Here is a 114,680-nt window from a genome sequence, read left to right as displayed (position 1 = left end):
TATAGATTTGGAAAACTGGACTGTGGACATTTTCAGGGTTTCTAGGTGTTTCTGGCAAAACCAACTCAATAACTAATTAAAAAATGTTTTCTGTTTCAGATGATATTGAAAGATATGATATATACACTATAAGGTTGGCTGTAGCTGTATCACACAGCCTGAACAGACTAAATCCGTATCTGACTACATTACCCACAAACCTCCAGTTTGATCCCACTCCCCAGATTGTTAATTTCACCTGAGTTTTATTTTTCATAATGTTTCTTATCTATTTAATTTCCGTTTGTCCAGATTGTCTTTGTGAATGCTCATTTGCCTGACATAGGTTTCTGTGCTGTCACCATCGCTGTTGTTATTGTTGTTGTGTATTATATTCCCTGGTTACCATCTATACTGCTTGTTATCTGGATTCTCTCTATTGCCTATTCCCATTTTGGATTGTGTTATGACCTCGTCTAGGCTCCAGGCCGTAACAGGAAGTTTGTTTGCCTATCCTGTCTGCTGGATTTTGACTTTGCCTGTTTTTTGACTACACCTTTTGATTACCCGTGTTTATCATCAAACTCTGTTATACTGCATTCAACTCCATCTCTGTGCATCAAGTCTGACAAGCTGCTGAGACTGAATTGCTAATAGAAATTTTGTTTGTACAAGGGTGCTTGACTTTGTTGAGTTATTGGGGAGCAAGATGTTTTTAACATTTACTTATAAAATGACATAATTACATGTTTAGCAATTGTGTGATTGTCAGAGTCTGAAACTAAATTATCTTGACTTTTAATTTACTTTTTTACTGTATGTGGCTAAAACACATTGATCAAATGGGTTCTCATATGACTTTTCTGAGCCATGTCACTGAAAGTCTATCATAGTTTGTCTGATTTTGGACATATATTCAATGTAACATTCTGAGGAAAACTGCAAAGCTCCAACAATACAATATTTGTTAAGAAAATCGTCTGTATCATATTGACATTTCTCAAACTTTAGCTATATGTATTATAGTTAAATCATGAAGGCAAAGTCACAATACCGAGTCCACTGAAAGTCCATACATTTCCTCATCAAAGTATACATTTGAGGATGAAGGAACAGCTGTTTCTTCTGAAGCATCTTCCATGTCCACTTGCTGGTGACTTTACCTCACTGAGCTTTAGATCCATGCTCTGGGTTTTACCAATATCTGGAAGAACATGGACACACAGTGCCACTGATGTGAAGCACATTGCACATTTAAACTATTGGATGGCTCCCCCTTCTGGAGAAGGAATATTCAGCTTGCTAAATGTGTGGGTGAGTAGGACTAATAGTGAATGAGTTTTATTGAGTAAATGAGTGAGTATTAGTTAGAAGTCAGTTCCATAAGGTCCTCTGCATTACAAAAAATAGCATACAAGCTGGGAAAGGTGGAAGAATTTAATGGTACTAGAATTGGAAGTTTTACAAGCAGGGAAAAATAGTAGCAAGTCTACAGTCACCACATGGCTCTCTATGGTAACCATACAGTGGTTCGCCTCCATTACTCGCTGTACACAAGCAGAATTTATAGTAAAAGATTAAGTCATTAACAAAGACCATCAATTTGTGATTCAAAGAGGGTTGCTAGCAGAGAAAATTTAAATGTATGCTTGTAACTGAGGGCCCTCTGCCAAGTCAGGAACCATTCAACATCAGCAAAAGAGGCAGAAGCCCACTGAAACGAATGAATTAAACTTTAATAAAAATGCAAATATACAAAATTTGCAATAATATTCTATTATTATTAGAATTGTAGAAAAAATATTGACAGTGAAAGCCTATACTTACATCTGCCTGGAGCATGAGAGTCTAACTGATCCAGCAGTATCTAAAACATATGGAGTAGTGACTCTACTTTTGCATATAATCAGGACAACTTTGAAAGTGTTGCTGGGATTCTGCTGAAAACATTTATTCCATAATTTTCCCAAATAACGCTTCAAATATTCATTACTGATGTCTTTTCAAATCACACATTGTGTTCTTGGGACAAACGGAGAAGGGCACCATGACCTGCTAAACTTTGTTTCCAGTGGCAGACAAGCCCTCATGAGTGAAAAGCTCTAATAGTTTCTGCCTTTTCTCTTCTAGTGTCTTTTCAGTTTCTGCAGGTGTAATGTCTGGCTAAGACTGTACAGACATAGCTGTCAGCAGGACATGTTTTTTCCCCCTGTGTCTATGACAGACCTCATCTTTGGTAAAGTATTAAGTCATTTAGGCTGCTCTATTTCACTCAGGAGGGATGACATTGCAAATGATTGTGAGAACTGATTAACAATGATATTTGCAGTTATGAAACACTACGACCTTGTTGGGTTGGCCACAAATTTTCATGTCATGAACCAATACTTGCACTGTTTGTCATCAGTCAGATAGAAAAGGTCCTGTTCCATTGCCAGTGGCAGAAGAAAAGCAGGTTTTTTTCCCCAAGGGATCTGAAAGGTTTTTGGCTGGGTCACTTTGAAGGTAGGCAATTAAGAAGATGAAGATAAACTGCTGGACCTTGAAGAATGTCAGAGTGGTGAGTTGAATTGTGGTTAAAGGGCTGCTGGGCCATGAAGAATGTAAGAGTGGTGAGCTGTATTGTGGTAAAAGGCTGCTGGAACTTGGGGAACTTTGAGCTACATACTGAGGACTGGTGAAGTATACACTTTTTGGGATGTGACAACAGAAAAGATGCAATCTTTGATTAGGCAGCCACAATTTATACTACATTAATTAATTAAACATCTAGCGATATTAATATAATCAGAAAATAAAATATTATATTTACTAGGTTACCTTGTAATTTCCAAACATTTAAACATTTTCAGCACTGGATTGGTTAAATAAACTGCTCTGTTTATTTATCTTATCAATCAATTGACCAAGTGTCTCCTCTGGCATATTTGGAAGAACATTCCCATGTGTGATATCATTCTAAAGAAGGGAAAGAGTTATAAAAAGATTATGTTGTACTTTAGTAGGCAGTAATAGCCAAGTAGCTAGCCAGGTCTGCTTATTCCATACAGCACTAATTTATTTATTATATAATTTTAAATATCCGATCAATGAGAAAATCAGATTGATATTTTTCAGTGACAAAATCAACAGAACAAAGCCTATTGCAAATGAGAGTAAGCTTGATGTTACTAAAGACAAGTTCCCAAGTCATTTTTATAATTACAACCCACATGCCTTTCTTGTAGTTTGGGCCTTTATCAGTAACCTCATGTATAGCAACAGTGTGCTCTGGCTGGGAGCCTATATATACACAACAGAGTTCTTTATCTTATATAATTTGGGGAAAAATTGTGCTTCTTTCAAAAGCTCCACATGGTGGAAAAACATGACTTGAACAGAAATATGCTTGTAAAAGCTGATGTTTTTAAACAAGTTATTAAAGTTATTCAGTTTGCAAGTGGACTTCTTTTTTACCTAGTAAACAATGACACAAGGAATAGAAACATTTCTGTTTCTAACTAAATGTTAATCCTGTGCAACTACACTGTGCACAAGAACAAACTGTCCAACCAATAGTTTAGTAGATGTGTCAACCATAGAAATTCAGCCTGAATAAGAAATGTCTCAGTCATAAATGACCTGTCTCGGTGCATCTGTCTAAATGGAATTCACTAGGCCATTGAAATCTCACAGACCCTAGTTCAGGAGATGACAACACTGTCTCAGCAAATGAAAGAGAAAGGAATTGTCTGTGTTCTGGCCTTGGGTATCATTAGAATGAGTTGTTTCCACACTTGCCAAGTAGATTACCTTCACTATTCTCTTGTCTTGTATATCAACAATTAAGTTGAAGTTCACAGGCTCATTTCAAAGGTCACTGTCCATGAACTAGAATCTTTAGTCTGGAGTCTTTTCATCTATGAGAAGGATCCTTCACACTCTTTAGCATTCCTCACTGAAGAACCAACTTTTCAACACTGTTTGAGTATAATGAATATGATGTGGCACTTTACACAACCCATCTGCTTATTGTGCATTCAGAGATGCTCTTCTGCATACTTTTGTTGTAACAAGTGGTTGTTGCCTTTCTATCATCTCAAACTCTGGCATCAGCGATGCATTTATTGCACAGAGAACCACCACTCACTGGATATTTTCTCCTTTTCAGACCATTCCTATAAATGGTTGTGTATGAAAATCCCAGTAGATCAGCAGTTTCTAAAATATTCAAACCAGCCCATCAAGCACTAACAACCATGCTATGTTCAAAGTCTCTTAAATTACCTTTCTTCCTCATTCTGATGCTCAGTTTGAACTTCATCGGGTCGTCTCGAACATACATGACTAAATGCATTGTGCATTGATTTGCTGCCATGTGATTAGCTGATTAAATATTTGCATTAATGAGCAGTTGAACATGTGTACCTTATAATAAGGCTGATGAGTGTATGTCATCATAAGTTATAAGTGGCAATCCAATCATTTATTTAACATCATCTTAGAGCTAAACGCTTGTATGATTGCAAATACTCATTATAATTTCTAAACCTAAATTTGACAAAGTTTAATTATTATATGCTTTATCATGGGGTAAAGCCACAGAACACCCTACTAAATGCTGTATGCTGGATGATGTAAATGTAACCCCACCCACCAAAAACACTACACCCTTGTTTACCTTATTTAGGAAAGGCAACATTTTTATTGCCTATCCAAATAATCCAAATGCCCACCTGAAGATGACATCCTAGTAACTCCTCTGCTCCCTGGGTACAATTTGAGAGCAACCAAACAAGCTATAAAAGATATTTAAAATAAAAGACACAAAATCTTGTGCACCTGATTAGGTGCCTGATTAGTTTTAAAGAGATGATCTTCAGTTAGCATTTGAAGACAGCAAGGGACTCCTCAGTTTGGACAGCCATTGGAGGTTCATTTCACCAACTGGGTGCTAGGTTGGAGAAGAGTTTTGATGTCTGTCTTCAGTACACCTTGAAGGACTGTGGGTCAAGCCAGGCTGTATATATCAGCTTTTGACCATTGCCATCAGGTAGGAGGGAGCAGATCCATTTTTGCCTTGTAGTCAAGAGTTTTAAATCTGATACAATCAGCTACAGAAAGCCAGGGACGTTGACATCTCTAACTTTTGGTTCATGAGGTCAACCTGTGAACTATTAAGAGGCTTTTTAAAAAAGCTTTTTAAGCATGCTTGGAAGCATGCAGGTGTCAATGTCAGTGCTAACCCAAACTTGCCAAACTTGAGTAAAAGCCACAGGGGAGACAAAGCGGATTACAGGTAAACTAGCCTCTCTCTGTGCCTTGCCAGGCTATCTTACACACAGGGTAAAACTGACCTTCACACCCTTGACATGATGTAGGTGTGAGTGAGAACCGAGTGAAGAATACGAAGTGTACATGAACCAGAACATGAGTGTAGCGTGATCTCATCATTTCTCATGACATTGGAAGCCTGACAGAAGGTAGAAAATAGAATTGATCATGATAGAAAGACTGATGGTTGCACTATAAGTGTTATCAAAAGTGATCCCAACTGGTTGTCGATAGAAGGAGGTGATAAAATTGGATAATGTGTATGTAAAAGGGCATGAACCTCAGTATATGTGTATATTTGCATATAATACATATTGATGGTAAATATGTGACTGACGGAAAAATGAATAGAGTACATTTGTGGGGTATAGAGTGAGATTCTGCTTGAGTCAGCAAGGGAAAGGATTCCTAGAGAAAAGGGTGTGAGCAGAGGTGAGTGTGTGAACATTTGTGTGTGCAGTAGGGCATAAATGTGTCCAGGAGAGTTCAATTATTGTGTGTGTTTCAAACTCCCAATGGGTTGGCACTACTGCACTATTATTCCGTGTGCATCTATGATTCCATGTGCACATATTGCCCCATGTATGCCGGTTGTTCCTAAGTAGTGTACTGGGAGTGTACATAGCTAGGGGGATAGAGTTCCCTTGATGAGAAATTATTTTCTTTTTCGTGTTTTGAGTGGATTAGACTATTTAGGACCGTGTCTAATGGAGAGAGGGAGATGTTTTGTTTGGGTTTCACCAGTTGGAAAAGAATACTGTGTAGAGTAGAACCATGCGCAGACAGCTGTGTGAAAGCTACCACAGAGGTGAGTGATACCGATATCGAGTGTTGGTGATCATAACACAGTGTTATGATTGTTTTTGTTATTTTGTTTACAGGTTTCTGATTTAAACTCACTAAAGAGGTGAATGTTTAATTTTGATTTCCCAGGTGTACAGATCCTCAATAATAGACTGATACTTCTTGTTTTCTTTTCTTTTATGCTTTTTCTTCTTATACTCTGATTCAAAGTCCCAGGCAATGGGATCTATTGGAATAAAGACCCGAAAGTGTTCATAAGCCATCGGTTTGGTTTCTTTCCCTGGCAAGTACATAGGGATAACTTTTATGTTTTGAATAGGCTTATATGTCAAGTTTCCATAGACAATTGGCCCAGTAATACAGCGTAGTACTGCCTTTTCGTAATAACGCGTAGGATGACCCGCCAGTAGTGAGTTGCAGTAGTCAAGCCTGTAGATGACTGAAGCCTGCAGACTGAACAAGCACCTGAGTGTCCTCTCTAGAGAGGAAGGAGGAGTTTTCTGAATGTTGAAGAGAAGAGACCAGCATGACCCAAGTAAATTTAGTGATCTAAGAATGACTGATAGTCATCTACAAATTGCAAGGTTTCTTGCATTCTCAGATGGATTAATCAATGAGTTTTATGAGATGGCAAGATCCTTGTGAGATCCCCAGTTGCTTTGGGCATGTGTAGTATCTTAGTCTTCCTTGGTTCAGCTTTAGGTTGTGGGCTGCTATCCATGATAAGAATTCGAAGGCAGCAAAAAGGATAGCTATTTCTGCACCCTCTGGAGTAGATGGGGTGAGTCCACACCCATTCTGGGTTTGTTTGGGGGAGGGGCTCATTATCGCTGGTTTGCTTTCACAGGGAAGAATTCCATCCTGTTAACTTTCTTTTCAAAGAAAGTGGAAAAATTCTGTGAGGTTAGGAAGTTTGGTGGATGGGGATCTTGAGAATGTATGAAAAAAATGGTGAAAAACTTGCATGGATTACATGCTGATACATTCGCTTTTTGTTTGTTGAACTGAACCTTTGCATCTTTAACTTCTGACCATAATTTATAAAGTAGACTAAACAGAGCAAAGATCAGAATCTAGATTTTCTCCATTTAAGAGGATTTACATTATTTATCAAACAAAAGTTTTTACTTTTTATGAGCAAACTCCATGTCAACCTGGAGGGCAGTTTTCATTTTTTCCAAAAGGTTTTCAGTCAACTTCAGTCACCAATTCATATGCATGTAGCCAAGTAATTTTCAGTGTCAAGGTCTAAACTTTTTTTAATACTTAGTGCAGAATATACTTCTTTAGTGTCTCCTTCTAGCCAACATCAAGCAATAAAGACCATATATCCTTAGCCCAATTACAGGAGAGTAGCAATGGCTTAAAAACATTCAAAAACACTAATCCACTTCTCTTTTCCTAAAATGAGGTACCCACCAATTATGTTGGCTAACGTAGAGCAGTATTTTCTGAAACAAACAAGAAGAAGGCTGAGGACAGACAGATTAGGACTAGATGCAGAATGTAGATGTAGATGAATTACAACAGACACAGGTGGAAACTTAGGAGGAACAAAAGGGCTAACTGTCACTCCCATCTGGATGGCCTCCCTAGAAGTACTGATTTGTAGCTGGAGCTGGTGCAAACTCAATGCCTTATTTGTTCTCTTGTCTTTATACCTCTAAATCCACTTTTCTCAGTTATCATGCCTTTAGAACATTCAACATTGCAAAATCTATGCTGTGTTGCATTGCACAGAAAACAGTCCCCATTTACATCCATGAAACCACACCAATCGTCTGCTGCAATCCCTATGCCATCAACATCATCTCTCGGCAACATGTTTATCTCCATGTTCAAAGCCACCAGCTGAAAAAAACGGGATATTTTATATCATTTTTCATGTTGAGGCACCACCTTTATAACTCTTATGTACAGATTTCACTTTGTTGCTGTTTAAAATAAACCTACTGTGCAATCATGAAACCAGCTACAGTCTCATTGTTCTTTCATAGTTAATACCTAAATAGTTGTTGTATGTTTTAAAATATACATATAAATAGCCCAAACTGATAGTTTTCTTTCATTTTTTTCTTCCCTGTAAATTAATCTCACAAGCACCAAAATGCTTTAATTTTAATTTTATAGTCACTAAAATTCTGACTGGTAAGAACCTTCAGACTTTCCTACTCAGTTGTGATTTCTGAACTTGTTACTTATTTCTCTTCTGTGATGTTTTCAAACCTGATCTCTCATGCTCAATAAGGCTTGCTCAGTTGCAAACTAAAAGTGTTAAAACTTTGGTCAGTGCCTTTCATTATTAATTGTCTTACTGCAATTTCCTCAATTACTGTCATTCTGGCAGAATTAACATTCAATACATACCAAAATCGGCCATTATTTCACATTCCATGAGAATGGCTAATTTCACTCAATTTCTGTACACATTACACTGGTTTCTGCTTTTTTTTTCCTGCATTCTATACAAACATTTGCTCATGACTTCAATGCTCTTGCTCCTTCCTTAAACTCATGGGCACATACACTATGGTTTCCTGGCTCTTGGTTTTTAAGGGTCCTCAAGTTTAGATAGACCTCATTGGGATGCAGTTCTAGCTCAGTACCTCTAAAACTCTTCTTCCATCTCCCCTTCCACCTCCAACTTCATCTTTTCCTGTTCACTCAATACGTTTAACCTTCACCTTTTTTGTTTCTTTTTTTGTCTTTTTCTTTGTAGGTTAACTGAGCTATACATAATGTAACAGTCCTTTGAAAAATGTGCTGTATAAATTTTAAATATAATTATTATTCCTAGCAGTATTTGCATTAGTGTTATGTTAAATGTGGGCTGAAGTAGAATGTGCTTTAAGTAGGGTTCAATAATCCCTGCCTTGCCTTGCACTTTATGTTTGCAATGTAATAAGGTGATTATAAACATAAACAGTTGTTTCAGCTGCTGTCCCAGTTTCTCTTGACAACCAAATATTACAGACATTGAGCCTCATATAATAACTTAAGCATTTGATTATTTAATTTTTAATAATTAATTGCAGAATTAGACAATTATAAGACATTTCATATAGAATGCATACAGAATATATACAGATGCATACAGAAAAAGCTGGTTACCAATAAAACTGGAATATGTTTGTGACTTTCTAAATTGTTGGTCCTGATCTTTTTATCCCTTCTCATATTTAATCCCAATGAATGTGTGACTATATCATTGTGATTTTTATTTTTAGCTCTGTGCATTCTTCATGAATTACTTGCATTATAATTTTTTGCATGGGACTTTTTTCTCATCCTTTATGTACTTCTGTGTGGATGGTTCATATTCCATTTCCTTTGTTAGGTCAAAACTTTGAAAGGTAAAGCTTGACCTTCACTTTAGGACTGACACTGGAGACATTATCAGGAAAGTTATGTAGTCATACCAGCAGGAGGGTAAGAAACATAAACATGTCTTTGATCCAACTTAAAGTAAAAACTGCAAGTGGCTCGGATGCCTAAGGAAACATTTGGCAATACTCAATGCTTGAAAAAAGGACTAAAAACATTATGATAAGAGGACAAACATGGTTGATATTTTTTTTACTGTTTAATTTATTTTGTTTCCATTTTCTTTTGATTACTTTTTTTAGTAAATGAAAATGTTTTTGAAGCATGTTAAAAATTGTTTTTGCTTCAAATGTTCCTTGAATAAACTTGTTGAGACAATTTAATTATTTTGAATTGTTTTTTGGCCCATTCAGTGAACAGAAATTTCTGATTCAATCAAAGAGTACTTTAGCCTCTCTATGCAAATGCTAATTATACAATCCAGTTCCTCTGTCAGGCGAGCTAAGCCATAATAAATTGCATCTTTTTTGCATTTGTTTTAGTGAGTATTTTTCTAGCTTGACCCAAGAGATTTTACTACATATTCAATGTCCCGTTATGGCACCCTATGTTTGAACAAGGCCTCTGATGGTTTGATTTGGCCATGGAGAGGTTTTCAACAATTTGGTTTAATTACCTGATAGCAAAATATGTCTCTTGATCCTTAAACATTTTCATTTATTTGAGTTAAAGTTGTCCTGTTGTCCTGTAAATTAAAGTTGTCCTGTGTCAATTGCCATCAGTCAGCATGTGGTCCAATAAGTTATTAGACTGTTTTGCTTGAAACTGAAACAGATTAAAGGTTTTTTCTATTAATGTACAATATGTACATTAATATGTTTATTGCATCTTTTCCAAAAACAATCTAATCCAATAAAAAAGATGAGTGTATTCTTCCATATACTCCACTCACACACTGAAGAACAGCAACTTGAACAATATTCCTCTGTTTCAATGCTCAGCAGCTGCTGGAGTATGTGCTGAGGAATATGGATCCACCCAAGATTAGGAGGAAGCCAGCTAACCATCCCGCATAGATGGAGGCCCCGAGTTCACCTCTCATTGCATCTGTTGCTGTAGGACTGTAGAAGCCCACAATGATGCCTTGTGCTGACCAGCTCACAGCTATCAGGCACAGTACACCTGCAATGATGTAGACCACCCCAGCTGATAATCCACATCTGATCTTGGCATATTGATTGTCACGATAAAAGTTAGTGGCTCTGGCCCCAATGACCATTAAAACAATACCGACTCCACCAGCTGCAAGGGAGATACAGATAAGGGCTCGACTGACCTGAAGATTTTGAGACAAAGCCAAAATAGTGTTATATACCTTGCACTGCATATTCCCAGTGCTCAACAGTACACAGTTCATCCACAAGCCCTCCCAGAACACCCGTGCTGTCAAAATGTTGGATCCCACGAAGGCAGAAACCTTCCACATGGGCAAAGCGCATATAACGATGATACCAGTGAAGCCCAAAAGGACCAAAGAGGCTGCCAAGAGCTGTCTTCCCATACTTCAAAGGATTTAGCACGTTCCTTCAGTTTTTAACTTTACAAGTAGTGTATAAGAAATACATGCAATAGGATAAATACAAAATATTGACAATTTCTTCAGTTTTCAATGCACAATTAATGCTCGAGGTAAAAAAAAAAATGCTGTAAGGTAAGCAATAGAAACAAACCTCCTTTAGAAAGACCTGCAGCCTTGCTGTGCCTCAAATGTTTTTGATGAAAGTGGAGAAAGAAGGGGTGGGGATTTCTTTTCTCCTGTCTCAGGTTTCCTCTTTTGCTTGATTCTTTATCTGCTTCTGATAATGGTGGTGAAAGAGAGCAAGCAGGTGAGTGAGTGCATGTGAGAGAATGGACAAGCAAATATATGTGCACTGGAGAGAACAAGTACAAAGAGGGTGGGAAGAGAGCAGAAAGAAGAGACTTCATTGTTCAACTAGGAGTACACATACCAAAATTCTACTCAGTGTTATTGATAACAGAAGCCCAGGGGCACATGAATGGTTCTAAAGTTCAAACCAGTTTCCTCCAGTATTTTGTAGGATAGAAAAGTTATTTTCTGGTCAAGCCAATTTAGACTATTACTGCATCACAAACAGTAAACTCATCTAGTGGTCAAAATAACTGAGTTTAAATGAACTAAACAGGGACTTGGACATATACTATAACCACTGCAATTATTTACATTTCATTACTTACTGAAGCACAAACAACCTTCACCCACCAAGTATGAACAAGACACCATTAACAGTTTTCCACCATCAAGCTTTAAAGCTGAAAACTATATTCATTTAAAAGATGTAACATGCATTGCACACAATTCATTACAGAAGAGATCCTGTTATGTAGTATGCATGTTATCTACATCACAAGACATATTTGCCTTATACCCAGCTCTTTATATTCTCCCCATAGAAAGATGGATGCATGCAAATTACCATGCCTCATCTTATAGAGGCGGTCTGACTACTGCCTTCCTATTAGGAATTAACATAGAAAGGAACATGCATGGTCTACTCGTGTAGCTAGTTATCTGAAGTCAAGTTAAAATGTGTCAAGTCAGCTTGAACATGGGCTCAAATGTAACAAAGGAAACATGCATCAGTAATACTGGCCACCTTCACCCTTGTGTAAAAAAACTGAAAATGGATCTAGAAAGCATATATCTAGTCATGTTAGTTGAACTAGGGCAGGAACTTGCAGTGGAAGCAAAAGCTTTGGAAGAATGACACAGGATATGTAAAATGGCATAATTTATTACATAAAATTTAGTTACATCACTTGATAAAAGTCAGTCTCTTGGTACCACCTCCGAATGGAGGAAATCCAGACCCCTTACACTTCAAGACATGGAACCCCTAGGCGCTACACATAGGCGCCACCGCTCTGGGTAGCGGTTCGTGGCGCAGAGTACTTGGCAGAATAACCACGATATTCACTTTTGGGGCACTGGCAACACAGAAGAGCGCCGCCGATCAGTAGCAAGCCAGCGGAACCCCATCCGATAAAAAGCGATGCTCCCAATTCACGTCTTTGCGCGTCCGCAACCTGGGGGTTGTAGAAGTCACGTATCACTGAATTCGCAGACCAAGACACCGGAATCAGACAGAGGACGCCTCCGATCAGAAATAACACGCCGGCGGTCACAGAAACCTTAGCTTTAGCCACATCATCTTCAAGGCAGTTGGTACACTTTCCACCCACAATTGCGAGCATAAATCCAAGTAGGGAGACGAGAATGGAGATGACCACAAGCGCGCGTGCGGCCTGTAGATCCTGTGGAAGGGCCAGCATAGAATCGTAGACCTTGCACTGCATCTCACCAGTGCTTTGTATCACACAGTTCATCCACAAACCTTCCCAGTAGATCTGGGCAGTTACGATGTTTTGCCCAATGAACGCAGTAACTTTCCACATTGGCAATGCACAGATGATAACGTCACCAAAGCAACCGATAATAGCCAGAGCCAGACCAAGAAGCCCCAATGCCGCCATTCTTTCTTACTTTAGAGCACGCTGCTTAATAGCAAAGACGTCTGTAGACCTGAGAAGTTGCTTTACTTCGGCTCTTTTATAAGCCTCAATGCCAGTCAGGCAGTAATCAGGTTGATCACCATTAGCGCTAAACGCGCCACGTGCAGTTGATCACAAAGCTTGTTCTCAATAAGTTGTTGCCACCCACTATCATGCGTGAATGCGGTGTGTCATGAGTTTTGACCGGTCTTTGTATCTTTACACACGTGTGATTTGTATGTCAGGTTATTGAAAGTAAAATTAGGGAACATTATATACATATATGTCATAAGTACATGTGGCATTTTATAGAGTTATATCAAGTATTCTCTGTAAAGTTCAGAGAGTAAAAATACGAAAATAGGATGCCTGCCGGTACTGTTTGTGACCACCCCCCAATTAACGTCCACCAATAGCCTACTGCCTTTGGGCAAATCAGTGAGAGTAAATGCAATGATTAATAAAAAACATACTTTATTTTGGCCTTGCTCATTCTTTTTGTGGGTTAATGTCTTTACATTTACATTCATTCAGTGAATGTCATTGCATTTTTTTTAAAAGATTGAATGTTTTAAACAAATGTTAAGTACATTAAAACCATAATATGCTGTTCTCAGTTATCAATAACAATCCTCTGTCCTCTGTTATCAATAAGAATTTCATAATGGGTCTTAATGATGCCTCTCTTTCCATATGAAGCTGCATGCAGTGCATGTGTTCACCACTTTGTACTAGTATTGTACATATAACTTAATACACATCTGGGAAGAAGATAAGCAGAAGACTGCCTTTTAATCAACCTGTGGACATTAGAAGGGAATGTCCACCCCCCCCCCATATATATATATATATATATATATATATATATATATATATATATATATATATATATATATATATATATATATACACACACACACACACACACACACACACACACACACACACACACACAAAGTATACTGTACTTTGATAGCATGCCGCCAACATTGAAATAAGTCATTTCATGAAATTTCTTCCCTTCTAGATATTCCATGATAAACTATGAGTGGCATTAATTAAAAGTGGAAATTTTCAAATGTTTAGAAACTCAGCCATGGTAGCAAGACAATACATCTGAATGTGTGTGTGTGTGTGTGTGTGTGTGTGTGTGTGTGTGTGTGTGTGTGTTTGCGCGCACACATGTAATTTAATCATAAAATCATAATCTTTTGTTGATTAGTGTATAAACAATCTGGACAAAGCTTATCTAGTTTAGAGCACAGTGTGTTTGAACGGTGATACATTTTGATAAGCTTTAATGCTTGCAAACATATTGTTAATAATGTAAGCATACAATTATGACATTCTAAGATAAATGATAAAATTATAAGGATAATGTGGATCTTACGTAGGATTCATACAGTCTTTCTATAGAATTACATAAAATACGTATTAACTGAGTATATAAACATTTATGTCTGTGTCTACAATCATACAGCAAAGCATACTGCTTTCTGGTGAATTTACAATAAAACCTAAATAGGTTTATTCGATTTAACTAAGTAAAGCGCTTTTTTAAAGAGCAATATTGGGTTGTTGTTTTTGTTTTTTTTTCCAAAATGGGTAAGCCACGTGACGATATTGACTCATTTCACAATTCCATCTTGCCTGCCGTCTTTTCTACCTTTTATGTGGTCTTGGAACAAAGTTTAGGAGTACGGCTACAGTCGCAGGTACTCGTGGAATTCGTGCGTTAGATTATCACAGTATACACTAAAAGAACAAAAAGAAAAAAGAAAATCTGTAAAACATTAAGAATAGGCTAAAGGTAACTTTTAAGACAGATGTATTACAATGTGACTTGAAAATATATATATTTATATTCAGATTTGAATTAGTTGTGAAGGTAATTTAATTTTGAAACGGTAGGCCTATCACTGCACTGCGTCAGTTTGCTGAGGGACTCGATCGACGGCCGTTCTGTTACACATGTTAAGGAATACGTTTACCTCAGGAGGGCACATCAAATCAGTTGAATAAAATGGGTTTATTTCTTCACTTACAAATAATAGGGTTTAGGCTGTATTTAACCGAGGGTAATTGGAATTTATGTTAGCCAACATGACACTACATAACACTACGGTCACACATGGTCCAAGCACATCTCTAGGGGTCGTCTATCCGCCACGATTTAGCTAAATCCCACCCTTAGAGATACTGGGGCGGTGGTCTACGTACAACATTTGCCTGCGAGAGACATTCACACTTAAAGAAGTGGAAACCAGTACAAATAAAAATCAAACTAATTGGGACAGATTCGCTATGGCGTCACTTGGGTTGCAGATTTTAGGCATTACCCTCGCCTTTGTTGGTTGGCTGGTGGATATTATAACCTGCGTCCTTCCAATGTGGAGAGTAACCGCATTCATCGGCAATAACATTGTAACGGCACAGATCATTTGGGAAGGACTGTGGATGGCGTGTGTTGTGCAGAGCACGGGACAGATGCAATGCAAAGTTTATGACTCTATGCTTGCTTTGCCACAGGATCTGCAAGCTGCTCGGGCTCTAGTGGTTCTCTCAATTTTGGTATCTGTTTTTGGAGTTCTCTTGGCAGTTGTTGGGGGCAAATGCACTACTTGCATCAGTAATGAAACAGCTAAGGCAAAAGTTGCCATTTCCGCGGGTGTGTTTTTTATTATCGGAGGACTGCTGTGTCTAACAACCGTCTCCTGGTCAGCGCACACCATAATCAGAGACTTCTACAACCCTCTGTTTTCTGATGCACAAAGAAGGGAGCTCGGTGCCTCGCTTTACACTGGATGGGGCGCCGCAGGCCTGCTTCTTATCGGGGGTGCGACACTGTGTTGTCAGTGTCCCCCTAAAGAAGAACGACCACACGTTGCGAAATACCCCGCACATAAGTCAGCTGCCTCGACGAAAGAGTTTGTATGAGGACATTTTGTTCCTGCATTTATTTTACTAAGCTTTTCATCTTTTACTGTAACGGAACACAACCTTGCATTGTTAGTCATCGATGTGAGTAATATATTGTGATATCTTGTCTAAAAGTAAGGAATCTGCTAACCCAACAGTACTTTGATTCAAGTTTAGGTATACTGACCATAAACAACATTAGTTACGTAATACAACACTGCACTTTAGGTATTAATATCCTGGTTAATCGGAGTTAATCATTTTATTAGTTAGGTGACAATAATTATTATCTCATGGAATGTTTTTATTTTCTAAAATAAACACATTTACTGACCTGCTTAAACAATAAATAAATAACTAATTAATTTAATTGTATGTTTTTATACTTCACAGAAGAATATGTTTATGCTCAATTGTGCAGAAAAAGTTAAGCAAGTAAAAGGAATAAAGCTCCTAAAATTCCCAAAATACTGCTGAAAGGGAATTTTCCCGTTAAACTCTGTTGGTACCATGTACTGTATAATAATTAAAAAGAAAGAAAGAATGACACTGATGATCTGGGGATTAATCAGAAAAAGTATTTAAGTCAGTCGACGCACTAATCAATGAGTCACATATTACTTTGCATCATATTTTAATTTTGACAATCAGGCATTTTAAATTAATTTCAGGCATCACATTTCCAATGTGTGGAATTTGTTTTTGCATAAATATTTGACAAATCAGAAATCCATGTCATTATCATCAAAGGTCAGAAATCACATAATGCATGTGATATCAAAGTATGCCTTTTGGGAAACAGACTTTTAATGGTAGATGAGTCAGCATTTCTTCAGAGTTTAGAATCAGTTCTCATGGAAACATGCATTTTGTTGGTCACACATAATTCATTGCTGGGGATGTTGATCTGGCAGGGGCAAATTTGGCTGCTGCATAAGGCTGGTGATCCTTGGGTGGGCAATTCCAGCAAAGCAGTCCTCCCCCTAACAGCAGGAGAACTGCAGATCCCCAGCCAATATAGAGGGCAGCCCCAAGCTCTCGACGCTGGGCTTCTGACACCAGAGGATTGTAGAAATCCCTGATAAGGGTTTGTGCAGACCAGCTTACAGGTATGAGAATAAGAAGGGCAGAGATAATGAAGATAACTCCTGAGAAGATGCAAGCCTTGGCTTTTGCTGCCTCGTCCTCCATACAGTTAGTACACTTTCCTCCAACCACAGCCATCAGCACACCAAAGATACCCACCAGGACGGAGATGATAACCATGGCTCGGGCAGCCTGCAGGTCCTGAGGGAGAGCCAGCATGGAGTCGTAGACCTTACACTGCATCTGTCCAGTACTCTGCACCACACAGTTCATCCACAAACCTTCCCAGATGACCTGAGCTGTCACGATGTTAGCTCCAATAAAAGCTGTGACCCTCCACATAGGCAGAGCGCAGGTGATTATTGTCCCCAGCCAACCTGCCATAGCTATCAAAACACCCAGGATCTGGAGGCCTTGGGATGCCATTGTTATTGGTGGTCCTGCAGACAGCGGTCAATGCTTCATGAGAAAGATTGGGAAATGTGTCTCAGTGGTATTTACAGACTGGTTTTATAGCTCAGACCACAAGGGTGGGGTTCTTCTGTACATTCAAACAGAAGTAAAAGAAGTCATCTGATACCACAGCTCAATTTCAACCATTGTTTTGAGTGTCCTGTGTACAATCTGAGTGATCCCTGAGAACTAATAGAATCTAAAACATGTACTTAGTACTTATAAGACAATATTTGGAATACATCTATTTTTTTTCTTAATACATAATGGATAACTCTTGAGCTTCATGAAAGGTTTGGCTGCACTTTTATCCAGAGTAACATAAGTTAAAAAATCATCATTCATCATTATTAATCATTCATGTTGTATTATTTGATGTGTTTATTATTATTATTATTATTATTATTATTATTATTATTATTCAGTCTTTAAAATAAGGCAAATTTTATTTGTTACAAACATGAAGTGTAATGTAGTTTCTTTTATTTTTTCTTTGTGGTATGCACAGACTGATGGTTAGATTGATATCTTTGTTCTTTATTTCCTGTTCAGTTTGAGCATAGAGATATATAGATACAGACTATAAAAGACAACAAGTGGGAAAGGTTGTCATCAATTATATGACTGCTTCATTGCAAGTTAAATGTACTCAGCCTTACAACATTACACATTTCTTTATTTTTTCTAGGCAGCTGTAATCTGTTGTAATGTAGAGATTAAAACAATACAAGGAATACAGGTCACAAGTGACAGCAAAATAAGTGAAGTGAAGTGCCAAATGTATTCCATTTTTCAAAGCAACTATAAGCACTGACTGGCTTATTTCTGAAACTGAAAAAAATAGAAAAAAATATTGTTCCACTGAGTGGTAAACTAATTATTAGTTTAAATTAATGCTTTGGTTTAACTAACGTTTCTCATACATATGTAATTACATGTTATGTGATCTTTTTTTTTAAACTGAGCCACACCTAAACTGGATTGTCAGGTTAAGACAACTCCCTTTGGAAATGTTTTCCGTATATCATTGAGTTTAAACTCTATGAAATTTGGACATTTTTATACCCCACCATTGAAACTAGTTTCAATGACATTATAAACATTTTCTCATTTTCAAGACTAGTGAGAACAAACGGCCATACCAGTTGTGGTTTATTTCCTGTTTTGACATTAAACATGAAAAAAAGGTGATACACTGTACAAAAAAATATTTATTTACAAAACCATTAATTTCTTGAAGCTTAACCAAAGTGAAAATACACATTACCTTGTTAAAACTGACATAGCACTTGTGCTTTGGCATTAAAATTCAATCATACTTTTATACCACATACATCCACTTAAAGCAAAGAACAAGAATACATTTCTCATTGTGGTTCCTCATTATTCTTGATATATTTTGTATATATTTAAAACAGAAACTAGTAACATCAATTCTTACAATTGTCCATCAAGTCTTCATGAAGCCTGTTAAGACTGTTAGTGAGACAGTACTTCTTGGACATTATTATTAGAATCAGTTTTTGAAGGTCTGGAACATCTCAAACGTAGCCCTTGCCAGAGGGTGCAGAAGCCTGGGAACGAGGAGCAGCGCTGTACTTGGCAGCATATGATCCTTCCTCCTTGGGTGGGCAGCTGCAGCACAGCAGGCCTCCTCCGATGATCAGTAGAGCAGAAGCCCCCCAACCGATGAACAATGAGGCCCCCAGCTCCCTCTTCTGCGCTTGGTTAACTAGTGGGTTGTAGAAGTCCTGGATGATGGTCTGGGCTGTCCAGCATACAGGGATCAGACACAGAAGACCGGAGATGATGAAGATCACACCTGCTCCCACAGCAACCTTTGCCTTGGAGCTCTCATCCTCCACACAGTTGGTGCACTTCCCTCCAGCCATGGACAGGAAGATAGCCATGATACCCACCACGATGGAGATGACAGTGAGGGCACGTGCAGCCTGAAGATCGGAGCTGAGGGCTAGCATGGAGTCATAGACCTTACACTGCATTTGTCCAGTGCTCTGTACGACACAGCTCATCCAGATGCCTTCCCATGAGATTTGCGAAGTCACAATGTTACTTCCAATGAAGGCTGTGACCCTCCACATAGGGAGAGCACACACCACAATAACACCAATCCAGCCAATGATGCCCAGGGCAGCACCCAGCATCTGTAACCCAGCAGAAACCATCTTGTTTATTTTCACAGCACCTCTTCTTCCTCTTCTGCTGTTCAAATGGCACCTTGCAAATGTGACACCAAGTGTGAAAGCAGATACTATAAAATAGAACCTTGTGGGGGTGGGGTTTATGACACAAGTACTACCTCATAACCTGCCATTCTGGTTTAGTTGTTTTATCTTGTTCGTTATAGAGGATGAGACCTATAGGAGGGTGACTCACCATGCCTACACCTTACACCTTGATCAAACATATAACACAGTTGTTTTGCTTCAAAACTTATTTACTATGAATCACCTTAGTGTAAATAATCAATATGTAATTGACATTTCAGAATGTATATGGATGAATTATTTTAATTAAATTGCTTTACAATTAAATTATTGTCATGTTCTGATTCTATATCTTTTTTTAGAAGGTGAAGACTTTCCTCTAGGTCTACTAGATAGACAATCAGTGTAAATAGGTGGAGCCATAAACTGAATTTGTAAGGCATAACAAAGCAGCTTGTGGGATAAAGCAGTGTCTTTCTTGTAAATGTATGGAATAGTTATTTTCAGTTTATTTGTTCATGGGTCAGACACTGGTGGGACATATTTCATAAAAGCAACAAATGTGCCTTCGTAGACAAATTATGAGCTGCTATATCTTCCACAATCTTACCTCTGCTATGTAAAACCACGACAAGACTAGAAACATTGGAATATAACTTGATGTTAAAAATGTTTTTCTGTCAATTCAATACAGCTATGCTGTTTATAAAGCTGTGCAAAGTATCTTGAAAGAGGCAGTTGGTATTGAATGACATGATTTAAAGGGAAGGGGAAGTCTGCTTATTAAAGGTCAGAGCTCTCAGAATGTGAAGAATTCTGTTTGTTTATTGTAGCTGCATACAGCTCAGTGATTTCACAATGTAAAATTGTGTAGTTCAATGAATACTTTGAGATGTTTCTTCAACACTGAGCAATGAAAGTCAAACTAGTAAATAAACTAGCAAGTTTTAAAATTTTTCCTGTGTTAGTTCAAGTATGAGTGGAGGAGTTTGTGGGGGAGGAACAGGTGGAAACTGGTACACACCTGAACTGGTTGAACCAGTTTCCTAATCTGGAACTTGTGAGTGTTGACTCACACTGAGTCTAGGCATGACCAAATATGCAGTTTCAACCTCCAATCAAACAGGTGCTCAGAACTATCTCAGAATTTACTAACAAAGAGCAAATGTACCTATTGTACTGGGTGTGTCTTCTCATGCCCTTCTTGTTGTTGTTCAAATAATTGTCCTCAATAATTGTTTGGGCCATCCACCACAGAGGGATCAGACACCCCAGGTATAATGAAAACCACACCCGATACCACAGAAACATTTGCCTTGGAATCCTCATCCTCCACACAGTGGGAAACCTGATTATAGGCAGTACATTATACTGGTTGTTGCCAACAGCATGCTTAAGCATCCCTCACTGTATTATAATCTCTTCACAGTTCCTGTTTTCTCAGTAGTTGAGACACCACAGGTATTTTTAAATTGGGTTGACAGAACAACTTATTAATATGTCAGTTTATGCCAGGACTTTAAGTTCACATTTCATACTTCTACTGAAATTTTCTAATGTAGACAATTATGCCACCAATTTTGCCACTCCAAATCAAACAGCTATTTGTTTCACCTTTATTAGTAATATAATATTGGTTAGCCAGAAATCCTGGATGATAGCTTGGCCCATACAGCACACAAGGATGAGACATAGCCACTATGAAAACAACACCTTGACCTTGGACTTCCAAACCTCCACACACCAGAAGACCATAGTGAAAATTCACAGCAATAAATTCGCCACTTATCAGGTTATAATGTTACATTTCCTGTTCTTTTAGTGACAAATGATCTTACCTTTCTTAATTAAAAAGGTGTTTTCCTTTAAAAATTCTGTCAGTGTATTATATTACACTATATATGCAGAGCTTACACTATATTGTGGGGCGGTCGAGCTGGGGGTTGGGGGTGCAGGAGGTGTTCATATATTTAAAAAATAATGATGCGGTGGGGCCCCAGAATTTTGCCCTACGCCAGTGGTGTTCTCTATTTTCCATTGAAGTCAGTTGGCAACAGGCCGGCATATTCAACGGCTCCTTAGCGCCATTGGCAGGTTTACAAGTGACCTGATTCATGGGTGAAGTAAGGGTGGTGTGTGAAGCACTGAAGCACTTACTTATCCCTGAAAAATATTGCAGGATGTTTTAATCTATAAATATTATAAACAACACAGTTTGAAAACATCGACGCTTAATTTGTATATGAGGACGGATTTGAAAAGCCTCTTTTTAACTTTGCATTATTTCGTAGTGCTAGATCCCATCCCCAACTGATTTAATTTCACCTTGTTTTTCTTACCATTGACTGTCCAAAATGATTTTGTACCTTACATTAAATTAGGCTACACAGGGCGACTAAACAATGAAAATGCTGCAGGTAACCTATATCATAGTTCCTGTACTAGCGCGGCAAATGTGACAGCAGGTGACCGACGGCCAAAACATAATGTGGAAAGATCACGTCAGGAGTGAAAACCGACTTTCTACACCGATCTGAAAACAGCTGTTGACTCCAGTTCGTTGTTCACGTTTTGTCTTACTCGGCCATGCTGAGTTTAACCGTTTCAGCCCAAACAAGATTCACGCCCTGACGCTGTCAGACAGACAATAATCTTTCGCTTAGTGCACTACCCCCTTCATAAATGAGTTGGTTCCGTGTAACGTTCGTATATTATCTGTTTGCATGATCAAAGACAAGCTACGCGTTGGGTGAGCGCGCGTGCTTGTGAGTAAAATGTGTAAGGACGATCCGTCAAAACAGAAACTGGTTAAACAGCTTCTTTGGCAAGGCTGAAAGAATATATTGCTCTCCGAGAGGGAAGCACACTAACCAAGTTTGATCTTATGTCACTAGCAATTAGACAACACCTAAATACCTTGTGCATTTAGACATGAAAAAATAAATATACCACAAATCAATACAAGTTGACTTAATCGCTCAGTCTGGGTTGACTTGTGGTTTTAAGTTATGTATCTTTTTCATTGCAAAGCACACCTTTCAATTTTCAGGCTATACATTTATGCCATGAATGATAGGAATGATAAGTAAGCGTTTATCTCTGTCTCAAACAAGCAAGTATACAAATGTAAATAGTATAATTTAATCAGGGTACTATTTGATTTTTAATATATGGTTAACATTTGTTTATTCCGTTGTCGTTGCATTATGGATTTTACAAACGGAATGAAGTTTTGAAAAGTGAATGACAGAATGAAGAATTTTTAATTTGGAAGGAGAACATACCAAAGTTTGAATATAGGACTTGAGGGAGCTGGTTTAGGGTTAGGGCTAAGGTTTCACTTGGCAAGATGGAATAGAATAACAGTAGTTGGCATAATGCTCTCTTTTCACCCCCTATTGTTTTGGACTTTCTCTCAAAGAACAATGCAAACCGATGATTTGATTACAGCTACCATTATATCATTATTCAAGCAATTAAAATAAATTTGTAGTATACCGGGCCTAAATGTTATCAGTCTTTGTACATTTGTAATTAGTTTATAGTTAAAAAGGTGGAGAAAATATCAGAGATCAAAAGTTAACATAAAAATAAGTATTTTCTTGCCTTTCTCTACTATGTCAGGAAATATTTCCTTTTTATTAACTGTTTCTATAGGTTTACGGCTTAAAATAAATTTTCCTGTTAATTGTTAGTGATAAAACCATGTATTTTATATACATTTTTATCATGTAGTTTTGATAGGTCTATTGAAATTTAAAAATAATTTTTAATCCCTATAATTGTAGCACGATCTATAGTAAATTGTCTACAATTTATATTTTATTGCTTTATTAAAAAGTCGCATAAAGCATAGCATGCATGTCATACTACTAATAATACATTCATTATACTCTATGCTTTTATAGTCTATTACAACATTTTTTACTCTATCCCTAATTACAGACTGATAGACTCATACTTCTAAGTGGAGAAACTATAACCTTTTATATTATAGGTCAAACAAACAAAGTAACCTATGAGACATATTTTTAAGTTGTCTGTGTAATTTTTAAGTCCCAAAGGTGTGTGCCAAGTGATTTCAACTGGGCAGTGTTTATACACTGCAAAGGCTGCTGTCAGTAATTTACCATAATAAGTCTTGTTTTCTAAACATATCAAAAGCCATTCTGCAAGCTAACCATTAACATCATTTACCAGGCCCAGTGTTGGCATATCATTATTCTTCAGTTAGTTTCAATAAAAAGCCTTCGTTAAAATTGTACAAAAAACAGGTAACTGTGAGATCAGCACTGAAGAAGGTCAGCCAATACCAGGACTTTACCTTATCATCTGATAACAGATTGTAGGAAGGTCAGCCTTCATTTCTTTAAACATTATAAAGATTACAGAGGGCAGTTCCACTGAGCCAGAACACGCCACCTCATTTTAAAAACGCCATAACAGCAACTTCATGCATGCTCCCAGAAATACTTCTATACTCACCTGCACAACTCGAGACTAGATTTCTGGAAGTGTTTGAGACAGGATTTTTTCTTTGTCTTCTTTTCTAAAGATTTTTCCTAACACATTCAAGAGTAGATAATTGTGATTAGTGCTTAAACTTTGCCAGAGAAACAAGGAACTATGGCAGCACTAGGTCTTGAGATACTGGGAATAACCCTCTCGGCTCTCGGCTGGATTCTCAGCATTGTGTGCTGTGCCCTTCCCATGTGGAGAGTGACTGCATTCATTGGAATCAACATCATCACAGCTCAGGTTTTCTGGGAGGGCATCTGGATGAGCTGTGTGGTGCAGAGCACTGGACAGATGCAATGTAAGGTCTACGACTCCATGCTGGCTCTCCCTCAGGACCTGCAGGCAGCTCGAGCTCTTACAGTAGTTGCTATTGTCCTAGGTGTCCTTGCACTTCTAGTCTCAATTGTGGGTGCCAAGTGTACCAACTGCATTGAGGATGAGGCGAACAAAGCCCGTGTGATGATTGCTTCTGGCGTTGCCTTCATCACTGCTGCGATCACCCAACTTATTCCGGTCTCCTGGTCAGCCAACTCTGTAGTTTTGGAATTCTACAGTCCAGTTGTGCCAGAGTCTCAGAAGATGGAGATTGGAGCCTCCCTGTACCTGGGCTGGGCTGCTGCGGCCATGCTCCTGGTAGGAGGCTCCATTTTGTGCTGCAGTTGTCCACCTAAAGAAAGGGAAATGAAGTACGCTCCCCCAAATCGTATGACTTATTCCACCAACCGTTCAGTGGCTCCTAGCTCATACAACAGGAAAGATTATGTTTGAGGACATCACAGCTGCATTTTAACAATATTCAGGATACTTTGCTGTCTTGGGTGAAACGGCTACGTGAGTTAAAGAGACCCAACTTGGAAATATTTTACCTGGAGTGTAGTTATTATGTGAGTTCTTGTAGGCCAAACATTCTAACAGCACAGCCATCGTGAATGACTCGAAAATAAGCAATTATTTCTATTTTTATGGCATTCTTTTTATATAGTATTATTTTGAATGTTAATATTCATACTGCTTAAGATACTGCCTTAGCAAATAACTCTGTATAAAATAAGAAACATAGTACATGAGTGGTAGAATTAAGCTTAGCATTTTTAAATCTGTTCACTCACATGTTTAATGTTTCAAACTGAAGGCATACAAGAAGTTTTGATTAGTTAGTTTTGTTGGACTTGCTTGATCAGGCACTTGTCATTACCACTGTGATCTAATGTAAAAATGGATGTCTTCTAATACGTTAAATGTCATTATTCATTTATAAAATTATTTAATTTGCAATCAAGCAAATATAATTTAGCATATTCTAGAAGTTTTAATCTTGATTAAATCATAATAATTTTCCATATTTAAAATGTATATCATGCAAACAGGTTTACCAGCTTGTTTGGTAGTCAATTACAGTAAATGTATTTTCTATACTTATGCATGTTTTGATTCATAAATGGCCAGTTGCCAACAGCGTTGTTCCAAAACTTAAAATTTTTATAAAATGAAATTTGTGTCAAATTTGTAAAATACAGTATGTAAAAGAAAAGACTAAATGTTTATGGTGTTCTTAGGCACCTGTTAACCTACGCCTCTAAACTAGTCTATAGTAATGTAAACAAACACTGATGTTTGAAAACATTATACCGCATCAAGAATTTTCAAATAGCTATATTTATTAACTATTTCCAACTATTGATTATGTTTAAAAAAATCACTGCTTGCCTGAATAATAGTTAGATGTTCCACAGCACTACTGGAACAATGTTGAACATATAAGGCAAAAATATTTTTAGTAAATATCTCTGTATTGGTATTAACACCAAAATCTCATCACAGCTATGATGTATAGTTGAGTAATACACCATAATGGTGTGGGGCTGCTTGGTTGTACAGGGCCTGGACATTGTTCAATAATTTTGGGACTAATATATTCCAAGTTGCACCTGTGTGTGATTTAAATCTCAAAATAAAAAATGTAACATGGTACGTAATGTTGAACATGTAAAAAATATATATATTTAAAAATTCTTTTAAAAAATCAATTAAATATCAATTGCTGGCATTTGACATGTAAGCTTTTGTTGGTATTTCAAGTCTTAACCCCATATTGATTTTGTGTATAATCATGAAAAGAGGAACTGTTTCCTGAAAGCACAGTCATCATAAACAATAGAGATAGTGTTCAGTGTGATACTTGTGCTACAGTGATCTTTGTGTTATGTGCTTCTGGGAACCGATGATGACTTAACACTTGTGCACCACTTGTGAATGTGAGTGGGGGATTTCCTACACCTGTATCTTTAATATTTGCTTTCCTACCCATGTATCTTTAATATTTATTTTGTCTATTTTTAACATAATATTCCATAAATTATTTTTGGAGCAACAGCTCTTTTTCCTCAAGAAAAGTGGTTGGTTTATCTCTAAGCGGTTGGTTTATCTTACATATAACCTCAGTAGAATTATAATGTTTTTCATAATGTTTATACAACACATTATATGTTTTATCACACACACACACACACACACACGCACACACACACACACACACACACACACACACACACACACACACACACACACACACACACAGAACCATAGTATTTTCTTTATTCCCATTTTTACTCTGACTGTTACACCTGGAAACACAAGTTACTAATTTGTTTGGTTAGAATACACCTTTCCTTCCCAGCTCTGTGTGCAGAAGCTAAGTCTCTTTGTCTTTGTCCTGGGTGAACAGCATTGGTCTGAGTCCTCATTGTGCTTTCTTGCTGCAGGGTGGCTCAGGGAGGCAGGTGTCATTTTGTATAGGACACCTGCAGCCTTCTGCCCTTCTGTTTCATGATGTCATCTGGAGGTCCTCCTCCCTCTCCTCCCTCATCTGTTGCACTGGGAATATAAAGGGAGCTTGTTTCCACAGCAGCATCACCATATCAAAGAGCTACTTAGAGAGTGCATATAGCAGTCTTCTGGCAAAATAGAAAACATTTGTATACAGAGATTCTAACTTGTCAGTTTTTTCAGTCTACCCTTGCTTTTTTCTGGACAAAAGCACCTATAAGGAGAAACTATGTCAATGGGAATGGAGATTGGGGGCATTGGCCTTGGTGTGTTAGGCTGGATCATTGCTATTGTCACCTGTGCTCTGCCTATGTGGAGGGTCACAGCTTTTATTGGAGCTAACATTGTTACAGCTCAGATCATATGGGAGGGCATCTGGATGACCTGTGTAGTTCAGAGCACTGGACAGATGCAGTGTAAGATCTATGATTCCTTACTGGCTCTCTCCCAGGACCTGCAGGCAGCCCGGGCCATGAGTGTGATCTCTGTTATCCTGGGTGTGCTAGCTTTGTTAATCTCCATCATGGGTGCAAAGTGCACCAACTGCATTGATGATGAAGCATCGAAGGCTAAAGTCATGATAATCTCTGGGGTATTCTTCATCATCTCTGGTATGCTCACGTTAATCCCTGTATCCTGGACTATATCCGTCATCATCCAAGATTTCTACAATCCCATGTTGATCTCAGCTCAGCGTAGAGAGCTGGGAGCATCGCTCTACTTAGGCTTTGCAGCTGCTGGGCTTCTCATCATTGGAGGAGCCATGCTGTGCTGCACCTGCCCCCCAAAGGAAAGAAGGTACAAGCCCCCCAAAATGGCCTACTCTGCTCCACGCTCTATCAGTGGCTATGACAAGAAGGACTATGTTTGAAATGGATGAAAAATAGAAGTTAAGACTTTATCATCCTAAGGATGACGAAGATGCCTCTGAAAAGACTCCGAGATGAAGGAAGTCATTGTTCTGTCAATATTTGCTTTGTGTTGTATTTGCTGTGTGTTTTTGGAGTTGGTTTTATGGGTGTGCCTGTCCAGAATTTGCAATGGGAAGTAAAAAAGTTGTTAGTCTTCTAAAAAATGTAATTAATTATATTGAGTTGTTGCTATTATGACTGAGTAAAACATTTTATTATTTTTATTGTTACATTACATAGATAAGTCTTTTTTCTTGGTTTGTTTAGGAAATAATATATATTTTTAAAAAGTACAGCACTACAACTAATGTTTTGAAATACGGTATGTGGTGAAGTAAAAGTTTCACCAAGCTTTGTCCCCTAATTCATGTGAAGCAAAAAGGAAGAGCTACTCTTTTACATCTATTTGCTTATGAAAATATGAACAGGGACAGAAGCTGAAAATGTAAAGGCTTTGCCTAGACCCTTCTTAACTCCTCTTTTATTCCTTTTTAAAGGGTCTCAATGGACTTGGTTGCACTGTATTTAAATGTACACATGTTTATGTCTCAATTATCATGTAAAGTTTCTGCAAGTGTAACTGTTCTTGCCATTTTACATTAAGGAGTACAGACTGTGATTAATTTATTCCCTTTGGTTTATTCCCTTTTAGAATTTAACAGAAAACAAATTCCATACTGAATACATACCAGTCAGTAGAGTATACCAAGGTTCAAAAACTGTATGGCATAGTTGGTGGTAGGTGATAGAACAATTTGTTTGTGTGTGTGTGTGTGTGTGTGTGTGTGTGTGTGTGTGTGTGTGTGTGTGTGTGTGTGGGGTGAGAGAGAGAGAGAGAGAGAGAGAGAGAGAGAGAGAGAGAGAGAGAGAGACTGACTGACTATTGAATAGATCAGTTTTTTTTCATTGAAGTAAATAAAGAATGTTGTATCACAGGTCAGAATATGGATATTTAAAAAAATTAACTATGTACTTGACTACTTAAATTAGTGCTGGCTACACTGAATTACACAAAATGTAATTTTCCATGATCAGAAACCTATAGAACTTTTGGAGGCTTACGTTGTGCATTCATATTTTATTGTTCATATTTCAGGGAGTAAATAATAGGATCTTGATTATTCAGGATATAATTCATTTTTATGTGATTCTGAGGTCATTTATGCTTGTCTCTTAAATTCTGTTGTTCATAGTAACAGAAAGGAACACACCTTTCTAAAGCACAGTCACCATAGAGACAATACAACTGGGACCAATGCTGTGTTTGTTGCTTCTTCAAGAAGCAACCACTTTAAATGGAAAATTGATCTGTTTGTAGAACTATAAAGTTTAATCTACATCTACTTCATAATTCATTACCATTAGTCCATGTCAATTAATCACTGAAGTGTACAATGAAATTATTTTGTAAAGCAGAGATCTAAGCAAAGAATTTCTACATAAAAATCTCCATAACCAGCAGAAGATTCTTAGTATCAGGCATAATTAGACAGTTTGGTTTCTGTGATTAGCTTGTTACAAAGGTCATTTTGGCAATGTATCTCAACAATACACAATACTTAGCAATAAATGAAAGTCTTAAATGGTTCGAGAGAACTATTGAACTAACAGATGTGGAGGTGTAATGTTTAGTAGGCTGAGAAGGTGGGGTAGAGGGGGTGGAAGTAAAGGTCAGCACTAATCAGGGAAACCGTTTAGATAATGAAAGTCAAACCTTAACATTATGTCCATTATTTAGTTCCTATTTGTCGCTCATGCAATTATCCAAGTGTGACATTTAAACTTCTCATGTTTGTTCCAATGGCTTGCCTTCACTTTGCTTTCCTGTTAGATCTATAGCTTACTGCATCATTTTTGAGTATCCATGGAGATTTTAATAGAAGCTATCCTGACATCTCTTGAGTAATGCATATAATTAGAAAGCTGCCCTCTGAGTGTACATTTACATTTAGACCATTTAGCAGACATTACATTACATTACATTTACGGTATTTAGCAGACACTGTTATCCAGAGCGACTTACAAAAGTGCTTTGTTGTTTACTCATAGAATATATCCAAGTACAGTATAGTATGTTAGAATCAAACATACCAATGAACTGGAATACTGTAGAATACAGGGATGAATGCTGATACCTAGAAGTAGAAAATACATAAGGTCTATCTTAAACAGTGATAAGTGCTATAAACAATAAGTGCTATAGTTTGTTAAACAACATAAACAATACCCTACAATAAGTATTAATTTAATCAATATGGGAGCAGTGTCAGTTGTCCTTTATTCTGCAAATAGATGGGTCTTCAGTCTGTGTTTGAAGACTGCAAGGGACTCTGCTGTCTGGACAGCAAGTGGGAGTTCATTCCGCCATCTTGGAGCCAGGACAGAAAATAGTCTCGATGCTTGTCGTCCATGAGACCTGAAGCAAGGTATTTCAAGCCAAGCCACACTTGAGGTTTGAAGTACTTGAGGTACGGATCAGGTTTTGACCATTGACCTCACGTATGAAGGGGCTGGTCCATTTTTGGCTTTGTAGGCAAGGATCAAGGTTTTAAATCTGATGCGTGCAGCTACAGGGAGCCAATGAAGGGAGTGCAGCAGTGGAGTAACGTGTGTGAACTTCGGAAGATTGAAGACCAGTCGTGCTGCTGCATTCTGGACAAGTTGTAGAGGTTTGATGGCTTTTAGAGGAAGACCAGCAAGTAGTAAGTTGCAGTAGTCTAGCTTTGAGATGACAAGAGACTGCACAAGAGACTGCACAAGCACAAGTCTAGAACATTGCTAGCTTTGTGAGTCGGAGGAGAGTGGTTGAGGGTGATGTCAACAGCAGAAGGATGCAGGAGGAATGCAGCTTGTCTGATGGAAGGTTGAAGTCTCCAAGGAGAATGAGTGGATTTCCATCAATGGGGAATTGACTCAGGAGGATGTCAAGCTCATCAATGAAGTGATCTAGAGAACCTGGAGAGCGGTAGATGACAATAATATGAAGTTTGGTGGGGAAAGACACTGTAATGGCATGAAATTCAAAAGAGGAGATGAAAACAGTAGAGAAGGAAAGTGGAGTGAAACGTCACTCTCGAGACAATAGTAAACCTGTGCTGCCAACCCTGCCAAGACGCCTCGGAGAATGCGTAAATGAAAAGACAGAAGACAGGGCAGCTGGTGTGGCTGAGTTCTCAGGGGTGATCCATGTTTCTGTTAGAGCCAGGAAATGTAGAGAGTGGAGGGATGCTAGTGCTGAGATGAAGTCAGCCTTCTAGACAGCAGATTGGCAATTCCAGAGCCCTCCTGCCACCACGATCTGTGATGGTGCCTAACATTGTGAGTAGGTGAGGTTGCTGAGATTGCGATGTCTATGATGATAGTGTTGAGGAGATCTGTGGGATATGTGGACAGGAATTGTGAAACACATTTCAGATGCTTGATTTGTGGATGTATGAGATGAAAGATTGAGATAATATAAAAGGTACTTAGATGAGTTTGTGAAGTCCGGTAGATGAGATGTAGATGAACTGATTGAGAGCAAAAACAAAGCCTTCCTAGATGTTGATTAGTCATCCGAATTTAAGTCAGTTCAATAAGTGCTGAGCCCGCCCCTCAATTCACACCTAAGGCCAGGGCGAAACTACATCCATAGTGAGTAATTACAGCTAATAAGCAACTAACACCTAGGTTTAGACAACAAGCCTTGAATTGAACAGAATCTAAGGCAAAAGTAAGTAAACTCAGAGCCTACCTTAACCAACCAGAGGATAATCCAATGAGAAAAACCAAAGCAAAGTGTAAAGATACATTTGAGGGGCTTTACTGCATATCCACAATAAGAGAGAAGTGGGCCAAATAAAACCACTTGGGAACTTTCTTGAGTAAACAATTTTAAACCAAGATACATGTCATTAATGCTAGTAAATAAAACCTTAGTGTTTTAATTTAAAGAGTAAAATTACAAGGACAAAAACACACTGAGGAATGAAGCAGATCAACTCAGTCACCAGCTAAGCATAGATCCAGCACCACATAGTTGGGAGTTTAACCCCGCCCATGTTCCCAAGAGAGACTTTACCCAAAATGGTAGTAGGAAAGTCTGCAGGTTAGAATTTCTAACAAATGAGTCAAAGTAGGCTGAGAATAATCGGGGGGGGTTATTAAGTCATATATCATAAAAGGTGTGCTACATTTCTATATATTTTCATTTGTGAAATCTCATCCTGAAACTACATAGCATATGTTGAATCTACATTGTCTGTAGTAAGCTCTTTATGTTATGCAGTTTGTGGGAGGGGAGTGGCGCAAGTGTACAGTTGAACAATTATCAATTGTCAAAGCCCTTAGATTGTCAAAGCCCTTAGATTTACTCCTAGTAATTAGATACTGTCTACCTGTGAACAGTTATTTGTATTACTTATAGTAATAATTTTATTTATACTATTTAATTTATATAATTAATGTTGTTTATACTAAATATCTTTGTTTGCACTATTCTATTTTACAGGTTTATATCTTATTGCTGTATTTATATTGATTTCTGTATGGAGTCTGATCACATGTGAGACTATTCTGGATTATCATTATGAATACAAGACAACAGCACACAGAGAAATAGGTCATGTGCACAAAAGTGGACCTATTAGCCAATGTACTTATTCTATGGATAAGCCACAACTTTATTGCAACATGTGTCACAGATGATGCGTGTATTATCCCTCAGAGGTAGGTAGATAATAAAAATTTAATTAAAATCAAAATTAAATAACAATAACATTTGCAACTTATTATAAAGACTGACAACAGAAAATACACAAAATATGTAGTACATATTGCAGCTACATTAAAACAAATTAATATAAATATTCTCAACAACATTTAATTGTCATTTAGAGTTTTACACAGTCTATAAAACTCTAAAGGATTACTAATGTAAATAATGTTACCCCACTATTAACTCTTTTATGTATAACATAATAGTGGATACTTCCACCTTTTAAACTACTGTGCCATTTTAAATGCCCCATAATTTCATTCTTGGTAGTAATCTCATTCATCTTTCAGCTAATGTTGTAAACTGAGCTGAAATGTGGACAAAACCACAGGCTTGTACTCAGCTTCTTCGTCAGATCTACCTTTGACACTCCCAGCAAAGTGTGCCAGTGTTATGGTGCTGAAAAGAGTGCAAGCCTTTATCACATTCTGCCTAAATGCCAGACCACCATGTCATGATGTCATGGACATGAAAGGATCAAGACTATTCTCTTTCCTGGCTCCCAGATGGTGTAACAAACTTCCACTGGCTGTCCAGACAGCACAGTTCCTTGCACTCTTCAAACACGGACTGAAGACCTATTTGTGGAATTTTTAAACAACCACAGATCCTGCTCTTGCTCTTATTTACATTTATGGTACTTAGCTGACACTTTTATCCAAAGCAACTTACAATTATGACTGAGTATAACTTGAGCAATTGAGGGTTAAGGGCCTTGCATAGGGGCACAACAGTTGCAACATGGCAGTGGCAGGGTTAAAACTAGCAACCTTCTGATTATAAGTCAAGCACCTTAACCACTGAGCTACCACAGCCCACTGCCCAAACTCTAGTACTTGTTGTAGGGCATTGTTTATTGCACTTATAGAGCTTATATGTGTTTTGCACTTCTAGGCATCAGCATTGAGCCCTTTATTTCAACAGCATTCATGTTCAATGGTATCCTGGACTCTAACTTACTGGATAAGAGTGTCTGCCAAATGCTGTAAATGTAGAATGAGCACATGTGTTGGAAAAATCAAGTTCTGCAAAAGCTAGTGGGTTTTGTGGAGACAAGCATGGTGGAAAAATGGTCCAGCTCTCACAAAAATTCCTTGTCAAACAAAGACTGGAAAATGCTGGGATTTATGTGGAGGGAATTCTAGCTTCAACAAACAAATACAAGAGGTAAGCATAGACAGATTTAATGTCGCAACAGAATTAGTGTCCTAAAAAAATCACCACATCATCACTATGGATAGACACAATGGCATGGTCTGTAGTGCTCAGAACAGTTTGAGCTCAGCATCATGTGAATGTCCATGAAAGGACACAAGGTCTCAGAGGTGTAATGCACACTTGGGTAATACAACTGTTTAAACATGAATGGAATATGTAGTGTATTGATTATTGGTACCTATATGTTTATACTGTGTGCAGGATTTCAAACAGGACTTCACTGTCACCTTGGAAAGTGATAGTGTTTGTTTTTGTAGGTTGGTCAAATCTATCTATCTATCTATCTATCTATCTATCTATCTATCTATCTATCTATCTGTCTGTCTGTCTGTCTGTCTGTCTGTCTGTCTGTCTGTCTGTCTATCTATCTATCTATCTATCTATCTATCTATCTATCTATCTATCTATCTATCTATCTATGTGCATTGGTGTTTGTGTTGGTCTTGTGATGGATGAACATGAATGCATGAATGGATCAGTGCTGCTGAAGGCCAGGACAAATTTAATAAAGCATAATAAAGTATATCCAACCCAATTTACTTCATTTCACCTAACAAAATCTCTTCCACTTGATAATGTCTGTGTTCCTTCCTAAGAACAACATGGTAGGTTACCATGGAGAATACCACTAGTATACACAAATGGTCAAAGTACAACATGTAGCCTAACTGATTACTCCCCCTGCTAATAATCTTAAGAGTTTAATTTTAAAACACAAAAGGTCAGTAGTGGAAAATAACTGATTTCATTCACTTAGGTTCTACTCTTAGGTTTCCTATATGGTTTCTTATAACTACAACTATGGAACTGATCAGCAAAACTGTATAGCAAAAGTGCTTTTACTTTTTATGAACATATTTCTTGCTGTAAGGTTATTTGAAAATTCCTATTTGCTATTACACTAATTCAGGTGAATGAGCAATGATATAGTAATGACAACCAGTAAATGAGTAATGAGTAGTGCAGGCAAGGAAAAACATCCTGTCGCCATACACATCTCATTAGATACTGCGTTATCTGCTTTGCATTATGAAAACTTGGGGACGTGTTTATGACTTGGCGTGTAATTAATGTGTGCCTGTTTTACTTCCTGTTTTATATTTTATACGGAACATTATATATATATATATACACACACACACACACACACACACACACACACACACACACACACACACACACACACACACACACTTTTGTTTTTAGTTGCCTTTAATAGTAGCCTGTTCGCTTGTCCGTTTTTGACAATGACGTGACTTTGCGTTTTCTTTTGACCCCCTTTGCCCATTTACTTTAAAACGTTGATAAACTGTCCTGGGCACCTAGTAAAGTGATCGGAACGAGACTTGCGTCACATGACCGATACTGCAACGTGCGGTCGCTTATTTGCCTACTTTATTATGCTACAGGCTTAATGATGTCACGCTGAAATTCATTCACCATACTTTAAGGCGCTTACACAGCAGTGCTCGCTCCAAATAGGCTAGATCTAGATGACTTATAAAACAGCAGTCTTGGCGCAAGGAATCAGGCGTAGGCTGTGTGAGATTGGGGAACATTTCCAGCATTTGGCAGAAGACGTGTTAGGGTTGGTAAAATAACTCTTGAAAGCTTAGAGATTGTGAACACATTTCTACTGTCTTACTTTCTTTGTGGGCTACCGAGGCACATTTTGCCTGCTGCCACCTTATTTAACCACGTTTAAAAAAAACCAGCTTCACAGTATTCATGTTTGTTAATTTCTAGACACTTTGCGTTCCTCATTTCCCTCCCTTCTCACCATAGTTACACTGTGTATTCGCTGCTCTGTGGCCAATGCAGTGTCACCTATGGCGGCAAGCATGGAGGAGGACGTGGTCTCGCTAACTCCCTCCTTTCTCTCAAGTCATACGTCAACAAATTGCAGTTAAGCTGACACACTACACAATGACGCCTGATATTAAATCACCTGTAATGACTGCACAATGCCGAGAGGCAGGGAAGGGGAATTTGTTGACCGTTAACTTCAAAAGACTGTGTGACAAAACTATCTCAAATTTAACAACTAGATTTTGTAACCTACATACTTGAGCTCATTGCTAGCCAACACATCATCTAGCTATTAAATTAGAAGATTCCACGTGTTGATCTCCTTTAACAACAAACAAACAAAAAACATTTATTGAACAAAAAAAAGGAACAATGAGAAAATTCCATGAATTGATGCAATAACAACGCAATGACCGACGTGCGAAAATGAGCTAAAAAAAAAAGGGGGGGGGGGGGGGGAGTTAGAGGTTCAGTGGGAGTAAAACGCCACCCATCGGTCAGTAGTTGGCTTGGGAGAGAGTAGAATCAAAATGTACATGACACTTAGTCTACATATTGGCGTGACAAACTAGTTTACTGGACGATCAAACAAGATGCGTAAATGTAACACCACTTATGTAGAGAAATATACCTACTTTTACTTTTGTCTGTCAAAACTGTACGAGACTATAAGGTCTTTGTGGTCTCTGGCGCCACTTTGTGGTTATGTGGATGATAAATACGTGAACTGGCTAAAATGTGACAGGCAGCAAATTAAATTTGATCGATTGTATCTGGTCCTTCAGTGTCAAGTTATTTTCTTGTTGTCTATTCATTGATAATGGGCTTACTGGCTAATTAAGTTACGGTATTTAGTATTTAAGTATTTTTCATTTTATAAGATTCATTTTATACGCACGACGTCATGACGTATACATCAGCTGGACCATAGCGTCATATTCTCTGCGTTTAGTTGAACGTCACGACCTTTGAAATCATAAACTGGAGTCAAATGAACGATTATCTCTGGTTAAGGTAGTCCAGGTGTGAAATACTACTATGAGCGTCCTGTGTCGTATGTTTACGAAAGGTCTATTTTGTGGACAACCGCAGTGGTTGTCAGTAGGTGGATCTCAATATTTTTGTAGCGGAGCATCTCGACTGGATTGTGTTCGGCGTGACAGCGCTGCTAACTCTACCAGGTGTTGACACATTTCATGGTCAGGGCTGTTGTAAAGGGTCATGGGCTTTCACAGTGGAAGTGAGCCTTTGCTTGCGCTATGTGCCTGCTGCAGTTTGATGTTGTTTGCTTTAAATACACTAACGATATTTTAAGGGGCATACGTGAATTGAGAGGTTCAGCGCTTGTATGTCTAGCCCTTGCTGTCTATTTGCTGAGAACTGAATACATGAGCTTGCTAGCTAGCTACCTAGTCAGCTAACGATAGACTCAGTGTGGCATTTAGCTAGTATTAGATGTTTAGCTAGCGTATCTAGGTAGTTTGCTATCTAGCATACTAGCTTACTTCAAGTTCAACCGTGTCGTTACCACAACACCTTAGTTCACAGATATGTATTCTAATTTTATAATCAGGTTATGCCTCTCTGTATGCACCCATATAACACAAAATGATAGTTATCTTTATTAGACATTTTAAGATGACTATAGTCATCAGGTTTGTAACAGCTAAGCTAGTTTATATCCATATTAGTCTCAAATCTATATTGAGTAAACCCTCACAAATTTAATCAAAATATTCACTGTATACACTGTATATTCTTCCCCAGTCCTGTAAGCTTGACATATGACGTGTTTGACGGGAAAGGGGACAGCACACCTCTCGTTTTTCTACATGGCTTATTCGGGAGCAAATCAAACTTTCACTCTATAGCTAAATCTCTAGTTCAGCGGACAGGCCGGAAGGTATGGGAGATTTGTATATATTTTTTAATGGGTTTAAACATTTATAATGGTTTTATAGAATCAAAATTAAGGTGCTAGTACCATCCTGAGATGTGCATTATTTTTGGGGATAAGTTGAGATGAGGTGTGTACTAGATTTGATGTGCATTGTTGTCATAATGGGTAATTATAGCCACCCAACCTAAAATTCATTTTAATATTTCTTTACATTGTACCATTCATTCATTTACTTTGTATGTTGAGTAACCACTGATATAGAGGAATATCTGTGTAGTAGCTAACTGTATCTTTGCAAGTGTCCTAACTATACTTTGTCTAGTCAGGTGCTGACAGTAGATGCTCGTAACCATGGCAAGAGCATGCATACCCCAGTTTTGACGTATGAGGCAATGACCAATGACCTGACGCATCTGCTTGGCCAGTTGCGCATTGGAAAATGTATCCTAATTGGGCATAGCATGGGGGGCAAAGTTGCTATGGCTACAGCTTTGTCACAGGTATTACCAGTTGTGATTGTGCTGTTATTTTAAATAAGAGTATTGTTTGTTTATTACTTGAACATATGTTCATGTCAGTGTCTGGAAAATAAGCACTAGCTTCTGTTGTCCATGGTTTTACTACTCTCTCAATTATAGCCCAGTTTGGTGGAGCGACTCGTAGTGGTAGACATTAGTCCTGCACCAACATCAGTTCGCACCAATTTCCGTGCCTATATTGAGGCTATGAAGGAGGTGAAAATAGCCACTGACATTCCACGCTCTACAGCACGCAGACTAGCTGAAGATCAGCTCAGAAAGCAAGTTAAAGTAAGCATTCTAAATTGGATACAGTAAATACAGTAAACCCTTTTCTTTCATACCGATTGCCAATTAAATTCTCACTTTCAACTGATTAAGATTGTTGGGTTGCAGTTATGAAATCAAATTTTTGTGTCAATCAGAACATATTTAGGTAAAAGCTTTAAAATAACTTGCGTAGTTCAGACTTTCGCATATTTGTGTTAACAAAAATGGTGTTTATTTTGCTGCTTTCTTTGGTTTGCACACAGGAGCATTCAGTCCGACAGTTTCTCCTCACTAATCTTGTGGAGCAGAATGGACATTATGCCTGGAGAGTCAATTTAGAAGCTATATCAAACCACATGGATGACATTATGGGTTTCCCTGAGTTTAACACCACCTATGAAGGACCCACCCTCTTCCTGGGTGGCAGTAGCTCAGCTTACATTAGGTAACAGAAAATGTTTTGGAAGTAGAGACTTTTTAGTTGGTTCTTGAAAAGTGAGATTGCCACATTATCCAATTCCCTCTCTGTAATATAAAATAACATTTCTACTTCCAAAATGTTCTATAAAAACTGTATAAAATGTCTGACTCACCTTTCCTGATTTTGTAGCCTGGAATTCTATTAATATACTTACATTTTCCCATGTTTATTCACATCCTACTCTGATTAGTGAAAATTAACTATAAGAATGTGTAGCTGTGTGGTTTTGCAGTCATAGTAACATGCAAAGATAACTACATTTGTTGTAAACCCATTTTGACCACACAAAATTTCTTTAAGTTGTCTTGGGTCTTTTTCTGTCTTGTGTTCTGTGTATGTTAATATGTACATCTTCCTTTCTCATTGTTTCACTCAAGCTCTGAAGATTACCCTGAGATCCAGCGTCTCTTTCCATGTGCAGATATCCAGTACATCCCTGATGCCAGTCACTGGATTCATGCTGACAAGCCTCTGGACTTCATAAGCTCCATTATCAGATTCCTGCAGAGCTAGTACCCAGGCCAACTCAGACAGGTGGGTTCAGTGGTATATGGACATTGTGAAGTCCATAAGGCATGGACCAAACACATTGTTTTTTAAAATTAGACCCTGACCATCAAATGCAGAACTTGATCTTTTGTTAGTATAGTTATTTGGAGTTACAGATGTGTTAACATGATATTTATTTTTAGATTTACAGTATGCACTTTCTCAAGATTCACTGACACTGAATACCTTGGTTTCTCTCTAAAACAGTTATCAATTTCATACATATAAATTACATTTCAGGGCTCTGCTTTGCCCACAGCATTGTTTTGCATAATGGAAACCATTGTAGTGGAACAATTGTGATCATTCTGAACTTGATGACCCTCTGCCTTGTTTATCGTGAGGTTGGCTCTGTAGGCAGGTGCACACTTGCATTCTTGCAGCATTCTGTGGAAGATGTACAATTTCTTTGTTCTAATAGTAAGTCCAAAGATTCCTATGCAGCAGGGACCTGGTGTTTCTGGCACTGTTTTTGAGCATGCATGTACCTCTCATTGTCATACAAAAGTTAATTTTATAAGATGTAACAAAAATATATTATTTCAATAGACACACTGCTCCATAAAAATAGCATTTTGTTTTTCAAAGCATCAGGTGATTTTCTCCTGAGTAGACATCACTTATTAACTTCAAGAAATATACAAGCTGTACAAATAAGTTATGTCCTGCATCGTTGTGAGTTGGTTTTTCATAGGTTTAATAAGAGTTTATAGAGGTATCTGGTGTGTGTTTTCCTGTTTGTTTGTATATTCATGTGAGTGGCATGTAGGACTGTGTTGTGATGTGTGTTTAACCAAAAACTGAGTAAATAAATAACCTTATATTCTATGATGCTGCCAGGTACATGCTAAAAAGCACCATTTGTCAGGTTCAGTAGGCTTGTCTTATGTGGCCACCTTTTGTTAACTGTGGATGTGTGTCAGTATTTTGTGACTGAATGGTATTTTGTATTATTATACTGAACATATGACATACTACTATTGGATAATGATCAGAATAATATATTTATATCTTACAACTGTGATGTCTATGCTATATGTTTGTGTATGTTTGAAAGTCAATTAGGTTTATAAAACATGCTGCAGAATTAAACTCCAAATGCAAGAGGGTATTTAACTGATCTGCTCAACCGCATAATAGCTGTATATATTGCTTGTGTTAGAAATATGAGTAGCTTGTAGTACATACACTGCCAGTGGTCCTTGTTATGAGGATAAACTGTGTTGCAAGAGGGAATGGGTGTGAACATGCACATGTTAATATGTATTTTTTAGAAATTATCTTTCTAAAACTGAAGTTTACTTTTATCAGCTAATATTCAGTTACCAGCAATGCAAATGCATTGTCTTATGTTTGTCTTGTCAGAGGGGTATTGATGAATTGGCCCTTTCTGGTCAAAGCAAAGTCTGAAAAATTTGCTTGGGGTTTTAGAGAATGGTTTACTTTGGTATGTTTCCAAGGCTGCGGACCACTTCATAAAGCAGGTTTAATTGAATGTCTTTTGTCCTGCTATGATTGAATACCACAAATTTTAATTTCAAAACCTAATGTGTAATAAATAGGATGGTTTTCTAGTCATCTAATTTCTGAAATTAGGTGACTGAAAAATTGTATAGTTTGTTCAGAATTTTATAAACCAGAGCTCATGTATGACTGTACATTAAATGTGGTAAATCTTGTTTTGGCAGTTCTCAAAATATTCCTGTGTCTTTGCTTTGGCATCAATGAAAGTCTTGTCATTTACATAGTTTATCTTGTTGGCTAATTTAAAGTGTTCTTTGGTTTTTTTTGTAGCCTTTAAATAAATAGAAATAGATAGATGTCAATATATGGACAGTTAAAATGACTATTTAATATACATTACTTTCAGTACTTTATAATGTATTTATCTACCACAATAAAACATTACATTCTTACAGCTGTGCACGATCTCAATAAAGGGTTTTTTGTTTGTGATAAAACACAGACAATATATACTGGTGTTCTGTTGTAGGATTAGTTTAATTTTTTATAATTCTGAGGACCATAGACTGAACAACAATTTAGTTTTAACAGATTTCTGGTTGGTAATACTAATGTAAAGAAACTAAACCAGTAGTATTGTTAGGTGAGATGTGGTGCACAGATACTCATCAATCAGCTGTATGTTGTGCCAAGCATTTAACATGCAAAGTGTTCCTCTCTTCAAGTAAAGTCTATCTGTTAGGTTATGTGTTGTCACGTGTTATTTCACAAAACTTGGTCAACTAAAGTTTCTGTGGATGTATTTCTCTTGCATGCAAGCTGGGTTCTGTATATAGATATCCAACTAAATAAATGTTCAAGTTTTATGATCAGAAAACCTGACTGTTGGTGTCAGTTTGTCTTTAATCAAGGGTTATGTGTATTTATACTTCATAAAAGGTTTTGATATGGGTCTTCATGTTTGTCTACACAAAAAAGTTCATCATACTTCAACAACATATTTTTCAAAAAAAAAATTCTAGTTTGCAACTAGTGTAATTTCTTTGGAATGGTGCCAATCAGTGCAAGGAAATACATAATTACATGAACTGCATAAAAAAAAAAACAAGAAATTAATGACATGACCTCTTTTTTTATAGTAATCAAACATACTGTAATAAAAAGTGGGAACAATCTTAAAGCTCAGGTCAGAGAAATTGTTTGAAAACTGTCCTCACTGATGCTGCCTGGAGTCTGAGACCCACTGGGGCTGCTGCTCACTGACTGGTTAAAGGTATCCGAGGATGGCCGAAGAGTGCGCCCTCGTCGCAATCGTTCTTTCCAGCGCTGGACCACTGGTGTATTGGGGGACTGGAAGGCTGTAGTGGATGCTCGGCTGGGGGATGGTGATTGGACAGGGCTATATTGTTTGGAGCGCCGGAGTGCACTGAAACCTTTGGGCTTCTTCTGGGCTTGTTCTGCTTGCTGCTGACTCAACACATGGTGGTGAAGGATGGTCTGCACATCATCCTGTTAAAAATGCATGTAATTAGAGTACCAATTATATTCATTGGCATGAACCTGGTTAGAATTAGATATTAAGCAATTATTGCCCCTGAGAGACTGAAAGAGGGGCAGTTATATTTTCATTACTATCCCAATTAGCTGGAGAAGTTACCAGAACATAACTATGCTTATTGTATCTTGTGTTTTAAGGAACAGTGTTCGAAGCTGAGCACAGTCCAGATGGCCATTCTGACTCCAGGCTCTAAAATCCTGCAGTGACACAGCTAGTGCTACCAGCTGCTTCACACCATTTCAGTTAACAGCATACATTAATCCTAGTCTGTTTTATCTGATTTGTGGAATCAAATCAACATTTTTGTGAGATGTTTTTTTATGATGTTTACAATTTATAAAGTTTATAATTAGAATGTGATGCAATTAGGTGGGTATAATATTCTAGTCTAGATATTCTGTCGCAGGTCTAATGTGTTTATGGTTTATAAAAAAACAAACCTATACAATACAGTGCAGACTTGTATTCAGTATTACTAGGTTCTAGAGCACCTTATCAGGTTAAACCCACCTTCCACGCCTCCAGCTCAATGGCCATATCCAGCCTACTCTGCACAGCCTCTAGTAACTGGTTGTTCAATAACATCAGTTCTGTCTTACTTTTCAGAAGCTCTGATTCCATAGCTTTTTTCCTATCAGAAACATTTACATTGACAACACTTAACAGAGGAATACAGAGAATGACATTCATCAAGAATTCATTTAGTTCTTTTCAGAAAGACCACTTCATATGTAGTTACATCTATTTGCATTTTGTATTACATTGCATTTACTCACTCCAAAAATATGGACTTACTTTGCAAGAGCATCATCTCTGTCCCGGAGAGCTTGTTGTAATACCACTCCATCATCTTCCACTTTCCCATCTTTGTTTTTTCTCTGTGAATGATTAGTGTTTTATTAAGATTTCTTTCTGATTCATTACATTATTTTGTAATGAAAAAAATTAAAAAGCAGGCTAAATTTTCATAAGATTCACTTAAATTGATCCCAATTCTGTTCAAATGGACCGGTTTCACCAAAAGCAAGCATGGAGGTTTGCAGAGATGTATTCAACTGAACTGGTGAGTGTGAGACTCACATGAGCTGTGTGGTTGAAGGCGAGCGTGCGTGCTACATTCTGCAGCTGGAGCAGTGCAGCATCAATTGGACTGTCCTGAGAGACAGGCTCTGCTGCTGGCTCCAGATCAGTCAGAGGCAACAGCAGCTTCACTATAGACTGAATCTCCTCCGCTACCTATTGATTAGTGGAGATAATTACTGAACAAATTCAGTGTACAAAAATAATCCTGAACTTTGGCTAAGTTGCTAAAGAATGGCACAGTCATGAAAAGCTTCAAAATATACTCTTGAATAAAATGCAGCTGCCTTTATTTGATGCATCTTGAATAAAAATACATTTGTCAGCACAGGCTGAAAAAAAAACTGACGGCATGAAGATGTCCAGCTTATCTCACCCGTTCTCTCTGCTGACTCCAGGCCAGGCCATCCTGACTCTGTTCTTGCAGTCTATCCACTTGGGCCTTTATCTTCAGACTCCTACGTCGGGAGAGCTCCACCTCCCGACGCATCTGCTTCAACTGCAGGTGCAGAGAATGAGTCAAGAACACACAGGCTACACCCACTCATTCATATGCATCCAGTGCTGCCATATGGTGAGCTATATATTCCAAAACAAATTCACATTTCAGACTACTAATATGGGAGTATAGCCATAAACATTTACTTAAATACAAACAGATAGCAACACAGAACATAAAGCGAGGGTCTTCTGGGCATAGCTAAATGCTAAAAATAGTGATTCCTTATTAAAGGTGCGTTCGTTTAGAATCAGGCTTAACCCATGTAATTACAGGGCAAATACCCACGCATGCAAATCCAGATTCCACAAGTGGAATCTGGTCATTCCAGTACAGTATTTCATACTTCTTGAGAGAACTTATAGGTTAATTGCTTGCATAGAGAGGTATAATAAATATATACATAAAAAATAAAATGTTATGATTGTCCTATGTCCCACAAAAACAAGGCTGTTCCAGTGTAATTACAATTGTTATTTTGTGGCGCGGGGCCATACAATCTCTGTAGTATCGAAATCACAGATTCTCAATTGTTTTACACAAGAAATAAACCCTATTTCAGATCTGCTTATGGTCTTTCAATATTTGTTTGTGAATGCAAAACCAGGCCTGAACTTAATATTCTCTCACCGTGTCTGACACAGGACTGGACACTCGTCTGCGGAGTGGACTCCCACTCCTGAGCAGGTCTGGCAAGACTTCATGTAGATATGACTGGATGGGTTTATTTAAAGATGGGCCTGGACTGGAGTTAAGAGTCAACCGCTCTATTCCATCAGCTTGATCTGTCACAATGGAGCTCTCACTCTCTTTGTCTGCTCGCAGATGCTCCTGTCTCTCATCCAACATGGACAGTGGTAAGCTCAAAGTGTTCCTGTTTGTATGCGGCAAGTTGTCTTCTTCCATAGGAGAAACACACCCTTGGTTTGGATCATCCTCACTCGTTATCTGCAATTGTATCTGTTCCATGGGGTGCGATGTCTTCACCAAGTCTTTGAAAGTTGTCCAGTTGTCTTGTGTGCTGTTGTAGAAAAAGAGTCAAATGTGAATCAGGGCCCTCCGCTGCCTTGTAGAAGCCCCAGTGGTAAAAACTGCGGAACTGAGACGTGTTGTTGAGAGGGTAGAAAGACAGAGGAGAACGCCTGCAAACTTGTTTTTCCTGCCTACTCAGAAATAGCAAGCTCAACTAGTGACGTCACAAAAACACACAGGCTGTGTCTCTAAAGCTTACGCTTTGGTTTTATTCCATAAGGCTGTCATAAATTAGACTGTAGCTAGGATACACATGCTCAAACACATTTATGAGACATAGAAGCACAGGATAATAAAAAGCCATATAACCAACACCAGATATTAACATGAAGCATTTGGCTCATTATATATTACTCTGTGAAAATGTCAAGTGAGTTTTTTTCCTATTTTGTGTCCTGTGAGAAGCCCACATGAACTATTCACTACTAGAGTACAGATAGCTCATCAGTTAAGGAACTCTACCAGTCAGAAAGTTGCTGGTTCAAGCCACACCGTTGCCATGTTACCACTGTGGGCCTCTGAGAAAAACCATTAACCCTCAATTGCTCGAATTGTACTCGGTGGCAGTTGTAGTCACTTTGTATAAAAACGTCTGCTAAATGTCAATAAATGAACAGCGTGTCTACATCGTTTTGGAAGTGTATGTTTTACGCAGTGCGACCAGAACGTGAGCTGAGTGAGGAATGTTATCCTTTTATTACTCCCAGTCTGTCTTGACACATGGGTACTGAATGTAAAGCTCTACGGGTGCCCCTGAAGGATACCCGTGCTCAAATAACATTGACACCTTATTTATAGCAAACTCTTCTCAGTGTACCCACGAAGCATTGAAGGGGTGTAAATGAACGACAAGTACAGATTTATAAACGTGGATTCTTTTTCTCTCTTTCTTTTTTGTGAAAAGGTGGGAACATTTTAGCAGCAGTGACTGGGACAACAAATATTTGACCCGTACTGAATTAACTGTAAGAAGGTGTCGACGGTACTTCTCCTTTTTGTGTTCTGACAGCTCCTTCGGGAACAGAAACCGTAACAGAAGACGCGTTAGTTGTTGGTAAGTAATTTCTAGGTAAATGATAAGGTAACGTAGGCAGACAGTTGTTGCGACAACACTGATCGTAACTTTTCCCTTTATTTTTTTAGAGAGAGATTTACCGCCGCTCGACCGGTAAACTTATTTCAAAAACGGACAGCAGATGCTTTTAACATTGTAACAAGCTATTCTATAAACAAAATGGCGATCGCTGAGAGTGTGCACTATAGAAACTGAAAGAATAATTTCTGAAGAATAATTCCTCCCCCCACCCCCCCCACCCCCCGCGAATTAGCGACTGCCAATTCGCAACAGCCACTGCTAACAAACTCTGGGAGCACACTGTGTCCTAAAACGGACTGGATTTCTTTCCACAGTAAATTCAGTCCTGATCTGAGAGATCACAATGACTAAAGAGGAGGATATTCCAGACTGGGTGGGTGGACAAGAGTTCTACAATAAATATGAACCCAAAGAGATCCTAGGAAGGTAAATGTTTAAGGCACGGGATTTCAAAAGAGGAACAGGGTTGCCCTCCTTCAATCACATACTACTTGAATTGTGAGAGGAAAATGAATGTAACATGCTGTGACATGCTTTATCAATGTTGATTAATATTAATAAAAATATTAATTACTTTGTCTTTTGTTTCAGAGGGGTAAGCAGTGTGGTTCGTCGCTGTGTGGACAAGCAAACCAACCAGGAATATGCAGTAAAGATCATAGATATCACACCATCAGATAAAATGACTCCCCAGGAGATAGAAGAGATTCGAGAGGCTACTGTAAAAGAGATTGACATCCTTCGGAAAGTCTCCGGACAAAAGAACATAAGTATGCCATCCTAGACTGCACAGAGCAAATTAAGAAATGTATCCAGAGCCCCAGCTAACATATTATCCCAGATACCAGTGCTAGATTATCCAGGAGATTATGTCTCTTAAATCTGTTACCTTTTCCTCCACCTGTTAAAATTTTATAAATGATTAAACTTTTGATCCTAAATGATAAATTGTCCTTAAATAATATTAATATTGGAACATTACAATACATTATGTGGCTATCAAAATCAATTATGTATGCCTTCTAAAAAGAAAAACAAACACAAAAAAAACCATATACAGAAGGAATTGTACTGAGGGTTTGCCCTATTTCTTTCCTCACAGTACAACTGCAAGACTGCTTTGAGTCAAATGCCTTCTTCTTTTTAGTTTTTGACCTGTGAGTATGACTGTGTTGTCTTTCTCTCTCTTAGCATGTTTGCTGTCATTCCACTTCAGTTTAGAATGTCCACTAGGTTTTGTACTTAGCTATATTAAACATTGTTGTATTCAAATGTTTTTTGCAGTAGATACCCTTGAGCATGCTTATAAGAGCTTAGCTGTTCTAATTGCACAGAAAGGTGCTGACTCCAAGAACAAAACTGCAGAGAAAGCAAAGCCTTTGGTTATAAAGATAAGTGGCTAAAAAAAAATTTCTCCTTCACTCTCTAGTACACACAGAGCACATGGTCTTCCCAACATTCACTTGTCCTGATCCACAAATAGTACAAACAAATCTAGTTGCAGTTTCTTAGGAAAGGTTCCCCCTTATAATTCCTTCCAGTGTAATCATATCCACTAGGAATCCCTTCACATGACATCCTCTCTATCATGTCAAGCATACCAATGAGAGCAGCTGATGTCACCACAGTAAAACAAAAAGGCAGATATGAAACATTTGAAAACTTATGTTGTTTATATGGCCATTTTTCTTAGCTGATCACACTAATGGTAAATCTCTTCCACTCTTTGACAGAATGAAGAGGGGAGAATTATTTGATTACCTCACAGAGAAAGTGACTCTGAATGAGAAAGAGACACGGTCAGATATCTCTACCAATTTGCAATATGTGAATTAAATTACATACTTATTTAAAGAATTAAGCCACATATCTTTCTGAAAATAGTCATATAATTTGATCAGTTTTAAGAGGTTACCATATATGTTTGCCATAAGCAAAATATTTTCAATTAACATAGCCCCATTTTTCATTATCCAGCAATGGTTAAAGTTATTGTTATCATCTGAGTAACTGAGTAAAAAAACCTGTGGAAGTCAGATAATTCTGATTTCTTGCTGTTGACAGGAAGATCATGCGTGCTCTGCTGGAAGTGGTGCAGTTCCTTCATGCCGAAAACATTGTACACAGGGACCTCAAGCCAGAGAATATCCTGCTGGATGATAACATGAACCTTAAGTTAACAGACTTTGGCTTCTCTGTCCAGATAGAACCTGGACAGAGGCTAAAAGGTGAATCTTTCTGATGATGTTTCAGCTAACATTTACATTCAACAACTAGTTGCCATTAGGCAAAGGGAAAGAATAATAGTGCATTTACTGGGATGGGGGGAAAAACACTGATTAGGTCCAGTGTGTAAGTATGTGGTTGATTTAAGGTTCATGCAGTTATGTCCTTGCTTCTCCTCAGAGGTTTATGGAACACCTGGTTATTTAGCTCCTGAAATCATTGAATGCTCTATGGACTCCTGTCACACTGGCTATGGATCTGCTGTTGACCTGTAAGTATATGATGCTATCATTTTATTCCTTTTGAAGCACCGCCTACTGACTCTAGCAGGGACATTTAACTCATTCGAGGCTGCAGTTTCTACAAATCTTGCTTTTTATGCCACCTGCTCTAATAAGGTAATTTTTTGGTTAATGTGGTACTGGTGATGTTATATCAGGTTTGACAGAAAAAGAGTGACTATTTGGCAGAGTGACTTACAGTTGTGAACTGGCAACATTCTGCTTACTAGTCCAGAACCTTAACCACTGAGCTTGCAGACCCAAATAAAGCATATAGAAATAAGTATTTGTACCTCACTGCAAAGCATACCTCTAAAGACATTTTTACAGGTCTTGCAGCCAATGTTTGATTGTCTCTGTGTCCTGTTTTAGCTGGAGTTCCGGGGTGATCTTTTACACTCTGCTGGCTGGATCCCCACCATTTTGGCACAGAAAGCAGATGCTGATGCTGCGAATGATTCTTGCTGGGAAATATGAATTCAGCTCTCCCGAGTGGGATGACCGTTCTGATACTGTCAAGGACCTGGTGTGCATCACTGGCCAATTTAACAGATCTGAATAACTGTTACAGTTATAAACTGTTAGAAACAGTTATAAACAGTAACATAGTTTGGGATGTAGCAGGTACTTCTGGTAATTAGGCTGACAGAAGCATGCCTTGTAATGCTGTGTTCCTGTAGATTTCCAGGTTACTGGTGGTGGACCCACAGAGGCGCTATACTGCTACAGAGGCCCTAAACCACCCTTTCTTCCAGCAGTATGAGGTTGCAGAGGTCCGCCACTTCAGTCCTTATAGGAAGTTCAAGGTACGAGGGACAGGAATTAACTTTTTACCTTCTACAGAAATGTGCTCTTACATTTTTTATACGTGTCCTACAAACAAAGTCAAATCCCAATTAACAATATGGTCAGTAAAAACAGCTCTTATCAATGGCACAAATGGCAAAAATGAGGCATCTCTAGCTTTAGTATATAAAAACATTGCAAAAGTATCTATATTTTAAATGTTTCTAAAATATGGCACCATGATTTTATAGGTTATCTGCCTGACTGTACTGGCTACCATGCGCATTTACTGCAGCTACCGCCGGGCCAAACCTGTAACTAAGGAAGTGATTCGCAGAGACCCTTACGCCATCAAACCACTACGGAAGATGATCGATGCCTGTGCCTTTAAGATCTACGGCCACTGGGTGAAGAAAGGGCAGACTCAGAACAGAGCAGCCCTGTTTGAAAATACTCCTAAATTCATCTTGCTGTCTATTGCAGCAGAGGAGAATGAAATAACCCTAAGGACTCCATAAGACAACCCTTACCTCTGGAGCCATTCAGGAAAACGAACTGACTATATTAACATCACGTCTATGTTAACACACAGAATGGCATGTAGCGCAGCTAGCAAAGGTGAAGTCAGAGTAATATGAACATATTTACAGTTCCAAAGGGATTTCACACATAAAGGGATTTTCCTAGGCTTAGTGAACTTAGTGAATGTGGTGCTTGGAACGGGTCTCTGAGCCACTGGGGAGCAGCAGCTCACAGAAAACTATAAACTATAAAGTGTTTCAAATAACAAAATATATGTACATGGTGTTTTTAATATATATTTCTATATATATTTAGAAAATCCATAGTAACCTAAGAAAAGAAGCAGAAAGGAAAAAGGAAGAAAGTTTGTGTTAAAATGCTGTTTTTTTTATTCCACAGTGTTTAGTGGAAATAATTCCCATAAGTAATGTCTATTCTGGTCTCCACGGGAGAGAAACGTATTATTAATACCATATTGCATGATGGGAATCATATATTTAATTGTCTGTTAATCATAGCTCAGTCCTTCCTTTGCTCCTGCCTTTCCTGGCCTTGTAGTCTGAAGCACAGCGAAAGCCAAGATTGTCCGATGCCGAATCTGGCGTGTTGCCCATTCTACAGAAGACAGGCAATCATTCATCATAAACCACTGTTCAATTAAAAACCATTGTCAAATCAGTCATTAAAGAACACAGAGGAAGCTGATAATAGGTAATAAATATTACAATATTGATAAGTAAAAGGAAGTTATGACCGACCGGGTCGTCACACGAGCCCTGTGATTGGCCGATCCATCAACTGTGTCAATCCAGGATGCACCACGCAGGACATACATGGTCTGAGCAGAAGGAAAAGGTGTGGCGGTCCACTCCCATACATTACCCAGCATGTCAAATAAACCTGAAACAATGTGGAATAATACTTCAAGTTTATAAGAGAAGCCATTTTAAAAGAATGACAGAAAACCTCATTCTTTCTTGTGGTGAAAGTTTCTCTTTCTATTGGTTTTTACAAAGTACTGTTTGCATGTCCCTATGCAGATGTGTAGTGCATGGTGTGTACCATAATTATAACTATATAATTATAAATGCAGATATGTGGTTGGTTGGGTACCATAATTATTCTGTGGGGGAAAAGCAGTTATAGGAGCTGTGCCATGAAAACCATCCTCTGCTGTGTCTCCATCTGGGAACGACCCCTACAGTAAGTACATGATCATTTAACCAACAAACAAACAGTCATTTTAAGGCTTATTTCCACAAAAACATAGCTGCACAGACCTGCCATAAGTTGGACCGATTCTGGAGGAATTTGTTTCCCCATGGGTATATCCTTCCTTAAACACACAATGGTATTATTCTTTTAAGTAATGTAAAATCTGTGTAAAATATCAATAAGAACCCAAAAGGTGCAACCCAAGAACCCAAGACAGTTGAATGATGTGTGGTTTACCATCAAGCCCCCCCCGAGCAGCCATTTCCCACTCCTCTTCTGTGGGCAACCTCTTTTTTTTCCATTTACAGTAGGTCTGTGCATCGTTCCAGCTAACCTGAACCACAGGGCAGTCTAGCTGACTGCTTATTCCAGAACCTGGTCCACTGGGCTTACAGAAAAGATTGCGGTTGGTGAGTTAAATTCATAAGATGAGATCACTGATGTCCACTGAACATGTCAACACAAATGTAGAGAAATAATTACATATTACAACAGTAGTAGAAATAATTAACATAAGGATACATTAACATTAGAAATAACTTAATAAAAATATATTTTGGAATTCACTGCATCAAGAAATAAGCAAATTACCTGTCTCCAAAACACTTTCTCCACTGGTAACCACCAGGGTGCAGACTACAGGGGAGAGAAGATCTTCATTTAAATATGAGATAATAAAAAGGATATTAAAAAGGTGTGAAATGGTTTTGTCATACTTCCACTAAAATCAAGTCTTATCCTATTATTCAACAAGGTCACCCTATTTGTCCTCCATCATGCATTCATACCTCAATTTTCTGTGTGATCTTGCTTTTCATCTCCTCAGACACAAAGTCCTGGAATACAAAACTCCAACCAAATGTTTCAGCCTCTGTTTTATATTTTTGTGACTTGACAAACTCCCTGGATGAAAAATAATAATGAGAAAATAGAGGGAATGATGATGTGGACTCATTGCCCAAACACTTTAGTGTTAAAATCATGTTAGGAGTGTGGTATTCTTTATTCATCTTACAGTTATCCATTTGCTATGTGAAATAATTTGGTGAAACGTAAAAGCAAATCTCCGATTATCAGATAATCAAGAAGATATACATCTGGTGCTTTCAGTGACTATAAAATTATTTCTGAAATTAGTTTGTATTTCAAGATTTGACAGATCACATTATTGCTAATATCAGAACAGATATTAAAAATTACGTTTTTAATGTTTGACTAAATTACCTGAAATCGGAGTTAGTAACAGGGTATTTGTCTATCTTAAATGACCCGACGGTCACAGCTCTAATAGGCGATTCACCATCCCGGCCATTAACCGCATTCGTTCCCATGTTCATGATTCCACCCGGAATCAATACCATACTGTCATCAACTGCGGAAGGGGGAACGCATAGCAGATGAATGACCTATTCACATACCATAAACACGTTTATTTTGTGATAACAAGATCAAAAACACTTTAACATCTTACCTTTAACGCACAACATACTCCACAGTAACGTAAAAATAATGGTATTTAAAAGTAGCATCGCCATTATAGAGCTGTATTCAAAGCCGCGTGAAAAGTGCAGAACGTCAGAACATAAACGTTTTTCATCCGAATCTTCAGTCGAACTAGAAATATTTAGCTAAAACATAATTTAAATGTTGCGCAAAACGTGATTTAAAACTTAACGTGGAACAGACTGAAAAAATTTAATGCTGGTGTCTCTGCAGACAACTTCTTCCTGTCTGTGACTATAGCAGCTTTAATAGCGCGACCTACTGTGCTGGAGACGAGTTCTCCATAACGAACGCACGTGTGCAATTTATCATTCAGTCGAACGTGGTAAATGATGACAGAGTGGCTGACGCCGTTGATAGAATAAGCGATGATCGGCTTCTGAGATGTTGCGCTATTGTAGATATTTTGTTAAATTCGCAGTAAATGTCCACATGAAAATCCACTTTATGAGTATTATAGGAAATTGTGCGCTTAACAGATTTTATGGACGAATTTTAAAGCGAATTATTCCGCAAAATGTGCCTTAAATGTTTGTTTGTGGAGTTGGCTGTTGTGTAGACTTCAGCTTTCCACATTAACAAGTGGCACGAGGTTCATGAGAAGTGGACGTGTAAAAATCTCATAGCCTGTTGAGTTATTCACTCACCAGTATGGGTCAAATGTAGATTCGTTTTCATAGACAATACAATTATTTTTGCCTGGACCCAGTACATTCTTTTGGTAATAGCTATGCTCGTGCGTCTCCAACTGTTAACAATGACTGAAAAGCAACATTGTTGGAGGAGACAGGGCTGGCATTAGAGACTGTGTTGTGACAGTTCAGAGCCACCCTAAGCGATTTTCTTCTAGAATGCACTTTTTTTCGGATCACTGCTTCTCTGCGCTTGGGTGAAAGAGAGGATGCTCGTGATGGGACTACCGTGGCTGGTAACGTTGGAACTTGTCCTGTACGCGGGGTGTTTCATCTGCGGGATAATAGCTGCGGCCTCAGTGACTATCACTCAGGTAGGATGGGAAGTCTGCACATATTTCGGAGAAATAGGATTTATGTTGTGCGACGTAGATTTCTTTACAATGTCTTAAAAAAATTTAGACTTAGAAAAAGAAAAGGCTCTTAACAGTCGCTTTATTCTTAAATCGTAAACTCTTAACATCTAATTTTATGACCAGTTTAACTAAATTGTCATTCACTCTTCCAAACTTAGACAGTTTTCTAAAATTTGGTTTTAAAAATTATAGTCTTGTAATTTATTTTCAAACCACGGATTACACATTTTGTGTTAGTGTATCACTGTAGATTACTGCTGAAATGTAGCTGCCTGTCATTTTTGGGTGAACAAAAGACGTTTCGGAATTGAAATTTAGAAAAACATTTTTTAAAATATATTTTATTTTATTTATTCTTTATTTAAGGCATGAATGGTGCACTGCTTGTGTAAAGAGATTTATTGATTTTTTTTTTTTTTTGGTCTTGTGACTAATAACCTATGGTTCTACATTATGCTTCATTGGTGTCAGATGGTGAAGTCACAGAAAAAAACAGCTGCTCTTACCCATAACAGCACAAACTCGTTTGTGTGTGTGTGTGTGTGTGTGTGTGTGTGTGTGTGTGTGTGTGTGTGTGTGTGTTTGAGAGTGAGCTGGGGAATAGGGAACAGTGTCTCACAAGGCCTGTTCAAAATTTATAGAACAATTAAATCTGATGCAGTGTGTGTACTTTTTTAAATGTAGGTCTGTATTCATATGCACACATTCACTTTGTTTGCAGTAGTGTATTTTCATTGAAGAATCATGTGGTGTTTTATAGGGTCACTTTGCTGGACAGTGCATCCTCTATGGCAGTATCCACTACAACACTTCAGGCCATTTCTTAACAGTAGAAATCTCCAGTTCTCCCTCACTCTGCTATTTTGTGTCAGCCATCTCAGTGTGTGTGGCCATTTACTGCTTCTCCCTCATTTTCTTCTGGATCTATGCAGGCTGTGTGGATGAAGAAGTGAAAAGGTGACTATATTTCAATAAATCTAGCTCAGCACAGCAAACTGAAGGAGAACTCACTGGCATAAAAATATTTACTACGGACTGTATTTTAGAGGCCATAATAAATAACTTTTAAATTATCAAAATCTGTTTGTTTAATTCTTATTACTGTTAATATTTTTAAATCTTGACAGTGTTTTCTCTGTGTGTCCACTAGGGGGAGAATGTGGCTGAATGTATCTTTAGGGATGTGCGGACTCCTTATGTTTTTACTCTTGGTGTCAGGGTGTATTGTCAGAATTGGCAGAGACAGCCTGTGTCTCTCTGCTCTCCACAATGTTCCCTCTATAAGCAGGTGCAGCCACCCATCTCCTAAGTCTTTTCTATACTTTTGAAAAAAAATCTAAATACTTTCATTCATCTGGTGACAGAAGAGCTACTTTTAGTACCTGCCCTGACATTGCACACAAATATTAACTTGACATTTGTTACACAAAATTAGGCAAATTATTTCAGTTTCATACTGGATCACTGTTAATATAATTTATGTCAATGAGCAGAATGTGGGTTGGTTTCAGTTGTGAAGACGCACAGAATGAGACATGGGCCAGTCCCTATACCGGGAATGAGTTTTACTCAGGACTGCACAGCTCTGAGGTGCCATTCTACACCATGTGCAGCACACTTCCTCACAAACATTACATACTAATTATTTGCCAGCCATGAACAGTAGTGAAAGTGTTCTCTCATTATGCACACTATTAAGTCTATTACAAGGAGAAAGTTATGATGAAACCCGCACTCAAAGAAGCCCTGTATGTATAGAATGCAACAAGGCTATTAAAGAAGGCATTTGCTGTAAAACAGTTTAAGTACTTCCATTTTTAAGTTTGGAGTTACGGCTGCGTTTCCTTCCCCTCAGAGGTCTGTGTGGGTGAGCATCTTCTTCTGGCTGCTGATCATGGCTGTGGTGATGGTGCAGAGACGCCAGGTTGTGGGGGAGAACACCATGTGGAGCCATGCTGAGACTGAGCCCTTCTTCCGTCGTCCAGCCCGCAACCTGTGACCCTCCCATGCACATTACTACATCATGTGCCATAGTTATTAAGGACTGACTTGAAACTTGAAACTTGGCTAGTTGAGAGGTCCATCAGATCAGTGAAGTGGCAGTTTCTATAGTTACTCCCTTCATCTGAATATAAGGTACAGATTTTCTGGAAAGTGATTTTAAATATCTTCCAAATGAAGATACCAAAATGGTGCTTTTAACTAACTTTTGAGTATTTTCAATGCCTTGCCAAATCTTCAACCTCTTAAAATTAATCAGATTTGTCTGGATTACAAATGTCACACTGTTTTTTCCCCCACAGTATTTCTATTGCAAACCAATATGCTCTTAAAGTAATATTTTCACCTCATAGCAATACTATGCTTAAATCTCCTGGGATAGGTTTCTAAAAGCTTTGCACCCTGTTTGAAAGTGATTTCCACCCATTTTTCCTGGCAGATTTACTCCACGTTTTTCAGGTTAGTTGGATGACACTTGTAGAGTCCTTATTCAAGTAGTAACAAAATTCTTGATGTTTTGAAATCTGTACAACACATTTTTGTTGTTCAGTCACCACTGTGCTGCTTGTGCCTTGTGCTTGGGATCATTGTCCTGCTGAAAGGTGGAAGTTTTCTCCAGCTTTAGTTTATTTTTCTGAAAAATTTTGTATCCACTTTATTTTGTAATTTTAACAAGCGGCCCAGTCCTTGCTGAGGACAAACATCTCCACAACATGATGCAGCCATGCCATACTTCACTGCCAGGATGATGATGTTTATTGAGGCATGGACAATGTTAGCTTTGCATCACACATATCACTTTGTACTTTTAGCCACAAACCTCCATTTTTGTCTCATCTAATCACAAAACCTTATTCCACATTTTAGCTTGGCCACTGTGATGTCTGGTAAACTCTAGATGTGCTTTGATGCGGATTTTTTACAAGCCGCTGTCAGCCACTATACTCTGTAGCTCCTTAAAAGTGACTGCTGTCCAGCCTGTGGCTTTTCTAAACATCTGCTTCTTGTTCAGATGCTGAATTTTGAGGGGCAGACTTGCTTAGACAGTGCCCAGGCGGTATGATGCATCTTACATTTTCTTATAATTGATCCAGCAGTGCTTATAGTGATATCAAACACTTTGATATCATTTTGTAGCCTTTTTCATGATAATGCTAATGTCTATCTCTTTATTTCTAATTTCCTTAGAATGCTCTTTTTTCTATCACTCTCCTTCAGCTTTACAGTCTGATCAGTGGTACGTGAAATGAAGGCATCCAGAAATTGTAAACTTTTTAATGATTCACAGGTAGAGTCCTATTTTAAGATAATGGTATCCTTAAGGGAATATCTGTCATGGGTAAACTTGGTTATGCAAATGACATTTTTCAGTTACTAATTCTTGTCATGGAATAATTTCATACACAAAACCAAAATAACTTTAATAAATAAATAAAAATAATTAATTAATTAAAATTAAATATTTTTAAATATGAAAATCATTTGTAATCCAGACAACTCTGGATATTGGCAAATCTGGCACTGTACATATCGTTGGATTGTTTGTTTTTAACAGAATGAAATTAGGAATTAATAGTGGATATAATAATACCATCCAAGAGGAATTTACTTCACATTCAACCTACAACCCTTAAACGCTCATGTAATTGTTATCTATCTCTGACTGTATCCATATGTTGTCTATAGAATAATTGATTATCACCATATACTGATGTTTTCTTATTTAGAATTAATAGTCTGGTGTATTTTGCTTTACACAGCATAACCTTTCATCTAAAGATTTGACAAAACAACAAAAAATACAGCTCCTGTTTTTTTGGTACTGAAGGGCACCAATGTTCTGATATATTAGAATTGTTTTAACCAAACTGAAATGTGAATTTAATCATTTGCTATATAACAAACTAGTGTGTATGGACAATTAATGATAATGCAGTATTGCATGATTATTAAAGTATTGTGCAGTATGCAAAAATAAATCTTTTCTCACTCCATTCATGGCCCTTCCACTGAAGGAGGTAGAGCTCTGTGTGAGCCGAAGCCCTATGTGCTGCAGCTCAGAGCCATTTGCTGCCGTGTCCCATATGGCCACTAAGCTGTGCTGGCCCAGGCTCTGGCCATCATCTCGCAGCTGGGAGAACAAGCTGTTCTAGACACTGTATCTGCAACCGTTTCAACCACTGAGAGCAGACCCTCCGCATGGCTCCTTGCTGAATTCAGCTGGTCCTTGGGACATCCTCACTGCCTTCCTTCTCAGCCCAGAGGGCAGCAGGAACAGGGATGTGGTGAGCAAGTGTCTGGCAAACAAGGTTTAACCTCAAGGGGCTAACTAAATCACAATGTTAAAACAGATAGTTTCATGTATCAATAATATGTAATACTTGAGGTGTACTGTGTATATCAGTTGCACTACAGTTGCTGTAAGGCATGCGGTTAGTTGAAATGCTCTTAACTGAAGCAGTTTACATTTTCAGTGAGTCCTCATTACTGTTACTAGGAAAACAAGTTCAGTATTCCCAGAGATGCTGTGACCTAAATCTCTGATGGCAGCACCAGCCTGAATAACCAGCAGGCTCAGCAGTAGAAACATCTAGCTCACTACAAAGCTTATCCTATCTAATGAACTCTTCACACACAGTAACACTTAACCTTTATACAAGACTCACACAAGAAAAGAAAAAAAACACATGCTATAATCTAGAATCATTTAACATTATGGCCAAATTATGTACAACAGACATTAAGTGACAACCTCTCAATTAGTAATCTTACAATCTCGAATACAAGTGGCAAACCAATGCACAGTAAACCATGTAGTACTGGATTATATTGGTATATTACTGAACTTGATTGTCATATGAATTTACCATATTACATGATTCATAATAATTCATTATGGACAGTATTTCTTGAGCACACTGCCCAGGGTAGGAGTGCTATCCATTAAATGAGTGCATGGCTGAAGTCTCACTAGAGAAGCAGACTCTGCAGAGCACTGTTGCATTAACTCGGTCACTTGCCCTTGACAGTCCTCCACACAATGAAGTAATTTCCAGTGCAACTGAGCTTCTATTTCTTCTATGTTTTTCTCTCTCTTTCTCTCTCTCTCTCTCTCTCATCCATCATTTGGGCAGTAGCTACGACACTACTGCCCTTCACGCACAGGAAGGAGGGAGGGAAGACAACCATACAGTAGAATTTTCAGTACCTCCCTATAACCTAAAAAAAGGAAGTTTTTCTTGCTTCAGCATATACTACAGCAAATAATCCCTTATATTTTACATGCTGAAGGTTTTTCACTATCAATTATGTTAGTTTATTCTGAATAAACAGCCTTTTTAGTTAAACAAGGACTTTTACTGTAAGTAAAACATAGCAACGAGCACCTCACCAAGTGGTTACATTTTATGCAAAACCTCAAAATGATTTCTATACAGAAATCCAATTCATTAGCAATATTGTTGCTAACAGTGAGCAAAAGAACTACTCATGAAACACACTGCTAAAGGTTTGACTTTATTTATATGACCACCATCATAACCATCATCATCACAGAATGTTCAGTGCTAGTTGGAGTAGTACCTGTAGCTAGATTTGTAGCAGAGTCCTGTTGATAAAACAGGGATGCATTCAGCATGTGCTCTGGGTATTTTGGTCGTCACAAATTGTGCAGGACTTTAGTTAGTACATTCTTCCATTTTGTGTTTAGCTTAACAGTCAGATGTTCTCCACACTATTCCCTGTACGGTTTGTAAAGCACACAACTAGTTGTGCCTGGTAGTAAGCCTTGCAGGGCTACTAGGAAAGTAAGTCTCAACTAGCTATTTGCAAGATGGTTTTATCTGTGTGGCAACTCTGCACAGTGTAATTGTGTACCATGGCTTGTGTTTTTATAGGCAATTATGTGCTTTTCACTAGTGCCAGTCATTTGACTTTATTGTGGGCCTATTCTGCAATTATTATGAATGAATCAATTATTGTTTCTAAAGGTCAGCTTTGTATAAACTTAAAGGATAAAATCTGTCAATACTCTAGCAATACAGGGAGCAGTAGATGTGAAGAGCAACAGACATTTGGATGTTTGAAGTGGTCTCACTTCATTAATTTATATTATTACAGAATTATTACTACAGAACATTACAGTTAAAACAGGAGATGGGTTAGTAATATTTTTGTATTATTCCTTTATAACATTTATGTTTCCGTCTGAGACCAGGCTAAGGCATCCCCGTATTCTATGCAAATCACGTGTTATGTATGTCTGTTGAAGAATAATGCTGTATTATAGCTACAGTATATGAGGTTTTACTTTTACTAGTGGTAGACATGGTGCAGAATAGAAACATCCTTAAGGCATGCAACAGTGGAGCCATGAGCGCCAAGCTTCAGCAAGGCAATTTAAAAAAAAGAAATCATGACAATACAGTAGGTTGAATCACAAATACAAACAGCAAGGGATTACAATTCATCAACCTACCTCCCATTCTAGCAAATCTGTACCATCATTTACTTTCCATTAAAAAAAACAAAACAAAACAAAACAAAAAAAAAATCATTTCCCCTGAGATTTTTTGAATTTTTTTTTGTTTATTTCTTTCATTCACCTTCAATGAACAGAATTTGGAGACCCTCTCTTCTACAGTATAACTACAGTTATACATCTGTTTAAATAATAGCATTAGGCTAATGTCTGTTTCAAAATGTAGCATAAACTACATTATTACTTAAGTTGCTATGTTTGGAATGTCTTCACAAAGTGATCAGATATAGTGATCCTGCTTTTTTGTAAACTACAATACTCCTAAAGTGACAAATGGGCTACTCAGACTGATTGTGCATTTTCTCATTGATGAAGGTGTTATGCCTAGGCATAGAATAATAGGATATATAATGATATCTAATGATTCATGCCTATTGCAATTCTGTATAGGGTTAATCCATGTCAATTCAGTATTAACTGACACTGACATGGATTGACCCAGTTACCATATTTTCCTTTAAACCTTACAATACATTCACTGACATTTGATTTGTTCTTCAGGGCTACCCTCGTCTTTTATAGTATATCAAAACGCATTTTTTCTCCTTCATAATAATCAGCCATTCAGGTTTCACCTTACTACTTCCTGGGGTATGGACTTTTATTCTGTCAGTCGCTAGCACGCTTACTCTCTATTCTGTTGCTTTTACTTCACTTACCTGCTAACCTCCATATATATTCCTCACATACCAGTGCACTGCTAATCTGCATTCCAAATACCAGTCTCAACCATTATCCCGTATCAATGTCCCGCCCACCATGACAGCTCTCTTCTCCATGTATGATCAAAAGAGGGAAATACAGAGCATCCTGATAGGCTGGTGGCCTGTCTCTCTCCTCTCCCCTGACCACTCTGTTCTCTCTTTGATCTCCCTGTTCCTGCCCTTGCTCCCTAAGATCACCATTCCCCTCATCCTCTGGCCCCTCCCCATCTAGAACCCCTCTCCTCTCCTCATCTGACCTGCAGAACCCCCGGCCAAGAAAGCCCCCGCCTCCCTCCTCCCCCCTGTTCCCCATTCCTCCAAGGCTCCTTGAGTGAAACAGGCAGGTATGGCGGTTTCGAGTGGAGTGTAAGCGCCCTAGGGAGAAACCACTGCGACTCAGAGCCAGTCTTCCTCCAGCCCTTATGGGGAACGAGTTCGCCACATTCCCTCTGACCCACGCGGGCAGAGAGGAGCTGCTTGTGGATCTCCGGCAGCGAGGGCAGCTCTGGAGGAAGTAGCTGGAGTTGTGCCTCATTTGACCCACCATCGCCACAGACAGCGGTGTGCTGGGGTTCATGTCCAGGTCCATAAGCAAAGCCTCCGAGTAGCTAGGCACCATCTGCTGGTTGCAGCGGATATGCCATTCTAGCTCAGTCATGTCCACTGTGTTCACCCGTGATATCACACGCAGGGAGGGCCCTCCTGTACCATGCTCAAAGCCTGAACGTAAATTCTCAGTGTTGCCATTATCATTGGCATCTTCATTCTCACCGAATAGCTTCTCCACATGGTAGTGGACATAGGCTGTGCGGTATTCGACAACCACACGCAGCGGCCAGGAGAGCATCAGGGCGGAGGCCAGCCAGTAGACCCAGCGGCGAGTGTACCAGGGCGGGTGTGCCGGATCAGGGAATGCTAGCATATGCTCCCTGAAGTCCACATTCTTCAGGTGCATGCCCTCTCGTGCCTCCATGTAGTCATCCAGGCCTTCATTGTCCCCAAAGAAACGTGCTCGCTGTGTGAGGTAGGCGGTCTCGGCGCGAGCACTAGCAAAGCTGAAACACTTGGTGAAGCGCAGACGTGTGACAGGGTGCTCCAGCAGGCCCTGCAGCTCCTTGGACACATCCTTCACACCATGCCGGGAGTAGTCGAACTCGGAGCTGGCGGCATGTGTGTTGACACGCTCATGGTACACCTGCGTAGTGGTGTAGGCATCGCCGTTGCGGTAGCGTGTCACCTGTCTGGTCCGCCGGACATAGTGGTAGCTGATGGCCTTCCACCAGATGCAGGGCGTAGCCTGCTGCAGTCGCTGGATCCGGTCATATACATGGCTGATCTCCACTTTAGCCAAGTGGGCTGTTCTCGAGTAGCAGTGCCAGCACTCCACCAGGTAGACCACATACAGCATAGCAAGGAAGGCCACAGGTATATAGACGTAGCCATTGGAGCAGGGGCTGTCATGGTAGAACCGGGCTGGGTTGCCATAGTAGGTTGGACCTTGGTCATCAGATGCCATAACAGTGATGCGGTATAAGGAGCACCAGCCGAGTGTACCGAAGCAGCCATACATGAGCAGGGTCAGGAGCAAACACTTCCAGTGGGACTCCCGGCACAGAGAGCCACTTAAGGACTGCTTGAGAGGACGTTGCTGTAGTTTGGAAGCGGAGTGAGGATCGGGGTGGGGTGGGGGGTCAGGAGTGTGCAGATGAGCCGGAAATTGTTCAGAAAGGTTGTGGGAAGGGTGTAGGCGTATAGAGTGGGTTTGGAGGTTGTGGGAATGGAGAAGAAAAACAAATAGAGAAACACTAGTCAAAAGTGGTCAAACACTTCTTGTGTGAGAAAAAAACACAATATTCTTTTTCATAAATGATTTACTTGAGAAAATACATGCATTTTGTCTGCAATGTAATGCACAACTGTCTACAGGACACATTTCTGATACACCACCTCAACAGTAGCTTGGTAAAACTGTTCCCTTCTGCAGTAATTGACTTTTATCCTCCAGTCTCTTGAGGCATGACTACATTTCCTGGCAGCTCGTAACCCAAGCCATTCCTGCATTTAACATGCTCCATATTAGTGTAGAGGGGGGCATTGATCATGAGAAACTGTCTGGCTCTCTGCTGCCTCTTTTCTTGTGGCAGCTTAAAGGTACTGCAGCCATATGTCTCCTCACTGCTGTTTTCCTCCACAGTCTGTGAGATAACTGACAGGACATAATGGCATTGACACAAACAGCAAAACTAACATAAACAGCTTTAAAAGAGCAAATTCGGAATGTGGCCAGTATATCCCTTTCACTGCATGGTCTCACATGGTCTGTGCTACTCCCTGCCTCAGACATACACACATATAAAGACGTGCACATTCAGACAGACACACACACACACACACACACACACACACACACACACACACACACACACACACAAATCTGCTAATACTCAGAGCAATGCTCTTGCTGAGAGATACTGCAGTACTAAAAGGCAGGCTATAGTCCAAGCTGTGGAAGAGAGGCTGAGAGAGCCTGTGCTCTTCTTGGCAGAGGTGCAGGAGTTTAATTGTTCTGGTTTTTAAAGACAAGAGAGCAAACTGTGAGGGAGAATCCATTAGAGCATGCAGTGAACTTGAAGCCTCTATTACCACTGAGCTTCAGATGTGATTTATGTATGTGTGGTCACTTAAGAAAGCACTACAGTGTGGAGTTGCTAAGAAATGACACAAAATGATGTCCTGAAATGACAATTTAACATTATCCTTCACAACAAACTCAACATGTCAAGTTTATCATTAATTATTCCCGCAGAATAGAAGAATGTATGTATTCGTCCATGTATTTAGTTCTTGATAATAGGATAATGAACTCTAAAGGACTGTTACATTATACTATCTGAGTGCCATAAAATAGGCTACATTACCATTGATAAAATATTCATTGAGTAGACACTCTACAATGACTGGCATCATAGACTAAGGTGATGGGAGGGTGAGACAGTGAGAGGATGAAGTCTTTCTTATTCTGTAAGAAAATGTCCTCACATAGAACAAAGATATTTATGTAACCTTCCATGAGCATTTGAGCATTTGTTCAGTGGCAAGAGACATTTTCAGAGCCATTTTAAAAAGATAAATTATTTAGCTGCTGTAAGAACCTACGGCCTAGGACAAGCATGGACTTGTAAATGCTTTCATACAAGATGCACCAAAGTACTCAGTGCTTGAGTAGTAAGTAGAGAATAAGAGAACATGAAAGTACACTGCACACCTGTGAGTACATGTATGTGGGTGCATATGTTTATATACTTTTCTGTATGTCCTGATGTCATATGTGACTCTTTGCTCTGCACAAAGCAATAAGTAACTAGCTATTTTTTTTAAAATCTTTTTAATAGTAGACAACAAAGATTGTAAGTGGTGATTGAAAAAGAGTGCCTAAAAAGGTCAATCTAAAATTAAATGTACATGAACTTCTTGACATAAAGCATACAATTATCCAAACAGTTGGGTCAGAGCATACACAGAGTATCAATGAAGGGGAGATCCACTAATCTAGTTGAGTAAAGGGTGTGGGAAGAGAACAATAAATCATAAATAAGGGGGGTGGGGGGTATCATCATCTCCCAAATGAAAAACTCAGCATATCCTCCATCTCTTTTTAATCTACAGAGGTAGTGATGGTTCTAGGCCAGGCTAGGGCCAGTGGCTATGTTAAAGCCCTATGTTCGCAAGAGTAAGGAAACTCCTCATTTAGGGGGCTGTAGGGGAGGGGTCCAAGCTTGTTGCCACAGGGGCACTGGCCTTCACTGCCCCCCCACCCCTCCCTAACCACCACTATACAGAGGGACCCATAAGCAGCTATATAAGCTGCCTACATGCTTAGTGAGTACCCCAGACAGCAGAAACCCAAGGGGGATGGAAATGAGAAGTAGCAGGGACCATCAAGGGAGAAAAAAACCTTGCATGGTATGTACCAACAGCAGACATTGGAAGTGGCTGATATGGAGAAATCCTACCAATGGTTGGAAAAAGCTGGATTGAAAGCCAGCACAGAGATACTAATCATGGCAGCACAACAACAAGCTCTAAATACAAGATCGATAGAGGCTGGGGATCTGCCACAACAGGCAGGACCCCAGATGCAGGATGTGCAAAGATGCCCCTGAGACAATCCAGCACATAACAGCAGGATGCAAGATGCTAGCAGGCAGGGCATACATGGCACGCCATAACCAAGTGGGTGACATACAGAAACATCTGTGCCAAGTACAGGCTGTAAGGTCTAACTGAGATGCACCCCCAAAGGTGGTGGAAAATAATCAAGCTAAGATCCTGTGGGACTTCCATATACATACATACATACATACATACATACATACATTTTACTATTTACTAACTAAATATTATGATTTTTGTGTACGTAAACAAATGTAGAACTCTTAGAATGCAGTTGACAGCTCGCTAGGGGTAAATATTAAAACAGGAATTACAATAAAAGACAAAAGATGAGTAAGCTAGCAAGGAGAGAGCATGATACAAAGTTGAGTAAGCTAGCAGTACTTGCTGAACACTGCGTTTAGCTTTAAGGTGATGTTAAATAAATGGTCGGATCACCACATATTACATAGGAAATCTAGGATAGAAAAATATAGCCTATTGCAATCTGGAATGCCAGGAACAAGGCAGAAGAAGAACTTTCAAATGCAGCTGCCCAATAGTTGGCAAGACAACACAATTATCAAATTTATTTTCCTAGGATGATTGGTATTTCCACAATGAGAGAAATCCTCTTCCCAAGGAGACAAGTCACAGCTCCTTCAGTGAAGCAGTCACCACATTTAGATTTTTACATTTATCTGACACTTTTATCCAAAGCAACTTACAATTATGACTGAGCACAACTTGAGGAATTGAGGGGTTAAAGGCCTTACTCAGGGGCCCAACAGTGGCGGGTCTTAAACCAGCAATCTTCCTAATACAACTTCAGTATCTTAACCACTGAGCTACCGCTACCGCTACCGCTACCACTACCACTTCCTCTGCAGTGCACATGACTGCAGAATCACAATGATTGGTCCAACGAATCTCTAGCAGGCTTTTGATTGTGGGAGTATTGTACCTGTCTGCAACATAATGTCTGTGACAGAATGTATTCAATGAATTAGACCATCCAAAGAACTTCTTTACAAAAGTATCCAATTGCATCACATGTACCACTGCCAAGTGCTGGTTGGAGCTGTGCATACATGTCAGATAGATGAGAGAGCATTTGGTCGCACACATATTCAGCATCAAGCTGTGTCAAGTGAATTAAGCCAATAAAATTTTCTTTTTGGATGGAGTTGCATACAGATGATATTATTATTGCTAAATTCTCAATGTTACAGCATTCCCTGTTGCCAATTCGTTTTAATGCAAAGACAGTCAGTTTCATCATATTCCTCTTACCATTTTGGAAAGTTTCGATGTTTTCATTTTGAATAACATTTGATGTGTATTCAGGGATGCATTTTGAAATTGCTGTGAAATTTTGAAATTTTCCTCTTGTTCGCAATGGGAAACAACAAATTTGATACAGGCTAATACTTAAAACTATACTAAATACTAAAAAACTATACTAAATACTTGCATTATTCCACCCACTGTTGAGACTGGTACGAACCTACACTAAAGCTTCTGACAGTTTATCCAAAGGAGTGCTGGAGATATGTACTTAAAGTTGGATAGGAAGGGCTATGCAGATTTAAGTCAGGAGCAGATGGAGGATGGGGTTTCTGGATTTTGTGGAGGATGGAAATTTGCTGATACTGCAACCGAGACAATGATGCTTTGTTCGATGTTGTTAGATGAGCTGGACTTGACAATGCAGGCAACATGCACTGGGGTTGAGGGTGCTGTTCTTTAATGAGCCCCATATCCATGTTGCAAGATTTACCCAGTTAACTAAATAAAACTAATTGTGCTAGCCTTCCAACAAACAAATCCAGTGATTAGCAACAAATCAGCTATAGCTATCCTGGACCTGGCAAGCTAGCTGGCTAATCACTAAAACAGTGGCCAAGTGAGCTGGCAACTTAAAGGAAACACAGCTTGTAAAACATGAAACTATACAAGACTACTAATATAACTTATAAGAACCAAAGAAAAGAATGACCAAGAATCAAAAGGTATTAATAGTTTTAATTGGATTGCTGAGAGAAGCTAGCTACAAACAATACACTTGACCATGTCTTTACCGCATATGCATGTAGTATCATAATTTGGCAATATTGTAAAGGAGGAGCTCTGACTAAGCACACCCACATCAAAATGGATAATAAGAAAGCAGCACATTTTTGATGGCCAATGACAAAATTACAGACAACTATAAATGGTCAAAACAATAGCTATAACAGTGATTTTCCCCAAATGTTCACTGAATAGGCAGATGATTCCTCTGGGTAGGCAATGCTCACCTGATCCCAACCATGCACATGCCCACTAATGGAAGTAGCATGAGTCAGAGGAATCTGAGAAAATGCATCAGCGAATGTAAGACAATAAGTGCTGATGCTAAATTAAAATAGTTCCAGTTAACAATGTTTATGGCTGTGTCCCTGTTACAACTATAATGTCCCTGTTATAATGTTCATTTTTAACATTATGAAAATTCAACTCATCCTAGATCTTTAACCCCCTTCCCCCACCCTGTGTCTCACAGGCTATTGATCAGTCATGTAATGTAATATGGACAGTTAACATAGCTACTGAGAGTGTGAGGGAGTCAGTCTAAGGTTCAGATTATGATGGGAAGATAATACAAAATGATGCAATATGACAATCAGACATTGTACCATTGCTATGAAAGTAATAGCTGGCCTGTTTTGAAATTGGCCTGTTTTTCAATCTAATACTAGTGAAAATTGCTACTATTAGATTATTTCATTTTGGTTAATTGTCTTATAGCTATCAATACAAAATGTATTAGTAATAATATTTGGAAGCATAGCATATACAACTTCTGTTGAACTACTAGTGAGTAGTAGTGTCTTCTCATAAACTAAAAGATCACACTTAAAAATATACGACAGGTAAAATAACCACTGGCTTAGTGTTGTTACTACATAACTTTAATAAATAATTTACTTTACTATTACTATACTTAAAAAGAAATGTGTAAGATACCAAAGAACATTTGATGTGGCAAAAACAAATCAGTGATTAAAAAGTGAGTGTGAGTGTTGAAGCCTACACTTCAGCTGCCCTTAACATACACTGGGAGGGATGCCTTAGTGTGATTGATCCTAGTGAAAGAATGAGCAATGGATTTGTCCTTCATTTTCAGATAGACGGTCATTGGTACAGCTTTCATGCTTGACCACACACAAGCTCCAACAGAGAGAGACTGACCACACTCATTATTCAGAAAGGACTCTTACTAACAATTTCATTAACTTGTGTGGATGTTATCTGATAATGAGAGAGAAGGACCATCTGAATCATGCTGGAAGAGAACTATGTGTGGAACCAACACTGAGCATAAAATCCAGAGGAACATATTACCATCTGTGGCTAAAAACTCTGAACCAGTTGACCTATAGTGAATTTAGGAGGAGACTTGGCTTCATCATAAATGAGTGAGATAATGTTCAGTAGTGATAATTACCTTACAATGTCAAACTAGTTAATAAATTTACAAATTTACAAAAGTGACTTAAATAACAGACACTGGTTTCCTTTAGTCTCCATTCTAAATATTTGTGAAAAAAAATTACAAATCAGTTTTGCTTCATGTATTCTGGAACCTAAGCATAGACCGCATAGGATAAGTGGAACCAAAAATGTAAACATTTTCCACTTTATGGAACTTTTAGAGTGTAATTTTTAAATTATTTTTAAAATAATTAAAAAAAATAAATAAATCTCAGTGGGAAGCACCACAATCATGCCAGTTTATGAGAGGAGGTGTAGCTTTGAATCACTTCCACTGGCATAAATACAGAGCCAGAGGTGACCATGGTGCCATGGTTCTGCTCTCAGTTCCTGTAAGAGGAGAGTTTTACCAGCCAGTCCTGCACTACTCATAGCATTCACATATTAACTGCCCAGAATAGTGGGAAAGAAGATCCAGCCTTTTTCAGCTTTGAGCACTGGGTTTGAGTAACCTGGTCATGAGTCATCTGTATATTCATTAAAAGGGTGAACATAAGCTCAAATCAAATCCTATCATTATCCTAAATATATGTCAATATTCTAATGTTGCTGCCTGTTTGAATGTAGTTCCTACATTTCTTGAAATAATCCTTTCTGAGATCTGTAAACAGGTGGTACCAAAGACAACCAATAGGCAATTATAGTAACAATACCAAAAGCAGATATTTTTAGGTGCTTTTCAACAAATGGCACTTGAATTGAATTCTACTCTTTTAGGTCACTACTCAGCTACACAGCAATCTTGCTCAATGAGATGGGTTGAAAATAGTATGCTGAACACCAATAAAGGGAGAAGAAATTGGTCTTATGAAACATTTTGCACTCACATCACTGCTTAACTTTCTTTGCCCATGACAAACAAATGCTAGAGCGATCATGGCAAGTGCTGCTTTAACCCAGCATTCAGTGTTCAAGCAATGTGTATACTCCTGTAGCTCACCTGGTAGAACTAGCAATACCGAGGTTGTGGTTCACTTCCCAGGGAGCACACACTGTATGATACTGATAAATATATGTAAGTTGCTCTGGATAAGTGCGTCTGTCAAATGTTGTTAATGTAAAGTGGGAACGAAAGCAGACACGAAGTTGATTTAAGCCATCTGGATAGAGAAAATAATGTATTAGCGTCAAAACAGATAGACTGACACATATGTACAAAAGATAAAAATAAACATTACATGCTTCTCAATGTCTTCAATTTTTCCATCGGTTTCTATGACGACAAAGAAGATGCATAGAGCCCACATAACCCCTCCCCTTTGTAAACAGGCTACTCAAAACCTGTTCCTTAAATTCAGGCAAATGGGAAGGGTTATTCAGATTTAAGGAAATTATGACAAATATTTATTTTAAAGAACATAATTTTAGCAATTATATGCACTAACCTGTTATGTCTTACACATTTAGCAGGCAAAACTAATTGGTCAAATCATTGTCACCTGCTGTATGAAGCATCTATCGTTTTTGACAAATAGCCAAATCTTAACTCATTCAGAAAAACGTCTGGAAATAGTCTATTCGCAGGCTACAATAATTTATAACTCAATCTGTAGAATAAATAATACAATTAATAATATTTTTATAAAATTTTGGCGTATAATATATATTTGTTTAATGTTGATGCAGGAAAGAGTTTGATTTCATTTGTACTTGGGCCCGAGCAAAGCACAATAACTGACTATTAACCTTTCACATCTCAAAACGAGATATATATATATATATATATATATCTCAGGCTCACTCATATTTACTAACACTCACACGCCTTACCTCCTCTCTTCCGCCCCCATTCAGTGTGGGCGCCTCTCCGGTCACCGTCACCCCTTGCATTCTCAATCGTTTCCTTCTCTTTGACTTACATATGTTATTACTGCAGATTTGTCCTGGATCCAAACTGCCATGTGCTCCAGCGTCGGGACCTTGCTGCGAGGCATTTTACCCCATCTGACAGATATTATGCAATGTTTTCTCCGACAGTTCTATCCGCGGCAAAAATGCATTCTCTACACAAACATGATTGCGTCCTTCTTCTCCCCTTCACATTGCCTTGATAACTGTGCCGCTGAGAAAATCAAAGGTTACTGTTATGTCAGTTATTCGCTGGTTTCCACGAAGGCGCGTACAGGACAGGAAACAGCAGGTAACAGGTACCGTTACGCTTGACTTCCTTTCACCCTATATGGCGAGACCACGGTGCGCGCGGAAAAAAAAACACTGCAGGAGTGAGCGAGCAGCGCCCGTCTCTTCTCGCGCTCGTCCGCGCGCTACGCAGCTGTGTGAACGCACTTAACACATGGTGACCTTAGGTTGCCATTTTATTGAGCCCCCTCGTCAAATACTGTTTAGCATCCCTGATAAATCTTTTAGAATTTTTGCTAATTAAACACGAAAAATGCCCTGGGGTATGGAACACAACGCAAAGGTTATATAGCTAGGTCACACACACAGTTTAATGTTAGCCTACCTGATCACACTCAACACAGCGTACACTCTGACGTCATCCCTAAGCGCACCTTCATTCTACTCAAAAAGCGCTGAATCTGCGACGTCCGTTCGGCTCTATGGTAAGATATAGTAAATAGACGTATATTTCAACGTTCATTTTCGAAGTTATCGACAGAATGTAAATGTACACAGTTCAGTTAGTAATAGTGTATGGTCTGTAATAGGCTAGACTAGCACAAGCGGAAACAGACCATTAGTTTAAAGGAGCAGTAAGTAATTTTTACCACCAAAAAGTAGCAAACAATATTTATGAAAGTGAATATTTTATTCATTTGTTTATTTCATTTTTTTTCAATAAAGTAAAGCGTAGAGCGGAGGTGGCCCTTGTAAAATAGATTTAGTACAGAATCTCAGTAACATCCAGGCCACTAGTTGTCAGCATAATAGCCGCTTCGTAGTGGAAGCAAAGAACCATTGAAACAAATAAACATTTTAAATAAAGTTGCATTCAGATAATGCATTTTCAGATAATGGCGTTCCAACACAGTTTTAATCATTTTGGTTTTACTGATATATTAAACTGTATCCAGTGATTTGTAACAGCTCGAACTATGAATCTTTATTCTACACGGTCTATAACAACTTTGAAAGGAATTTAATATTGCCTAAAAACATTAATCATCTACAAGTGCACTGAAGAAAAGTTAGTTAATAATGGCTAAAGAAAGGTTCTCATGTTATATACTAATGATTATCATATGATAACTTGTCAAACAATAGCATCAGTTCGAACAACAGACTCCACATCACACTGGGTGTGAGGTGAGCCGAGGGATACTCTGCTCTGCCAGCCTTGTGACTGCTTTGAGCTGTTTTTGTCTTTAACTCTTCTGCTGTTGGGATGTTTGGTCTGGATATGCACGAACAGGCCAGTTTGTGTCCGCGCTGTCAGACCACACTCTTCACACACATATAGCTTGTCCCTGCGTTCTTTGTAGCCATACTGCTGAGAGACACCATGAATTTTTTTCAAGTGAGACTCGAGGGAACAGCGCTGAGTGAAGGCCTTGTCACACATGGAGCACTTAAAGGGACGCACACCTTGAAGAGGAGACACGTGGGTTAGTAATGTTACTGAACATGGGAGAGAGCAAAACAATGGTAACACATAATGACAGATATACCTGTGTGGGTGCGCACATGCCTCTTGAGGTCGAAAGTGTCATTGAAGCCTTTCCCACAGTACTCACATGGGTACCTCCTAAAGTCACTGTGACTCCTCAGATGACGTTTTATCATCCGGGTGTTACTAAAAGTCTTATGGCATATTGGACAAGGGAGTGTAATAGATGGCATGTCTGTTGATGACTTGTTTTGTGAGACACTTGATACATCACTTGTCATTTCACCCATGGTTATCTGGTTATTAAAAATAAACAAAGAATTGGGATGTAGGTCAGTTATACAGTCAGCTCTTTGGTTTAGTGGATGGTGCATATGTATCCCAACTGTAAGACTTGGACACTGCCCTCACTGACCACAGCTCCCACCTCCCTCCCAAATCCCCTCGGTCCCAAAGTGAAATACATTCTCTAGTACACTTTTAGGTGGTTGGCCGAAATTCCTTGCCAGAGAGTGTCTCTGTCCCAGCTTAGCAAATCTGACTAAACTATAAAATAAAACAATGATCTACCAGCACAGCCAATTTTTGAAAATGGGAGATAGGAGAAGTGTCAAGGTGGCCTAGTACAATATCCACCTCTGTCTTAAATATTAAAATAATTCAGACTATATATGTTGCTTTGCAGACATTTTAGTTCTCCGAAAAGCTCAGAGGCAGTATTTGACCCCGCAGCTGAATTTAACAAATGGTAGACGGCAGGATAAATTTGCAAGGGGGTATTTGCAATTCATAGGAGATTTAACAAGGAAGACAACAATTTAAAAATAATTGGCACTATAATAATACAATAAGTGAAGTTCTAATACTTATATCCACATAGAAAATTACACGAAGGGGACACAATTATGGTTTTCCTTAATTTTACTGACCTTAATTTTGGAGCAGACATAAGAAGTCCTGAGTGTGCTCAAAGGGCACTGGGAGCTGGGCTTTGGCTGATCCTCTGCAGTAGAGGTGGGCTTCTGGGCAGCCAGGCCAGGGGAGTGAGTGTGCATCTGTCCATTCCTGCCCTGCGGGGTGGGGGTGGGGGCTGGAGAGCCAGAGATCTCTGCAGTGCTGGCTTCCAAGTGTTCTTGTCCATAAAGGGGAGGAAAGACAGAAACTAAAAAAAAGCAGCCAATATTTACTACATATTAAATCAAGTTTATTAACAGTTGACAAACGTTAGGCAAATAAACTCCATACATGGTATCTCAATATTGTTATGGACCATTAGTTCCAGAGCAATGGCACAGTATACTTGTTATCAACATTTTGTCATAAAGAAGTATTAACTACATCTCACAACATCTCACTTATTCAGCGCTAAGGTAGTTTTTAGATGTAGCCCTGGAATTATACCTTAGGTTAGAAGACAAATCAAATCTTTATAAACAAAATCACTCATTTTACTTTTCACAGCAAACAAATATTTTTACTGTATTAAAAGTGCAAGCCATATATACTCACCTGGTATATATATGTCCCCTCTCGCGGAATCCGGTAGCAAACTCCAGTTTCTTTTCCCGGGAAAAAAACTTGTCTTTTTAACTAAGAATACTCGCGGCATTTCTGTGTTTATTATTGCGCAATCGAGACTATATGTCCGGACGGCAAGGTTGTTTCAATCGACCAGTACTTTCGTTGACATTAAGGTGTATCACTTCTGGTCACACCTTTCAAGATTGTCTTGACTGTCACAATTCAGTCTGTTCTTGTATTATCATCCGGTTAAAGTCGATTGATAATCGATTAATTTAGTTCTAAATGGATTCAGAATGGGACTTTTATCCGATTCATGTGATTAACTAAAATAAACTAGTCCTTTACACTTTTCACAACGACGCCAGGTAAACCCGCGCATGCGCGTAAAATTAACGGTAACAACCCATTAAAGTGAAGTAAACCTACAAGTCAAACCGGTTCTCTATCCAGCTGAACTGCATGCACCAACAGCACTGGCAATGTTTTATTTGGTCACACGCAAAACTATCCATATACTTTACTAAAGAATCTAAGATAAGTGCAGTCCTTTCTTTCCCCTGGTTTAAACAAATGAGAAATATTGGTCCTTCAGGGTGTGCCTCGCTTTTAAGTAACGTGTGTTTTTAGGGCGTGTGTTTATTTAGAGCAATTAGCAAAACAGTAGGCATTGTTTTGGAGTGAATTGACAATCCGGCGGGGTGAGGGGTGGGGTCCCACAAGTCACTACATTATTTCTGACAAGATTTTTTACTTTATTTACTAAATCACTTCAGTCTAGCCTGTGTAGAAATTAAGCAGATAATTCAACATAAAAAAACAAAACAAAACAATGGTCACAGCACTAATAAAGTCAGCATAAGAACACAGAATATGTTCCTCTTATATTTAATGTTTCATCAGGTCTCATACCGCTTCATTTAGTTTGAATCGTATATGGTCAATACACTATTTAAAATATACTGGCTTTATGCTGTTTGACATATATTTCACAGGTATACACCGATATCCAGATGGATATCCACAACTGTATGCAAATAAGACTGGGTCATCAGCCTCTTTGAGATCTGATAAGATTTATTAAGGAGACAATAGGCAGGATCCTGAGCCATTCCAGCCATTCCAACCTCCCCCACCTGTGTGTTTGTGAGTTTAACAAATATATCATTTAAAAGTAATTATATGGAAAATTTAACTGAAAAGGTTTTTTACTCTTCCATTCCATTCTATATTAGCGGTATATAAATATTTTAATGATGTATGTTGTTATTGTTATTATTCCTTTTAGTTATATATATATATATATATATATATATATATATATATATATATATATATATATATATATATATATATAAATATATATATATATATATATAATTACTACTACTATTAACACTACTGCAACACAATTGATAAGGATTGCTTAAGCCTAAAGGTAGTTATGTTCATAATTCATTTTTTAAGAAAGTTGCCATAGATTACCATAACCCAACTCGGCACCAGTACCACAAAAATACGCTTAAACATTTTATAGTAGATTGGAGGTCATTTTAAAATCAATTCTCATGACAAGAAACTATTTGGAATTCTGTTTCTGACTAAAGCTCAAATTTACCAGATTTATATACTCTTTTATATCTGTGGACTTTGTCCTATTAAATAAGGTAAATTCAAATTCAAATGTCTAATCTGTTTTCGTCATGATTTATGCAGTATATACTTAACTGTTTTTCTCTCTGCTTCAGGATGTGGGGCAATCAGTTCTCCAACTTTTAACTATTTTACCGAAAATGAACTTTTGGAAAATGTCAAGAAAAAAATGAAGACGTAACTGCTAAAATGGTCCACATAAAATCATATGGCTGACCGCAAGATACACTGCATTGGGCCTATTGCTAATATTTACTGATAATTTTCCTTCTGTTTATGACCTGAATTTATCCAAAAAGCACTTGGTATCTCACTCATCACATATTGATTTTTCAAGGCAAGGCAAGACAAGGCAAGTTTATTTGTATAGCACTTTTCATACACAGTGGTAATTCAAAGTACTTTATACAGACATAGAAACCGTAATTAAATAAAGCTTATTACATCCCGAGATATATCACGTCAGGGAGGTCAGTAAAAAGAAAAAGCAATAAAGCCGGAATAGCGGCAAAACCGTTTTAGTTGTCTTCAGGGTATCAAATTACATTACGCGTTTGTTTTGGTTTTTTTTGTTTGTTTTTTTGGATTATGTGTTGTGATTAAATACTACTAATAAAATTAAATCTACAGGCCTGCTTGAGACGGCCGTGGGGTAAACAAATAGGAAATATAATTGCTAGGGTCTCATCACTTTCTAATCATCGACATAGTCTAGGTAGGTGGGATGTCTGCTTTTTGGACCAAAGCAGTTTCCGTAGTTTAAGATAGGAAGAATATGGTGGCGTCCTGTGAGGCGTTTCATAAGGAAACTGATTATCGTCTAGCCTAGTAATAGAGTGTAAAATCGATTCACAGAGAACGACCTCGTGAGGTTAGCAAAAGAAGCAAAAGAAAAGGAAACGCAAAAAAGCAAAAGAGGAAGCTATGGGTTTTCAGTATGTGCTATTTACATTGCGTACCTGTCGCACCAATGTCAGTGGTTTATCCAACCGACTGACATGTATGCCGTGTATACAGCGGTTTGTGCTAAATAACACCGATAATCCAACTTTCTTGAATCAAATGAGATGGCATTCAGCTAAACCTCAAGGGCAACTTTACTTACTCAGCAGTAAGCAACTGCGGAATGTCCACTCTTTCACGTCAACAGCTGTCTTAAACGATGTTATATTGTTTGAACATGACCGAACTCGCTTCTTTAGATTCTTGGCTCTGTTTTGCGGAGGTCAGTTTATATTTTGGACTTACTTGGCTTACTTTGCATTCACGGGCCTTCGAAACACTCAAAAAAATAATAACGGCTCTCAAAAAATCAAAGCTGAATTAGGACTTTTCAGTTTTGACATGAACCTCGGATCTAAAGCTTGGAGATTTGGATTCACTCTCGGATGTCTTGTCATCGGTAAGCTTTTAAGAATGTATTGGATAACTTGTAGCTCAGATAACTTGTAGCTAGTTTCTTTTTTGTCCCTCTCAGTCTATGTAACTAGCTGGAAAAATAACATTATTAGGCTACCTTTACTGTTTGCATATGTGCCAAAATCCTGAAGGGCATCTCATTTCCTGAAAAGGCTAGAAACTGTTTGCTCATTACAATTCTGAGTTTATTTTCTATAGCTGCAAAGTTAATGCATGGGTTTGTCAATGATCAGGGTTACTCATTATTTTGGGCAAGTGAAATTAGATCTTTTGATCATATAAACACAGGTTTTTTTTATTCTGAAGGATGAGAGGATTTGATTGAAGAAATCAGCCAAACTCTCAAGACATTAACCACCCACATTCTCTCTCCTCTCTCTCTCTCTAGCAGGAGGAATTGTTGGTCTGGGTATGCTGTTCACCTGTCGCTCTGTCAGTCGTGTGGTTCTGCATAAGGGAGGCAGAAAGGTGACAGTGTCTACCCAGTCCCCCCTGGGAGTTAACAAAGCATGGTGTCTAACAGTGCCTTTGAATCAAGTGGCTTGTCATGCCCATAGACATGAATCACCCTCCTTCATTCCTCTCAAAGTCAAAGATCACAAGTTCTACTTTCTTTTGGACAAAGAAGGGACACTAAACAACCACAAACTATTTGATGTCACTGTTGGGGCCTACAGACCTCTATAAATGACAGATCCTTCCAGAACTGTAAACAAAGACTACAGTATCCAAAAAATATCAGTCTTTTGCTGAACTACTTTTTGGGGTATTTTTATTTGTAATCTTACACATAATTTTAATCTACTCTCCAAGTGTTAGTGCTTCTTTAATAAAGTCTTAAACAGCAATAATACGTATTCGATTTATTTAGATATTACGTGTCTTGACTAATAGAGACAGTAAGTATCATGCAAAAAATTTTTGTGATTCATGTAATAGGAAATTGCTGTTGGATAAGAATAGCTGAATTATGCTGAGGGGAATAGTGAGAGCACAAACATTTCTGTGACACCTTAATAGAATAACTACTTATGTATATCCTAGCAGAGTTCATCACTGAGTAGGCAGTCTCATTTGGATGATTCATGAACAGATTGCCTAGATTTCAAAGGTTTTCACTTATTATTTTAATGTTCAACTGAAAATCCAGCTGTGTGGAAAAACTGACTATTCAAGATGTTAAAGATGCAGTTGATAGGGGTTTTCCATTCAAAACATGAGGTCATAAATTGGTTTGGAATCATGACATGAAATTCACTTTCACTCTCATTACTGCAGTCTTGTCCAATGGAATTTGCTAAGATATAAAAACATATTTAACAAGCACCTTCAGACTGTAGGACAACATGTGGACTATTTGGTGAGCTGTCCTAGGTCCTACGCCTTTAAAGCAGTGGTGAGACATCACTGAGTCAGTTGCAACGATGAGAATCACTAACAGACATTTGTTACTAGCTATGGAAGTGGATTCACAAAACCCCACCTACAAAACTTTTATAATATTAGCAAAAATAAAGAAAATATTCAAATAAACAAGATAGAAAATACAGAAAGCAATACTTTATAACACACTGATGACTGAAATCAAGATTTTAACACTTGTGCAAATATAATGAAGGCATAAACTATTTGCTGGTATGACTAAAATGGGGTAGAAATATTATACAGTTGAGAATTTAATCGTACACAGCCTAAAGCTATATTTCATGTTTTAATGTTGCCGCTATTGAAACGTGAGTTCCAAAGGCTTCCAAAACAACAAAGCAAAGGCTTAAATGACACCTTAAAGGGACACAGGGAAGAGGACCGTGGACATTGGAAAGAGGTTTATTTTAGTAAGAATAGCAACGGTGTGGGTTGGGGGTTTAAAACTCTGAAGAAGAAATGAAAATTATAAGCTACGGGGCCAAGCGATTAGGGAAATATAGACGTGTTTTAGTTTTGTATTGTCCACGGGCGGTATAGCCTTGTTTTAGTTTGGGTTTAAACGCCTATGAGTTTAAAGGCTTTGTGGACCCAAGCTGATAATCGTATTCGAAATAGTAGTCTATAGAAAAGTTTAAAAAGCACACACCTTCATCTGAAAGCAATATCTTTTGCTCTGTTTAAGTGAACTAAATTAATTCTAAAAGTAGATTCAAAAACTGCGGAAAAAGTTGGGTTTTTTTTAAAGCGCGCTGGAAACAACATTACCTTCTAGGTTTAGTTGGTTATTGACAACTTTGGGAAGATTAGCTGCCCTTCAGATAACTCATGACTAACAGTCTTATTGGACAGGGACAGAGTCACGCAGGGCAAAAGAAGGGAGGGATTGTACCAAACTAGGGTAGTCAAAAAGAAATTGTATCACGTGTTTCTAGTTTTATTTCACAGGAGTTTGGGAGTCATTTGAATTCTCCTTGTGGCGCGATTATTTCAAATATTAGCCTATTAATTGACACCAGAGAGAAGATGGAAGACTCCGATTTCCAAGCAAGTGTGAGCCTAAATAATTTGCACTGGTCTTACTAATCATGATGCCCCGCGCAAACCTTTGAGAGACCAACGTGGATATGTATCAAAGCGAAGGAGGTGTAACATTCAGTTATGGGCCTTATACCGAGATGTCAGCACGACTGGACCTGAATAACGCTGTGCAGATTCAGGTTTGTAACCGATTTAAGATAACTCAGTTTAACCAAACGTTATTAATATTAACAAGCGAAAAGAAAGGAACGTATAAATGAGGATATGAATAGAATCATCAAACAAAACGATGCAAATATTTAAAACACCGCGTATGCAAATCTTACGGTATTCTAAATGAGCTTGATTTATATGAGAATAGCTATCACTCAGTGAAGCTTTCTTCTACGTCACTTGCGCGTTTATTTGTAATTTTTATCAGTTATTTAATTCGTTTATTTATTTATTTTAATATCTATATTTTTGCAGAAAATCATGGATACCACCACATCTACCCCTAACCTCGATACTGTCACCTCTAGCACAGATAATCGGTGGATGCTTGAGTCTTCTCTAGTCTCAGAAGTAGAGTCCACCTGGGAGTCATTATCCTCATTATTGCCCATCACACTATCAAGCTGCCCCTGCCTAACACACGCTTCCAGTCCAGACCTGCTCCATGCTGTGTCAGTGGACAGCTCTGAAAGTGTGGACAAGGGCCACATGTATGAACATGTAAGTTGCAGATTTAAATGTTGCTGTAGGTATTTTAGCACAGAAAACGGTGAAAGTGGGGAGGAGGCTTTTCATTTGACTCATCCAGTTATGGTAAAAGGGTAATATGATTTGCACCTGAGTCACATAGAGGCCTACAGGGTGAGTCATTGTAGTAGTATTTGCGCGGGATTCAGATAGTACATACCCAGGGGTGGACCATCTTGGGAATTGGGACGTTGGTGAGTAAGAAGAGTAATATTTGGAAAATCTGTACTTTCTCTATTATAATCCACAAGATGGCAGTGTGATCACTTGGTTCTCCCAGCCATCTTGGTTATGTAAATGGGGGAAAAGGTTTGTGAAAATTGTATTATGAACTGGACTTTTTTTCCCCTCTTTTTTTTGCATTAAGTTCTCAGTAGAGATGAGCTGTTATTTTTCTGTCTGAATCATGTGCAGAGGTACAATGAGGAGTGTGAGAGGAGGAGAGCTCGCAGGGAAAGGAACAGAATAGCAGCTGCTAGGTGTCGGGATCGTCGCCGCATGCTTATGGATGCATTACAAAATGTGAGTCAAGCATTTCAATGGGGCTTTTACCCTGCCTTACCAATGATATTAAACTGTAACATTAACATTAATCAGCTAGTTGTCTACATTCTCACCTTGATGTTCCATGCATTTTCCTTTTTTTTTTTAAGGTTTCATTCAGTTCCATTATGTGTAGGCCTCTTTCTGTGGTAGCTTATTACATAAACAGTGGTTTTTCTCTACTGTATTGTATATTTACTGCTAAAATATGACAAACTCATGCTTCACTTGTAGGAGACCGAACATTTGGAGCTTGTGAAGTCTCAGCTAGAGGAGGAGATTGCTGGGCTTGAAAGAGAGAGAGAGAGGCTGGAGTTAGTTCTGGAAGCACATAGACCTGTCTGTAAGATGGATGACACTAATCCTGAATAACTCAACACTTAGCAAGTTCAGAACTGAGTCTGCAGGTTCAGACCAGTCCTATTATTCTGTGTATAATCAAAGTTAAAAGGTAATTGTCACCATGTTTGTCTAAGTGACATTACATTTTGTATGTATATTGTTTTTATCTGAATAGCACTTTTATTTCAGTTTCACATTATTTTATTTCTTTTTATTTTCCCCTTTCATTTTTCACTAATTTAGAAAACTAATCCCCAAAGTCTGACATGCACTTGTACATCATGGAGCTGGACTGGTATAGATGTATGATTTCAATGTCTGTCTAAAAGCTATATATGTGATACAAGTATATACAGTATATTCTCAGTGAAACACAAGTGATACTTAGTCCCTTGCAAGTAATGCTGATCTTAGTAATACTGATCTCAGTTCTTGCAATTATTAATTTCAGTTAATGGTAATAAGTTGTTATTCGTAAATGTTTTGGATACGCGTCTAATCTATAATAAATCGAAATCATTACTGAATTGTCGCAGGCACAAAGTCCCGTTGAACTTCATGCCACAGCAGTAGGTGGCAGTATAAAACTGTAAGATGGTCCTACGACAAAATACGCTGTGACGCTAACCTGCTCTGAAATAAAGACAAATGTCAGAACACCGTCCGGATATGTTTCTGGAATGTTCTTAATGGATTCCTAGATGAGCGGAGTGATTTAACCATTAACGAATATTTTCACGAACATATCGTTTTCAGCTGAATCAATCTTTTGAAAATTAATCACGATCGCATTTCACCTGATGGGCCACGGGATCCTAGGTATTTTAAGGCGCCTGTAGATGGCGTATCTTAATTCGTTTAATTTGAATAAGGACATTTTGAAAAAGCAGCTTTTAAAAGTACTTAATCAAAATGGCAATAGTTGTCACACTGGTAACTTTTTTTTTAGTAATTTTAATTAAATAGCAACTGTATTTTGTAGTGTCATATGCCATGGTTAGAAAGTCACAATATATAGTCAAAACGTTGTACAGTAAACTTAATATTCAAGATTGGAAACTGAGATGTGATATAAAATACAACACGGAACAAAGTTTACGCGCTGGATTAGTTAGTAGTCTTGCAAATGTGCAATAAATATTCACAGTGTACATATTTAATAACTGCTTTGTCAAAACTTTTAAATTCAGCATTTTGGGGATGGATGGAAATCTGAAATATATTTCATTCAAAAATACAACCTGGATAGTCCATTTTCAGGCTTTACAGCAATCATTACGGATTAGTGATTTTCAGCACGTTAAAATGCGCCATCTATTGACATCCTAAATTAACTACAACGTCATTGAAGTGGGAACGGAAAACTCGAATGAGAATCCAGGTTCAGTTTAACTACAAAAATGTATATTTTATATAGCTCTGGAAAAATTGACACCACTCAAAAAGTAAGATATTTCTTAAATCCACATCTCTACATGTATGGTAATCCTTCCATTCCAATGCCTGTTGAATTGCAAAACAGGTACACCCCATTCTCCTTAGATACTGATGTGATCACCTGAGCCAAAGAAACAAAGAAAAGTATTAAAAGCACTGCTATGGTCATCAATATCCTCTTGCAATAGTACAAACTGGCAAAAACAATGGTAGTAGTACTTCCAAATTTGTCCTTGTAGAAGATACATGTATCAATTTACATATAAGGTTATCCTCAAAGATGATTTGTTTCCTTTTGCTCTGTCAGTGTTCTACAGCTCTGAGGTGTGGATGGATAGAAGATCACAAGATCAAAACCTTGTGGAGAAGAGCGAGATTTATTAGGGGCAAATCCAGAGTCATTGAGCCAATACGGAGATTACGGGCATACATGATCAAACAAACAAAACACACGAAGGCAAACAGCCGGCTATAACAAAGGCTAGCATAAACACAAAGACACGGAGTACAAACTTAAATACATCCACCAAACCCATAAACGCAATGAAGTAAACAACCACAATGAAGCTAATAAACGCACGGATTCAAAGAACCAATGACCAGAGGGAACGCAACAGGGTTTAAATACAAGAATTTAAGGTAGAAACGAGGGACAGGTGTAAGCAATCAAACGAGGGGCGGAGAAAACGAAACTAAGGCATGGAGCTGAGGTATACAAGACAGGGAAAACATAGAACACGGAAACTGGGAGGGACTAATCGTGACAGAATTTATATGTCTGTATTCATGTTTTCACCATGCGCCCAACTTAGGGGAAAATCAAAGTTTTCACTGCGATGGAGGCTAACTTTAAGGTGTCTAAAAGAGCAAAATGCATTGCCGGCCATCCACAGTGCAGCCCCTGAAAAAGTACTGAACAAAACTAAATGCTTTCCCAGATATGTATTTAACATATAAGCCACACAGATAACTGAGCATGTCAGAACACCTCATCAGGACAGAAGTAGACTGCATATTTGGCCACTGGTGAAAGGAAAAGCATTTTCTAACGCATTTCAGTGAATCACAAATTGTTAGGGGAAATAATTTTTATTCCTTGTCACTATTTAATCCAACAAAGGTCTAGATTTTAGGTATCTGTATGAAATTAATTTGGAGTCACAGAAACACTGCATGTTGTGTGGAATCCCAGCACTTATCTGTTCCAAACTCCCACTGCATCCTGTCATTCATGTATCTGTTAAATCCAGACTAGGCTACATGATATGCCACACTGTATTCACAAAACAAACTGGATTATAATAGGAACAATTATGCTATATTCCCATAAATTCAATAGATAGAAGAAAAAATGTGCTGTATTGCTCATATTCGCACCTTCACTAAATATGAATATTATGGTGTCATAGCATCGATCACACCCCTAGTGTGGTAGACTTGAAATAGATGAATAAACAAAGACAAGAAGATGTGTATGTGCATGTGTATGTATACCTCAGTGAATATATTGTTGCCACTAACTTTATTCATCATTTTGCACATTGGCTGTCAGTGTACCCATATTTATTTGGGATTGTTACAATAATAGAAAGATGAAGTATGACTCCATCTGTATATTTATTTTTGCATTTTTAAATTATCCTTTTTTGGAACTTATTTTTAATTATTTTCTGTGTTATTGGGCTTTTTTACATACTGATTCTTTTATTATGCTACAAATGGCAAGTGAAACAGGATACAGTTGCAAACACTCTTTTAAAAAAAATCAAGGGCCAGGTAAACTCAGTCAGGCAATCAGCAAACAGCAGTCACTGGGAACACTGAGAGAAAGACTCAGACTCAAGAGATGGCTCAGGGGACTTCACAGTTAGAAAAGACAAGCCAGAATTTAAATAGGGCAGGTAAACAGGGAACAGGGGGCAAGCAAATGGCTGGTGATTAATATGACGGCTATACTGAACAAGGAAGTGTGGGAGCAGTCAAGTCAGGGAGAGTGACAGATTAAAATATCAGACTACATTTACTACATAAGGTTTAGTTTTACTAGCATTTCATAACTAATTATATATAATCTTTCCAGATAACTGATTATTGTCACCTCTAAACTCACAAATACCAGGTATGTGCATGATTTGTTCAATACACTTGTGGAGATTGTACTTTCCTTTTTTTAGGTCAATTTAAGCATCTCAAACATGTTCTCTTTTACTGTTTACTTCAGCATGTTTTTATGAGAAAGACTTAATGAGCCAAAAGAAAGGATGGTATAGCCAGGTTAATAGCAGTGCACCTAGACTCCCTCCTGCCTTCAGTTCATTAAACTCTGTTAAGTAGACACTTTGAGATCTAAGACTTTTGTAATCCTCATGCATTACACTAGTACTACCCAAACACGAGACATTCAGGTTTGTGTGTGTGTTTTTGTTTTTGTTTTGGACATTCATTAAAAACATTACTGTCTTCCCAAAAAATTTCAAGTGATATAGGAAAGATATATGGACATCATCAGAAGCTGCATTATGAAAATGTACCATCATTAAAACGGTGCTCTGGTCAATCAAGCCTGTCCCATCTTCACAGAGCTGGTCACCCTAATACCATTCTTGCATTCCAAAATCTATTTTATAACCTCTGATTTCTTCACTACACCTCTCCACCAATCATTTTAACACCATCCACACACCTATTAAGTGCCATGTTAAATAAGTTTGATAAGTTCATTATGCAAATTAAGTAAATTATATACTTTTACACAGTAATGGCTGATGACCGTTTTTTTTTCTTTTGGGTCATTTATCTACCATGCACTACGCTGTGTACAGATAACACAGAATAAAATAGAAAGAAAGGAAAAGAACAATGTTTTATCACTGTGAGAAAAGACTCTAGGCGTGTATGTTGTGTGACAGGGTGTGACTGCGTGCCTCAGGGATTGGCTCCACAGCAAGAGGCTACAATTAGCCTAGCGGCTCTGGAGAGGAGGTTGGGGGGTGTCAGTGCTGGACTTTTACTGGCTTGTAAAAATCCTTGAACTGTGACAGCTGTCACCCCCGCAGCCTTCACGAGCGGCCATGGAAAGTTTCTCCATATTTCGACAGAAAAGAACTGCAACCTTTTCGCGAGAGGTGTCGCATGAGCTTGTGGCCAGCTCATAAGACTGTCTCAAAAGAACTGACTTCTCCAGTCACTTAGCTGTTGTGCTTAATGGTGCCCAGACCTCAGTGATAATGAAAAAAAATATGATGTGATTTTCCTGGCATGTGGCTGAAGATGCAGTATATACAGGACATTATTTTTTGGTTTACTCTTTCTTTCTCACTAATTTGTGTCTACATTCCTTGAGTCCACTCTCATGCAGTAACTATCCAGTAGAGTGACAGAGACTTAAGGGGGCTTATACTGTATATAGTTTGCTGAAATGAATGCGATCATGCCAAAAATGTGTGCTTTCAGTAACTCAAATCCTGAAAAGTTTGTGAAATTAAGCTCTGATAGGATTTGACATATAGAACCCAGGTGTATTGTTTTTCCTATGAAAATGAAATGTGAATTTGGAATTTGGGTAAGAGACCAGGAATTTGAACCATAGGGGATCAGAAAGAGATCAGACAGAGATGAAGCTAGAGTGGGGAGGGCTGAAAGTGGGCTGAGTTAAGTTAATTGTATCACACACACACATGCACACAAACACACACATTGTTGGTTCTCCATCTCTCCTCCTATTTTAAACGTACATCTATTCAGGTGTTACTGGAAGTATTGAGTCTGTGGTGGGAGAGAGCAAAAAGGGCCTGAATATCATTAAGAGAAGCATAGGTGTGGAGGAGAGAGCCAAGACCACAGAGAGATTGAACTTTAGGAGAATAGAGGGTTTAGCCCACCACACAGGAGCTGGGGACATACCTGCAATGAGTGGTGGAACTTTACTACTGTTATTTTCTCATTGATTTTCCCAAATGTAACAAGCAAATTTCTTAAATTTGAGTACATTGGTCTTCTGTATTATTTTGATTATCTTAATTTTTGTTGGATAGATGTATATAATAGTCTAACCTTAAATTGTTTAATGCATCTGAAGGAATTAATTGGCATGAGACACAAGCTTGTGGATTTGTCACACAACTCAACATTTCACATTCCCTCACCTCACACAGATGTTATTTAGTACTTACTGTCTGTCATTCCAATAGCCATTGTGGGGTTTTATTGTGGACAATCATGGACCACAATAAAAATTAAAATAATAATTGTCATTAGATGATAGCTAAAATGAAATTACAAGATTTTTCATTTTCATTTTAGGTGAGCAATCTAATCTGACCATTATCAAATATATTGCATATATTTAATCTACTATAAATGGTATATAGACTTTTGAGATGGGTCACAACTTCTAAACAGATTGAATGGCCAGTGTTAGAATGTACACAGTGTGATTTCTTTATTAGTTACACATGCTTTATGGCAAAAATAATAGATTAATATTCATTTAACAGTCCACCACTAAAGGTACCACTACACTAAAGGTACTCTGAAGTCAGCTGATTAACTTTACTGTACTTGTACATGATGTGCCAACATTTATTGTCCCGTTTTAAATGTATTTGTAAATTTTGGTTTTGCAAACAATTCTGAACACAAAAGTAACTGATATATGTGAATTCTTATATAAATATAAGTACAAGATGCTAAATGCCATAAATACAAAATAAAAAGTTATCATCATCTAAGCTTTTACCATATTTTAACATTTAAGCACAAAAAATTTACCAAAACAGAACTGGCAGTCATTTTTAACTGTAACTTCTAATTCAGTGCACATCAGAACTACTTTTCTCAATGGTATGCTGTTAATGTTTGAGCTGAGGTAGTGCTATGTACTGTCTCAGAGAATTTGATAAAGAGAGCTCAGTGTGGTTATTCCCTTGGGGCAAGATGTGGCCTGTGCGCCAGCGCAAACATCATCACCAGCAGGTGGACTGCTGCCCCTACATATCAGAGGGCAGGAATGCAATTCCTCCTTCTCACATCTTTTTATATACATTATCTGGTTTTGACAAAGAGTAACACCACACTATTTCGAGAACTGATGGAGATGAAATTCCATCTAACCAAAGACTCAGACCATGTGATGTTGCCTGTGTAGCATTTTAGCTTTAGAACTGCTTGGCTACAGGCTTTCAGCTCCATAATAAAATAATTAAATCATCTGCATGGCTTACATATTTTGTCTAACTGTTGTCTTTTTATTTCTTATATTTATTTCACTTTCTCACTCTCTTTCTCTCCCAATTGCTCTCTCTTTCTTACCTTTCTTATCCTCATATCAAAAGGTGCTACAGCCAGAACTGGACATCCACTCACCTGCCAGACTCCTGCCTGTCTAACTTTAGTTTGACTGATTGTTTGTGAGGGTGAGAGGATGCTCCTGCAGTCAGCAGTGTGCACTTGGCGTAAACATGAAGGCTGCGTGTATATTACTGTGTGCAGGTCTGCTGCTCCTTTCTGCTTCTGAGGGTCAGTCACCCACTGAAAGCAACACTTACACGGTAATCAGCAGACGTACAGCATTCTTTTCATCTTAACGATTTTCTTTGTTATTACTTCTTTCTTCCCATTTCATTTATTTTTCATTTCAGTCTCTTTTTTTTTTCATGTGCACAGCTTTCCACATATTGGTCTGGAGTTTGTATGGTTTTCTTCTCTTGTGACATTTTGGGCCTTGTTAGTCATGTCAGTCATGTGACAAGGCCAGATAAGTAGTTCTTGGCAACCTAGCTGTTTCAGTGTAACTGTTAATCATTGCAAACACAGTATGTCTCAAGTTGCAGACAGTTTGTCAAAATGTGTGTCCATATCTTTCTCTTTGTCAGGAGTGCACAGATGGCTATGAGTGGGATACACAAACTCAATGCTGTAAAGGTGGGTGGCAGGTCATGAGAGAGAGAGTGTGAGAAAGGCAATGTGATAAATTGATACGTTACTAAGGCTAATTATTATGAGATGGTGAAATGCAACTCACACAGACTTCCTGACCTTGCCGGTCACTCTTCCTAGTGTCTGTTTCAAGTCTGACAGGGAGTCCACTGTGGAAGCTAAAACTATTCTCTCCCTCATCCCTCTGCCCTCAGACATAAATGAGTGTGAGATGATTTCCAAGATGAAATGCTTTAACCATTATGGAGGTTACCTGTGTCTACCTCAGTCATCACTGCCCCCGAACTGCCTGGCCAGTCACAGTCCAATCTGCCTGTGGAATCCAGTGAACTATTCAGTCTCTGTGCTGTTGACTATGAGGCTCAGGGGGAGGGTTGCATAGATAGATAGATAGATAGATAGATAGATAGATAGATAGATAGATAGATAGATAGATAGATAGATGGATAGATGGATAGATAGATAGATAGATAGATAGATAGATAGATAGATAGATAGATAGATAGATAGATAGATAGATAGATAGATAGATAGATAGATAGATAGATAGATAGATAGATAGATAGATAGATAGATAGAAGCAAAAACAAACTTGGCCAGGTCAGTGTAAATTGGAAATGCATGATTGTCAGCCAAGTCAGCATTGCTTGAACACACTGAGCACCTATACCTGCCAGTGCCCTGATGGTTACAGCAAGTTTGGTCTGGAGTGTGTGGGTGAGACAGATGGCTTTTGTCCTATCCCCAGCTTTTTTTCATTTACAGTAACTTTGTGTCACTATGTGTCTGTGTGCTAACCCTCCACCTTCCTGGTAGACATCGATGAGTGCAGGTATCGTTACTGTCAACACCGCTGTGTCAATGTGCCTGAATCTTTCTCCTGCAAGTGTGAGCCAGGCTTCCAGCTGGCAGGGAACAACTGCTCCTGTGTGGGTGAGTTAGAACCCCCTCATCCCAGTGTCATCCACTAGAAACAATAGATATTTCAGAGCCATTGTCTACACTAAGATTTGAGGATTCTCAAAGTTTTGACTGCTCCTGCTGCTGTGAAAACTATCAAAAACCACATTTTTCCGGTGTGGAATTATTGGAAAGAGTGACAGGTCTGTCTCTGTCTGTCCAGATGTGAATGAGTTTGATATGGGAGCCCAATGCCAACAGCAGTGCTATAACACTTATGGGACATTCCTGTGTCGCTGTGAGCAGGGCTATGACCTTGGCCCTGGTGGATTCTCATGCAATGGTAAGTGTTACTTCAGCTCTTAGTGACTAACTTCTTCAGTGACTTGATGTCTTTAAACATGAATGTCCAAACCAGCATGCAAGCACATACAACATCTGTGTGGATTTTGGAGTTTATTTTTCTCTTCCGCTACTGTTCAGTATGTCCATATCTTTCATTATCTATTTCCATTCTACCTCTTTCATGGCAGACACAGATGAGTGCCACAGATGAGTGCAAGGGTGTCCACAGGGCTACCAGCTCAAGGGTGCAAGGCTCTGTCAGGGTAAGGCTTCATTTCTGCATATCAGATCAAAACTACTGCCCTTAGTCCTGGAAAAAATAGTCCCCTTCCACCTCATGGCTGTAATGCCCATTTTTGTCACTGGAAATGGTGACTCATTCAGACAAAAAAAAAAGAGCAAAGGTACCCCTCATCCTTGCTTATGTAATCGGCCAGATTCCCCGCATTAGCACTTCATTGTCTTTTTTGTGACTGTGCTGTCTGTATGTAGATATGAATGAGTGTGAGTCAGGCAGTCACCAGTGTGTGGACAGACAGAAATGTGTGAACCTCCATGGAGGATACCATTGTGTGCAGTCCATTCGTTGCCAGAACCCCTACATCCAAGTCTCAGAGAAGCGAGTGGCATATACAGTACACACATACACACACAAATTTAACATTTACTTACTACAGGCCTTGAGTTATTTTTTTCTCAATTTAAACTCAGCCAAAATGAGGTCAGAGACCACACTGGAAGCCTTCCATTTGTATGTGTGACCAGACAAAACATTTTAAAAAGATGTTCGTTCCTTACATTCTCTTTCTCTCTCTCTCTCTCTTTCTCTCTTTCTCTCTCTCTCTCTCTCTCTCTCTCTCTCCCTCCAGTCACTGTGTGTGCCCGGCAGTAAAGCCAGAGTGTCAAGATCTGCCCTTCTCCATGGTATATCGCTACATTAGTATCACTTCTGAGTGGTCAGTGTCCTCTTATATCTTCCACATCCAAGCCACCAGTGTGTATCCTGGAGCCTATAACACCTTCCACATCCGCTCTGGGGATGATGGTGACAAGTTCTACATTCGAGTGCGTGCCAAGGTCACTGATAATCTCATTCTACACAGAACCTGGGTTTACTCTTTCATATACATAGTGGCCACAAGACAGATGAACTGATATCTGTTTGTTTTCACAGTAAATCGACAATGTCAGTGCCATGCTGGTGTTGGCCCAGGCAGTGATGGGACCTAAAGAGTACGTCCTGGACCTGGAGATGATGCCCCCTCCTGAACTACCAGAGAAGCTCTGTCTTGCGCCTCTCTATCCATGTGGAGCATTACACCTTCTAGCACGCAGGGCCAGGGAAGTAGTGGAGATAATTTATGGGGCTTTGTTGAGAGAAACTGGTCCTGAGTTTTATGTACTAGCAAAGCTGTGAAATATTTCCCTCCCTCGTGTAACTTACTTTAGCCTGTGAGTGTGGACTTATTCTGGAAAGGTGATAACTCATTGGGACATTTATTTCTCCCACTTTCTCACTACAGATTCACACATTCAGTACATTTGCACACAATAAAACTCAGGTGTTCTATAAACTCATTCAAAATGAACTCCATGAGAGTCATTTTAACTCTGTATCAGATTTAACTTGGATCAAATTATTTTACTCTGCAGATTTCTATATGTTGCTAATATTTTGGAAGAAGTCTAAAGAGAATTTTTTGATGTGGATTTTGGTGAATATATCAGTGAGTCTTTCACTGCAGTATCACTAAAATTTGTAATGCATATTAAATATCTTTTAATGTAATCATTCCAAGGAGATCAGTGCATCTTAGTTTTCTACATGATGTTTTATCAGTAATGCCAAAGGAAAAATGAGCTGTTTTGTTCTAATGACAATACAGTGAATACCATTTTTTTCTAATGAGAAGAAAGTATTATCTAGAGATAATGTCTATCATGTCTAGTTGCATGCTGCATCCTCTGCATGCTGATGTAGAGGAAAGGGCTGGGTAAATAAACCAGCCTACCAAAGACACTGAGGGCCACTCTCCATGATCCATGTGTTTATACAAAAGCAAAATACTTTGTCAGTGTGGTCTACCTTTGTGCATATAGAGGGAGCAAATATACTGACTGCATTAATCAGATGCCTCCACAGGGTGACAGTGTAACACAAACACAACCTGTGAGAGATATGTGTGAGATGAAACATCTTTCATCAGTGTAGTAGCATGGCTGAAAAGTTCAAACTTTAGGTTACAGAAATCTTTACAGTTTATGATATTATTTATCCATTTATTTGCTATTTTAAACTATATGCTCACAATGTAAAAAAAAATCAGTTAAATGATGACTAATTGAATTTGAATAATAATTTGTATTACAGAGTGATTTGAAGATATCCATGCTTAAGAAAGAAGGACAAAGGTTTTGAATGACTTTGTCCCTTTATCCTATGTGTGTTTGAATGTATGCTGTATGTATGCAGCTGTGTGTGTGTGTGTGTGTGTGTGTGTGTGTGTGTGTGTGTGTGTAATGTTATAGTATTGGTTACGTTCTGCCCTGTGGATTTCTAGCAGGGAGCAGATGAGCTCATTCATGGCTGGTGCTGGCACATGGGGCTGGTGGGTAGAGCAGCAGATGGGAGTAGGTGGGACGTAGTGTAGAGTGAAGCCCTGGCTGTGACAGCCTATTGGACATGTGACTTACAGGGTAAAATAAACCTTCAGAGCTTTTCAGAGTCTCCTCATTTGCCCTTCCCTTATCCTTATTTGCCCTTCTCTGTCTCCTTAAATCCTCTTTCAACATTTTTGACTGAGATTTGTCCTTTAAAGCATCGATTATCTATACGTTATATACTGAGCAATTTATAATAATTCAAATATATTTGCAACAGTTAGCAATAGTAGAAGCCAATATTCGACAAAACATGTTAGCGGAGGCTAGTTTGAACCCAGTTTGTTTTAGTGTAATGATAATTACATAAGCACAGTCAGTTTAAGATGTGAGAACATTTGTTGTTATTTGTCATTTAAAACAACAACCAGAATAATAAACAAACAACCAGAATTGCATAAACCAAGGGAATGTCCCATTTGATTCCAAATTTAATAAAGCCCTATTTAAAGCCACCATTTTTTAAACCAGCTTAAAAGACTCTCACTCAATTTATGTGGGAATAGAGAGGTAGTGTTGAGATAGGTCAGCAATGCAGTAATTTCCTCTCCACCCCCTCCAAATACACGTCACATTCACGTTTTTAACAAATTACCACTGACAGTCATGAAGGAACTAATCAACAGATCTAAGAACCTCTGGTACCTGTCCATGAGGGACTGCAATGAAATGGCATGACTAAAGAAAATGGCTGCAAATGTTTAAGAAATATTTCTCTGACTTTTCAAATGAGTTCTTTTGAATTTGTCGAACAAATTTGCACCATCCTTTTCTCAGAACACATGGTGTAGTAATGTGCAGACCTGTCGTAGTGCAGGCCTGGCCAGAGTGAGGGGGCAGTGGTTATATAAACCCTGTACTCTTCAGGTTATGTAAACATGCAAACAGCACAAGTGTCTGATCCTTAAGAACCCATATATCTTCTGCCTCAATAACATTGCATTGTTTGAATGCCAACTTATGTTCAGCCATTAAAAACGGTTAAATATTGCTAATATTTGTGCACAGGATTCATGCTGTGTCATTGAAAAGAATCTCTCTTCACAGTTCTCACAATGAATGAATTTTGTTACTAAGATACGACAGTTCTGTTGCCATGGCTGCACAAAAAGTCAAGCATCAGCTTCAAGGGAACACTATCAAAACCAAAACTGAAATAAATGGGTGAGAAGGAAGAAAAAGACATGTTTTAAGATTGGATACATAATATTTGTTATTGTGCTGCTAATTGGTTTTAACCTCAATTTGTGTCCTTGCCTATAAGAATCTTAACTCACTTTGTCACCATAGAAATTTGATAGGACAGTCCTGTTCATTCTCTCAAAGGCAAGCTGCCCTGTAGAATTCCACTACCATTTTCCCTACAGAAAGACATATTGGCTGGCTCCCAGCAACCACACATTTATATTTAAGATGAAGTTGTAACTGTGCATCCAACCTCTGAGAAAGCAAAGCCATCTTTGCAGTAGGTTCGACTACAGCCTAGCCAGTTTCATTTGACGGTGCCACTTAGTAGTGTTGGCTTAGATGGTGAAAGGCTTCGTACTATGAACCCATGCAGTTTTCTGCAGGTGCAAAGATGATGTGTTAAGGACATTACTCATGTTGTGTGATTGGAGACGCTGCATCAGTCAGCAGCTGAGGGAGCACATTGCCCGCCATTTTGTCTTCAGCAGATGGCCGCACCACCCACATAGTAAACAAAAACACCTCAGCAGGAGCTCCGGTGGTTGGGGCAGCAGCTCCTGCTCTGCAGAGTTCTCCTCCCAGGGCCAAGTCTACTAAGGGTCCATCAAAACTTTTTGTTGACTGTCTTCCACATCTCCTGATGCACGTCAAGCAACTTTTTTGATGTACGGCTTCTCACTGTGGTCACTGTTTCCTGCCTCTGGCCTTCTATTTTCCTCAATTTGTCTCATTATATGTTCACTATTGTTCATAAGGTCAAACATAACTGCTATTTGACCAGTAATGATCTTAATGGAGCCTAGCAAAGAAAAGAACAATATTAGTGATGTAGGAGTCAAAATAATGTGGGCACAGAAACATATATGGAGCACAAACAGGAAGACTTAACCTCTGTATAAAATGACATATCAACTCTGGATAAGGGCATGGAAGGAACAGCTAATAGTTTAATTGACAAATGAATGCTTCTCTTGCACCACTGAATTTCATTTAACAATTTCTTTTAATGCAGTGGATTTATACTCTCTATATATTGATTTTGGTCTGCTTAAAAGTTCCATTACAAAAACAAAAAACAGTGAGTTTTGAGCCAAATTCTAAAAATAATCCAAACAACAAAGAAGAATAAAGAGACACAGTTGCAGTGTAGATGAGCTCTCAGCAAAAAGCTGGTAAGAGGAAGGAAATGTGGATACATTTTCTCTGCTCAGCTAATCACTGGTACTGTGATTTAAACTTTCAGACACACACACACACATTAATATATATATATATATATATATATATATATATATATATATATATATATATATATATATATATATATATAATTTTTTACACACTCAAAAACATATGAGTGCTTAAACATATACATTTGCCAAACACATACAGACATCTTCATCAAGTTGTCAAAAGGACAGCTAATTTAGCAGAAGCGACATGCACCACAGCTGACCATGTTTTGCTTGGAGTTGGAGGGATGGTCAATGTCTATGACATGTCAGTATGACAAAAACAGTAAACCTTTGGATATGTAATCGTTGAACCAAATGGGATACAAATATTTGTTCAAATAAGAGCCAGCAAACTGACAGTGTGAGAAAAATAGACAGGACCTTTGTGAGGCTTCTTCCATCTTGTCCTGTATTTGTGTGGGAGAGTTGCCAAGCAACAGATTGTCATTCTTTCAGGGAATAAAGTAAAGACCTTGATTTTCTTGGTTTAAAAATATACAGGAACAAAAAGAAGGAGAAACTGTAAAACCAGACAAGTGTCCTTCATTTTGTGAACATATGTTTCTTTAATGCACACATGCATGCTTTGAGCCCCTGGTTGTGTAAGAACACATTTGCCCTCATATTTCACAGTAATTCAGATAAAGTGTTCTGTTCCTCTTCATCAGTGTTCTCTGTGTGCTCTAAATATGCAGTAGATGACACAAGGGAACCTCACATGTTCTCAGTTATATTTATCAAATGATGATCCATACACTTATACTTGAGACAATCTCAAACCATCTGTGACCATCTTGCAACTAAAAGACACATCTCATTATGACAAATTGTAGTTTGGTAACATTTGTTAACAAAATCTGACTTAAAATGTGCAAAAGACAAAATATAACTCTTATATTGTTCATCACACTGAGCTTTACACTTCAATTTAAATCACAAAAGGATACACATGGAGAACTATTAATCACAGCTTACTACAGACATTATGGCCATAACAAAGAGAAGCTCCAGGGACAGAGTAGTCTACTACTATCACTTACATGCACCGCTGATCTTTGGAGTTCACTTCATATGCAGCAGAGCAGGGCTTTCTATTCTATTTAGCTAAGTATGCCGCTTGTGGTTAGGAATAGGCTTTCATCGTGACCCTTACCCTTCATTGTGGTTAACTGTTAAATATATGCAGCAAGCTGCAGCCAATCATGCTGTGTGGGGGTAAAGTCGTGCAATAGAATCACTTGTTTTCTTTATCGTGGTTGTTGTTTATTTTCCTTCTGTGTAAATGTGTGGTTGGAGGGGTGGGTAGACACGGTGGATGTAACATCGTGAGATAACAACCTCCTACCAGTACCTTTACCTGTGAACTAACCATAGTGTCCACTGTAGTATATCATGCCTTCATGACAGTTGGAAAGATTGTACAACTAATGTAGAATTTCTGCCTGTCTATATGTCCCCATGCCTGAATGAACGAATGACTAAAGCAATAAAAATGGGGAAAAAAGAAAAGATAAGAAAAAAATAAATAAATGACAGCAGAGGCAGAGAAACCAGCCAGCTGTGAATTTGAATTGTGACAGTGGTTCTACAAATACTTGATATAAGCTCTTGCACAAGCACGCAACAGGGCTCAAAGTTAAAACCACTACCTTCGCCCCACACCGCCTTGGTTTTGCCCAAATTGGGCTCTCTGCGTTGAAGGGGTTCCCATATCAATCTTACGTCATTATCAAGGAGCCAAAGTAGTAGATGCAGAGACCCATGCGGGAACTGATTCTGATGTATCAGTACACGCCCCCTTCTCGGGATCTTTCTCTATATAAAGGGCATGGATGAAACGTTTTTTTACCAGAACCCACACACCACACACGAGAACTGGCATTATTATCATTAACTAACTCTTCAGTGTTATCTAAAGAAAAGGGACACAAAGAAACGACTGTGCGAGGAAAATGTTACTACCTTAAAGTTTTTTTCTTTATAACGGCAGGCTTCACAACAATTGTCCCAATGATTAAACAGACATCATTACAGTCCCTTTAACTATTCCCTGAAATTGCGTTCGTTTCCTGTTGCATTTCGGCAGCTATTGAGGCCACCTGTAGGCAACGAGCGAGAAAATGTACAGATCCACAAAAGGGGCTTCGAAGGCGCGGAGGGACCAGATCAACGCAGAGATTCGTAACCTGAAGGATCTTCTCCCTATCTCCGACGCAGACAAATCTCGGCTTTCATACCTCCACATCATGTCCCTCGCCTGCATGTACACAAGAAAGTCCGTGTTCTTCACACAAGGTAGGCTAAATTTGTTTTTTGGTGAAGTTGCTTAGCTGATGCAAACGTAATGGTTTAAACAAACTTCATCAGTAGTAACCTGCATTTAAAATAAACATGTTAATCAGACATTTTTGAAGAAACTTTAGAAAAGTAAATAATTGCTGTCCATGGTGCTGGGGTATACGGTTGTTAAAGGCGCGATTAAAAACAGATCTGGCAACCTGTTTTTTACTTTAACAAAATAGGTCGCGTAACATAAAATGTTATATATTATTCAGAGATTAGTTATTTTCGCTACCGATGAAAAGCACTTATTGTACTCATGATTAATATTAGCTTACACTATTTATTGTTCAGAATTAACTGTGGCAGAGCACCATGATGTGAGCGGAACATACAAGACTTTGTCCGAACTCTCAGAGCTCGTGCACACCTTACCGGGCTTTCTCCTCTTGCTAACGAGTGAGGGTAAACTTCTGTACCTGTCGGACAACGTCGCTGAGCACCTGGGCCACTCTATGGTGAGTAATATTACAGTCATCATATCATCATTTTTTTCATCATCATATCATTATTTTTAAGACAACCAATTAAACGATTAAATATTAAATAGGTGTTATTAGGGGGTTTCATTCCTAACAACACTGACTTCAACAATACAGTCACTTTAACATTCCTTAGAGTTCCTACGCCTGTGTGAGAAATACGTGCCTAACCAGGATTCTTTTGGTATAATACAGGTGGATCTAGTTGCCCAGAGTGATAGCGTGTATGACATTATAGATCCTGCTGACCACTTCATCATGAGAAGTAATCTTGTGCCAGCAACCACAATAGACACAGGTAACAATTTCTTCAAACATTACAGCCCAAAGACACATCTAGATTTCCTAACATAACTGCACAAAAGTCTTGTCACAATCTTTTCTTTTTTCATCTATCTATCTATCTATCTATCTATCTATCTATCTATCTATCTATCTATCTATCTATCTATCTATCTATCTATCTATCTATCTATCTATCTATCTATCTATCTATCTATCTATCTATCTATTTTTAGAGCACCTCTTCCGCTGTCGATTCAACACCTCAAAGTTTGTGAGAAGGCAGGGCTCTGGGAATAGAATGAGTCTTGTGCGAGCACGCTGCCTGCCATCTCCTTACCACGCCTCCTCCTATTGGACTTCCAATGCGGTGTGGATGTGTTTCTGCTCACCTCTGGAGCCCCAGACACCACACCCTTCAACCACCAGGAACCCTCTCCCCACCCCACCCGCTGAGCAGGCCTTTCTGCTGGCCTGCTTCCAGTCCCAGCACAGCCGTGACATGAGGCTCCAGGTCGCCCAGGAGTGGTAAGAGAACCAAATCTTAACATTTAAGCAATTGCATACAGACTGGCATGATGATTATTAGAGGAGTTGGTAACATCAGCAAACAGAACAAGACTTATAATGGCTATCTGTTTCCTGGCAGTGTGAGTGTGTATCTGGGCTATGACGTGGAGACACTGCGCTCTCGCTCCTGGTACAGCTTCCTGCATCCCCGTGATCTCGCTCACGCCTCCACACAGCACTGCACTCTATGTGAGTATATAGATGGCTATACTATAAAAGTATTTATAACTTTAAATAACACTAACTAGCAACAAGCCAAAAAGGAATTTTCTAACTATGAAAGGTCACTACAGTGTGACAGGATATGCCCTATCAAAATAACTACTTCTCTGCAGTACGTGAAGAAGGAGAGAGGCAGGTGGAGATGGTGGTCCAGGTGGAGACAGCTGACCATTCATGGGTGTGGCTGTATATGATCTTACAGCTCAAGAGTGGAGAACATCCAATCAGCTGCCAGAACTATGTCATTAGGTACCCCAGCTATGCACACCTGCTTCTGTTTGAATTTACAGGAAATGGATACCACATATCAGAATCAGACATCAACACACTGACATGTTGTCCTTCTCTTCCTTTGCTCATCAGTGAGTCTGAAGCATGGTCTGTGCGTCAGCAGCTCTACACTGAGCAGAGCCAGCTGGCTCTGCTTTACCAGGAGCCTTTGGCTCAGCAGTGCTCAGAGCCACTGTCCAGCCCGGAGCAGGTCTTCACTCCCAGCAGCAGTGGCTTATCTGCCCAGTCCTTCGACTTCAGCTTTACTACCTCTGGACGCAGCTCATCTGAGGAGCTGCCCAGCACACCTGCCCAGTCTAATCTGTCTCTGGGCTCTGCCCCCTGTCCTACCAGCTCTCTGGATGAAGACAGTTTCTCCCAACAGCATGCAAGTCACCAGACGTGGTTACAAGAAGCCAAAAAGCTCACCACAACAACAGCCCCTACTGCCCCTCCTTCTCAGTTGACTGACATATCCAGCATGGCAAGACTTTGCTCAGCTGGTAAATCCCATGCTCCCCCTGCACTTGTTCCCAATCCTAGCATACCCAAACAGCACAGCCTTGGGGAACTGGTATGCACTCCTCCCTATACCCCAAGACTTGGAGGAGGTTGTTTCACATTTGGTGAGGAGCTCTTTAATCCAGACTCCGTCACCACATTGATCGGCATTCCATGTCGAATAAATCAAGTCACATCCTCTGCAAATCAACTGATGTCCCTCTCAACAGGCACTGGGATCACACTGTCAGTACAGCATTGCTGCAAGCCTCTTTTTGAGAAGTTGCCTCCTACCCCAGATAGTCCAGACAATGACAAGAGTATCCTCATGGCCTTGCCACAAATCAGGGGGCCTCTGTATGTGGATGTGCCACATTCGGTATATCACAGTGCCCCTGAGGGCCTTTTGACCCCAGAAGCTTCTCCCACTGAACAGCTCTGTCCAGGATTTTTCTCCCAACAATCAGAGGATGAGCAAGAGAGACTGGAGATCTCCCTCTTGGCTCAGTATCTCAGTTCTGTAGCTGAGGGGTTCTGTCACGACCGCCCGCTAACCACACGCACCCCCTCCCCTGTCCTCCTCCAAGAGCCCATATCCATCCAGAGTGGTGTGGCTTCCTCCTGTGAATTTCCACCCACCATGTGCTGGAGGGAGGCTCACTCATCGCTGGCTCAAGATGAAATCTCTTTATTTCAAGGAAGCCTTCTACCAGCTGTCCCTCTATCAGCCTCCTCCTCCTCTTCATCTTCCTCTTCCTCCCCCTCACTGCCATCTCCCCACTCCTCCATTCAGCATCCTCCTCCTCCTGGGCCCACACAGGAGGAGGCTTTAGTTGGTGTACACCACCTATGTAGCGTCCAGTCGACGCACCATAACAGCATGACTGGGGCCAGGCTACTGGAGTCAGGGGCACTCGATGAGGCAAAGGAGATAACAGAGAGCAGGATGGACATGGAGATGTTGCCTCCAGCACAATCCTCCACTCTCTCAGCCTCACCTGAGGCAACCCCTGGCTCAGTACTTCCTGATGTCACCCCTGGTCTACCCTGTGCCCAGTCCCTCCTGGAGGAGCTGGCCACCATGGAACCTGTGTTCGAGGCAGCCGCTTCGATTACTCCTGCCTTGAGGCAACAAACTGAGTTGTATCAACTCTCTTTTCAGGAGTCACCACAGCACTTCTACCAAGGTGAGACTCAAAGCGGCATTAGTTTTAGGTTTTATACATGGAATGTAGTTTTCAAGTTTAATAGGTTTTAAGATTCTAATCTATTTCTCTATTGTTATTTTTCAGATGGAACCGGTGATCACATGTTCTGAAATAAGTCTGTGACTTAATTGATAAAGTATGGCATATTGTCACAATTTTCACAATACTTTCTTCTCAGATTAAATAACTGACAACTGACTGTAAAAAAAATGGAAGAAATATATTCATTTTATGTTTATACTTCAACACAATGAATGTTACATGGGCACTTGTAATAATAATAATAGAATGTCATTTTAGAAAAAAAATACTCTAAAGTATTCTTGATATGGCAATTTTGAAAAGTGCCACTTTTGTATTCACTTATAGTGAAGACTGTGTCTTACACAAGGATTATATTGACGATTGATGAAACACATTTGTATTGGTTCTATTGCACCCTGTGTTTTCACAAACTAATGTAGAATTGTCTACAGTAAAGTAGAGGATTGATTCCTAAACTCTTGATATTTATTATTGATTGACATTGTTTACAAAAACCTGTTTGTGTCTGTCTTATTATATGAGAAATATTTATTCTCTTCTATAAAATGATTTCAGTGATAAGTAAATGTTTGGTGATATTAAAGATGTTTACTGCCTTTAATGCTCATATTGCTTTTTAATTTTAAAAAAATAGCCTCACTTCTATGTTCTTTTCTCCTCAAAATATGTATGACAGTCAATTAAATGTATTGTTATCAAAGCAAGGAGCATCAGTGTCCATGCATTCATTAATGCTGCCCCTCAGCGAGTGCATTGTTCTTTATACTTCCTCCCTTTTGTTCACTGCCTTTTTATTGTGTCTCCATGGTTTCATGGAACCGAGAGCTTTAGACTGACGCACATGATGAGGTGTTATCTGTTTTTCCTGACGCATGCTCTTGACTCAGAGGCATGGTGGAGACAATCAGCTTCCCACTCCTACACAGACTCACTCATGCACACTCACTCACACACACACACACACACACACACACACACACACACACACAGTGAACATTCACCCAGCCTACATTCACTCATTATACCAGGTAGTGCATTATAATACCCTACATGGCCTTTCCTGCCTCCCTCTCACTTTCCCATCAAGCCTATGGCTTTACTTTCTCCAACGGTCTCTGACTCAATTTTCTCCCCTGTTGCCGAGTGACTACAGATCCTACACAGACAGGCTCCACCTCCATGGCCATGCTAACATTAGTTTCCTGTTAAGTTTATTCAGTTTGTTCCTTCTCCGTTGAGACTGTCCAATGTGGCACTGACCCACCTACTCTCCCTATAGGCCCACATGTGCCTACATGTCCAAAAATAGCACTCGTCTATCCTCCCATTGGCCACCACCATACTCTGTGAATGAGCCTCATTCCTCACTCCCTCCAGCTCTTCTTCCTGTCCTTGTGAGAGCGGTGGCCTTTCAGTGCTGAAGAGGAACAAAAATAGATGCATCTGAAAAGAGGAAGAAAAAAGAGAAAGAGGGGCATATGGTACATGAGGTTTGAAGGTACACAAGGACTTTAGGTGCTCGTTCCTTTTGCTTACCTTCCACTCCTCCAATCAGTCAGCCGCGCTTTTCATTCTGCCTCTTTCACACATCTGTGCGCGCTCATTCATTAGGCCCCTCTCTCCTTATGACTCACCCTGGCCCCTAGCCTGCATCCCTCGCTCCTGTGCTCCTTCACTCCAGCGCTCTATTTATCATCCTCTGACTGATCATCCTCCAGCCCCAGCAACACAAACAGCCAGCACCCACTTATACAGTTATGCAAAAGCAACGCAGAAACTCGGTGTGTTGTGTGCTGTAAATTGCCACATCCTCCTACATATTTTGTTTAGAAATAAATACTTTAAAGGTTTTTTTTAATTTTTTCTGTTAAATGTAATGATAAGGCTTGAAAGAAACTAAATGGCAAAGAAACTAAATACATAAAAACGAAATGACATTTGAACAGTGCACACAATACTAATTCAAATTGTGTAACATATATTGTATACATGAAATGATCTTAATTTGTGAAATCGGTAATCAATCTAAATGTGTCCATTTTAGATTATGTGCCTAAAATACGTTAGCGATTACGCTCACAATACAATGGATTCAAACCTGTCCAGTTTGACATCTGGCGGTCAGCAACATGAATTGCACATCCCCGAATATTTGCACTTCAGGTATTTGCTTGACATGTCCGAAGTAGCAATATATACTTTAGTAAAGTATACCAAATCTGTATACTTTATAACGTATTCCTGTTTTATATATTTTGTTGTACATTTGCAGCATCGTCCTTAAATAAATGGTCAACATAGTTTCTGATAGGTATACGTTTCAGCTAAAATTAACGGTTGTAGCTTTAGAGTACATAAATAACCTAGAATGGTACTGTATTTACTAGCTATATAATTATGGGAAAGAGGTTTGACTCATCGTGACATTATGATCCAACTGTAACGAACTGTTACCAATGAGTTAAATACGTATTTATATCCAACCACTAGATGTCGATATTGATTCGCTTTGTCGTGAAGGACGAAAGAAGAAGAACGCTTGCGATAACTTTCAGTATGGCTAGCTAACTATAGATAACATAAAGGTAGCGAAAGGTAGAAAATAACCCCTCTTTCCCGTGTCTCTCTACAAGTAAAAACCAGATACACGAGATTACCTGATAGCAACTTAAACACAGGTAGCTACAGTGTGTATTTTATGTAGTTATGTTCGTTGTAATCGCTATATACACATATAAATCAAATGGTTGTTAGCTGGCTAGCGTTAGCTAACATGTTTGCAATATTCTTTACGCTAAGCAGCCAGCTAACTGTCTACTCAGTAGGGTCCTGTTAGGTTCTTGAATAAATTGATGAAGTATTATCTGTTTTTATGTGGATTACATAACATTTCGCTTACAGATTTACTATGGCTTTTCTTGGGAGATTGAGGCCAGTTCTGTCTTCGGTCTTGCAAGGTGAGTTTAAAAGTCGTAACCTGGCTAGCGACTGCGGGTACATACTTGCCAGGGTCGGTAGGATAATGTACCTAGCTAGATAGCTGTAGCGAAGCGAAACGTTGAAAGCCGTTTTTACATACCAACACTACGACTCGTTCCTCCCTATATTTTATTATTGTCAGGCATTGTGTGTTTTTGATTAATGTTGCGGCTTATGGTTAGCCTTATTTAAAGCAAATAATTATTTAATTACTTTGCAGCGACTCAGTCAGCATTCCCCTGGTCCGGACCTGTGCTCACCAGGACGATGGCCACCCTCAATCAGATGCATCGGCAGGGCAGACCTCCGCGGCCACTCAAAAAAGTTAGCGCCACATTCGGTCGACCACAGCTGAAGGCCGTGGTTTTGAAGACTCTAATTAGGAAGCCCAAAAAGCCCAACTCGGCCAACCGCAAATGTGCGCGGGTCCGTCTTTCCAATGGCAAAGAAGCAGTGGTGTTCATACCTGGGGAGGGACACAACCTTCAGGAACACAATGTAGTGCTTATCCAAGGAGGGAGGACACAAGACTTGCCAGGTGTCAAGCTGACAGTAGTCAGAGGCAAATATGACTGTGCTCATGTAGTGAAGAAGAAACAGTAACAACTGTTGCCACATCTGGAACCACTCCTGAATCTTAGAAAGTTCAACATCAACATCTCTAAGTGGTTTATTTTCAGAATTTTTGAGGTTACTTATTTACAGTAACTGTATTCAATCATGCAGTTTATTTAAAGTTTGTGAATGTTCATAATCTTGGCATCTCATTTACATGAAAATAAACCAATCAATTGAAGTGAAATTATTTTTTAAAGACACTTGAAGTAACACCTTTGCAGTCTTTCATGAAACATCATCTCTACATCTGAAACCAGACCCATGTTCAATACAAGTGGAGCATTGCAAACTTTATCAAAGAAATTGCAGCTTAAAATTATAGCTGTGTATATTCTGCCAGTGCTTATTTTTAAAGGCGTCTCCAAGGCCTTTATGTCTCATAGCTAGGAGTTCAAATACACCACCTGGTGCTCATGATTCCCTCTACATTCACATCAAAGGGAGGAAAATTACTGAAAGGGCTGTTTAACCCTAACTTAAAATACCACTGATACAACATAAATGGATCATGAATTCCCATGTTATAGTCATATGGGAAGTGACAAAGAATATTTAGTTGGGGGGGGGGGGTTATGAACCTTTTGGAATTCTCTCAGTTACTACATCAATGGATCCTAATATGATTTGATGTTTAAGTCATAATACATAAAGGTGGTGTAATTTAACAAACTGCACAGAATTTTAAATTCCATTGTTGTTCTTGAATAGTGTTTAAATACTAAAGGTAACTGAAGGGAAAAAATTAGAACTTACAGTTAAGAACTAGTGAAGCCTTTATTGTCAATAACCTATGAATAGTGCCAAATGTAGTTTTCATAGTTAAGACTAAATACATGGCTATTGTACAACAACATTTAGCTGACACTTTTATCCAAAGTGACTTACAATTATGACTGAGTACAACTTGAGGGTTAAGGGCCTTGCTCAGGGGCCCAACACTGGCAACTTGGGTGGGGCTTGAAACAGTAAGTGTCTGATTACAAGTATCTTAACCACTGTGCTACCACTGCCCCTGTCAGCTCTACACAATATCTATGCATTCCACTGTACAGTAAAACGCCAGCCTTTCTGTTTTCAGGTATGCTGGAAATGCATACCAACCTTTTGTCCTTCCAGTGGCTGTCCTTGGCTTCTGGATAAAAATCATGATTTTGGAAGCTGCATCAAACTTCACCATATGTTGTTTGTAAAACAAAACACTGTAAATTCAATAGGTTTCAAAAATGTCCAATGAAAGCTTTATACTGATCACAAATGTATAACAATACACACATATATATGACATTTTTATATTAAAAGTAAAAAGTTTGGAATGCTGCTTATATATATATATATATATATATAGATAGATATATATATAGATAGATATATATATAAATAAGCAGCATTCCAAACTTTTTACTTTTAGCTTGAGCCAGGAGTTCCTAAGTATGAAAGACTTAGTCAAGATGTGAAGCAGTAACAGAACATAAGTAACAAAATTGCATGAGTAAAATGTAGACTGATATGTAAAAGCAAAACACAGTAATGTCAGAAATGGATGCACTGCATTCTCCTCCATGCAATTTAAGATGCATAACAACACTGCCAATCAGAGTGGAAAGCTATGACAAGTCTGATTGCCAGACTTGTTATATCTTTGACAAGCCTGGCAATCTGAGGAGAGGAGCTATGTTTCAGTCTTTGGCCTAGTGTCGTTTTTCCAGTATGCTTTTAAACCAGTTCAGTTACTTTTAATCTGAGGGAAAAGTTCATCTAAGCACATCTGAAGGTTTTCATTCCTCTCAGGATGGTGATTCTCCTTGATCTTTTTTCGTATGTAACGTGATATTTCTTCCTGGGTGTGCAATGTATGCCCTGTGCTGGAAAGGAAGCTCCTAAGCAAATCCTGGTTGGCTTCTACTGACATGCCCAGAAAAAAACGCAGGAAGATGTCATAATTGCCATCTTTGGCATGCATTGCTTTGTCCACAGCATTCTTCTGCAAATCCACCAGAGAGGGCTCCTTTTTGAACTTTTTGAACTTGTGACCTTCTAAAACATTCTTCCCATGGTTCTTGAAAGAAAGGAAAACAAAAAGGGCAGCTAGGTATTCCTGCATAGTTGGGTGAACAAAGCAGTCCACCTTCTCATAATACATCACAAACCTTTCCCTATGGAACTGCGTACAGAGGCCAGCAGTGACCACTGCATCTTGAGCATCCAGACCACACTCTTTCCAGTTCTCTTTCTCAATTCTAAACACACTCTTCTCCAGTAACTGGAAGGCCATCTTTCCAAGTTTCATGACAAAGTCCTGATCATTAAGAACACCCTCTTTACTCTGGGTGGTCTGCAATTTCTGGCCACGCATGCTAATGTGCACCAGCAGCAGTTTGGTATAGAAGTGAGTAAGAGCTTTTGGGAACTCTGCCCCAGTTGGCAAGTTATGGAGCTCTCTCTCAAGCACATTGCGCACCACCCAGCAGAACAGTGGCATGTGGCACATAATGTAGAGTGTCCTGCAGGACTTGATGTAAGTAATCACACTCTCTGCAAGCTCTTTATCTGCAATTGCCTTCCTGAAATAAGCCTCCCTCTGTTCGTTTGTGAACCCACGAACCTCTGTTATCTGGTGGATGCATTCTGGAGGGATCAGATTAATTGTTATGGGTCGTGTGGTGATCCACACGTAGGCAGAGTACAGCAGGTTCCCCCGGATCAGATTGGTGATTAAGATTTTTAGTGTTGTCGGCTCAGACTGATCACACCAGTATGCAGTTCTGCGAAAGTCAATGGGCACATTGCAGTCGTCCAGGCCATCGCAGATGAACATTACACTACAGCCTTCAAATTCAAGGTTATCCACCTCCTTCATCTCAGGATAGAGTCTACAGATTAAATCCATGAAGCCTATTTCGGCATCTGCCATCTGGTTCAACTCTTTGAATGGCAGAGGAAGAAGAAAAAACACATCTTGGTGTGCAGTCCCGTCCACCCAGTCCAGTATAAACCTCTGAACTGCAGATGATTTACCAATCCCTGGACTTCCTTTAGTCAATAGTGTCCTTATATACCTTGTTTTAACAATCTCAGGGTTAAATATGTCCCTGCAAGATAGGACTTCTTTCTTGTCAAAGCGACCCTCCTGTAGCTCTTCTATTTGTCTAAACTCATGCTCACTGTTTGATGCAGCATTTCCACCATCTGTAATGTAGAGGTCTGTGTAAACAGCCTCAAAAAGAGTCTGCTGGGCCAGGCCTTCATAAATGTTCTCATACTTCCTCTTTAGAGTTATTTTTAACTCGTAACGGACTTCATCTGTATGGGATAATAAAAGAAACATTAAACAAAATTTCATATTTTTGTTAATGAAAACAAAAACAGAGAAGGAAAACTATATGAGGAGGAGTATATGACTCTTACTCCTTTTACACAGCCCCTGCAGGTAGTCAGCCACCTTCTTTAAGTTCATGTCTCTCAGGACCAGCTGTGTAATCTTTAGGGACACCTCTATGTCACAGATCTCCAGCATTTTATCTACCACATCAACAATATCAAAGCCATCCAGGGGGTCTCGAAAGCACTCTGGGTAGCGCTCCCACAGGATTCGTTTAAAGCTTTTTAATTCATCTGCGGCGAGTTTCTGCAGGCAGCTTTGAAGAGCCTGTAAAAAACATTATTAGTTTAATGTGCACAACATGAAAAATGGTAATATAAGAAATTCTCAAGTAATGAGCTAAATTGAAAATCCTTAAAGCTGGCTTGCCTTGACCAAGTTAATGCATTTTAAATAAAGTACAAGTTAAATTACACATAAAAGACCCTCAGAACAACTTCAATCGCAATTTGTTGGATTACATCAGCAATGTGAAACCTTTTTATATTAATATTTGTTCTAAACTGATTGATCAGGAAATAGATTTTTCTATTTCCTGATCAAAAAAAGCTGTGAAGCTATGGAAGGCCAAGCAATGAAGAGAAAGCTATGAAGGCAATATGAAACATTTCTCAATATGATAGCCATGATGAAACATTTCTCACCTTAAAAGTGAATTCAACAGTCAGAGCGGGGTGCCGCTTCTCATTAGGATCTTTCAATAACTCTGGTTTTAGGGGAGGAGTTGGACTTGGCTGGCTGCAAGATTTTTTCTGTGACCTAGATTTAAAGTTGTTCAAGCAGAAGTTACATGGTAGGAAGAAAAACATTATAGGAAGAAAACATTCCAAAAGCAGTTTTTTAAGGGCACAAAACCAGACACCTGAACTCACTTTCGTTCAGACTTGCTCTCGCCTTCTTGACCTTCATCACTACAAAAAGAGCAGCAGCTTGATGCGGAAGAATCCTGTCTATCCAGCTGGATCCTGTAAATACATGGTACCTCAAAGCAAAAACACTGAAAAACACTCCAATTTCTAGGGTTTTTACAGCTTTAAACACTTGACTCAAAACACCTTGAAGTTGTGTGATAATTAAGATGGAAAGCCTGAAAGAACTGCCTCCTTCCTTTTGTTTTGGAGGGAGGAGGATTCTTCATGCCACAATGTGATATGCTGGTAGAAAATCCATACATACCTCACATGTGCCTAAGGTGAGCTGAAAATATTTAGTAATGTTCAGATTAGTAATCAGTTTCATTACTAGGTAAAGGACTCACTTAGTTGTGATGCAGGTTGGAGATTCTTCATCAGCTTCTGTTTCGAATCTATCATTTAACCAGTCATCACTCTTCATTGACACATAACTGGGTGCAGGGGAAGCAGCTCTCTCAACATCATAGCTGAGAAAAAATGTTAATTAATCAAGAAAGAAACAAAGATGATAAAGTTGACATGGTAACCAGTGAAATGTCAAATGCTTCTCTGATTATTGTGACTGAATATTGTCTAATTATTAATACTAGTCAGATAAGAGGCCCCATCTATTAAACATTATAATCACAATCTATCCTCAGCCTACTTTGTTTTATACTGCCAATGTATAATATACTGCATGGACATACAGAGATTTACCAGCAGATGTCATATTTGCACTACCAGAAATCTCAAAATTGATTTCAGACACGCACGGGTTAAAATGTTATTTATATGTCGTCTGTTGCAAGAAACCAAAATGTAACTTTCCTTGTCTAATAAAATATACGTACACGTGTGTTATAGGTTCCCAATGCATTAAGTCAAGCGACAGTCTTCTTTCGGGATTATAGTCGTCCTCATCTCCTGGATCGCTCCCGAAAGCGGAAGCACCTTGGCCAAAAGGAAGGCTATTATCCGAGGCTGTGTCTTCCATCTCGGAAAATTAGCCTTCGTTAGGGTGCCTGGACTGTGGTGTATTTGTACTTTTGTCTACCAAAACGAGTTTAAAAGATAATATTAAAATCACTTACAAATACAAATACAACCACTAGAGGCATCGGTCTTCATAGCGCAGTTATTTTTTACTTCCGTGTTAAAAAAAACGCCATTGTATAATACGATATATGCATGTTAAATGCAAACATTTGGTGCATGTACTTCATGCAGACCTGTTTTATATTGTAAGTTTTAATATGTTACTTACGCTTTCCAGAAATACTCATCCACCGTGCACTTCGTTCTTTGATATGGGATCTAATAGGAGGCTAGCTATGCTAGATGGGCCTAGTTGTCAAACTTCAAGTGGCCTACCTTAAGTTTTCTTTGACTTGCGATTTCCAACAAAAATGGTTTCAGTCCTATGCTCTGGTCCATGTATGTTTACTTTCTAATTCGAATTTAAGAATTAATTGCACTACGGCAGATGAGACCTACAAGACAAAATTAGTTATTAATATCACTTCAAAACCCTAAACATCGACTGGACCTTAGTGATATTTTGGATAGATTGTAAGTTACTTTCACTTTTGTCTAATAGCTATTTCCTGTCTCTCTTAAAGAGACCACGGAAAAATAATGCGCAGCAGTCTAGACTGGTGTATAGACGTTGGTAAGGTAGCCTAAAACAATATATAGTTTACAGCAAAGGTATTGTTATTTCAATTAAATAACCGACGTAGAAAGTTAATGTCCTAAGGCCAAAATAACTTGGTGAGTTTTGATCTTAGTACAAACATATCCACCAGTATGAATTTGTGAGCGGCAATTTTCTGTTTTCTGATACATTTGGGTGAAAAAATGATCAAGCTCTAAGTGTATTATCAATATCAAAGCTGTTCATTTTTTTAATTACAAAAAGGGTTTAATAACTAATGTTAATTATTAAAGTTTCAATCAATAAAATGTATACAAATAAGAGTATTTTGATATGAAAATATCATTTAGTAAATTTTGCACATGATAGAATGGCAGTTAAAAGGTAGACTGAAATAGCAGTGTGCATTTGGTGTAGCTGGCAAGAGCTGCTTATCACCTGAAAGAGACAAGTAAAATTTGCTTGTGCATGCTATAGCCTGATTGTTTAACGTTCTATGTAATTATAATGCAGTTAAAATTGATATAATTAACATTACATTTCATAAAGGTTAGCATGTAAGTTCATTAATCCATATTTAATGGTTGTTTATTGACAGTATGGTGAGAATGGTAACCTAAATATCTAAACCCTTGCTCCTGTACTTCTCATTTCTATACTTCTGGCTCATGTTCAGAAAGGTCCAATTGGAAGGATCTGATATCCTGTGGTCATGTTGACTTAATACTGAAAACTGATGTAAAGAGGTAAAGATAAAATGTGTTCTGCCCCCAAATGCCTTTGTTGTCTCTTCTCACACACACGCATGCACACGTTAAGTGTTAATTTGAAATGCAATATTTGTTCCATCCATAAACACCAAACAAACAAACAAACAAAAAACAGTACAAAATTAATTTTCATGATCTGTTTTATAATAGGTGTAGTGGGAAATGCTACATTCACAGTACTGAATACTATGAGTCTGGATAACTTCCCTCAGCATATGCACACACACACACACACACACACACACACACACACACACACACACACACACACACAGAGAGAGAGCAGCAGCAGCAGCAGCAGCAGCAACAACAGCAGCACAACAGATGGTGAGGAGCTGAGGGTAAATAGGGAAGGTCTGATTTGGAGCACAGGCCTTGAACATATTCATCCCCCACTCCATACTCCTCAGAGCCTCTCTCTTCAGTGCTCCCAAGCTGGTAAGAATAAAAACATCTGTCAGCAACACACACCCCTCCCCCCCCTTAAGCTCTCACATGTAGCAAATATCCCACATATCTTATTCTAATTCAAAGCACTGCCATCCATGCAAGCAAGCTTTAGCTAGTTCCTTTGAAATCTATAAGCTGAAAGTAAGTAAATGAGATTCTGGGGGTTTTATTTACTGCAGCCAAATGTATTATTAAATAAACAGGCCTACTGGGCCTTTTGGTTCCTTGCTGTTCATAGTAAAAGCTATAAGTCTAATCAACAAAATGGTTGAATATACCTGGTTATTATATGTAGTAACAAATAAAAACATACAACACAGAGAATTCAGAGACTTTAGCCTATCTTGACATGCACAATTTGTGTTAACCATCCTCCAACTTCTCCTCATTACTGGATATTTATTCTTTGAAACCATTTACTTGCCTAAAGAATTTACAGAGCATTTTTTAACATCATGAATGAACAAAACATTAGAGATGCCTGCCTGATAGGTATACCTATTAGCCCCAGTACTTCTTGTGAGCAGATTTGAATTGTAACACTTATTTTCAGACCATGGTGAGCTGTCTTGTACTTTAAAATCATATCACTCTCCACTAGTCTCTTTCTAGAGTATAGTAAATGTGCATATTTTCCATTTTAGTGGAAAGGTTTCATGGGTCCTGTAGGTGATTATAGTCATACTGCCATGGGTGTCAGTGTTGTATTTTTAATCTTAATAAAACACTTATTTAACAATTGGTTTTATTCCTGATTACTTGTCATCAGTAAACAACAACAACATAATGTTTTATGGGTTCTAGGATCTATGTATTGCACCAATATATGTAGTCACAGATTAGACTCCTCTAAATTAGACTAATAGATTAGAGGCAGTCCCCATGAGTAAAGTGAAAACACTTTTATACATTTAATGATACGGTTCAGTATTCCTTCTGAGAGTGATTAATTTATGTTATAGACTGGCAAGTTGGCTGTGAGCGTTTATTCTTGGATGATCACAGAAAAAGTCTTGAGTATAGCTCATACTTTAAAGAACGTCGTCTTAATCCCAAAAAGAAGAAAATGGAAATACATACATACAAACATACATACATACACACATTCATATATACATATATAAATATTTTATTAACAATTGGCAATAATTCGTTTCAAGAAAATATATTTTTAAAATGCACATTTGTCTATAAAAACATATAGCCTACCTAAGTTTATTTGAATGGATAAATGAGACGGCAAATCCCAACAGTAATGATAGGTCTGACCGCTCTCAAAATTTCTGAATTGTGGACGCGCATTTTCACAATCAAATGATGGTTGAGTTAGCTCAGCCACCATCATTTGAGTCTAAGGCTTTACATAGGCCACAAAATCTAGTAATAAAACGCTGTAACGCTGGGTTTGTTCCATATGCTGGGTAAATGCCTAAAAAAGCCAACGACGGGCAAGAAGGATAAGAGCGCGATTCATACGAGTGTGCGCAAAGGACGCGCATACTGTTTACTACTGGTAACAGCTTGAGTCGACCGATGTGATGTTGGCGTAGTTTTTTATCTTGTCTTGATTCAACGCTGATAAGTGCAAAATGTAGAAATATCGCGATGTAAATAAGCCGTCAAGAAGGAAAGAATGCGCAAAGAATGCTCGTGATAAATCAAGTAATCGTTTGGCTGTCATCAAAAGACAAGTACAGAGGAATGCATTGAATCTCTGCGATTTAACCGAGACAGACATGCTTTGGACTTAACAGAGCCCCAGTGCTTTGTCAAAGTAGTCTGCCAATGTACATTTCCAGGGAAACGCGAAATGGATGTAACAGAATCCGATTTAAATAGCAAGGAATTTCGTAGTTAAATTTTCTTTTGTTCGTTTCTTTGGCACTGACCACAAAAACTTCCATGATGGCTTTGGTCATGGAACCTGTAAGCAAGTGGACAACATGTCAAGTGGTGGACTGGATGAAAGGTAGGTAGCAGATTTGATGTGCAAAGAAGATTCATCTTGAATATTTTGAGACGCATAAGAGAAGGGATTTTCATGCACATATATATTTTTTCACAATGATATACATATAAGCATGTATGTTTTATGCGTGGTGGTGTGCTTCTGAAAGCACCTCGATAGTAATAATTTGAAACATTAATACAATGGCTGAAAATGACAGGAAACCATACGAAAAGACACAGGTTAACCTAGTCAAGCAGTTATAGCAAATTTGTGCTATTTGTATTACATTCACCTGTGGATGAACACAAACCTTAACAAGGCAGTGTAAAAGCCTTTACTGTTATTGTATTAATGAACAGAGTTGGGTGGATGAGTGGTCACGTCGTCACGTCATACTGAATGAGTAGTGATGGGTCACGTGCAAAGTGAGTAATCAGCTGGGTCTCCCAGACAGTCAGAGGGGCTCTCCTAAACCCTCCGTGATTTTCCACACAAACAGTGAATCGGATACATGTATTTATTATTTGAAATTTTGAAAGAAATGAGATTGAACGTATTTTACATGATAGAATCTCATAGTGATATTCAACTGCCACTGCTATTAGAATTATATGCGTTAGTGACCATAAAGAAACATAAATGAGACAGTAACAATTTCTGGTAGCCTGTAGGTTCTTAAGTTTGTATACCTAAAGCTGGACACTTTGTTGCAGCAAAGTCTATTGTCCTTCTTATTTTTTCCTCTGAGTCACATTTACAGCAGTGTGTTGCTTTCAAGGAATTCATTCACCTATATGAACAAATTGGATCAATAACTCATTTCTCTCTAAGACAGTTCCCATTAACGTGTTAGGCCTCTGCTTGGCTACTTTGTATTTGGATAAGCTTCGCTCTCTCTCTCTCTCTCTCTCTCTCTCTCTCTCTCTCTCTCTCTCTCTCTGTATGTGTGTGTGTAGTCATATCTCAATATTCTGAATCTTTGAACTGTGAGAGAGAGAGAAAGAGAGAGAGAGAGAGAGAGAGAGAGAGAGAGAGAGAAAGAGAGAGAGAGAGAAAAAAAAGCTTGCTCTCTCTCTAACCATGCAAATGCTGTTACAGGTACGACAGTGGTTTGGGAGATAAACAGTTTCCTGGGGGGATAAATAGTTTCCTGAGTCATGCAGGTGATTATAGTCTTACTCCAGGTTTTAATGAGTGTATTAGTTACTACCACCTGTGCTACCTGTACAGGGCTGATCAATCTCTTTCCTATGCTTCTCATTTAGATGAAACCTGTGTATGTTTCAAGTTTCAAGTTTATTTCTCACATGACAAGTTTATATGTCACAGACAATGTTTATATGTCACAGACAAACTAATAGTCAGTGTTATAGGTGCTATAGGTGGCTCTTTGTTAGAGCTTGTGCTCATGGAGTATAAACACAAAAGTGG

General features: G+C 38.7%; 20 protein-coding genes and 2 long non-coding RNA genes across 39 annotated transcripts in view; 12 read left to right on the top strand and 10 right to left on the bottom strand.

Annotated features, from left to right (window-relative positions):
- Positions 1 to 9,133: 9,133 nt before the first annotated feature.
- On the bottom strand, positions 9,134 to 11,263 carry cldn28 (claudin 28). Its single transcript, XM_027005506.3, has 2 exons — positions 10,373 to 11,263; positions 9,134 to 10,245 (listed from the first exon to the last, which is right to left on the bottom strand). Exon 1 carries the CDS (start codon positions 10,979 to 10,981, stop codon positions 10,418 to 10,420), a length of 564 nt encoding a protein of 187 aa, XP_026861307.2. The 5' UTR covers positions 10,982 to 11,263; the 3' UTR covers positions 9,134 to 10,245; positions 10,373 to 10,417.
- Positions 11,264 to 12,261: 998 nt separating this feature from the next.
- LOC113573219 (claudin-like protein ZF-A89) lies at positions 12,262 to 13,051 on the bottom strand. Its single transcript, XM_027003349.3, has one exon. It carries the CDS (start codon positions 12,970 to 12,972, stop codon positions 12,343 to 12,345), a length of 630 nt encoding a protein of 209 aa, XP_026859150.1. The 5' UTR covers positions 12,973 to 13,051; the 3' UTR covers positions 12,262 to 12,342.
- Positions 13,052 to 15,184: 2,133 nt separating this feature from the next.
- Positions 15,185 to 16,274, top strand: cldn29 (claudin 29). Its single transcript, XM_081719090.1, has one exon. The coding sequence runs from the start codon at positions 15,295 to 15,297 to the stop codon at positions 15,925 to 15,927; it is 633 nt and encodes a 210-aa protein (XP_081575216.1). The 5' UTR covers positions 15,185 to 15,294; the 3' UTR covers positions 15,928 to 16,274.
- Positions 15,991 to 17,480, bottom strand: LOC145658962 (claudin-4-like). Its single transcript, XM_081719089.1, has one exon. The coding sequence runs from the start codon at positions 17,419 to 17,421 to the stop codon at positions 16,786 to 16,788; it is 636 nt and encodes a 211-aa protein (XP_081575215.1). The 5' UTR covers positions 17,422 to 17,480; the 3' UTR covers positions 15,991 to 16,785.
- A 627-nt stretch (positions 17,481 to 18,107) lies between these two features.
- On the bottom strand, positions 18,108 to 19,707 carry LOC145658960 (claudin-4-like). The gene has a single exon (XM_081719086.1). The coding sequence runs from the start codon at positions 19,632 to 19,634 to the stop codon at positions 18,990 to 18,992; it is 645 nt and encodes a 214-aa protein (XP_081575212.1). The 5' UTR covers positions 19,635 to 19,707; the 3' UTR covers positions 18,108 to 18,989.
- Positions 19,708 to 23,944: 4,237 nt separating this feature from the next.
- Positions 23,945 to 27,063, top strand: LOC145658959 (claudin-3-like). Its single transcript, XM_081719085.1, has one exon. The coding sequence runs from the start codon at positions 24,303 to 24,305 to the stop codon at positions 24,960 to 24,962; it is 660 nt and encodes a 219-aa protein (XP_081575211.1). The 5' UTR covers positions 23,945 to 24,302; the 3' UTR covers positions 24,963 to 27,063.
- Positions 27,064 to 27,104: 41 nt separating this feature from the next.
- Positions 27,105 to 28,804, top strand: cldn3c (claudin 3c). The gene has a single exon (XM_081719088.1). The coding sequence runs from the start codon at positions 27,250 to 27,252 to the stop codon at positions 27,889 to 27,891; it is 642 nt and encodes a 213-aa protein (XP_081575214.1). The 5' UTR covers positions 27,105 to 27,249; the 3' UTR covers positions 27,892 to 28,804.
- A 7,858-nt stretch (positions 28,805 to 36,662) lies between these two features.
- abhd11 (abhydrolase domain containing 11) lies at positions 36,663 to 41,778 on the top strand. Of its 2 annotated transcripts, XM_027004091.2 has the most exons (6): positions 36,663 to 36,895; positions 37,482 to 37,617; positions 37,941 to 38,114; positions 38,253 to 38,423; positions 38,666 to 38,847; positions 39,261 to 41,778. In XM_027004091.2, exons 1-6 carry the CDS (start codon positions 36,753 to 36,755, stop codon positions 39,394 to 39,396), a joined length of 942 nt encoding a protein of 313 aa, XP_026859892.1. In that variant the 5' UTR covers positions 36,663 to 36,752; the 3' UTR covers positions 39,397 to 41,778. The 2 variants fall into 2 exon arrangements, with proteins under 2 accessions (XP_026859892.1, XP_081575282.1); XM_081719156.1 differs by lacking the exon at positions 38,253 to 38,423.
- On the bottom strand, positions 41,410 to 45,523 carry bicdl2l (bicaudal-D-related protein 2-like). Its single transcript, XM_027004079.3, has 6 exons — positions 44,664 to 45,523; positions 43,911 to 44,033; positions 43,535 to 43,690; positions 43,250 to 43,332; positions 42,965 to 43,085; positions 41,410 to 42,405 (listed from the first exon to the last, which is right to left on the bottom strand). The coding sequence occupies exons 1-6, from the start codon at positions 45,000 to 45,002 to the stop codon at positions 42,079 to 42,081; spliced, it is 1,149 nt and encodes a 382-aa protein (XP_026859880.2). The 5' UTR covers positions 45,003 to 45,523; the 3' UTR covers positions 41,410 to 42,078.
- phkg1b (phosphorylase kinase, gamma 1b (muscle)) lies at positions 44,785 to 50,246 on the top strand. 7 transcript variants are annotated; one of them, XM_027004042.3, is made up of 11 exons: positions 44,785 to 44,890; positions 46,075 to 46,119; positions 46,476 to 46,587; positions 46,753 to 46,931; positions 47,264 to 47,318; positions 47,895 to 47,960; positions 48,226 to 48,389; positions 48,568 to 48,658; positions 49,041 to 49,194; positions 49,349 to 49,474; positions 49,706 to 50,246. In XM_027004042.3, the coding sequence occupies exons 3-11, from the start codon at positions 46,505 to 46,507 to the stop codon at positions 49,970 to 49,972; spliced, it is 1,185 nt and encodes a 394-aa protein (XP_026859843.1). In that variant the 5' UTR covers positions 44,785 to 44,890; positions 46,075 to 46,119; positions 46,476 to 46,504; the 3' UTR covers positions 49,973 to 50,246. The 7 variants fall into 7 exon arrangements, with proteins under 7 accessions (XP_026859843.1, XP_026859869.1, XP_081575281.1 ...); XM_027004033.3 differs by lacking the exon at positions 44,785 to 44,890 and adding an exon at positions 45,742 to 45,969; XM_027004068.3 differs by lacking the exon at positions 46,476 to 46,587.
- Positions 50,247 to 50,341: 95 nt separating this feature from the next.
- On the bottom strand, positions 50,342 to 52,899 carry sumf2 (sulfatase modifying factor 2). Its single transcript, XM_027004120.3, has 9 exons — positions 52,663 to 52,899; positions 52,416 to 52,563; positions 51,980 to 52,094; positions 51,783 to 51,827; positions 51,429 to 51,579; positions 51,257 to 51,312; positions 51,090 to 51,174; positions 50,735 to 50,876; positions 50,342 to 50,591 (listed from the first exon to the last, which is right to left on the bottom strand). The coding sequence occupies exons 1-9, from the start codon at positions 52,724 to 52,726 to the stop codon at positions 50,489 to 50,491; spliced, it is 909 nt and encodes a 302-aa protein (XP_026859921.3). The 5' UTR covers positions 52,727 to 52,899; the 3' UTR covers positions 50,342 to 50,488.
- A 164-nt stretch (positions 52,900 to 53,063) lies between these two features.
- Positions 53,064 to 58,000, top strand: tmem179bb (transmembrane protein 179Bb). The gene is made up of 5 exons (XM_027006116.3): positions 53,064 to 53,700; positions 54,503 to 54,699; positions 54,893 to 55,030; positions 55,254 to 55,332; positions 55,598 to 58,000. The coding sequence occupies exons 1-5, from the start codon at positions 53,596 to 53,598 to the stop codon at positions 55,739 to 55,741; spliced, it is 663 nt and encodes a 220-aa protein (XP_026861917.3). The 5' UTR covers positions 53,064 to 53,595; the 3' UTR covers positions 55,742 to 58,000.
- Positions 58,001 to 59,246: 1,246 nt separating this feature from the next.
- Positions 59,247 to 71,882, bottom strand: tmem151a (transmembrane protein 151A). 4 transcript variants are annotated; one of them, XM_081719865.1, is made up of 3 exons: positions 70,447 to 71,882; positions 69,617 to 69,776; positions 59,247 to 62,635 (listed from the first exon to the last, which is right to left on the bottom strand). In XM_081719865.1, the coding sequence occupies exon 3, from the start codon at positions 62,555 to 62,557 to the stop codon at positions 61,016 to 61,018; it is 1,542 nt and encodes a 513-aa protein (XP_081575991.1). In that variant the 5' UTR covers positions 62,558 to 62,635; positions 69,617 to 69,776; positions 70,447 to 71,882; the 3' UTR covers positions 59,247 to 61,015. The 4 variants fall into 4 exon arrangements, with proteins under 4 accessions (XP_081575991.1, XP_026862222.3, XP_026862215.3 ...); XM_027006421.3 differs by lacking the exon at positions 69,617 to 69,776; XM_027006414.3 differs by lacking the exon at positions 69,617 to 69,776 and having other exon boundaries at positions 70,536 to 71,882.
- Positions 71,883 to 76,159: 4,277 nt separating this feature from the next.
- On the top strand, positions 76,160 to 77,688 carry tmem223 (transmembrane protein 223). Its single transcript, XM_027005402.3, has 2 exons — positions 76,160 to 76,820; positions 77,226 to 77,688. The coding sequence occupies exons 1-2, from the start codon at positions 76,343 to 76,345 to the stop codon at positions 77,522 to 77,524; spliced, it is 777 nt and encodes a 258-aa protein (XP_026861203.2). The 5' UTR covers positions 76,160 to 76,342; the 3' UTR covers positions 77,525 to 77,688.
- A 1,607-nt stretch (positions 77,689 to 79,295) lies between these two features.
- Positions 79,296 to 81,556, top strand: fosl1b (FOS like 1, AP-1 transcription factor subunit b). Its single transcript, XM_027006466.3, has 4 exons — positions 79,296 to 79,482; positions 79,772 to 80,017; positions 80,459 to 80,566; positions 80,822 to 81,556. The coding sequence occupies exons 1-4, from the start codon at positions 79,390 to 79,392 to the stop codon at positions 80,957 to 80,959; spliced, it is 585 nt and encodes a 194-aa protein (XP_026862267.3). The 5' UTR covers positions 79,296 to 79,389; the 3' UTR covers positions 80,960 to 81,556.
- Positions 81,557 to 87,825: 6,269 nt separating this feature from the next.
- On the top strand, positions 87,826 to 90,876 carry LOC113575126 (EGF-containing fibulin-like extracellular matrix protein 2). The gene is given in 12 exon segments (XM_081719021.1): positions 87,826 to 87,915; positions 88,240 to 88,288; positions 88,498 to 88,566; positions 88,569 to 88,688; positions 88,901 to 89,020; positions 89,120 to 89,236; positions 89,427 to 89,546; positions 89,761 to 89,811; positions 90,041 to 90,167; positions 90,418 to 90,613; positions 90,723 to 90,805; positions 90,807 to 90,876. Coding segments are annotated over 12 exon segments (1,212 nt in total).
- A 5,874-nt stretch (positions 90,877 to 96,750) lies between these two features.
- On the top strand, positions 96,751 to 101,514 carry npas4b (neuronal PAS domain protein 4b). Of its 2 annotated transcripts, XM_035527400.2 has the most exons (8): positions 96,751 to 96,927; positions 97,267 to 97,430; positions 97,650 to 97,752; positions 97,973 to 98,264; positions 98,386 to 98,495; positions 98,642 to 98,777; positions 98,892 to 100,486; positions 100,592 to 101,510. In XM_035527400.2, the coding sequence occupies exons 1-8, from the start codon at positions 96,753 to 96,755 to the stop codon at positions 100,615 to 100,617; spliced, it is 2,601 nt and encodes an 866-aa protein (XP_035383293.2). In that variant the 5' UTR covers positions 96,751 to 96,752; the 3' UTR covers positions 100,618 to 101,510. The 2 variants fall into 2 exon arrangements, with proteins under 2 accessions (XP_035383293.2, XP_081576332.1); XM_081720206.1 differs by having other exon boundaries at positions 98,642 to 100,486; positions 100,592 to 101,514.
- Positions 96,756 to 102,311, bottom strand: LOC113574442 (uncharacterized). The gene is made up of 4 exons (XR_003410324.3): positions 102,089 to 102,311; positions 101,817 to 101,995; positions 97,348 to 97,425; positions 96,756 to 96,889 (listed from the first exon to the last, which is right to left on the bottom strand). It is a non-coding gene; the product is annotated as an uncharacterized LOC113574442 (long non-coding RNA).
- Positions 102,312 to 103,071: 760 nt separating this feature from the next.
- Positions 103,072 to 104,327, top strand: mrps12 (mitochondrial ribosomal protein S12). Its single transcript, XM_027005203.3, has 3 exons — positions 103,072 to 103,230; positions 103,454 to 103,509; positions 103,752 to 104,327. Exons 2-3 carry the CDS (start codon positions 103,461 to 103,463, stop codon positions 104,132 to 104,134), a joined length of 432 nt encoding a protein of 143 aa, XP_026861004.3. The 5' UTR covers positions 103,072 to 103,230; positions 103,454 to 103,460; the 3' UTR covers positions 104,135 to 104,327.
- Positions 104,328 to 104,909: 582 nt separating this feature from the next.
- Positions 104,910 to 110,009, bottom strand: nlrc3l1 (NLR family, CARD domain containing 3-like 1). The gene is made up of 7 exons (XM_027005633.3): positions 109,689 to 110,009; positions 109,276 to 109,474; positions 108,787 to 108,909; positions 108,401 to 108,493; positions 108,173 to 108,287; positions 107,555 to 107,795; positions 104,910 to 107,449 (listed from the first exon to the last, which is right to left on the bottom strand). Exons 2-7 carry the CDS (start codon positions 109,416 to 109,418, stop codon positions 105,873 to 105,875), a joined length of 2,292 nt encoding a protein of 763 aa, XP_026861434.2. The 5' UTR covers positions 109,419 to 109,474; positions 109,689 to 110,009; the 3' UTR covers positions 104,910 to 105,872.
- A 967-nt stretch (positions 110,010 to 110,976) lies between these two features.
- Positions 110,977 to 114,680, bottom strand: part of LOC113574343 (uncharacterized) — a 14,147-nt gene continuing 10,443 nt past the window's right edge. Inside the window, exon 4 of the long non-coding RNA XR_003410314.3 lies at positions 110,977 to 111,283. This is a non-coding gene — a long non-coding RNA (uncharacterized LOC113574343). The remainder of the gene's footprint in view (positions 111,284 to 114,680) is intronic.
- Positions 112,739 to 114,680, top strand: part of cnksr2b (connector enhancer of kinase suppressor of Ras 2b) — a 22,400-nt gene continuing 20,458 nt past the window's right edge. For 6 of the 7 annotated variants that reach the window (XM_081719528.1, XM_027005155.3, XM_035527382.2 and 3 more), the window contains exon 1: positions 112,739 to 113,267. In XM_081719528.1, coding sequence (XP_081575654.1) covers positions 113,201 to 113,267 — 67 coding nt within the window. In that variant the 5' untranslated portion in view covers positions 112,739 to 113,200. The remainder of the gene's footprint in view (positions 113,268 to 114,680) is intronic. The other variant, XM_081719529.1, reaches the window with a different exon arrangement.

This window comes from Electrophorus electricus, chromosome 8 (genome assembly GCF_041902795.1).
Source record: "Electrophorus electricus isolate QZ-2024a chromosome 8, ASM4190279v1, whole genome shotgun sequence".
Taxonomy (NCBI): domain Eukaryota; kingdom Metazoa; phylum Chordata; class Actinopteri; order Gymnotiformes; family Gymnotidae; genus Electrophorus; species Electrophorus electricus.
Note: the sequence above shows the minus strand (reverse complement) of the source record. Positions and strands in the feature narration are given on the sequence as shown.

Bases quoted from the DNA above. Each gene is read 5' to 3' on its own strand.
- cldn28 (XM_027005506.3), bottom strand. From the start codon at position 10,981: ATGGGAAGACAGCTCTTGGCAGCCTCTTTGGTCCTTTTGGGCTTCACT.
- LOC113573219 (XM_027003349.3), bottom strand. From the start codon at position 12,972: ATGGCGGCATTGGGGCTTCTTGGTCTGGCTCTGGCTATTATCGGTTGC.
- cldn29 (XM_081719090.1), top strand. From the start codon at position 15,295: ATGGCGTCACTTGGGTTGCAGATTTTAGGCATTACCCTCGCCTTTGTT.
- LOC145658962 (XM_081719089.1), bottom strand. From the start codon at position 17,421: ATGGCATCCCAAGGCCTCCAGATCCTGGGTGTTTTGATAGCTATGGCA.
- LOC145658960 (XM_081719086.1), bottom strand. From the start codon at position 19,634: ATGGTTTCTGCTGGGTTACAGATGCTGGGTGCTGCCCTGGGCATCATT.
- LOC145658959 (XM_081719085.1), top strand. From the start codon at position 24,303: ATGGCAGCACTAGGTCTTGAGATACTGGGAATAACCCTCTCGGCTCTC.
- cldn3c (XM_081719088.1), top strand. From the start codon at position 27,250: ATGTCAATGGGAATGGAGATTGGGGGCATTGGCCTTGGTGTGTTAGGC.
- abhd11 (XM_027004091.2), top strand. From the start codon at position 36,753: ATGAGCGTCCTGTGTCGTATGTTTACGAAAGGTCTATTTTGTGGACAA. The intron at 36,896-37,481 runs GTGTTGACACAT...ATTCTTCCCCAG, and splicing joins AGCGCTGCTAACTCTACCAG to TCCTGTAAGCTTGACATATG. The intron at 38,848-39,260 runs GTAACAGAAAAT...GTTTCACTCAAG, and splicing joins AGTAGCTCAGCTTACATTAG to CTCTGAAGATTACCCTGAGA.
- bicdl2l (XM_027004079.3), bottom strand. From the start codon at position 45,002: ATGGAACAGATACAATTGCAGATAACGAGTGAGGATGATCCAAACCAA. The intron at 43,691-43,910 runs GTGAGATAAGCT...ACTAATCAATAG, and splicing joins GGAGTCAGCAGAGAGAACGG to GTAGCGGAGGAGATTCAGTC. The intron at 43,086-43,249 runs GTAAGTCCATAT...TGTTTCTGATAG, and splicing joins AGAGATGATGCTCTTGCAAA to GAAAAAAGCTATGGAATCAG.
- phkg1b (XM_027004042.3), top strand. From the start codon at position 46,505: ATGACTAAAGAGGAGGATATTCCAGACTGGGTGGGTGGACAAGAGTTC. The intron at 46,932-47,263 runs GTATGCCATCCT...CTTTCCTCACAG, and splicing joins CTCCGGACAAAAGAACATAA to TACAACTGCAAGACTGCTTT. The intron at 48,390-48,567 runs GTGAATCTTTCT...GCTTCTCCTCAG, and splicing joins ACCTGGACAGAGGCTAAAAG to AGGTTTATGGAACACCTGGT.
- sumf2 (XM_027004120.3), bottom strand. From the start codon at position 52,726: ATGGCGATGCTACTTTTAAATACCATTATTTTTACGTTACTGTGGAGT. The intron at 52,095-52,415 runs GTAATTTAGTCA...TTTTTCATCCAG, and splicing joins GTTACTAACTCCGATTTCAG to GGAGTTTGTCAAGTCACAAA. The intron at 51,313-51,428 runs GTAAACCACACA...TGTGTGTTTAAG, and splicing joins TGCTCGGGGGGGGCTTGATG to GAAGGATATACCCATGGGGA.
- tmem179bb (XM_027006116.3), top strand. From the start codon at position 53,596: ATGCTCGTGATGGGACTACCGTGGCTGGTAACGTTGGAACTTGTCCTG. The intron at 53,701-54,502 runs GTAGGATGGGAA...GGTGTTTTATAG, and splicing joins CCTCAGTGACTATCACTCAG to GGTCACTTTGCTGGACAGTG. The intron at 55,333-55,597 runs GTGCCATTCTAC...CCTTCCCCTCAG, and splicing joins CAGGACTGCACAGCTCTGAG to AGGTCTGTGTGGGTGAGCAT.
- tmem151a (XM_027006414.3), bottom strand. From the start codon at position 70,610: ATGCCTCGCAGCAAGGTCCCGACGCTGGAGCACATGGCAGTTTGGATC. The intron at 62,636-70,535 runs GTAAGTCAAAGA...TCCAAACTACAG, and splicing joins AATCTGCAGTAATAACATAT to CAACGTCCTCTCAAGCAGTC.
- tmem223 (XM_027005402.3), top strand. From the start codon at position 76,343: ATGGGTTTTCAGTATGTGCTATTTACATTGCGTACCTGTCGCACCAAT. The intron at 76,821-77,225 runs GTAAGCTTTTAA...CTCTCTCTCTAG, and splicing joins TCTCGGATGTCTTGTCATCG to CAGGAGGAATTGTTGGTCTG.
- fosl1b (XM_027006466.3), top strand. From the start codon at position 79,390: ATGTATCAAAGCGAAGGAGGTGTAACATTCAGTTATGGGCCTTATACC. The intron at 79,483-79,771 runs GTTTGTAACCGA...ATATTTTTGCAG, and splicing joins ATAACGCTGTGCAGATTCAG to AAAATCATGGATACCACCAC. The intron at 80,567-80,821 runs GTGAGTCAAGCA...CTTCACTTGTAG, and splicing joins TTATGGATGCATTACAAAAT to GAGACCGAACATTTGGAGCT.
- npas4b (XM_081720206.1), top strand. From the start codon at position 96,753: ATGTACAGATCCACAAAAGGGGCTTCGAAGGCGCGGAGGGACCAGATC. The intron at 97,431-97,649 runs GTGAGTAATATT...GGTATAATACAG, and splicing joins AGCACCTGGGCCACTCTATG to GTGGATCTAGTTGCCCAGAG. The intron at 100,487-100,591 runs GTGAGACTCAAA...GTTATTTTTCAG, and splicing joins ACCACAGCACTTCTACCAAG to ATGGAACCGGTGATCACATG.
- mrps12 (XM_027005203.3), top strand. From the start codon at position 103,461: ATGGCTTTTCTTGGGAGATTGAGGCCAGTTCTGTCTTCGGTCTTGCAA. The intron at 103,510-103,751 runs GTGAGTTTAAAA...ATTACTTTGCAG, and splicing joins TCTGTCTTCGGTCTTGCAAG to CGACTCAGTCAGCATTCCCC.
- nlrc3l1 (XM_027005633.3), bottom strand. From the start codon at position 109,418: ATGGAAGACACAGCCTCGGATAATAGCCTTCCTTTTGGCCAAGGTGCT. The intron at 108,494-108,786 runs GTGAGTCCTTTA...ATGTATTTACAG, and splicing joins CCAACCTGCATCACAACTAA to GATCCAGCTGGATAGACAGG. The intron at 107,450-107,554 runs GTAAGAGTCATA...TATCCCATACAG, and splicing joins GCAGGGGCTGTGTAAAAGGA to ATGAAGTCCGTTACGAGTTA.